This window comes from Schistocerca americana, chromosome 1 (genome assembly GCF_021461395.2).
Source record: "Schistocerca americana isolate TAMUIC-IGC-003095 chromosome 1, iqSchAmer2.1, whole genome shotgun sequence".
Lineage (NCBI taxonomy): Eukaryota > Metazoa > Arthropoda > Insecta > Orthoptera > Acrididae > Schistocerca > Schistocerca americana.
In genome coordinates, this window is record NC_060119.1 from 758,961,086 (window position 1) to 759,105,264 (window position 144,179).

A 144,179-nucleotide genomic window follows, 5' to 3' on the forward strand; every position below is an offset into this window, starting at 1 on the left:
ATGCAGTTTTCAGCTAGTATGTTAAGAAAAAAATGGCTCTGAGCACTATGGGACTCAACTGCTGTGGTCATAAGTCCCCTAGAACTTAGAACTACTTAAACCTAACTAACCTAAGGACATCACACACATCCATCTCGAGGCAGGATTCGAACCTGCGACCGTAGCGGTCGTGCGGTTCCAGACTGTAGCGCCTTTAACCGCTCGGCCACTCCGGCCGGCAGTACGTTAAGACAAATCAAATGGCTCTGAGCACTATGGGACTGAACAGCTATGTCATCAGTCCCCTAGAACTTAGAACTACTTAAACCTAACGAACCTAAGGACATCACACAACACCCAGTCATCACGAGGCAGAGAAAATCCCTGACCCCGCCGGGAATCGAACCCGGGAACCCGGGCGCGAGTTTGTTAAGAGACTTCAGCTATGATAACATCAGGTTACCTATGTTTCACCCAGTTGAGTCACCGTCTAACGCTGGTATGGATAGCACAGTGCTCACTACTTTTTCCCCAGGAATATCAGAATGTAACAACAGCAGGATACAGCTTTGCATTCGCATCATTGCTTCCATACGTTGCCAAAGAAAATGGTCCATTCTGAAGGCACTTAACAACTTCAGATGAGGCATTTTTTGTCATTTTATGTAGAGCGCACGTCGTTCTCATACGACCACAGCCATGTTTCTTTGCAACTTCTGATTTGGAAAACTTCTTGTAAAATATAGCACCAGAATAACCAGCCGCACTTAAGAGCACATTGTGTTCCACCAGAAAGGAAGTAAACAGACTCTCGGCCCTAATTACGTCACTGCCAAAGTTTCCAGACTTGGCAAAATAGGTGTTGATTTTCTTGTTATCTTCTTTCAATTTAACATCTCTTACGTGTTTACCGCACTCCACACCATTGTTTAACTCTCTTCTTCCACCATGTGCAATGATAATATCAATCCAACATACCGTGCAAATGGCAAATTTTTCTAGCCTTCTATATTTTAGTATGCACGGAGTATCAACATAATATGATTCTTTAAATGTCTGGAAGTACTGCTTCTTGTTGGATTTATTCGCGAATCCTACAGTAGGTATATAGCCTGTGAAAATGTTCGAGAACAAATGTCTCGATATGTACTGAACATCGAAACGAACATGGATCACTGAACATCACATAAAATTATAACATGATATCTAGAGGCAGCCAAATACTTCATTGAAACATGTCAAAGCACACAAGGTCTTAAACTATTAAATGAACACGACACCAACATCATAAACAAAGAACAGGCACATGGCAAAAAACATAAACACACGTGGAACGATTGTAATTAATCCACAAGTGGTGGGTTAAATCACAACAAGCGAACGGAGCGGAACAAAGAATTTGAGAAGCAGAACCTGTCGACACGTAAGACTGACGTGGAAGAACTGTTATCCCTGCTTTAAATTCAATTCAAATGACAATACAAACATCGCACGGTTGAAAGTACCAATCATATCAGAGAATGAGTTATCTACTATCGTAGAGGCCGGCCGAGGTGGCTGAGCGGTTCTAGGCGCTACAGTCTGGAACAACGCGACCGATACGGTAGCAGGTTCGAATCCTGCCTCGGGCATGGATGTGTGTGATGTTCTTAGGTTAGTTAGGTTTAAGTAGTTCTAAGTTTTAGCGGACTGATGACCTAAGAAGTTATGTCCCATAGTGCTCAGAGCCATTTCAACCATTACTATCGCAGACTTGCCTTCGACCCACGCAACCAATAAATTGTACGGAAGTGGGTGATTATCGAACGTTAACGCTTCACATTTTTGTCTGGGAAGTCGTAAAATGGCACCGTCCATCCGAGAAACCGTAAAATGGTGCAATTTCCGTAAATTTTAGTGATAATAGAAGATGGCAGGTTTGAAGGTGATGTCTCTTGAGGATTAGTAATCGTTCGCCCAGTCTACTGACATAGCTGTGGAATGGGCCTCGTGTCGACGTGGTAGGACCGTGGTCACTGAGTGACAAGTTGAGCTTTCGAGTTTGCCTCAGTCGTCCGTCTTTCAGGTGCGTTAGTTTCAGCTAGACGCTCAGGCTGCCCTCGGCGTCGGCGCAGGCGGCGGCCGCACCTGCTAGCCGGAGGACGCGTCGCGTCGCCAGGTGCGTCCCGGCGTTGACGGAGCGTCCGCAGGTAAATCAGCGGCGCGTTATTAAAGCGAAGCCAGCCAACGGGCTGAGACCGTCACCTGCAGCCGTCAGTCACGCCCCGACCGGCCACAATGAGCGCTTTGTCTCCGGCCCTTTGTGAGCGCAGCAGCCACTTAACAGCTCGCACTCTGCGCGACCTAGCCTTCCTAAATGAGCGAGCCACTACCTTTGTTGGTAAAACACTGGCCGGTCGCAGTTGTCACAGCACAGAGACCTTCCGCGAAACCTGGAGACACTGCACTAATGAGACTGCAGCCACCTGTTATCGCGAGGACCACCCATGGAGACCAGTTCACAAGCAGTCGCAGAAGATCCTTTCTTAAAAAGGTCTCCTGGGCGTCATCCTAACAGTATTCGATCAAGTGTTCACACAGTTCTCGTTACGCCATTAGCATGTACTGGAGCACTCAAGAAAGAAAGCAGCCCAAGCCACGTACAAATTTACACTATTTGACCAAAATTATCTGGATACCTATTAGTGAACATTACTCATCCTCAGGAGACATTACTCTAATATTATGTCACACTGCCTCTAGTCCTTCGGGCATGGGTGTGTGTGTTGTCCTTAGCGTAAGTTAATTAAGTTATATTAAGTAGTGTATAACCCTAGGGACCGATGACCGCAACTGTTTGGTCCCATAGGAACTTACCACAAATTTTTCAAATTCACTACCTCTAGCCTCGATAATGGCATCAATTCGGTGAGATTGGGAAAACACAAGTTTCGTGTCGAAGTACAAGGAAGCTAAGGTTAAATGGCTGAATGGAAAATGTCAGAAATGGGAAAAGGCATGATTGTTGGAAGAAGTGACTCAGCATATACTAAAGTTCTGTCACTCCACTCTTTTTCTGCATCATCAGACATCAGCAAAAACACACTGTGAGTGCATTAGCGTCTATGGAATAAATGATTGGGGTTAGGAGTGGACCCTCATTCTATGACAGAGCACAACAGTGTTTAGCTGTACACAAATTGTTTTTAATTCAAGATTATTGTCAAAGTAGTACACCAATTTACATACGTTGTAACATGACAATGTTAGGACAGTTGTCAAGATAACGCATTTCGTCCTGTTTAATCGCAATAATCCTGAACAGAATAATATTAAATTTTAACCAGAAGGTTCTCTACAAAATCATTTTTATTTCTACATCGTGAAGTTGGCCAATATTACGACAGATCATTCGATTCCAGTTCTAAGCTCGATACTATTTAGGATGACAATCAAGTCTACGGAGGATGGTTAGTTTTTGTGACAAGCTGAGCAAAAGATTACTCAAGGTTGCTCGAGTTCACAGTGGATGCAAGCTGGTGAACCATCAATTTTACGCCTCTGCTAGCAGCATTTACCTTTAACTGCGATGAACTGTGGGCTACATGGCTACTCTTGTCCTCTGAAAGTCCCATAAAACTATTAAAATCTTTGCTGATTTTATCAGCACAAACTGACCTACATCTCTTGTTAGGCGAGAAAACATGCACTCATCCCTAGTCTTGAAATATGGCAATACGCACATGCATGGATGAAGCAGCGTGCATATTACAATGCCCTCTCGGTTCAAAATGGTTCTGAGCACTATGGGACTTAACGTCTGAGGTCATCAGTCCTCTAGAAATTAGAACTACTTAAACCTAATTAACCTAAGGACATCACACACATCCAAGCCCAAGGCAGGATTCGAACCTGCGACCGTAGCGGTCGCAGACTCTAGCGCCTAGAACCGTTCGGCCTCTCCGGCCGGTCCCTCTCAGTTCTCGCAAGAACAGTTAACTACATGGATGTTTCGTTTCTCCACTGTTGGAGCTCAAAGACGCTGCAGCTAATATCTAGCTAAATGTCAGCCAAAGTGAACGCAGGGTTCAAACAAAATTTCTCCTTTGTATCGTACAGAGCGTGATGCGCCCTGTTCTGCATTTGACGCTGGTTCAGAGGAGAGTCTTCGAAATTTTTGATCTTGTGTCTCTCGTAGCAAAACTGTCCTCTACCTGGGTCCTTTTGTGCTCCACTTCACGGTTTTTTCCGACCAATAGGAGAGTTCTTTTCATCTTGCGGAAACTATCTCTGCCAACCGCAAAGGGCATACCATCAAACTGCGTCGAAATTTCGGCACTTTACTCCTTCCTAGTTCATGTCAGCCGTTCGGACATTTTGGGCCCGTCCCAGATGCCTAAAAGTTACACGCTACATCATGTGTGTACCGCGCGCAGTTCATATGATCGACTAATCACTGAGCTGCTTGTATCCATCTGGAAATTCCCCAACGCAGTTTTCTAAAGATTCTCTCTGTACCACGCCGCTCGCCTGCTACCTGCTCTGTTCAGTGAGTCAGCTGGCACGTTCGTTGTCCCCCGCCATGGATTGCTTTAAGAATGTTCCATTGTACTTGGGCCGTGATGTTGCAAATCGCATCTGCTCCCAATTGACATTATTTTCTCGGTTGCAACACTTTTAAATTTTCCAACGGTTGGCACGATTCTGCAAACCGACTGGGGTTTTGTGATCGACTAGTGTCTAACCTGTTTTTTCTCACCGACAGAGCTGTGAGGTGGCATGGCGGTTGAGAAAGGAGCCACCGACTGACAAATGCAGAAAGCATGTTTGCCGCGCAGTGGCAAGTTACGGCGGATTGGGGGAAGGTGTTCAGTTCACTAAGTGAAATCGTAACGCTGTGCTGTCGTAAGGCGTTGAGCGTCACCGTATGTTCTGACGTTACAGAAGCGAAATTGTACGAAATCACATGATGTGTGTGTTTTAGAAAAGTAATACGAAGATGAATAATGACTAGCATGGATGCTTTCCGTTGTGGCCAGCACTTGATGCGAATTGTGTTAATGAGCAACCTGTCGTCACCTGATTTTTAGAACACTGTCCGGTGGTGTAGTTGTCGGCAGTTGCACGGTTTCTGGAGCTCTGCTAACGACATTGCAACTGAGGTGCTGTAGCAGAGTGCTCTAGTGAGCACGCTACGTATAAGCTCTTGCGTGTGAATCTTCGATATACCCTGTTGGAACAGGGATCTGGGAGGACGAAGGTCTGAGTATTGCTAGTGAAGGACTAATGGTTCTTGATCAACTGCATGCATGACATGTTTTGAAATGTTCTCGCTTAGAGACACGGTTATGAAATTTTACCGAACGCACCGTCTCACGAATTAGAGAAAGATTGAGTAAATCACACTCTATTATATTGGTGTCTTATGCATGTAGTTGTAAGCATTCGTTAACAGATATTGTAATAATATGAAATAAGATCATTATTTGTTATTTCACGGCAAAGTCACCTCTGGCAGTTAATTTTAAATCGACGTGCGGCGCTTCGGAATTTCTGATTTGGAGAATTTAGTATGTTTTTGATTTTCGTGTACTGGATCGGCTGTTCTCAGAAATGCTTGTGTAACGTTCTCTTTCCTCTTTGTGGGCTACTTGTTACTATGGAAAAACGGATTAACCTAAGAGTCAGCTTTTGATGATATTTGCATGCTATGATTTCAATTTGTCGTTTCAAAGAAGCTGTGGCTTCGATTTGCGGTTTCAGCGAGTTAAATGAATGTCATTATGAACCTTCTTCCTGGTTAATTCAAGAATACCTTAAAATTACCAAGACACGATTTCAATAGAATGTTTGTTCGTATCTAGATGATCACTTCTAGAAAAGTTTCACTTTTCCAGAGTAATTTTTGTAATTGCATGAAAAGGCTCCAGCAGACATTAAAGTGATCGCTGTCACTGAAAAGTGGAATAAGAAAATTTCTGTTACAGACGAAACCCTGAAAATTATTCCAAGGTTTATCAAGTTTCCCCTACATTCCCTGTTGCTCGCATAAAAACCAACAAGCAACAAAATATGGTGTTAGCTGGTATAATAGGTAATTTTTTCCTCTGACTATTTAACTGGTTGCTAAAATCAATGGCTGACACCTTTCAGAAGATCCTCTGGATTTGGTAAGACGACACGACAGTTGCAGTTACCACATAACAGGTGAGTCCTTTATTGTTACGAAATAGTTAATTCGGAAATAGTATTACGGAAGACTCGGTAGTGCCTAACGACGTACAAACGCTTGCTGTACTTTGAGTGTTTTCGGCCGCCATTCCGCCGGTCTCGGCGGTATATGTGGATGTGGAGTGTGCTGAACGAAAATAACCCGTTTGCAAGAGGCGGCAGCCTGGCAGCGTGTTGTGAGACACACGTCGGCTATTCCTGCCACCTTGTAGCCCGCCTGTTTGCACCTGTAGCAGCAAGGCTGATTACTGTTGTCTTAAGGGTCCGGCGCGCGTCCCGTTCTACAGACAGATGGTCCGCGTTGAAGCTCCTGGCAGCGCGGCGGCCGTGTAATTAGTGCCCAGGAAAAACGTGACAGGCGCCGTGGACGTCACTCACTCCGGCTAAATGAGTCACCAGGCCGCCGAAAAACTCCCAGCCCCACCGCACTCTCTGCAGTCGCACTGGGCCCAGAGGCGCCGCAAAGTGCGCCACAGGAGGCCTAAACGAGTTGCGGAAACCCAGCTAGTGAGAGTGCCAGCAAATAATGCAGAATTCAACCTCATTAACCCTCCACCACAAAGTAATACAACTATCAAAAATATGCTGTTTTTCTATACAGCACGACATTCATTAAGATATATCCTTACCGAGAATTTGAACTGCGAGTTCATGGCTTCATTGCACTATCTTTCCTCGAGGCGCTCAGAAAATTCCTCCGCGTTCGATAATCGGAGAGCTCGTTAGTTGAAGATCTTCCATTCTTTCTAGATATCGTTGAAAGTTTTCACCATTATCCATTATACTTTCACTCCTGCCCAAATTTTTATATTATATTTTCATATTATAAAAACCACGTGATTACAATAACAATATTTCATAACAGAAAGCTCACAGTTGGATGCCATATAATCGTCAACTCCACCAAGATGCAAATGGAAATGTAACCTGTAAAAATGACGTTCTTGACCGTAAGTGAGACGTAAATACGATTCATAATTACAACACCCACAGGTGCACTTGAAAATGGCTTTGTAAGCCGAAAGAGGCAACCTAGTTGTGCAGAAATATCTAAATACAAGTAGATAAATATTACGTTGCAGCTACTGGAATTGACTTCTTGTTAAATTGACTTTTTAGACATAGTTCGCGCTGCAGGCACTACGTACATATTTTTTTTTAGCTGACACACCACATGACTGTTCACGAATTCTGTCAGAACTGTATGACACTCCACTGACTTGAGGGTGCTGCTCTGTCCCCCACGTCAGTCATGGTGTTCCGTCCGCTGTGGCCTAGCAGTTCTAGGCGCTTCAGTCCGGAACAGCGCTGCTGCAACGGTCGCAAGTTCGAATCTTGCCTCGGGCATGGATGTGTGTGATGTCCTTAGGTTATCTAGGTTTAAGTAGTTCTAAGTCTAGGGGACTGATGGCCTCCGATGTTAAGTCCCATAGTGCTTAGAGCCAATGGAACCATATTTTTGTCAGTCATGGTCATCACATCTGAGACATTTGTGCGCATTGAGTGCTGCTCCGATCAAGATATATATATTACGGTCATGTAACATTAATGCTTTCGGTGCACCTCAGAGTCCGTGTCACGACCCGCTGGCGATAAACTTGAGGTAGAAGAGGGATTGTGTAAGTTAATTCTTTCCGCTGTGACAGGAGAACCCACTGACAATGCAGACCTTAACACACTCTCCCTCACGCTTCACAGGTGGAAGAACGCAATCAAAATAATCAGCTTCTAATGTTTTTCTCCATGCGTAAAAACGTCCCGCTGAGGTGTACAATGCAGAAGTAGATTCGTCGAGAGCCATGCCATGCCTGCACGTATCAGTACTCCATATTTCGTGCTCCTTGGACAACCAAAGTCTCTTCTTTGCATTCGTCTTCTCTGCAAGAGAGTTTGCTATCGCAGCTCAATGTTTGTAACTGTTTAGTATAAACCAGAACTACGCCGATAATCCAGAACATCATGACCACCTACCTACTATCGGTATAAACCAGTCCACATGGTAGAACGGCACCTGGCTGCGAATGACTGCTAGTGACACACATGCATGGTGCATGTAGTATCAGTGAGCGCGCTGTCCGTGTGAAGAATGGAGGTGCCGTGCGATCTATCTGAGTTTGACCGAGGGTAGATCCTGATGGACCAGAGGCTCGGAATGAGAATTTTGGAAATTGCACTACTTGCCAGGGGTTTGAACAGTGCTGTGGTGTCTTCCACAGGAGGTGAAACCAAGGTGACACCACGTCCAGAGATCGTGGCTTTGGGCGCCCCCCCTCTCCCTCATTTCAGATGTCGGTCGTTAAAGCTTGGCAGACTGGCAAAACAGACAGGCGGCGAACTGTGGTGCAACATCATTAGATATTTAAAAATGGTTCAAATGGGTCTACGCACTATGAGACTTAATATCTGAGGTCATCAGTCCCCTAGACCTAGAACTACTAAAACCTTAACTAACCTAAGGACATCGCACACATCCATGCCCGAGGCAGGAACGAACCTGCGAGCGGAGCAACAGCGCGGTTCCGTACTGTAGCGCCCAGAACAGCTCGTCCACAGCGGCCGGCCCACCATGAATGCCGTGGGGAACAGAGCAGTGTCCTCAAGTCAGTGGAGTGTCATACAGTTCTGCCAGAATTCGTGAACCGTTATGTGGTGTGTCAGCTAAAAACACATGTATGTAGTGCCTGCAGCGCGAACTATGTCTGAAGGGCCTAGAACCGCTCGGCCACAGAGGCAGGCTTAGATTTTAAAGCTGGACAGAGTACAAACAAGTGTGTCTGCACACACAGTGCACAAAACACCCCTAACGATGGGCCTCCGCAGCCGACGGCCCATGCCACTACGGTTGAAAGGGACACGTGACCATCGGTGCTGGTCATTGTCTCAGTGGCAGAGCGTTGCATGGTCTGATGAATCCTGATATCTTCTTCATCATCACGATGGTAGCGCGCGAATCCGTCGTCTTCTAGGGGAACAGCTTCTTCACACCTGTACTGCAGGACAGAGACAAGCTGGCGGCGGCTCCATTACGCTTTGTAGAACATTCACGAAGGTATCAATGGGTCCAGTGGAGCTCCACAAGACAGCATGACGGCCACGGAATATCATACACTGGTTGCAGACCGCATACTTCCCTACATGCGAGTTCAATTTGATGTGCTGCCCCCCCCCCCCCCCCTCCGGCTAGCCATATCTGAACACAATCGAGCAAATATGGGATATGACTGAAAGTGGCGTCACAGCTCATCGCCCCTTCTTCCCGGAATTTACGAGAATTAGGTGACTTGTATGTGCAGATGCGGAGCCATCTTCCTCGAGTGACCTACCAAGGCCTCATTTCTTCCGTGCCACGACGCGTCGCCGCTGTTATGTGTCAAGGGTGGGCATACCGGCTTATGGTGAGCGTATGGCATTGGTGGCCGGGAGACCCCTCGCGGGGCGGTTCGGCCGCCGCTCCACGAGTTCTTTAATGCCACTACGCCGAAGAACGTAGGGGTAAGCTATAGGGAGAGACGGGTCATATACAATATGTACAACAACCAAGAGGGAATAATAAGAGTGGACGATCAAGAACGAAGTGCTCGTATTAAGAAGGGTGTAAGACAAGGCTGTAACCTTTCGCCCCCACTCTTCAATCTGTACATCGAGGAAGCAATGATGGAAATAAAAGAAAGATTCAGGAGTGGAATTAAAATACAAGGTGAAAGGATATCAATGACACGATTCGCTGATGACATTGCTATCCTGAGTGAAAGTGAAGAAGAATTAAATGATCTGCTGAACGGAATGAAGAGTCTAATGAGTACACAGTATGGTTTGAGAGTAAATGGGAGAAAGACGAAGGTAATGAGAAGTAGTAGAAATGAGAACAGCGAGAAACTTAACATCAGGATTGATGGTCACGAAGTCAATGAAGTAATTCTGCTACCTAGGCAGTAAAATAACCAATGACGGACGGAGCAAGGAGGACATCAAAAACAGACTCGCTATGGCAAAAAAGGCATTTCTGGCCAAGAGAACTCTACTAATATCAAATATCGGCCCTAATTTGAGGAAGGAATTTCTGAGGATGTACGTCTGGAGTACAGCATTGCATGGTAGTGAAACATGGACTGTGGGAAAACCAGAACAGAAGAGAATCGAAGCATTTGAGATGTGGTGCTATAGACGAATGTTGAAAATTAGGTGGACTGATAAGGTAAGGAATGAGGAGGTTCTACGCAGAATCGGAGAGGAAAGGAATATGTGGAAAACACTGATAAGGAGAAGGGACAGGATGATAGGACATCTGCTAAGACATGAGGGAATGACTTCCATGGTACTAGAGGGAGCAGTAGAGGGCAAAAACTGAAGAGGAAGACAGAGATTGGAATACTTCAAGTAAATATTTGAGGACGTAGGTTGCAAGTGGTACTCTGAGATGAAGAGGTTAGCACAGGAAAGGAATTTGTGGCGGGCCGCATCAAACCAGTCAGTAGACTGATGACAAAAAAAAAAAAAAATAGTTCTAGGCGACTGATGAGCTCAGAAGTTAAGTCCCATAGTGCTCAGAGCCATTTGAACCATTTGAACGAATTCGAACACTAGCCTATGATGCTACTATTGCACCACGTACACTTCGTGTATAATGCATTAGTCAGCCGTTTCACCATTAATCGGCTGTTGAAAGTACTTGGTCATGTAACAAATATTCCTCTTTAATGTGTTTATGAAAGAGTTCAAATGGCTCTAAGCGCTATGGGACTTAACATCTGAGGACATCAGTCCCCTATAACTTAGAACTAATTAAACCTAAGGACGTCACACACATCCATGCCTAAGGAGGGATTCGAACCTGCGACCGTAGCAGTCGCGTGGTTCCGGACTGAAGCGCCTAGAACCTGAGGGCCACCGCAGCCGGCTATGAGATAGTTGATGATCTCTCTGGTCATCCACATACAGGATGAGTACAAAGTCTTGCCCTGATTATAAAATTTATTACAGAATAACCGTTTGACATAACAATTTACATTTGATGCCGTTACATAGGTTAATGTTACTAGTTTTCTTTAAGACCACTTATGTTTTAAACCTCAACGTGTGCTCCCTTGGTAGCTCGGAGAATGTCACGGAGGTAATCCAGTTCCCGCAAGTTGTTTCGTAACATGTTTTCTGTCACAGTACCGACAGCAGCTGGCATCCTAGCCTTCAGTTCGTCGACGTCAGCAACAGGTGTAACGAAGACTCTGCCCTTGATATGGCCCCAGAAAAAAATTGCCCCAGGACAAAAACTGTAGAGGAAGACAAAGATTGGAATACGTCAAGCAAATAATTGAGGACGTAGGTTGCAAGTGCTACTCTGAGATGAAGAGGTTAGCACAGGAAAGGAATTCGTGGCGGGCCGCATCAAACCAGTCAGTAGAATGATGACCAAAAAAAAAAAAAAAAAAAAAAAAATAAGGCGACTTGCGAGTGAATGAGGATGAAATTATTATGAAAGACACACAACACCCAGTCACCTCGAGGCAGAGAAAATCCCCGAGCTCGCCGGGAATCGAACCCGGGAAGCGAGAACGCTACCGCAACAAGACCACGAGCCGCGGACGACATAGCGGCTATTAGGTAGGTGGTCATAATGTCCTGGCTGACCGATGTATGAACTGTAAATGCCGACTTCTTTGCTGGCCGGCCGCATGCAGCTGTGACTCCTGCAATGTTGGGACGTGCTGACACTCTCAGCCGAGGTGATCGTCGGATCGCAATCAAACACGTCGCGGCACAACTGGACGTCTCTCTTGTAATTCTGATACACTCCTTCACCAGTTGGGGTACTCCGAGATGCGTTCCCACTGGGTTCCTAGGCGCCTAACAGAAGATCTTAAAGAGCAACGAAGCACCACGTGTGCGGAAATGCTGATCGTGACAATATTTTGTCGGACAGCGTCCGAGGCGAAGAAACGTAGGCTCATCACTTCGAACTGGAAACAAAACGGCAATCCATGGGGTGGCGACGCATCGCATCTCCTCTGGAGAAGAAGTTAAAAGCCGCAGCATCAGCCAGTAATGTCGTGGCAATGGTTTTCCTGGACTCTCAGGGGATTATTCTGTTCGATGTCCTTCACTCGGAAGTGTATTGTGCTACCTGAGGAAACTGAGGAAATGACTTCAGCGTATTCGTTGCCACAAAGATGCAACCAAACTTCTCCTGCTCCTTGACAAGGCATGGCCTCTCATAAGTCTGCACATCCGACAGATCACAAAACTTTACTGAACTCTTATTTCTCGTCCACCCTCCAGCATGGATCTTGCACCTTCTGACTTCCATCAGTTTGGCTTACTGCACGGGGAGCATTACGAGGATGTTTCCAGAATGAGATTTTCATTCTGCAGCGGAGAGTGCGCATATGAATCGTGTTTGGGTAGCTCAGTTGGTAGAGCACTTGCCCGAGAAAGGCAAAGGTCCCGAGTCCGAGCCTCAGTCCGGCACACAGTTTTAATCTGCCACGAAGTTTCAGTACGAGGATGATGTGGAGGTTATTAATGCAGCAAGATGTTGGCTCCGACGTCGATCAGTAGAGGGGTACCACGCAGGCATACAGACCCTCCCCGCAAGGCGGCGTAAGGCCGTCGTACTGAACGGAGATTATACTGAAAAACACGGTTTTGTAGCCAAAAGAGTGCGGAATAATGTGGTGTACTGGAATCCTGAATATAACCAACCTGCTTTTACCACCATATCTCAGTTTGGAGGCCGGTAACAGAAGTACAAAAATAGCCGAAGATATATTCGGAATCGAAAGAGAATAACTATGTGCCTAATAAGAACGGTAAGAAAATGCAGGAAGACAGGTACAGGCCAGCGGGAGGAGGACGGCATGTGCAGCTGCTCTGGACGAAAGGACGGGGCAGGGGGAGACGGCAGTGGACGTGCGGACAGCTGATCGACGGCGGGCGGCCGGGGCAGCTGTCCCAGCGGAGAGCGTAGCGTGGAGCGCCGACAGGTAGCAGCGGCCCGGCCAGATCTCGGCCGCATCGGCAGCCAGGTGCTGCGCGGTGTCGCGGCGCGCCGACAAATTGTGATGTATGGCGGCTGCTATCTGGCCATCTCGGGCCGCCGCCAGCCACTCAGCAGCAGCTGCTTTTGGAAACTGCCCTCGTCTCGGCGACAGTGCTTCCCGCTGTTTATCCTGTCTCAGCGCAGAGATATCTGGAATGGAAAGCCTAAGGCCAGCACGCCAGTTAAACTAGTTCAGTCAGATCTCGGCAAATGTATTTGAGATTTTGTTTATACTGTAATGTATTCATGTTCAATGGAAGCGGAAAAATGCTCCTGCTGGACCACGAAAAACGCGAATATGTTTCTGTTTATTTAAAAGACTCTGACTAAAAATAGAGCCACGTGCTTCCTCTTCACCTCTAAATTATTTCCAAAGTATTTTGGCACACGAACATTTTCGCGGTTCTTTTAACATGCAGCTCACCTCAAACTCCCACACGCTCCACTAACTGTAGCTCGCTCGCACCAACGAGTCCATCGCTGTAAGTCACCCATACCCATCTCAGTTGCCCTTTCTCACTCACTCATTCAGCCCAACTCATTGCCGTCATTTCATTGTGTCTCTCTGTCATTGTCTCTTGTGTCACTGCCACAATTCCCGCCATTTTGTCCTACTACTACAGTGTCCTGGCACTGTTTCTCTCTTGACTTCTCGTTCTGCTGATATCTCGTTCCCTCCTCCCTATTGCTGATGTCTCTTCTCACTGTCAATATCTCTCCTTTTCTCACTGTCATTGTCATATATTCTGTCTCTTATTATCACTGGCTGTCGCTCTCTTCCACTTTCTCTTTATTCCTCCCTCCCCCTCTACTGCCACTTTCTCCTTCACTCTTTTCCTAGCATTGTTTTGTCACTGTCAAGTATGTTCCGCTTTTATTGTGTCCCCCTCTATCTCACACTGCCATTGTCTCCTTCGAGCTATCTATAACACAACCACCGTCTACTGTCGTCCAGAATTTATTACTTTCCCGTCTCTTTGTCACTGCCACTATCTTATTCTCTTTCAGCATAAGAAGAGCGAACATGTTCTCACGCCAAAAATTTTGTGAAATTTTTGTAAAGATACTGAATAAGATAGAACGAGGCAGTTGGTACCCTACTTTTCAGTCTCCGATAGCACCATTTTTCACCGGTTCCCTTTTTTTCCTTTTGCAGCAGAGCTTGTAGCTCATATGAAAAGAAATTTACTAGTCTGTAGAATTTAGATTATTTACTATGTAAAATTTAAATAATACAAGAATAATTTAACAGGCCGGCCGGAGTGGCCGAGCGGTTAAAGGCGCTACAGTCTGGAACCGCACGACCGCTACGGTCGCAGGTTCGAATCCTACCTCGGTCATGGATGTGTGTGATGTCCTTAGGTTAGTTAGGTTTAAGTAGTTCTAAGTTCCAGGGGACTTATGACCACAGCAGTTGAGTCCCATAGTGCTCAGAGCAATTTAACACTTCAGACCTGCTTTTACTTGCAAAACAGTTTCGAATGGGATTCCCAGATGACGACACTTCACAGTATATGTATCCGTGCTACGTCACCTTATAAAGTTCGTTTTCGCCTCACACCGGATTTTACGTGTGTCTTTCATGCGTAGAAGTAGGATCACTTTGAAGCTCTCTACCTCTGAAACGGTAAAGATATGAAGAAAATTTTCAATGCGATTAGAGATCGCGATATTAGGAACACATCGAATAAGTTACAGCCATTTGTTATCCATAGCCGTCCTGTAATCCTTGGCCCTGGTTTGCTCCGCTGGTGACGGCCAAAGTACAGTAAAAAAGGCATTTTTGTGATGTTTTCCGAGGAACAGCTCGTGAACTAATACTGCCTCCGTAAGTCCCATCAGGCCCAACTTAGACCACTTCAAAAAGAACCAATCGCCTTGCTCCATTTGCCTAAGAAGGAGGACGTGTGTAATATTCACACTTTCACCCTTTACTGTAGGAGAATGACACCAAGATGATCTTTCTATTGGGTATACAAATGGCCTCTAGTCCAAGGGCTACCTGAAACACTTGACCCTATCTATATGTTACGAACAGAAACCGAGGTATGAGCACCGGAAAATTCCGTTTCTATGCGCGGAATTTTGGAACATGTTAGGTACGCATGCTACCACATAGATACCTATAGTTAAGTGAATAGGGTAGTACACTACAAGTTGTCGAAGTACGAGTACCGTGTAATTCACTAAGAGTCACGATGTACTAACGACATATAAGGGAGATTTGTGTCATTGGAAGTGCACTGTACTTCAAACGTAGTTTAATGAAATTAAAATATTCTAGTGAAATTATTCTAGTGAAATTAAAATATTCTAGTGAAACAACGTTCTTAATTATTTGGTTCGAACTAATCTGTTTGGTAACATCAACTCTTCGATTAAAATACCCACCTGCTTAGCTGAGTAGTAACGTACTTGCCTCCCACTCAGCGGGCCCGGGTTCCTCAACGCCGACTATAAAATAATAACGAAATGCATCAAAATAACCTGAAATCGGCGTTGGGGAAAGTCATCAGCCCATAGCAAAAAGTGCGGTGCCAGGGAAAAATATATTTGATGCCACATGCACCTACAGGGACATAATAGCACAGGCAGCCACCACCAGAAGCCCAGGTGCCATAATTCCGGTGGACTTCAAAAAGGTTTTCGACGGGATCGACCACAGATACCTCGTAGAAGCACTAAACAGACTCGGTTTTGGGCAAAATTTTATCACTATCATACAGAAGATGCATGCATAGGGTGAGGATGTAGATTTTATTGCTAATTTAACATTTTTTTAACGACACAGTAAGAGAACTCATAATGTTGTTTTAAGTCTGCTATTTAAAATGCAACGTAAATGGTCTTAAAAATAATTTTAAAGAGTTTGGAAAGAAGACATAATTGCAGTGTAGGACATGTATCGAAATGTATGTAAACAACTGTATACTTAGTTATCTGTGAAAATATTTTACTAGCTAAGTCGCCATTGTGGTGTCAAATGAACAGCGTATGTTGGGACGTCAGCACAGCATGTTGTCTGCTTTAATTGAGTGGTATTTTATTTGTGACATGCTGGTGTTTCCTGTCATTTTTTATTAAACTTTGACGCAGCATCATTATGTGACTTTCGGTGTTGTAAAAGCAGGCATATCTATTAATGTTACAACGCACTTCGTAATGTTACAGTAGTGTTCACTGTGGTTATATAAAATCGCATGTGCTTAAGCCATCTTCACTTCTGATGTTTGTTTTTGTACCTTTTAGATCCGATGATAACAACGTATATTTTTCGAAACCGGCAATAGTAATAAAAAGAATTACTAATGATCTTTGAAAATTTGATTCTTCAAGAGCAACATAAACTTCAGATTGCCCCCAACAACTGACGCAATGTCAAACATAGATAAATCGAAATTCTTTCGCTGGCTACAAAAATGCTTTGACCATACGCATTCGTTGTATTCTCTCCAGTCCCAAATACTCATTTTGGTACTCTCTGCCAATTACCTTGTTCTGCCTGAAAAGTATGGGGACAAGTTGTAGGTACCTCTGTGAAACGCTCTCCACGACGTCAAATTGTAGCGAAACAACTCAGATCAGTGCTCGATACTGAACACGCTGCTTTTAGGGAGAAGCTGGAGCCAGAAGACCGTATAAATGTTGACTGTCATCTGGAAAGAAACGCACTCGGAATACAAACACGCTGCAGCACAAACTCAGCCACCGTCACTGCCCTGGCTTTGTATGGAGCTGCAGCCGTTGTCAGTAGGCGTGGCTCAGAAGCCGACAGCCGTAGCGGACACGTTACCTGGCATGGCCAGGCTGCGTCACTTAGACCGGCTCCCTCAGGGTAAACAACGTGCCACGGGGAACTCGCTATAAGTTGCACATTGTTGACTCTCCTTTATAATATGAGAGGAAGAAGAAAATTCTTGTCATAAGATGAACACATAATTTTTAGTTGGGGAGGTACAAATTTCACCTCTCTAGCCGACATAGTATAATTTTAGAAGCATTTGCCTTTATCGTTCCACGAACAGAAAAAAGTAAAACAAATATACGAGTAGCCAGTCGTCGGCTCTACGGGGTGAAACTCCACCAAAATAATTTCGGTGGCTGTTCGCGGATATTTTCTGAGCTTTTTGGTGTAAGGGACCTGTGGCCTTCGGTGCTCGTTAAAGAGTGCATTGCGCTCTACCAAAATTACTGTTAGGTAGTTTTGATACACTAGGTAAGTGACGTAGTAAATGGCAGGGTTACCCGTTATATTGTTACCATTGGAAGAGAAGGTAATATAAGAGAATGTGTAAGAGAGCAACCGGGAGCCGATGATTTCTCTTTAGATTTTTGTTTGTTCAGTTGTATGTCTTGCGCATATTAAAACCACATATCATTAATTCATTATGTTTTTTATATCCTTACAGAGCAGAAATTGCATTTTATAAGCAGTAAAATTTAGCTGATCGCGTATTTTCTGCTCTGTTATGCAACCAAGGCCATTGCTTTCGATGCAAGTACAGTTTACATGCACAAACATTGAGAAATCTACACAATTATTGTTGTTATATTGTACTCAATACAACGTTGTCCATGATGATCAAAGGCAAATGTTCCACGTTATTATTGATAAATGCGAAAGTTGTTTGTTAACACCAGAAACATGTTTTATATTGGTTCGATGAAGTATTGAAGTGACGTTTGACATTTATTTGCAGTTTTTTTTTTTTTTTTGCGTGAATTGAGTTTTCTGGCGCTATATGATAAATCTGTACGGGTATCGTTTTCTTCATTTTTTCTACAATATCCCCCTGTTTCAAGACCCTAATCAAAAATTTTCAAATAAAACCTGTATTAAGCATTGACATGTTCAACTTTGCTATAAATACAGTTTATTTTAAAGTAACAGACATGAGGATAACTATGTTGCACAAATGTTTCCTAGGTCACGTGGCCCTTTATACCTGTATATCCTCATTCACTTTGTAGACTGTTTTGTAGTTCCACATTTAAGGAGCAGCCGGCCGATGTGGTCGAGCGGTTCTAGGCGCTTCAGTTTGGAACCGCGCAACCGCTACGGTCGCAGGTTCGAATCCTGCCTCGGGCATGGAAGTGTGTGATGTCCTTAGGTTAGTTAGGTTTAAGCAGTTCTACGTTCTAGGGGTCTGAAGACCTCATATGTTAAGTCCCATAGTGCTGAGAGCCATTTGAACCATATATATATATATATATATATATATATATATATATATATATATATATGTGTGTGTGTGTGTGTGTGTGTGTGTAGTAAAACCCAAATAAGCCGGCCTATGCGGCCAAGCGGTTTTAGGCGCTTCAATCCAGAACCGCGCTGCTGCTGCGGTCCCAGGTTCGAATCCTGCCTCGTGCATGAATGTGTGTGATGTCTTTAGGTTAGTTAGGTTTAAGTAGTTCTAAGTTCTAGGGGACTGATGACCTCAGATATTAAGTCCCATAGCGCCTAGAGCCATCTGAACCATTAAAACGCAAATATCAGCTCAACGGTGGGAATGGCTACGGTATTCACTGTGCGTCTTATTCGAAAAAAAGTCGTTAAATTAACCCACAGTGCCTGCTGTTGACGGCAGTAAGGCCTACTTCACCCTCTTCATTCAAGCGTGCATTCAGTATTACCCCGTTTGGTCTCAGATTTGTTTTTCCTACAGTGATGTTTCTACATTAAGAGTGATACACAAAATTACGGCTTGGTTTACTTGCAAGTAGATGGGATATATGCACCTCATGTATGGGTCCACTAATTGCATTGGGCGAGCAGTCCAACGATACTATAATAAGATGTTCCTGCAGCGACGGCGACTACGACACAGTATTATCGCATCTGAGGGTGGTTGCGTTGTTTTGGTTTTGCATTGTACGTTTTGATGATTGCACATCAGAAGCTTTTTCACTGCTATGGGGTGTTTCTACAGAAGGAAAAGTAAGTTGAGTGGAAGACCGAACAAATCGTACGTACGCTGTTACACTGTAACGAGGCACCTGACGTTAGTGGCCATTTGTATCACAATTCTTCGACAATGACCGTGAATATCTTCCGAAACTGTGGTGGCGTAGTTTGCGTTCATTCTGTACATTCATTGTTTTACTTGTTCAATTTTATATTATTTACTGTTTCATAAGTCCACTGTTAATATCTCCACACAGCCACGAAGCATGTGGCGTCCTTGTGTGAATGGCTCTGAGCACTATGGGACCTAACATCTGAGGTCATTAGTCCCCTAGAACTTGGAACTGCTTAAACCTAACTAACCTAAGGACATCACACACATCCCTGCCCGAGGCAGGATTCGAACCTGCGACCGTATCGGTCGCGCGGTTCCAGACTGAAGCGCCCAGAACCGCTCGGCCACACCGGCCGGCCTTGTGTGAATGAAAACTAGGAAATATAAAATAATGATTATTATTATTATTATAATTATGGTTGTATAATTTCAAATGACTAATAACAGAGAGAATGGGAAATACGACGACTATGGCCTATTGAATCGAAACATCCTGACATTTGGTAGGTACCCTTATACAAAGTTATGGATATTACAAACAAATATAGGTGGATCAGATAAGAATCCTGAACAGTCATTACAAAAACAATGTTCCCCAGTTTTCGTTCTGTTAAGTACCTACAACAACAACAGTCACAGCCAAATGAACTTCATGGAGAAGGAGAATTTCGTCGTGAACAACGAACTTAACAATGTTTTGCTATGGACCACGCCGACACTACGGCAGCATTGGTAATGTCTCCTTCTTTCCGTTAGTGTTGCCTTTTAATAGCAATTTTTGGATGCATGCTAACCAAAAGACGTTAGATGCATTTTACCGCCACTTATTATACAACGTGTTAGTCTGAATAATAATAATAATAATCGTAAGAAGAAGAAGAAGAAGAAGAAGAAGAAGAAGAAGAAAAGAAAGACCTCTCTAACTACAAATGTTTGTTGAATGGGGATGAAAGTACCAGTAGCAAGTTACTGTACACCAAATGCAATCCGTATATTTTTGTTTACATGGAAGCCACAAGTAATCTTACAGTTTACAGTATTTTCCGTTGTTGAGAGGTCACTACTTCTGAGGTTAGGACGTTAGACGTGACGCATATTTGCAGTCGTATTCAGTATAATACATGCTTACTTAATTTATTCATTTAATAACTTCAGCCAATGTCTAATAATGTTGTTAGAGTGAACTTGACTGATAGGTGAAACGTGTTACTTGTGAATTAACTGTGTATCTAAGAGGAAACAAAGATTAATGGGGAGTGATTTACGCAATCGTTGCCCATGTAATATGGATTCTTGTATTACAACGTGAAGATCCTTGGCAGTTCCTTCTGAATTGTGACTATGAGTGTCACTTGAAAACTAGTTCGTCACAGACCTACACTCATGATGCGAAAATCATAATTCATTTAATAACGGCCAAAAATTTTGTCCCCTGACAGGCGGCAGAATCCGTTAACGTCATATCTAATGTCAGCGAAAGGAGTTTGTATCCAAGCACCTACATGATCAAAAGTAAATTGTTCAGGACAAATAAAAAGAACAATTTTCAAAAGCATTTTTTTGGGCACTTTCCCATTGAAAGAGAGATAAAGGTGTGCTATTAACTGTTATACACTGCCAATGTGTGACCAACGTAAGTGTTCACTGTAACTCAAAAATGTTCGCTTGGTGACTTAACTGTCTAGTATGAACTATATATGACCAAAGTACGTTTTTGACTATTAGCCAAATACATCCTTTAGCGGGTATTGCTGTACAGTAGAAAAAGGCTACACGGCCATAATTCTGTAGTGGTGAAGAATATAAAATAAAAGAAAGTTACAATTAAAGTAACGTCAGACAGGATGGTGAATTATTGTCATTTAGAAAATTTGTTTCGGCTGTGGGTCGCGTTGCAACTTAAAATGTGAAATGAAATGGGGGGGGGGGGGGGGGGGGGAGAGAGGAGAGAGAACCCGCCGCTAGCACATGACAGGTTACACGCTCCGAATACTACTAAGACTAAAGTCTCCGTCCCAGTCAATACACCTGACATCTTTGAGGCTGACCACATTGAGAATAGTATCAGTGATCAAGAGACAGTTGTCGCAACAATGATTACGGAAGTTCAAAGGGTGACTAAAACAAGTACAAGGATTTAGACATTCAGGCAAGTAGATAAAGGGGAAGTAGTGTCATACTCCAAGGACAATCTCAAAACATCTACCTCCGGAGTGGAACATGCAAGAGAACTGTGGAATGGATTTAAAAGTATACTTCCTCATGTACGTGATAGATATGTACCTAGTAGAACAGTTCATTATGGGAGGGATCGTCCGCTGTACACAGTCTTGTTACTTAGTAGTCTATGTATACAGTGGATGATCCTTCCGATAATGAACTGTTCTACTAGGTACATATCTATCAAGTACATGAAGAAGTGTTCATTTAAATCTGAGCCATACAAGGAATACGAATATTTTCTTATTGGTTCAAATGGTTCAAATGGCTCTGAGCACTATGGGGCTTAAAATCTGAGGTCATCAGTCCCCTAGAACTTAGAACTACTTAAACCTAACTAACCTAAGGACATCACACACATCCATGCCCGAGGCAGGACTCGACATGCGACCGTACCGGTCGCGCGGTTCCAGACTGAAGCGCCTAGAACCGCTCGGCCACAATGGCCGGCGAATATTTTCTTAATCTACTCCGTGTCAGAAATACAACAAAGTAAAATATGTTTACCACTGTAGTTAACCGAATAAAGTATAAACCTATGTGCCTAACAACCACACTAAAATAAATTTATAAAACGTGGCAAGTTAGGCAATATCACTCCAATATCGTTGCACATTACTTGCGTTTTGCGTTTCCCAACGTTAGGTCACTTACAGAGATTGTTGGCCCGAGGTAAAATTGTCAAAGTTGAGCTGCAATTTGAATTTCGTGACACACATATACACAAATACAGGTTAGAAGGAACTCTATATTATTAGTTGTCTTTGATCCTCACAACTACAAAACTGATTCGGTTAATGGAGACCCATGTCTTTGAACCATATAACGTGCAGTGCAGCAAGCCGACATGACACCAACTCAACAAGACGTTCGAATTCCCCTGCATGATTATTGAGCCATACTCTCTCTTTAGCCGTATATAATTGTGGATTTGCTGCACGAACTCACCTCCCGATTATGTCCGATAAATGGTCGATAGGATTCATTTCGGGCTGTCTGCGTGGCCACATCATTCGCTCGAACTGTCGAGAACGGCCGGCCGAGGTGGCCGAGCGGTTCTAGGAGCTACAGTCTGGAAGCGCGTGACCGCTACGGTCGCAGGTTCGAATCTTGCCTCGGGCATGGATGTGTGTGATGTCCTTAGGTTAGTTAGGTTTAAGTAGTTCTAAGTTCTAGGGGACTGATGACCTCAGAAGTTAAGTCCCATAGTGCTCAGAGCCATTTGAACCATTTGTCCAGAACGTTTTTCAAAACAATCGCGAAAAATTGTGGTGGGATACATGGTGCATTGCCATCCCTGAAAGCTTCATCGTTGTTTGCGAACCAGACATCCATTAACGACTGCACATAGTCTCTAAGCAGCCGAACATAACCATTTCCAGTGATTGGTCGTTCACTTGGACGAGAGGATACTGTCCATTCCATGTAAACTTAGGCCACAGTATCATGGAGCCACCACCAGCTTGCACAGTGGATTGTTAGCAACTTGGGTCCATGGCTCCGAGGGTCTGTGCCACACACGAACTCTAGCATCAGCTCTTACCAACTGAAATCGGGACTCACCTGATCAGGTCAGAGTTTTCCAGTCGTCTGTGGTCCAACCGATATGGTCAAGAGCCCAGAAGACACGCTGCAGCCGATATCGTGCTATTAGCAAAGGTACTCGCATTTTTCCTGTGCTTTCGTATCCTACAGACGCCAAGTTTTGCCGCATTGTGCTAACGAATACGTTCGTCGAACGCCCCGCATTGATTTCTACGGTTATTTCAAGCACTGTTGCTTGTCTCTTTACACTGACAACTCTCCGCGCACGCCGCTGCTCTCGGTCGTTACGTAAACGCCTTTGGCCACTGCGTTGTCGGTGATGAGAACGAATGCCAGAAATTTGGTTTTCTCTGCACATTCTTGACACTGTGGATCTCGGTATACTGAATTCCATAACGATTTCCGAAATGGACTGTCCCATGCGTTTACATCTACATCTACATCTATACTCCGCAGGCCATCTGACGGTGTGTGGCGGAGGGTACCTTGAGTACCTCTATCGGTTCTCCCTTCTATTCCAGTCTCGTACTGTTCGTGGAAAGAAGGATTGTCGGTATGCCTCCGTGTGGGCTCTAATCTCTCTGATTTTATCCTCATGGTCTCTTCGCGAGATATACGTAAGAGGGAGCAATATACTGCTTGACTCCTCGGTGAAGGTATGTTCTCGAAACTTCAACCAAAGCCCGTACCGAGCTACTGATCGTCTCTTCTCCAGAGTCTTCCACTGGAGTTTATCTGTCATCTCTGTAACGCTTTCGCGATTACTAAATGATCCTGTAAAGAAGCGCGCCGCTCTCCGTTTGATCTTCTCTATCTCTTCTATCTGGTACGGATCCCACACTGCTGAGCAATATTCAAGCAGTGGGCGAACAAGTGTGTTGTAACCTACTTCCTTTGTTTTCGGATTGCATTTCCTTAGGATTCTTCCGATAAATCTCAGTCTGGCATTTGCTTTACCGACGATCAACTTTATATGATCATTCATTTTAAATCACTCCTAATGCCTACTCCCGGATAATTTATGGAGTTAACTGCTTCCAGTTATTGATCTGCTATATGGTAGCTAAATGATAAGAGATCCTTCTTTCTATGTATTCGCAGCATATTACACTTGTCTACATTGAGATTCAATTGCCATTCCCTGCACCATGCGTCAATTCGCTGCAGATCCTCCTGCATTTCAGTACAATTTTCCATTGTTACAACCTCACGATATACCACAGCATCATCCGCAAAAGCCTCAGTGAACTTCCGATGTTATCCACAAAGTCATTTAGCTAGTTAGCTAGCGTCTAGCTGCAGTTACCATTATGTGTTCAAAGTCTGTTTATTCCCGTCGTGTGATCATAATCACGTCGGAAAACTTTTCGCATGGACTAGCCGAGTACAAATGGCAGCTCCGCCAATGTACTGTCCTTCTATACCTTATATACGCGATACTATTGCCATCTGAATTGGGCATATTGCTGACTCATGACTGGTTGTCACCTCCGTGTAAGCCTGGCGGTAAATGACGATAATTTTGCAGTGACGTCGCAGCCAATAGAACAAGCCACGGAGAAGAAAAACAGGCGCAGGAATAAAAGGCGACCTCGTCAAGGTTGACGGGATAGTCGGAGCAGCACGTGTATACAGGACTGTGACGCAAGCACGTGAATCGTGGACTCACAAAAAGGACCGTTGCCCCTGCAGCCCCGCGGCCATTGTCGGCGGTGCGGCCGGCGCAACCCGAGCCCGCGGGGTTGCGGGCCTGCGGAACGGCGCTGTTTTGACTCCGGTGACAAAAGCGGCCCGCTCGGGCCGTGTTTAACTGCTGCGGCAGTAACAGCCGCAGCTACGGCCGCCCTCCTTATTGTCGGTGGCGCGACGCTGCGTGGAGCGAGACCGCTCACCTGGCTCCGCGCCGCGCTGCCGGACGATATTTATCCCGGCCGGCTAATGCTGGCTGGCGATGGTATCTGCTAATGCGGACCCCCCGCGGGCTGCGCCTTTGTGCGGCCGAGGCGCCCCCGCTGGCACATTGTGGCCCAGCCTCGCACAGATACGTTGACTTTCACGGCACGGCGTCCCCACGCAGTTTCACCCTCTCCCCCTCTGCTTCTGCTGCGTATCAGCTACACACACACAAGCACAGTCGTTCAACATCCGGCTGACACCGACGCCTCTCACCCTCCCACTTAACGTTGCCACCCGAGATGGTTTTTGAACACTAGCTTTCTCACGCAGCCTAGTTCTGTCTTTACACCTGCAGAAACTGAATAGCCTGGCTTTTGTACTGCCGACAATGACATTTATTCTTGCGACGAAGCTACTCATATTTCTCTGCCATGAAAATCATTTTGGGCTTAGGGTGCTGCTCAGTCCTTTTCTCAGTCCTACATTATGACGCACGAGATCAACGATTCATTTCATTTCTATAACTGGTAATTTAGCGATACGTCTCCCATTTCCGAGCTCCAAACTTGATTACGTCGATACTGTGTGGCCGAGTGAGCTCGAATTTATATTCATAACTCTTTTCATTGGCATCTATAGAAGATATACAGGGTTCATCAAAAAGAATCGTCCGATTTGCCACGTCTATATTTCTGAAACTAACAAACATATACAAATAATGTTGTTTTTTGATGAACGGAAAACTCAAAAAGTTCTTTTTTTCGTAGCTTTTCATAGGTGTTCGATATGTCCCCCTTGAAATGCACGGCATACGTCAATGTGGTATTCAGACTGTTCCCACACAGGAGCGAGCAATGTCTTGAGCTACAGCTTCCACAGCTGCTTTTATGCCATGTCTCAGTTCATTCATTGTTGTTGGTAACGAAGGCACCTAAACAAGAGCCGGCCGGAGTGGTCGAGCGGTTATAGGCAGTTCAGTCTGGAACCGCGCGACCGCTACGGTCGCAGGTTCGAATCTTGCCTCGGGCATGGATGTGTGTGATGTCCTTAGGTTAGTTAGGTTTAAGTAGTTCTAAGTTCTAGGGGACTGATGACCTAAGATGTTAAATCCCATAGTGCTCAGAGCCATTTGAACCTAAACAAGAGTCTTTGATAAGCTCCTAAATAATCACATACAGTCAGGTCCGGTGACCCTGGAGACCGGTAGTGTAAGGCTGAATCATTTGATCCAGTGCTACCGATCCATCTTTCAGTAATCCTTTGATTTCGAAACTCCCGCACTTCTAGATGCCAATGTGGCGGTTCCCCATCCTATTAGTAAATGTAGTCGCTCGAATCAGTTTCCAACTGTGATATAAGAAAGTTCTCAAGCATATCGAGATATGTGCTTCCTGTAATAGTGTTCTTGGCAAAGAAAAATGGACCATACTGTTCCGTACCCCATATTCCCGCATTATGACGGTTTACCTTTCCATTAAGCCGATATGTTACAGAATCGCATCATCCCCAGCCTGGCTGATAAACACCTGCTGGAAGGTACGATGTTTATGCAGGATGGCGCTCCATCCCATATTGCTAGACGGGTGAAAGGTCTCTTGCGCTTGTCGTTTGGTTATGATCGTGTCCTCAGCCGCCACTTTCGTCATGCTTGGCCTCCCAGGTCCCAAGACCTCAGTCCGTGCGATTATTGGCTTTGGGGTTACCTGAACTCGCAAGTGTATCGTGATCGACCGAAATATCTAGGGATGCTGAAAGACAACATCCGACGGCAATGCCTCACCATAACTCCGGACATGCTTTACAGTGTTGTTCACAACATTATTCCTCGACTACAGCTATTGTTGAGGAATGATGGTGGACATATTGAGCATTTCCTGTAAAGAACATCATCTTTGCTTTGTCTTTCCCTGTCATGCTAATTATTGCTATTCTGATCAGATGAAGCGCCATCTGTCGGACATTGTTTGAAATTTTGTATTTTTTTGGTTCTAATAAAACCCCATGTCATTCCAAGCATGTGTGTCAATTTGTACCTCTCTATTTACAGTATTCCGTGATTTATTCAGTTTTCAAATTTATACTGACTTTTTGATCACCCGTTATATGGAAGCTTGGAAATAAAATTTTCGTTCACCCTAGAAGCCGTTACATAGGCAGCCTGCACTGGAACTGTGCTCTCGATTAGCAGTTTCATAACATAGATGTTGCTGCATAAGCACGTTAAGTAAGAAGTCAGCTCTCTTGTAATGAATGATAGGTCAATACATGAAAAATTTCCTGTTAGTTCTTAAGGACAGACAATCAAGCAGCCACAAGGGCTGATATCACGAAGGAGCTTGTCATGAGAGCTACCTTGGCGGCGTTTATACCACTCTGCCTTAGTACATTTCTCACGTACTTTCGAAGAAGTTTCAAGTCCAACATTAGCAAATTTTATATCACTGTCCTCATCTTTTGAAGAAAGCGTCATTGTCTCTGATGAAGTCTTTAGCGATGAAACCATTTAGCGAGCTGTAACGGCAGCCAGTCAAGAGCTAGCATCCAGTCCGGAACCACGCGGTTTCTAAGGTCACAGGTTCGAATCCTGCCTCGGGCATGGAGGTGTGTGATGTCCTTAGGTTAGTTACGTTTTCGTAGTTCTAAGTCTAGGGGACTGATGACGTCAGATGTTAAGTCCCAAAGCGCTTAGAGCCATTTGAAACAAGAGCGAGCGCACCGAGTTTTCTCCTAGGAACTAGCGGCTAAAATAGGACAAAGCGAGTTCCCGTCAGACTAGTCTGGGATTCTGATCGGCGTGTTTCGGTGTGTAGAGGCGCTGCTACGGTTGATGTAATGTCTTAAGTAGATTTGAAGTTACTTTCTGTTGTTCATTCTAAGATCTCGTGCTTAAAATGTTTGGTTGTATTCTGACATCGTGTGGCCTGGCTTAATAGTATTTACATTTCCAGGAATTTAACGTGCATATATTAATTTTCAAACGATAAGTTCGTGGTTTGCTGAGAGGGTATAAAATTGGGTTTACATTTGTCCATCCAAATTCTAGGACTATCGAATTCGTCACATCCTCGATTATTAAACTGATTTCAATACTCTATAATTCTTTTTGCTTAAATCTTTTCTTTGTGGTGATCAATGTTTCATGTACGGACGATAGCGTGCCTCATAGTGCCCATGATATGAGAATAAGTCAAACTATACTGACTTAAATCCAGTTGTACTTTATTTATTCGTGATCCCCTGGCATTTATATTTCCGCTAGAGTATTCACTTTGAAATCTGTATCGCGTTAACAGGAGTAATGTTATAGATGTTCTGCCTTTAGCAAAGATACAATCGTTCTAAGCCACTGCTACAGTTATACAAGTTTCTCAAAGTTAGCAATGCGACCATACCTTTGCAAGTATTTCAGGATGAAATATAAGTCATCAGCTGGAGAGGCGGAGAGAGCTGGCAGTTATTTATTTTATATATGACGTGATTTGTTTGTTGCTTTAAATTTCAGGTGCCCAGATTAGGAAAGTTAGGTGAACAGATTAAGCTGGCCATGCTCACTGCACTTAACTTGGCTATAAACTGGGTTTCTTACACGTTACTGAAGCCACACCATACGCTTCCCGTGAGGTAGTACGATTATACAGGGTGTTACAAAAAGATACGGCCATACTTTCAGGAAACATTCCTCACACGCAAAGAAAGAAAATATGTTATGTGGACATGTGTCAGGAAACGCTTACTTTCCATGTTAGAGCTCATTTTATTACTTCTCTTCAAATCACATTAATCATGGAATGGAAACACACAGCAACAGAACGTACCAGCGTAACTTCAAAAACTTCGTTACAGGAAATGTTCAAAACGTCCTCCGTTAGCGAGGATACATGCATCCACCCACCGTCGCATAGAATCCCTGATGCGCTGATGCAGCCCTGGAGAATGGCATATTGTATCACAGCCGTCCACAATACGAGCACGAAGAGTCTCTACATTTGGTACCGGGATTGGGTAGACAAGAGCTTTCAAATGCCCCCATAAATGAAAGTCAAGAGGGTTGAGGTCAGCAGAGCGTGGAGGCCATGGAATTGGTCCGCCTCTATCAATCCATCGGTCACCGAATCTGTTGTTGAGAAGCGTACGAACACTTCGACTGAAATGTGCAGGAGCTCCATCGTGCATGAACCACATGTTGTGTCGTACTTGTAAAGGCACATGTTCTAGCAGCGCAGGTAGTGTATCCCGTATGAAATCATGGTAACGTGCTCCATTGAGCGTAGGTGGAAGAACATGGGGCCCAATCAAGACATCACCAACAATGCCTGCCCAAACGTTCACAGAAAATCTGTGTTAATGACGTGATTGCGCAATTGCGTGCGGATTCCCGTCAGCCCACACATGTTGATTGTGAAAATTTACAATTTGATCACGTTGGAATGCAGCCTCATCCGTAAAGAGAACATTTGCACTGAAATGAGGATTGACACATTGTTGGATGAACCATTCGCAGAAGTGTACCCGTGGAGGCCAATCAGCTGCTGATAGTGCCTGCACACACTGTACATGGTACGGAAACAATTGGTTCTCCCGTAGCACTCTCCATACAGTGACGTGGTCAACGTTACCTTGTACAGCAGCAACGTCTCTGACGCTGACATTAGGGTTATCGTCAACTGCACGAAGAATTGCCTCGTCCATTGCAGGTGTCCTCGTCGTTCTAGGTTTTCCCCAGTCGCGAGTCATAGGCTGGAATGTTCCGTGCTCTCTAAGACGCCGATCAATTGCTTCGAACGTCTTCCTGTCGGGGCATCTTCTTTCTGGAAATCTGTCTCGATACAAACGTACCGCGCCACGGCTATTGCCCCGTGCTAATCAATACATCAAATGGGCATCAGCCAACTCCGCATTTGTAAACACTGCACTGACTGCAAAACCACGTTCGTGATGAACACTAACCTGTTGATGCTACGTACTGATGTGCTTGATGCTAGTACTGTAGAGCAATGAGTCGCATGTCAACACAAGCACCGAGGTCAACATTACCTTCCTTCAATTGGGCCAACTGGCGGTGAATCGAGGAAGTACAGTACATACTGACGGAACTAAGGTAAGCTCTAACATGGAAATTAAGCGTTTCCGGACACATGTCCACATAACATCTTTTCTTTATTTGTGTGTGAGGAATGTTTCCTGAAAGTTTGGCCGTACCTTTTTGTAACACCCTGTAGCATTTAATGAAATCACTTACGAACGTACTGCGTTATTATTATGATGCGCCAACTAAGCTACTACCATCCACCCCTTGTTCAGTTTCCTTAATAATATTGTAGTCAGATAGCGTTTTATCTAAACATGCTGAAGAGGGCATTTGTTTAGGGCGTGTTTCAGGACGCGTATTTGCAAGTCATCCGAATTTAGCAAGAAGGAGATAACTTACTAGTTGTACAACTTTGCTTCCGCCGTTTGAGGCTTTAATGAAACAAATTGGTTACACATGGTCACTACTTTCTCCCATCTTTAGGGCAGTGTACGAATCCCGCGTCGAAAAAATTGTTCATCTTTTGAGGCGATCCACGAATAGATCCAATTTGTGACTTCTTCATGAAATCGGAAGTGTTGTTCAGCCAGGCCATGGGCCATTGATCTAAACAGGTGGCAGTCAAAGGGTGTAATGTCTTGACAATATGGCGGGTGGGGTAGTACTTCCCACTTTAACGTTTCCAAGTACGTTTTGAACTCTTTTGCAACGTGGGGTCGACCGTTGTCGCGTTACAAAATCACTTCATCGTGCCTCTCGCTGTATTGCGGCCGTTTGTCTCCTAATGCTCTGCTCAAACGCATTAATTGCGTTCGATAACGAGCACCTGTGATTGTTTCACTTGATTTTAATACCTCATAGTACACGACGCCGAGCTGGTCCCACCAAATGTAGAGCATGATCTTGGAAACGTGAATATTCGGTCTGGCCGTCGACGTGGAACCAAACCCGTGATATTCCCATGATTTCTTGCGTTTAGGGTTATCGTAATGAACCCATTTTTCGTCCCCGGTCACAAAGCGATGCAGAAATTACTTCCGTTTTTCCCTCTGAAGAAACTGTTCACAAACGCACAAACACCGTTCAACGTCTGTTGGTTTCAGCTCACATGGGACCCAACTTCCTTCTTTCTGAATCATCCCCATGGCCTTGAAATGGCTTGCTGTATCACTCCCACTAACGATGCCAATTTTTCTTGAGTTTGACGCGAGTCTTCACTCAGCAATGTATCCAATTCTGCATCTTCGAAAACATTCTCTATTCCACCACTATGCCGGTCTACAACGTTAAAATCGCCGTTCTTGAAGCGTTGAAACCGCCACGACACGTTCTTGTTTTTGTTTTTATGTCGAATGTTTTTACAAAGATTTTAGGGAGGGGATTTTAACTTGTTTCCTGTGTGACAAGCTCGCCCATATTTTATGTAAGTGGCCAGACACTGACGGTTTCCTATGTCATTCTTGTCGCTATGTTATCCCTTACCTTAGGTTTTACCTTCTCAGGTCGTATTTTCCCTCTTTTCCTGCTTTGAGTGTGTTTTTCAGTTTTATTAGGTCTGTCCACATTCGTTCCTTTTACTGTGTGTCAGGGCGCTGATGACCTCGATGTTGAGCGCCCATAAACCCCAACACACACACACACACACTCGACCTCTACTTACCGTTGTCGCCAACTATCGGCAAACGGCACACAACACCTCGTACAATTTCTTCCATTTCCAGCGTATTGCATTATTTATCGCTCTGTTTACACTTATCAGTTTGCCTAGAACACGTTTTACTCAGGACTATCGAACGCACCGTTTCCGATAAAAGGCTCCTGCAAGGCACTTCTGATGCGCTCTGTGTATGGTCAGCAGGTCTACTCTGTGTAGGAAATAAGAGATCAGCCGCTAATGATAATGCCAGTGATTTACCTATTTTCACTTTAATTGGAATTATATTAATACCTTCAGCTGTTGACGGGCGTTGATATATATCAACGGGGACTGGTGAAAATGTGTGCCCCGACCGGGACTTGAACCCGGGATATCCTGCTTACATGGCAGACGCTCTGTCCATCTTTTTTTTTCCTTATTATTTTTTAACCCAGCCGGGAATCGAACCCGGGCCCGTAGGACGGCAATACGTCACGCTGATCACTCATCTACCTTCTTTTTTTTTCAAAAGAAAACAAATACTCCAATTATACTGGTTTCTTCTTCCAGTAAACAAAAATTAGTCTCCTTCGTCTTGATGGCGAAGAAGCAATCTTTTGGAACAAAAAACGTTTCTCAAAGCCAAAATCAAATTTCTTGTTCCTTTAAGAACAAATTATGAGGAATAAATAAGGAAAAGTTTTCTTTATATATATATATAGTCGTGCGACATGTAGTTAAAGACCAGTTCGTAAAGGAGCGCCTGAAGTGTCTCTGCCTACAGCAGGCCAGCTCGTCCAAATGTGTCTTCTCATTGCGTAGGCTTGGGTTCTGGGTAGCAGATCTATTCAGTTCGGTTCGGTTAGTACAGTGTTCAGCTTCTCAGGGCTTGGACGTTCCAGCTACGAGGTGGGTCATCGAAGGTGCTCCGTAAGAAATTGGAAAAATATTGCTTATAGCGTGGGTTGTGTATCAGGACGCAGTGTCGTTCGTTGAGATAAGTCCAATATCCTAGCGTAGACTTGTCGCCAGAAGTAAAAAGATAGAGGATCGTGTGGCCACAGATCCAATTCACAGGGTGAGTTTTGGCGGAGGGATAGAAAGTGTTATCGGGGTACAAAAGCATGTGGACGTCGATCTGAGCTGGTGTCTGTCGAGTAAGAAACGCCAAAATTCGCTCACCTTGTATGTCCACACACTACATTCGTAGTGTCCCACCCCAACGCGCTCATTACTCGTCGACGACATTCTTCCAAGTCCCGTAAGAGTTGGGGGGAATATGTTTGCATCCGCACTGAAGAAGAAGGTTATGGCCGGTATTGCCAGAACTATATACTCATATAGATATGGTGACTCTTCTTTCGGACATGTCCGAGAGAAGAGACACCATATCCATATAAGTATTTTCACTTTGTCTACCACAGGATAGTGAGGTGTACGTGTCCAGAAGTTGTTATTTCCACAAGACGTGACAGCCGCCTATTCCAGCTCCGGTGCGACACTTGCGCCCGGCTCTCGCAGTGCCTTCCAGCGAGGCGCGCACGGGCCAAGGCGCGGCCGGAATGCCCGGCGGAACCGCTGCTAAGTGCAGCGCCAAGATGGACAGCGGCAATTCCCTTTGTCCTCTCCTCGCTGGAGCCTTTTTATCCGAGGTTTTTTCCCGCCCCCCTTCCGCGGCTGGTCAGCGGTAAGGCCCCGGGCCCCAGGGGGAGGAATTCATTAGCCCGCCGGCACATGTGGATGGCCGAGCCATCTAGCACCGTCCCGTCCCTCCGCGCCGCCACTCTCCTCCGCCTTCACTTTGCTTTCATTCCCTTAGGCCGGCCTGGTCGCAGCTTTGTCTTTGTTGCACGGCTACCGCGTGTCACCGCAGAGCTTTTGTGGCCGCCGCCTTGAGGGCATTCCGCGTCCCGAGGTACCTCCGCTCTCGGCATTCCATTTCTTTTTTCATCGTTCCACTGCTCAGGAGATTACAGCACACAGTGACGTGTCGCCACGAACGAAATTCTTTGCCAAATGTAATTTGTTCAGTGGCCAAACCAGGTCATCGCAGCTCGGGTGCTTGCCCAGGGCCCCCTTAACGTGGGGCACGATTTGTTGACGAGCGAAAACTGATTGAGAGCCAATAAAACGGAGGAGGGAGAGGAATACGAAGTAGAATGGGAAGAAACGCTGCAATGAACGGAAGGATCTCCCGTAATATATAATTATTCACAGATAAAATGCTTCACATGGCTCTGAGCACTATGGGACTTAACATCTGAGGTCATCAGTCCCCTAGAATTTAAAACTACTTAAAGCTAACTAAGGACATCACATACATCCATGCCAGAGGCAGGATTCGAACCCGAGACCGTAGCAGTCGCGCGGTTCCGAACTGAAGCGCCTAGAGCCGCTCGGCCACGACAGCCGGCTCACAGATAAAATTTCGATCAACTACCATCTTAAAGTCATAGATTAACACTACGTCAAATTAAAGAAAGGTTCTTTGGCATCAAATAAAATAAACTTCTTTGGCATCAATTACATTATTCTTTCCAGTTGTAGCATATGTCAGATATCAAAGAACCTATTATCCTGTACATTAAGTGCATGCTAATGTGGCACACGCTCCAACTGAAAACAGGTATTATGGAATTTTCAGCCGGCTGCGGTGGTCTCGCGGTTCTAGGCGTGCAGTCCGGAATACAGTTAGCCTGCATACTAGTTACTGGCATTTCATTGCGTTTTATCGGGACTTCTGCTGTTTGTCGTGGTAGCGGGTGCGGGGTCCTGGGTTGCGTCCTTCTTGTACTGTTGCGTATTTTCCGCCCCCTTTGCCCGTGCGTGCCGGCTGGCCGTGTATCTAGTTCGCTCGCGCCTTAATGTATAATGGGCCTTACACACATAAGATAATAGATTTGTACTGCTTAGCTGATGTTCATTAATAGGTTGATTAATTCTACAGATGTGCTGTAATGAATTATTGTGTTTCTATTTACTTAAGGTGGATGTCAGTCTGTTGTAGATACGCACTAGTTCTGGGATATTTCGAGCCTATTCGTTATCGTTGCTGTTCCCGTTTGGGGGTCCATGCTGAGCCTGTATTGGAAACAGCTGAGTGGGCGGGCGTCCGCTTCTGGGCGTAGTTTGTTGAATCCCACGAGGTTGATTGGTCACATGAAATTTTATATTTTATATTCTACATTGTAGGGTGCCTGCCATTTATGTAACGTGGTTGTGTGCCATAGTATCTGATTTGTTGTTGCCTGTAGTCTGAATTACTTTGGTAATACCAATCACTGCAGTCACGAAAGACATTTCCTCCTTAAATTTTAGTAAATTATTCTTCAGGTTGATCATAGTTCTTGAGTAAATAATTTTAACTCATTTCACTAAATGTGTAATAGGCCATAAGTGCCGTGGTTTATGAATGTTTAAATTTTGAAGTAACTTGCTCTCGCCTAAATGGTAATTTTAAAAATGTGTATATGGTTTTATTTATTATTTGTCTTGCTTAAATGCGCCAATAAATGTTCAGTGCAACTGTCGATGGTGATTGCCTGATGTGGCACTTGGTCCAGTCCTACCACCCCACAGCCTATTGTGCTGAGCTTGTATCGTTGTGTAAAAGTTGAATTTCATGCTGTGCTGACACATAATGTATAATGGAATTTCCAAAATTTAGTGGTGTTAGGCTTAACTGCTGCCACAATACATGAATATTATACTACCATGTTTCCATAAACATTATAAAATTTTGCACTCGATAGGTAATTGAAATAATGTCTCCCCTAACTTGGTGGTCGACAGAAATTTCATTGCAGACGTTATGAAAACATCATCAATAACTTTCTCACTTTCATGTTTTATGAATGTAGCTCCTCGAAAAATACGTTTTTTCAGTGTTTGCTGTACTTCACCCCAGAATGAAATTTTTGTTCATCATTACGTTTCATCATCAAACTTTTTTCTCTGTTTGCTTTCCCTAAAAATACCGTGGTGCTTTTATTCTTATACCCGTATACTTCACTTGTGACAACTACGTAGTGTCCACTGCACACCAATTACATCTTCACTTACAAATGTACTTTCTAATCCAAGGCATAAAGTTGCAGCGCCATTTTCATCAGACTCCAGCCGAATGTTGAACGGCAAGAATAACTGGTTGTGCCCGTCCATATGAGTCTTGAAGTATCTAACTCTGCCATCATGGACGTTGCACGATTCGTATATGACATGTAGTGATGTTCTTCATTTGCTTCTCTGTTTGAGCGGAGTCTTTGCATTCTAAAAGTTTGGCTTTACAAGAGTCTGTTTCACTATCTTCTGAATTGGTAGCTGTAGTAAAACGTTACAACATATAAGGCGCAGTCAAATGAAGAAGAGACAGTTGGGAGACTTTCGAATCAAAATCACCCAAATCTGTGCGGCCTTGCACAGATAATCGGTACTTTCTCACTACCGGAAGACACGACATAGCATTTGGTCCACATGCTGCCTGAACGTCACTCTTAATCTGTGCGCAATTTAGACGTTTCGACCACAAAATTTGTACTGTCCCCATACTACTTCTTTGGAGTATATTCCAGTTGCCACGCCATTTCAGTAGCACAGTGCGATGTACCTGATTTCCATATATCGGTAGAGATGTGTTTGTAGGAAATCCGGAACACACATACATTCCTTACATTGCGCCACTCTTGTTGTGCAGTGGACTTAGCACGGGACTAGATCTACAACTTACGTTCCGAAATCCCTACTCTAACAGTTTTCTATGAAAAGTATAGAGGACGGTAAATTGTGAGAGATAGTTCACATCTGTGTACAGTTTTCTTACGCACAGGTTTCACTGGCGGCATTCTAAAGGTTAAGATAAAATTCATGAGTTGCTTGCACTTATTCAAAAAGGTGGCGTCACAATCATGATTGAGTGGTGCATTAACTTTTGAGTACCAGTGGTTTCTGCCTGAAAACGTTTTATTCTTTTTCTTGTTATTATTATTATTGTTTTGAAGTACCAGTACCTTCAGCATGAAACAGAGAGGTCTAGTGGTACATTGAAGTATTTCTACGAATGCTGTGCCTTGTAGATGTTACTTACAGCGTACAAAGCAGCAGTCAGCCCGAAGATCGTGCTACATGATTGCAAGAGATTATGACATGCGCTTTTGTATAGTGGTCGCATAGATGAGATCACTGACAATAAAAGCAAATATATTAATGTTATTGTAACGTAAATTTGGGTTTGTAATGCTGCCTCACTAGGGATGTATTTAGCTTAGATGTAAAATGTATTACATTTTAGGCCCTGTTTTGGTTGTCGTTTAGGACTACAACTTGTACGAGGCACTACGAGTTCACGGAAGTTTCGAGATCTAGGGAAAATGTGAATTTGCTTTCAAATATAACATATGGAATGATTGGTTGTTGAGAACTGTGTGTCCTAGTGATTCCAAAGTGAAATAACCTCCTTGAAACAGTTGATCGTTTACTTTTTCTCAATTTATTCTTGCAGTCATTGCTTTCTGTGATAATAAAGGTTAATTTTGTGAAAAATTTTAAAATTATAGATTTTTTTTTATTGCCTAGACTCAAAGGGTTAACAGCGTAGATTTTCTGCATTTCACAAGAGCAAGGGACAATCTGTTACATTTAAAGCTTCGGGAATCAGCACACATTCTTTTCAGTTTTGTACAACAAGCCCTCGTTATTTTTCGTATTTCAGGAGAACAAGAGAAAATTTAAGACATTTAAGACATTCAGAACTAGCAAAGATAGAAATGAGACACTTTTCGGTTTTCCAGAACAAACCAAGTTGTAATGGACGTTGGGGATGTCAATGGCACAATGCTGGGTAAGGAAATTGTCCATGGTCTTCTTGAAAGAAGTATCCCATTCACATGGTGTGATATGCAGGAACCACAGAGAACCTAAATGAAGACAGCGTGACGGGGATTTGTAGTCGGTTGCCACAAATGCGAATACAGTGCCTGAATTACTGCGAGACGTAGCACAGTTAGTGCTGAAGAGCAGAAGATGGTACGCTATGTACAAAAAAGGACAAAGGTTGTTACTTGGCAGATAAGCAAACATGAAGGGATTTGCACATGATTATAAATAAATGTAAAGAGATACAGGGGTCTATTCTGTCTAACAAAGTAAACCTGGCTGCAGAAGTGTACTCGGGCAGTTTTCGCGGTGGCTCGCGCACACAGTGCGTGTTCTGCACTCGGCAGGCAGCTGGCGAGGCCGTGTGCAGGCGGCGGGCGCGGCATTAATCTCGCGGCCCGTACCCTGAATGGCCGCCTCGATTTTTCAGTGGCGGATGTCGTTTAGTGGCTCCAGGGCCCAGATGGCAGAGCGTGGCAGCGAGGCGGAGGCGACGAGCGTTCGCCACAGTGAGGCTGCCTATCTCCCAGGGGCGCGGTTGGCGCCAGTAGCAATTGCTAATAAAACTGCATCTCCGTGGATTAATGAAAAATACAAAATGGACTAGAATGTTACTATATTATCCTTACATGATACGCTATCGTGTAAGATAATACAAGGAGAGTTCAATAAGTAATGCGACACTTTTTTGTCAGCCAGCATCGGTCGAAAATATGTGGAATTTGTTGTGGGACATCGTGGATACTCCTGCTTCAGCTCAAATGGTTTCATTAACTCCCTATTAGTAGCGGCGCTGTACATAACCTTCAAAATGGCGTCTGTAACGGAGGTGCGTTCCAAATAGAGAGCTGTCACTGAGTTTCTTTTGACGAAAAAACACAGCATTGCAGATATTCATGGACGCTTGCAGAATGTAAATGGAGACATGGCAGTGAACACAAGCTCTGTGAGTCGTTGTGCGAGGTGTCTGTCATCATCGCAGCAAGGTCTCGCAAACCTGTCCGATGTCCCATGTGCCGGCCTGCTCGCACACTGCTGTTACTCCTCCAATGTTGGAATGTGTGGACACTCTTATTCGAAGCGATCGATGGATCACAACCAAATACCTCGCTGTACAACTGGGCTCTGAAGGAGTTATTCTGTTTGATGTTCCTCATGGTGTAGGGACCAGCTCTGAAGAGTATTACGCAACCTATAAAAAATCGAAGAAACGACTCCATCGTGTTCGTCGCCACAAAAAATATAAACAAACTTACCCTTCACCTTGACAACACAAGACCTCATGCAAGTCTGTACAAATCAGAGGGGTTCACAAAACTTATTTTAGACTGTTCTTTCTCATCCACCCTACAGCACCTTCCGACTTTGGCCTAATGGATGATACTCTCCGCGGGAAGCAGTACATGGATGATGGGGAGGTTATTGATGCAGCATGACGTTGCCTCCGACGTGGACCAGTGGAGTGGTACCACGCGGGCATACAAGTTTTCCCATTTAAGCTGCCATAACGCCATCGCATTGAACGAAGTTTATGTTGAACAGCAGTCTTTTGTAGCCAAAAGAGTGGGGAATAATGTGGTGTATTGGAATCCTGAATAAAACCAACCTGCCAACCTGCCTTAAAAAGAAAAAGTATTTTCTCGTGTGGAGTTGCTGGTCTCCCATCAGGCGACTCCCCAGGTGGCGGATAGGGAAATGCTCACCAGATACACGGGGAAATAAAATACACGGTGTTGCCCAAAACTAGCGGTTACTGCCTTATAGTGTGACATTGGCTTATCGAAGGCTAAAGGGAGAAAACCAAGAACAAATAACCACACAGAAGCCAGAAAACATCTTGAGGCATCCTCTAAGGCTAACAACTCTAGTTGAAACCAGGATACGTACGTGTCCTAAACAAATTATAGTCAAGAAGCATGATGGCACAACATTTTAAGAAAGTTACCCCAGGGGGTAAGTCTTCGGATGAATCCCTCGTTGTGAATGCCACGGCGGACGAGTCTCATTCGGATTCTGTGGGAGACTCGGCATCATGCATCAGACGAATCGGAGCGTCTCAGTGAGTTCCGCGCAATCAAAAACACAGAACTAAATCAAAAACCTTTCTAGCAATTTTCAACATAAAATCACTCACAAAAACTGGCAAGCTGAAAACCAAAGCCCTACAGGAAAACCAGATATCCATAATTGCCCTACAAGAAACAAGGTACCCAGATGAAGAGATCTTTGAATCCGATGGTTACCGTTTTCTCAAGACTGGAGCTCAATAATAGATCTTCAATGGAGATGTGATCTTGGAACCGCGTTTGCTGTAAGATCCTTAAATCGGTCACAAATATTGATCCAGTGAATGACAGATTATCCATACTGAAGTCAAATGTGCCAACAAAACCTACGCCCTAGTAAACGCGCATGCCCCTACAAATGATAAAAACAGATCTGACCCAGAAGAACTGCATAACTTGTGGGACCTACTGGATGAAAAACTATCTAAACACCAGGTGAAACTCCTTATGGGTGACTGCAATGCTCAACTCGGCGGAGAACGAAAAAATAAAAATTATAGGAAATTACCCTGCCCATAATAAAACCAACCAAAACGGCAAAAAATTTGAATCCATCGGTGAAAATCACAACCTGCAAGTAAAGTCGACCCACTTTCGCCATCTACCCAGAAAGCAGACCACTAAGCGATCTCCCGTCCAAACCATCGAAAAGTTCAAAGTATACCATGTCGTGATCTCCATGAGGAGCAGCCCTGAAATTATGAATGTCAAAGTAAAGAAAAACATAAATGTGGCTTCACATCATTACATGTCCATAATTAAACTCAACCCTATACCCACAATCATCAGAAAGACCACCAAAAAAATAATACTCTTTGAAAGTGATAAACTTCGACAAATGGTCATGGTGTTACAAGAAAAGGCAAGACCAAGCGATTGCGACTTCAATACTACTAAAGAGCGCCTTATAGAGGCTGCCAAAGAAGCTGCAAAAATCAAAAGAAGCAAAAACCATGCCTGGTGGAATGACACATGCTAGACAGTCCTCAAGGAAAGGCTCAGTGCATGGAAACAATACTACTCAACTAAATTAGAAACTGACTGGAAACCTAGAAAATCCAACGTGCCCAAAGATTGAGGGTAATCAGAACTGGGAAACGTAAGTACGAAAAATCACTCACTGAAAAGATAGAACAAAATGTTAGAAAGAATAAAACCAGAGAGTACTACAGATCCTTCAAATGCAAACTGACCAGTTACAAACAACCGTCACTATGCGTTCAGCGAAAGGACGGTACACTGGTGACTTCAAATGAAGAAAATTCTCGCAGACTACTTTCGAGACCTACTGAAGTGTAATAAACCTGCAAATCTCATTGTTACCAAAGCACCACTGCTCAGGTGCCCAGAGTCCAGACCACCTGACAAAGATGAAATGAAGCACCATATAGCCCGTCTCAAAAACAACAAAGCACCTGGAGAAGACTCAGTCATTGCAGAACTATGGAAATATCCTGCAAAGGAATCATTTGAAATCTTACAAAAACAAACAGAAAAAGTTTGGAATGAGGAGATCCGAAAACGGCGCTGATCATCCAATGCACAAGAAAGGCAACCTACCGGTAACCTATAAAATTCTCTCACTCGCCCTTCTGGAGCGTTTAGAAGCCCAAGTCGCACAACGAATAGGTGAATACTAATGGGGTCTTTGTGGACTTCAAGAAGCCATACGACTCCATAGACCCCGAGGTCCTGCTGAACGTTGTAAATGAGTTTGGAGTTGACCTTAAAGTGCAGGCATTAATAAGAGGTACCTTAACAGATACAAAATCCAAGGTAAAATTCCTTGGGTGCCTCTCGGATTACTTTGATGACAAAACAGGGGTCAGGCCTGTCTCCAATGCTTTCCAGCTGCGTCCTTGAAGAGATCATCAGAATCTGGCGCAAGAGATTTATGGAAACGTACTATAGCCCGCTGCGAATTGGAACCAAATCGAAGGGGATCGAGGTAAACTGCTTGGCTTTTGCCGAGGACACTGTCATTCTTTAAAACGACATAGACACCGCTAGAGTTCAAATCGTTAAAAAAAATCGCAGAACAAACTGGTCTGCAAAATATCATTTGAGAAAACAGAAGTCATGACTAACATTAAAGAAGCCCCACCAAAACTCCGTACGAAATATGGGGTCATCACCCGGGTAGACAAATTCAAGTACCTGGGTGAGGTCATCATTAAAAATGGACTGGACAAGGAAGCACTTAGGGAACCGATATGAAAACTAGAAACAGCTTACCAAACATCCCGCACGGTATAAAAAAAGAAATGCCTTTCCCAGAAGACTAAGATGTGTCACTCCGAAACAGTTTTGAAGCCAGTAGTTTTGTATGCAGCTGAAACCTTGTACCTAAACTCTGATAAAAGACTCTTCGAAGAACTGGAGAAAAAAGAGCGCAAAATCATTAGAAGAATCCTAGGCTCCAAGTGAAAGAATGACATCAACCAAAACAGATCCAACAAGGAAGTCTACAGTAAAACAGAAAAAAATTAGAGGCACAATCTGTATAAGACGCGCACTATTTTATGGTCACCTCAAACGAATGGACGGAAATAGGCGAATCAAAAAATATTTCCCTTTTTCGATACAAAACCAAAAAACTACGATGCCATGGTTTAAAAACACCAAATAAGGTCTCCAGATGCTACATATCAAACCCGAAGGTGCTTTTGACAGAGTTCTTTTCCGAAAGAAGATAGTAACAAAAGGAATAAAACGAGATGAGAAACCGAAAAGAACACACGGTGTTCTTTGGAAAGAAAAGCGCAAGCAGGCTCACTCACAACCAATGAGGGAAATTTGTGCCCAGAAAAGAGCGAGGCTCAGTGTTAAGTGCCACAAGATTTAACGTGGTCCTAGGTGGCCCCAACGAATAAATAGTAATAATAATAATAATAATAATATATTATTACTTACTGAAGGCCCATCGTAGTTTCGTGTAGCTCAATGGTTGGGTGCAAGCCTTTCAATTGAACGCCGTCACTTGCATCTAGCCTACTCCAGTCATCCAAAAAGGGAAAGGGGATTCATAATTTAGCATGGACTTCGCAGCACGTGTCGTTCCTGTACTTTGCTCCCTCATCCGCAAAACGAAGCTTCGTCAGATACTGCGTTAAATATCTCGAATTTCTTAGCCACACGTAGATCATAATTTATTGAGCCTACTAATGTTACCCTTTAGGTAGATCGCTACTGTTGTCTCACCTTCTTCTACGATTGCTTCTCCAGATAGCTGAAAACAGCTTATAAATATACTATTCTTTAATCACATTAATTTGAGCATCTATGTGTGACATGGTTGGTGTTTTGACCCTCAGCCGTGTAAGTAAAGGCACACATGTAACTGACAATAGTACTACCAGCAACTGTCATGAGCTCCCTATGCCATTTTCCGTATCACTAACACATTTGCTTAAAATGAGATATGTGATTGATTAGAGCAATCAGCTTCTTGTGTCCAGATGGAATAAAATAAAATTTGTGGAGGAACTCGGGAAATCGTACAGGTTAGATCAAAATATCGTCTAGATTAAAAATCTTCATGATTAGGTTTATTCTATGTTTCTAATATGACCAGTGCACTTTGATACACGAGATGTAGACACCCATATGAATTAGACACTTTAAGCGTTATGATACCGCTTTACTAGAGAAGCGTGCAAACCAAAACATACAACTTTTAGTAGCAGTTAACACATAACCAGCAGCCAGCAATGATTGTATCTGAGAAGCATGAATCATGGAAGGACTGGCCAAGATGGCTTAATTGAACATAATTTACCGTGACATTTTTTAATACAGTTATTCTAAATTGATACGATTATACTGAACATTGAAGTGGAGTACAACTCTTGTTTTAACAATGGCAAGTGTAGAGAAGAAAAAAAACAGGCAATAGTTAAAATTAAAACAAATCCATACAAGGACCAGGAACTTGACAACGGTTTCCTGTTGATCGAAGCCAGCTTCACCTTCACCTTCACTACAAGGCCGTATAGCAAAATGAAAGCATAAAACGGCGCACCCGCCGAACATCAAAACAACCAAATTACAGTAGCTACAGCAGCTAACACTCAAGCAAAACCTTAAGACTACAATAAGAATGCAATACAAGTGAACAATATAACTTAATGAGGCTGCGCTTAACGGTGCGTCCACAAGCGTTCATTCAATGGCGAACCCGCGTAGATGAGAGGAGCACTGTCTGGTGCAACCATTGGACCACACCCACGGAACGGACCTGCCGGTGTTGGACAGCGGATAGCCCGTCCCTCCACACAAACTCCGAGCCACAACAGCCACAAGTAAAATTACGATTGAACATATCACCAGTTAGTTTCTACGCAGATGATAATGAGGATGTTTCACTGTACAGGCAAGAGCATAACCAAGTGACACACCCTAACCTCTGTACATAAAGGGTAGCCTACAAGAATTTACGTACGTATGCTCATGTATAGATCTCCACAAATAAGGAGAACACTATTTTGAACTGCTTTGCTTATAAGTAAATGATACTTATACTTATGATGCTTACACTTATTTCGGAATTATCAGACAACAACAATAAATATGTACAAATGACCTTCAGGCAGTAGAGGTAACTTAAAGCTCCCGGGAACAAATGACGAAAAACACCCACGCAGCTCAGTGACTAAAACAAATTTCTGATCACAGCTCAACTAAAAATAGGTTAGCCTATAATACAAAATATTCCCTTTAAGTAAGACACAGGTAAGGCCATGGTTTTATAATCGGTAACGACTTGGAAGTCGAGATTTACAAAATTGACTTAGTAGCATTAACAGTGAGAGGTTGAGCCAGTACCGGATCACCAAAGCGACAAATCTGACACAAAGCAGATAACTAGTAAGCTTAACTGCTAGAACTGCAAAAGACGGTCGCGAGCAGAAATATAATACCAGCGAGCTGTTGTGGTCGGAAACACTCAGTCTCTATCCCGAGTTACAGCTTTATGTCCGCAACTAGCAATAGGAGAAGATCACTTGGGGTAGAATTAGCAATCCGCGCCAGGTCGTGCAGCACTGCCCGCCCTCTAGCATAAGATGGCTAACTAAAGCCACACAGCCACAGCTTGGTCCGGAAAGACGGAAAGCTGCAACGTGCAGCACTCGACGGCCGCCAAATCTGTACGCTCTTTATACGCTCGCTGTTTCAATCACGCTCCCTGTCCACCACCCAAGCACTCCCTGCTTACCTCTCCCCTCACCGATTTCAAAACCAAAACAAGCCAAGGAAGCAAGACAGTGAAGATAGGACAACATCAAAGATGTCAAAATAAGAATCGACAGCAACATGTAAGACGCACCAGCTCAGAGTAGTGTATATCAATTAGTGAGCCCCTAAGGTTAAGAAAACCATTTATGCAGTTGTATCCTGCCTAGTCGTCAAAGATGGGGTGTCTAGGAAACCTGCTTTCTAGAATCGCTGGAGAAAAATTCAATCAAATCATATTAATGAACTTTATCACAGAAAATGAATTACAAGTCGTTGAGAAATACAGAAGTGACGCAAGCAAAGGGCGTCATGCAAATAAGAAATCTCTTCAGTATATATAATTCCAATGCAACAGAAGTAACAGAGCGGATGCTTCTATACAGGGCACTAGTCTTGACGCTTCTGTAGAATTCGTGGATGGCCGAGCGGTTCTAGGCGCTTCAGTCCGAAACCGCGCTGCTGCTGCGGCCGTAGGTTCGAATCCTGCCTCGGGCATGGATGTGTGTGATGTCCTTAGGTTAGTTAGGTTTAAATAGTTCTGAGTCTAGGGGACTGATGACCTCAGATGTTAAGTCCCATAGTGCTTAGAGCCATTTGAACCTTTTTTTTTTTTTAATATAATTCATGGAACTGGACCGCAACCAGTCGGGTGCAGTGCTTATGTTCTCTTCGCGTAGAGGGCGCTGCAGTCGCGTTGTCGTCCTGCAGAAGGGTCGGTCAGTGTGCAATTGGCTGACGTCTTCTTCACAGCCTTCTCTGCTCTAACGTTCCTGACTGGCGATGCCGGTGCCTGACTTTACACCGGAACATCTCTCCATACCGTCGTCGTATAATGAGCTCAACAACGGGAGGAAGGCAGGATGTTGGACGCTGCGCTGGACCGGAAGCTGTGGCTGCAGCGGACGTCAGGCTTCCAGTCGTACCCCGCCATCCGGCCTTCGCTCTGGCGGAAACGTCCCCTGGAAAACGACCAGAAGGGTACGTGTCCACCTTCTGAGGCCCATAGCAAGATCTAGAAGGCGGCGGCTGCTGCGGCGTGGTCGGATCCAGTTCCATCGCTAGCACGAGAGGAGGCGGCGGAGGCGGAGGCTCCATCTCCATGGGGTCGTCCCAAGGTGGCGTGATGACACGTTCTGGCAGCTACTGTGGCCGTGCTATCCACGGGATCCGTGAATCTGGGGGAAGAGGTACAGAAGGATCACCGTCCACATGACAGTGGCGAATATGATTGTGATGGCGGCGCTGCAATCCCTCTGGGCCTGAAATAAGCTACATGCATGCGCCATGTCGACGAACGATCTCGCCTCGCGCCCACTGTCTGCTACCGTTAAAAACCCTGCAAAACAAAATATCATGCGGTGCGAAGCGATACTTGCGACCACCCTTCGGCGCCGGATGCTGAGGAGGATGGAGCAGTGTCCGATGGCGCCGGCCGTGTAGCAATTCTGTCGGCGATGGTCCATCTCGTGGATGCGAGCAATAGGAGGAGAGAAACAGTAGCAATGCTTGATCCCTGGTGCGTGCGGTGCGAAGTTTGGCTATCTGCTGCTTCAATGTTCTGACAAAACTGTGGATGGAACGGTGCACTAGTTAGTTGCTGTACGCCGTTGCGTTCACAGAATGTTTCAAATTCATTTGAGGTTATCTGAGGGCCGTTGTCCGATTTTATGACTTCAGATAAACCTTCGAGACAAAAAATATAGGTCAACACCTGAATTGTACTACGTGACGTTGTCGAGTTTATTAGTATAGTAAAAGGGAACTTGCTATAAGAGTATACCAGAACCAACGAGTGTTCCAGAAAGGTTCCGCAATGTCTGTGTGCAAACGCTGCTATGGTGACTGCGACTTAGGCCAAGTACAGTATTTTCGTGGCGAAGCGGACTGGTTTTCCGCACATGCGTGACACTGTGACGTCATCTGTTCTATTTGGTTCTCCATAACCTGCCAAGTACAGTGTCGACGTGCTAACTGTTTTGTTCGAACAATCCCCCAGTGTCCTTGGTGAAGTAACTGCAACACTTCGTTTTGAAAATGTGAAATCTGAGTCTCTTCTAGCGTATACAACTTTGAAACAACTTCCTGGAATTCAGCCAAGTAACACTTTCAGCGGCTGAATTCCTCGAAGTTATTTGATCGTTTTGAAAAGTTTGAGGAATCAACACTCGTGACTCTCCACTGTCATTTTGAACAAGAATCACACTTTTCTGTTAAGCGAGGCTATGCCGACGTGGGAAGTATCGGCGCACTACCGAGCTATTTATGCCACGCAACAAGCGAGGGCAAGATGTGCGAGTGTATTTTAGCCAAATCTTCGAATCTGAATCAGCTTCCGTGGACTGTGCAGTTTTTCTATAATTCAGAGGAAATTATTGAAGCAGTACAGAATCCTGAGTATCTTGTTACACAAGATGCAGCAGAAGCGTCAAAGTCTGTATCAGGGCTAATCGGAAGACGTGAAAGTGCGTCCGCATTACCACGTTGAGCTGTCGGACGACACACAATCTCGCACTGAAACTAAGCCAAAAACAAAGCCCATCTTTGCAAGTTTTGGGCAGTTCGTATTGGAACCGGCTTCCTTGGATGAAACAAGGACTGTAATGGCTTGTGATCCGTTACTAAGTAGAATTTTCTGCCACACAAATGGTGGTGGAATTTGGTGACACCATACACAACAGCCAATGCCTCTATCTCTATGTGTGAATAGTTACACTGAGCTTTCGGCAACATTTTTGATGCGAAAGCAATGGGCCTTTCTTTATCGTCAGTTCAGGGCGAAATCGCTGCACCGATTCCCTAAGAGTAAGCGTCAACTTGCAAGACAATTGGTTTTTTAGAATCAAAGTGAACCAAGCATCGATCACTGAGCAATGCATTAAGTTTTTGAAAAGCTTCTTGGCACTCATCTGTTCAAACAAAAGGGACATTGTTGTGGGCCAAGCGATGAGGAGCTGAGATTGGTGCTGCATTCGATATGTACCGAATATAATAGTTGATATTCCCTAAAACTGACTGCAGCTTCAGTCCAGAACCGCGCAGGTTTGAATCCTGCCTCGGGCATGAATGTGTGTTTTGTGTAGGATAGTTAGTTGTAACTAGTTCTAAGTCTAGGGGACTTATGACCTCAGATGTTAAACCCCATAGTGCTTAGAGCCATTTGAACCATTTTTGAACTGACTGCAGCTCTGTGACTTTGCTAGGAACTGGCAGGTCATGTATGGCTAACAAATGTGAGTGAAGAGGAGGTACATCTTGACTAATGACATCAAGATACTGCAACGCAGATTTAATAAAATCACACTTCTCCAGGCATCAGATACCACACGAAAAAAACACGCAAATTAGCAGTGTGTTCTTCAGGTGTACGACCTGCCACGACAGTATCGTCCAAGTAGTCTGAACAGTTTGGTACTTGAGCAGTCATCTGTTCCAGGTTCGTTAGAAAATTGCGGGTGCGGAAGCACTGCCGAAAAATTATATTTATATATAAATCCAAATGAGTGTTTACAACACATACGTTTAGAGATTCTTCATCAAGTGGTATTTGAAGATATGCATCGCGCAAATCAATTTTTGAAAAGTAGCGACCAACGCCCAATCTGCCCATGAGATCCTCTGGGCGTGGCAATGGATAATAATCAATTACTGTTTGTGGGTTGACGGTATTCTTAAATTCAACACAGAGGAGAATGCGACCTGAATGTTTGGGGAGAAAAATCAGTGGACTTGCTCACTGACTAGCTGATATGGGCACAATAACTCCGCTATCTTGGAAGTCTCTAAGTTCAGCTGCTACTTTGTCGCGTAATGCAATGGGAAGAGTTTTGGCCCGTAAAATTTCGGATGAGCATTGTCTTTCATAGTAATTTGTGCAACAAAATTGTGAATCTTGCCTAAACCTTCAGAGAAGAATTCAGGGAATTCTTTCAGCAAGCTACACTGTCTTTGGCATTGAATGCAGTGACTGACAACACATTGTACTGAACTTGAAAGTCAAAAAACTCAAGTCCAAATATATTCTCACAGTCATGTGACTGTAGCACAGTGAAAGACACCATTCACGTAAGCGAGCGATAAACGGCAGGTAAAGTACATGTTCCGAGAGTGGGAATGTCTTGTCCATTACAATCCGTCAGGTGTGTGCTAGTTGTAGACAAGCGTGGGGATCCTAGCAGTTCATATTGTTATAATTGAGCAATGTAAAAGAGTACCAATGTCCAACTGAAATTTCACACATTTTCCACTAACATGCAAATGAACGAAAAGCTTGATGGGCTGGCGCAGCACTGAAGAAACTGTTCGCTTGCTAATTTTGCTAATGCCTATTGCAGGTTTTGAATACAGAGCATTGATTACATGGGTCTACTAGCAACATCCACACATGAGGTCCAAAGATCTCTTCACGATACCTGACAGCAGTTAAACCCTGCTGATGCAGCAATAGAAGTTCATGAAGAGGTCTTCCACTGGTCAACAAAATCTCTGAAATCTCTGTCCACGCCATTAGGGATCCTTGTCGATACTGTTGTCTTTCCACAAAGTTCGGGTGCTCAAATCGTGTTCCACATTCTCTCCAGATGCAAATCCGCCGAGAGCTACTCTCCAGACAAAATTGGGGTTCATCTGTGAAAAGAACATTGGCCCACTATTCGACCGTCAAGATGGCATCTTGACGACTGCGCTCTAGACGTTCTCGTGAAGATGCGTCAGAGGTATACATACAGCAAATCTCTGAGAATAAAGGACACACTGCTGAAGCATTCTGTACACCGTTTGCATCGGCACAAGTGTAAGCTGCGACGTGAGATGCCAGTTGCCGTGCAGTACTGAAGCGCTACCGTCGCGCCCTGACAGGCAAATAAGGTCCTCTCTTTCTGATGTCACGCATGGTGGACCCTGCCCTGTTCTTCGGGATACAGTTTCGGTCTCTATAAACTGTCGCCACATCCGAGAAACAATAGAAAGATTCACATTACACCATCGGGCCACATCATCTTGCGACTGTCCTGATTCCATTCTTCCTATGGCGCTCCACCGCAGAGAGTCTGGTAGGCGTCTTCTCTGTATCATACTGAACCGTCTGTGACTGTGTATACGTTGATTATTTATGTGGGAATACTCGGAAAACATTGAGAGGTGCCCTGATGTGCTTCTCTGCTGACCGGAATGCCATCTTTCGTGCAGAACACAACCGTACAGACCTCTGTTGACAGTTTGTATGATTATATCGCGAATTAAACAAATGGCTTCAAATGGCTCTGAACACTATGGGACTTAACATCTGTGGTCATCAGTCCCCTAGAACTTAGAACTAGTTCAACCTAACTAACCTAAGGACATCACACACATCCATGCCCGAGGCAGGATTCGAACCTGCGACCGTAGCGGTCACGCGGTTCCAGACTGAAGCACCTATAACCGCACGGCCACACCGGCCGGCCGCGAATTAAACGCAGGACGGGGCAACAGCTGTTTGTTGCTTTAATTTTGGACACCGGTGTAAGACGGCTTTAGGTAGTTTCAATGCGGATGCACCACATATTTCGATTCCCTGCGGGACTTAGCGAATGCTACGAGCAGTGGTGCTAGTGGATGGGGACCCTACTTGCACGTGGTAGTTCGAGAATTTGGATTTGACAGGAAGCGTGTCCGCATGGCAGAAGCTATTAAGGCAATCGTTCTAGTTCCAGCCCGGCACGAATTTTCGTACCTCAATATTGATTTATTTCAATACTCGTAGGCGGCTGAAGTTCTGATTTCCCGTAATACAGTTTCTTAATGGCCGCTGTAGCTCCACAGTTTCATACATTGATATTACTCCTGAATGTTCGTCATGCAAATCAGCCGTAACATTACGCCAGTGTATCCAATGTTTTTTCATTTGCTACACTCGCAACGTTATGTTTCCTTCACCAGTGAATCAGCTTCCGAACAGTTATCTTAAGATCATTTCATAATGTGCTCCAGCGCGATGTTTTTCTCAGCTGATGTCTCCCACTGGGCTTCCTGAGGATTAAAATAAACACGATGCGGGGCGACATTCTCACATTTGCGAAAACATTCGTTTGACCATGCAACACATTTATAGTCCTCTAACATCCGATAGTGGCATCTCATCGGCAACTGCACCTATATGCTTTGTAGGCACGATTGTCAAAGATATTTTATACGATGAGGCGACTCAATATGGTGTGGTACCTTCTTTTGCCCCGCATAGTGCAGTAACTTGACGTGGCACGGACTCAACAAATCATTCGAAGTCCCCTGCCGTAATAGTCATGTTGCCTCTGTAACCGTCAAGTTGTGAATGTGTTGTCGGTGCACGATTTTGTGCACGAACTGACCACTCGATTATGTCCCATAACTGTTCGACGGGATTCATGTCAGGTGATCTGAGCGGCCAAACAGTAAGCTTGGATTGTCTAGAATGTCCTTAAAACCAATCACTCTATTGGTTATTTCAGAAAAGCTGTTCTGATGTGAATTCCTGTTAGACGGCAATGTTTGCCACTTCACGTAGAATTAAATACGTTAAGTCATGTGTTGTGTGACACGACGCATTGTCACCAGTAAAAATTCCATCGTTTTTTGGGGAACACGACGGCATGAACGGCTGTAAATGGTCTCCAAGTCAATGCTCGTTTTAATTGGATCATGTAAACACACCATTACGGAGCCACTTCAGCTTGTAGTGTGCCTTGTTTTCAACTAGAGTCCACGGCTTGGTGTGCTCTGCGCTACTCCCGAACCCTACCACTGCCTTTTACCAAGTGAAATCGGGACTCACCTGACCACAGGTCACGGTCTTCTGTTGTCTAGGGCCGAACCCATATAGTCACGAGCCCAGGAGGTGTGCTGCTAGCATTTCGTGCTACTAGCAGGGGCAGTCGCGTCGATCGTTTGCTGCCATAGCCGGTTAATGCCGAATTTCGCCGCACTATTCTAACGGATACGTTCGTCATATTCGTCATACATCCCACATAGATTTCGGCGCTTATTTCACACACTGTGGCTTGTCTATTAGCACTGACAACTCTACGCAAATGCCGCTGCTCTCGATCCTTCAGTGAATTCTGTCGGTCACTGGTTTTTCCGTGGTGAGAGGCAATGCCTGAAGTTTAATATTGTCGGCACACTCTTGACACTGTGGATCTCGCGATATAGAATTCCCTACCGAATGTGCCATGCGTCTTCGTCCAACCACCATCGCGCGTTAATTCCCGTCGTACGGCAATGATCACCGGAAAGCTTATCACACGAATCACTTGAGTACAAATAACAACTCTGCCAATGCACTGCCCTTTTATACCTTGTATACGTGATACAGCCGCCATCTGTAAATGTGCATATCGCTGTCTCCTGACATTTGCAATCTCAATGTATATAACAGCTCCCCAAGTGTGACTGTAATTTCACTCTATTGGCTATTTCAGAAATGCTGTTCTGACGTGAATTCCTGTTAGACCGCAATGTCTGCCACTTCACGTAGAATTAAATATGTAAAGTCATGTGTTGTGTTACAAGTGAGGAAGTACCACTTCCTTCGCAGGATGACGCTAGATACGCAGGAAACAATTTCACCTTTTTATTATTTCATCAATAAGGCATTATACCCCATGTTGCACACGGCGGACTTGGTAGATCCTTCTCAGAACCGTCTCAACAGACTCTCAGAACCCTCGTCAACACACACCGCGATGTTTTTATCCTCGCCTCACCCCATTCCACACCAACTGCATAGACTAAGGCTACTCTTAGTTTCGACAAATTTAGCCTAGTGCCCTTTTTCTAATTCTGTCACTCCATTCAAAAATTGTATTAGACAGCACATATCGTTATTATGACAGAATTACCTGGACAGATTCAAATGTCTGTCACAAATGACTACTAACGATATTAGTAGAATGAAACAATCATACCACTACAACTAAATCTACGCTACGAAACCATGAGAATAAACAAGACTGACTGCTTGTCGTGAAGTCGTATCAGGCGTCTGAGATATTGCTTGTGAAACCAATCGGATGTAAATAAAATATTCATTGGTACATACTACTAGAAATATTGATAAGCTAAAATATCGAATCATCTTAAGCTCTGTATTAAAAATAGTCGACAAACACGGCAGATGGGAAGACCAACAAGAAAGAGGGTCACAGAAGCTGCGAGGAAAATGTGGGCATTGTGAATATCATGTGATTTGGGGTGTTCTTATTGGACAACAGCGACAGGAGTTTGCTGAAGGAAGAAGATGACTCTACAACCTGAAAATCTTTCCACTGTAACAATGGATGTTGTGTGGGCTCGTAATTGAAAAAATTCAAATGCGGAGGGTTTGGCCATGATTAACCTTGCAGCATCCTCACTCACGTTCCAGTCCAGTGTTGGATTTGCGTGCTGGAAGGCTAACTTGAACAATCGATGCTTCATGCCACAATGAACACTTGCATTTCGTCAGTGGCCTACGGTTCATGTTGTGGAGAAAGTCTCATTTGTTTTTCTGTGATGAGAACTTGTTGGAGCACCATACCAAAATAATAGTAGGTGAAATCGTACGGTATGCGCTGCACATTTTTGACAATATTGACTTTAATCAAAACCAAACGCTGTTTCAAGATGACTGAAAAATAAAAGACCACATTCGTCCTACAGGAAATCGCTCAATCTGTATTAATAATGATGAAGTTCAGCTATTCTCTTGTGGAAGTCTTCTTTTGTTTACAACAGACATTTGCTTCCGTGGGTTGCTCGTCGAACTTACACATCGTCCACTGGAAAAATGTGGATGATCACTTGGCCACTGCACTGAAAATATCCTGAAGAATACTACAATGCCTGCGCGATAAACTACCAGCCTTTTTGGAGAATATTACCCTTGCAAAAAACCAACGACTGTGGTTTGTGCAAGGCACAGCTCCACCCCAATTTCTACGGATGTGTAACAGCACCTTACTGCAATGTTTCTCAGAGATGGATGGGTTGACGAGGTCCTGCAGCATGTTCTCCCTTTTCGCCAGAACTGAATCCTTTGGTTTTATGGCTATGGTGACATTTAAGAGCATCAACATTATGAAGGTGTTACAGGAGCGTGTGACCAATGCGTGTGACGAATGGAGCCAGGTGTACTTCAAAGAGTGTGCGATTCATTGTGAAGGTAGGCTGAAGAATTTGTTAGTATGCGTGGTAACCGTATGTTGCACTGCCTATAGTGTCTACTTCTATGTAACAGACTGAACTGAGTGGACAGATTGGCCCATATCTCAACATGTATTGGTTTCCAAACAAATAATTATAGCGACTTCTAAACTTGACCAATGCTACTTCCTGTTGAGATATGTGACACTTTTTTAAAGAAATTGTATAAATGTTTCTTTGGTTTGTTTTTGTTTGTTACATTCACACTGCATTAGAAGTTTCACACTCACTCACCATTATCTATATTTGTTACAGATCACATTTTTATACACTGAAAATTCGGAAATTAATTCAACATTGATTTAGCCTACTGAAGGAAGAAATTTTTTCGTAGTGTGTCCTGTGTTAATACATACCTGGAAAGTTTTGCTGACATATATAAGTTCACTGAATACACAGTTTTCATGTTTGCATTCTGTGAACTTGGACAAGACAGATTTATTTGTAAACACTTTCTTATTTTAAAAGACGCACAGGTATTTTAAATTGCAGTCTGTACACACTTCCATTAATTTGTCCACACTTCATTTCAGACGTAAATGCTTAAGTTTTGGCCCAAGTAAAAAGTGATTCATTCTGAGGAAATAGGTGAATAAAATCAGAATAACTGTAAATACGAACCTGATAGGCCTTTCAGTATGGTGAAAACTTAAAATGGGAACTAAATGTTCCAGATTTGTTAATAGTTAACTTTTAACGCGTTAATACTTCCGCTTTGTCATTCAATCGACTCTATAAATGTTGGATACTTATTCTTACAACTAGAGTGGAATTCACTACTGGATTTACGGTGTTACAAATACCGTCTGATTTATCACACTTTAATAGGACATTTTCTGTTACCTACACTGGTATAAAACAGAGGCTTGCCATTTTTGTAACGAATATGTCAGCATCACATGGCAGAAAATGCGTTAGCAGAAGGTAATAACTCAGGCTATGAAGGAGATAAATCACTTAGGCCTATAATAATAAGTGTTAAACCAGTTTCTCACAGAACTCTCAAACTCACATTATTCTTCATATCCTCTCTACCTTTCCTCAGACTCCTGTTATTGATTATATTACGCTTAATGGTCCAAAGTTACAAAACAGTCGTTGTCACAGATTTACATATTTACCAACAAGACAAAGGAAACTATACGACGCTGTAAACGAGACTGCTTGCAGTACGTTTTGTGAGAAAGTTTTCTGTGCGTTTCTTATGTGGTTATTTTAATAAGAAAATAATATACCGGATTCAAAGACAGTAAGGAAAGACTGAGAAGACAACCAAATAGAAAGTGAAACACACAGAAGAAAAATGGATGTATACGGTGAAGATAGTGTTCGATGGAAAACTGTGGAGGAGGCACTTATGCAGCACATGTTATCAGGTGACTGATAACGATGATAATGGTAATGATGATTTTTGTAACAGACGAATATCGCCTAGACCAGAAAGAAGATAAATCGATACTGATGAAACAAATAACCTCTTATGCTCCTTGCATGGAGTGTTCACACAGGTTTACCATTGCGCAGATTATTACGAGTAGAAACGGAACCTTATACCGACTTGGGAAGATCGACTGAAGGATTTGGTTGTCGAAGAATGAATTTTAGCTTTCCCACAGACTGATGTATTGTGGGCAAACAGCGAAAACCTAGTGACGGGCGGATGAAAAGGGTTTGGAGGCTTGATACTCCCAAGTACAAGTCTAGTATCGTAATCACTGTAGCGCTTCACTTCTTTCCAAAAGTAAAGAAGTACCATAGCTATGGTTAAGCTATTTCTCTGCGATGTCCTTTGTTCTTGGTGTGCTAGTCAGCACAACGAAATATGCTGGTGAGCTTCTGTGACGTTTGCAAAGTAGGAGACGAATACGAACAGAACTCAAACTGTGTGGCCGGGTCGTGCGTGCGCCTGGATAGGAAAGGGCATGGCAGGCAAAACGCAACGTTCCGGGATCTAGGGAAGGTACCGTATACAGATTTGGCCTTCTAGGATGTTTCCTCTTTCACTTATTTTCGTAGTGGACTATCGTAGTCAGATCATAAATTTTTAAAGCGATTTTTACTGCATTGTCAGTTGCACTTTTACACTGGATTACAAGTCGCGGTCATAAGCAATGATCATCTTCAGAACTACAAATAAAACGAGAAGAAACAGTAATGAATAATTATTTCCTTAGATGACATACACAGAAAAATATTTGAAAGTGAATGATCCGTCAGACGAACAGGACTTCGGAGACTGAGTTTAAAGAACACACAGCAATACAAAACTGTAAGGCAGCATTTAGAGATCACCTAAATGAAAGCAGGACCAATAGAAACACAACTTGAAAGTTTACACAGCTCTTAAGGACGTTTTTTTAAACGTTTCGGTAGAAATTGATGCATGTGGACATCATCCGAAAGAACCTGAAAAAGTACTTGATCTTCAGTGAGACTTCAAGAATTCATTTTACGAGTACTACAAGAATTTTGCTGGTGTGCCTAGACGGCCTGGTGAGCAGCAGCTCACCGCCTTCGCTACAGCCGCCCTCGGCAGAACTTCAGTAGCTCGCCGCACTCACTGGCAGCGTGGCTTCGAACAGGCGTACTAGCCTTACGTACACGAGCTATACGAGCGCACCACTCTTCAGACATCCTCTGGTGGAAACTGCGCGTACTCTACATTTTAGTTCAATATTTTATTTTACGCACATATTTCAACAAATGTTGATGAGTCTGCATTATGTGCATAATCTGTCTTGCTTCTGAATGTCAAATTATCTGTGTTACCTCTTCTAGACAGTTCTGCGTTATAGTTTCACACTGCATGTGTCAGTGTTTTATCTCATTTCCCATCCTCCTCCCTCTCCTATCCAACATTCATGTCGTATGGATTTGTATTCTGCATAGTGGTATCAGTATAGTGATTGATGACATACTTCGACTATAATCTCCTTTTCGAAGAATGCCAACTTTTCGCTGCTCGTGGTTAATCAGGTAGTGTTTATGTTTTAAACAATGTCAGTCTTAGTAATTTTAAAATGCATATATAGTTTTGACTTTAATTTAAAACATTTTTTCTTCCTATGTCATCTAAAGAAACAGTTCTTCCCCAATGTTTTCTTTTTCATTTTATTTTTGGATCTGAAGTTGTTCATTACTTGATCGAAATTAGTAATCCAGTATGAATATGTGCAGCTGTGATTGAAATGATATATACTTATAAAATATTTGAGCAGTTGTGGAATCTAATGGAGAATATGTTCACCATTATTGAGATCACGAACTGTTGCTTCTAAAGTACTGTACAAAGAAGACGCCTTTCTATGCATGATTCCCTGACCATTAGAGGAATGACACGTGGGACTATCCCTGTCACATAAATTGGATACGCGGCATAGTCAACAATCCCTTTGTTAGTCCACCGCCGATCCTTAGTTTAGGAAAGACAAAGAAAATATGACTACATACAAGGTTTGGTCGACCGTACTTCGTAGTGAACAGGTCTCTGTGGCCTCAGCATACATGAATGACTCAGTCCAGCATTGATCGTGGGCGTCAGGATTTAATGTACCGTTAAAGTGTGTACGCAATATACGTCCAAGATTTCATCATTCGAGAGATGGGAGCCTCTCAATAAAAAAAACTCAACATAGCAGCAAACGTCGATAGTCATCGATCTGACTCTGTTGCACACACGTATCGATACAAAAACGTTCTTATTAGTATCTGAGATGTATTCTCCCTAAAAAAAAAGTAGTACCTGACACCGCGGTTTCGACCGAGGTTTTGCAAGGCAAATGTCGAAATTAGTAATCACCTCCCAAAGATACTGAATAACGATTCCCTCTGCCCCATTTCAGCCCGCTGCGGTTTAGTTGAAGAAACCTGGGCTTCGTTACGGGCTCGGTCTTAAACAGCATGGCCTTCCTTTTGAGATAGGGTATGAAATATAAGAAAATAATGACCGCGGATAGTGAAATAGAAACTAAATACTTACTTCCACTCCTGTTCTGCTTAGTTATGTGCATGCGTTGCGTCATTGTTAATCTGATTCGAAAATAGCGTTGGATATCGAAATATGATAAGAAATTGTTGTCTCACTATATCAATCACCAACATCAAGACGAATGTTTAAGTACCTTATGGCGAATGATTTCAGTTTTCTAGGACGCTCAATTTCATTTCGCCTGATGAATCAAGTCTCACCGTTGATTATAATGGGTGCCTTTTCGAACTGTAGAGATGAAGGATTTTTGCGGATTTGCATGCAGCAGTTTCAGACAGTACTAGAACAACATATCCAACATTGTTTTCCAGTGCTTCATATTTTGCCGAGATGTTGCCATTTTAACGACTTTCCATTTGTTACTGGAAACCAATTATATTAACACTATTTTACAAACAGAAGTGTCGGATGCTTTTTAGTGACTCTATGACAAGATAAAACTTCTTACTGGCAAACTACAAAAGAACGAACAATACAAAAGAAAGAAAAGTTTGTGCCCTAAGCCATTGTGATACCCTACACGCCTAACAGCTATTCCCTCCAGGTAGCATGTGGTTAAATCTATAATACATTTATACTGTGTAGCATCCATTGTTTCATTATGTGCTGGGTTGATCCCATGAACTGAAGTTAGTAGGTTGGCTACCTGATTAGCATTTACTCCGTAAGCATTCTCCATCACTATCGATGATTGGTGCATTACTTTACCCACAGTAATCTGTGTTGAAATTTCAGTGTTTATTTAACAATGAGTGCAGGCTGATGAAGAGTAGTTAAAGATCAATATGGTTGCTAGGAATTCTACAAGCCTCCGAATTCCAGTGATGGGTGGCTTTCACAAGCGAAAAAGAAACATCTGTCTTCATACTGGAATTAATTTTTGTTTGAAGAGATTTTGTTATTTACATAGTTTTTTGCTTCGACAAACAAATCAGTTCTTTTAAGTACTTGCACGGTCTTATCAAAAGTAAGTTGACACTATTTGATGTGGAACTGACCACTAGATGTCACAAGAGATGCAACCGTTAGTATAAAAGGAGAAGGGAAGTATTGTGTTGCCAGTACAGAAGCAGTGACGGAATGGTTCAGTCAGGAGGGCTCACTGATTTCGAACGTCGATTAGTCATTTGGCGTTACCTGAGTGACAAATCCGTCATCAACATTTCAATCCTTCAAAAGATCCCCAAGTAGACTGTTGGTGACGTATTTGTGAAGTGGAAGCGAGCAGGAGGAACCACAGCAAAACCAAGAACTGGCAGACTGTGGTTTTGAACCATCGCATGAAATCAGCGGAATGAATCAGTCGTGAACTCCAAAGTGCTACCAGCAGTTCAGCTAGCACAATGACTGTGTGTAGGAGATTAAAAAGGATGGAGTGAAAAGTGAAAGAACCCCTCATAAGGCACACATTTCTGTTTTTTTTTTTTTTTTTTTTTTCTCTTTGGTCATCAGTCTACTGACTGGTTTGATGCGGCCCGTCACGAATTCCTTTCCTGTGATAACCTCTTCATCTCAGAGTAGCACTTGCAACCTACGTCCTCAATTATTTGCTTGACGTATTCCAATCTCTGTCTTCCTCTACAGTTTTTGCCATCTACAGCTCCCTCTATTACCATGGAAGTCATTCCCTCATGTCCTAGCAGATGTCCTATCATCCTGTCCCTTCTCCTTATCAGTTGAAACGTCCCCTTAGAACAATTATACATGACTGTGTTTAAACTGACACACAATATTTTTAGCGCAACGCAATCTGACTTTCAAAAATCCCTACAAAAGAATGGCCCTGACTAACATTAACCTATACCTTTCATAAATCACTTACCTCACAAAAATCTTCGTTACTCGAACTACTGCAATACAACGAGCGCCACTACTGCCAGCTAAATAAAAGATTCAAACTACTGATAGGGATAGTTAGCAAATGAAAGATTTTAATAGAGAACAAACAATGTATTTACCTTAATAGTGTTGAAAAATCATAATATACTTAGCAGTTCATGACATCCAGTCTTACAAATTTCAAAACTCCGCGATTTCTCTCCCCACATCCACCACTGCTGGCGGCTCACCTCCAACTGCGCAACGCTACGCGCTGTTCACATCCAGCTGCCCAACACTACAATGGCAGACAACAATGCAAACTAGCCACAGACTGCACAAAGGTCAGCCAGTGTTTTTCATACAGAGCGCTACGTGGCATTACCAATATAAAAACCTAAACAGCCTACTTACATAGCCCCCATGCTCCCCACAAAAAATTTTACAAATTGTTTTGGGCAGTGGCCAATACAGATTTGAAAAAAATTTTTCATAATTACAATAACAAAGAAATCAAATGCACACACTTATCGAAACAATGTTGGTCAAAAGCTAAAATTTTCTCACACTCCATAAAGACAGTCCTGATCATTCATCACAGTAAAATTGCAGTTTTTTTTCTCAAAGTCTGAGCAGTAAAAGAAAATGCACACGGAAGTAGTGGATCTCAATGCAGTCTTGAAGTAGTGTTGTGCTTCAACGGAAAGACAGTGCTGACTCTTGACATGCAGATAGGTAATGGGCCACAACAGAGCAAACCCACAGCAGAGTCATTCGTAGTTTTGAAGAATATTGATTGGTAGGTAGGTCATCACAGAGCAGACCACTGTAGTCTTGTTAGAGATTACGGTATTGGTAGGCCACCAGAGGTGCAGACCCAGTGCAGTCCTTGTAGAAATAATGGTATTGGTGGGCCATCAAAGGTGCAGACCCACTTCAGTCCTTGTAGAGATGGCTAGCAGCCATCCGTTGCGACTGTGCAGGTGAACAATCACCATAGAAGAGTCTTGTGGACAATATAGAAAGTCCATGAACCACCACTTTCACACTCACAAAGTTTTTGGAATTGTCCTTAGAACCAGCAATGCTGTTAATCAGTTCCTTGCTGAATTATTAACACACGTGCAAACACTAACAATCCTCTTTTTTTCTTACGTATTGTGCATATACGATGACCAACAGAAATGTGTGCAGTGAAATGAATGCTTACAAGTTACTTAATTTGATAAACTGGTGTCAATTACAATTTTCTAACATGAAAATACAATTACAGAGATACAGAAAGCATCATTAAAAACATAATAACACAGATAACATTTGTAGTAACACAGGCTTTACAAAAGAATAGAAATAAACATGTACATCAGTGTTACAGGAATTATGACATAAGTAAATATATAAAATAATGATAATTGTTTTCGAAACATTAATTTCACACTCGAGCATAGAAACAGAACAGAATTAATAAAGTCTAAACATCTTTACAAAGTGAATAACATATTATTAATGCAAATTATATTTGAGGATAACAGTATTCCTCATCATAGTGAATGTACCTTAGTACTACAAAAATTTTACAACATGAATCATATTAGCTAAACACATAAAGACAGGAAGAACACAAATATACAAGAGTACACAAACACATAGCGGAGTAACAGAAAGGGAAACGACAGGGTTCGTTTTACTGCAGTATCTTGCAAACAACACTTTCTTTATGTCTTGGAGATGTCCCTTCGTTCTTCATTATTTCAAAAAGTGCTATCTGTACCCGCTTTCTGTACCTTTTTCGTAAAACTTCCCAATGCATTTCTTCCAATTCATCGCAACTCATTCTCTTATATAGTCTACCCCTCTGAAGCTAGCTTAAATCTACTGAGCTCAGATGCTAAACCAAGGGACGAGGCAATGCAGCAGTACAAAACAATTAATACAAACAGCAATAAAAAAATTCCAAATTGGCAAAGCTAGCAGCAGTAAATGTTTTTGTTTTCAACGGCCAGTGTCGGTTGGTCACAGTCAGTGTGCTCCCTGCCGCCGTTGGATAAGCAGCTGCAGCAGCAAGTCGTATACTCCTAGCTCACTCATTTGTTACATAGTTTAATTCTTAATTTCTTTGCGTGTTTTTGGTACTTGCATTGTTTAATTCGTAAATTTCGGGCGTATTATAGTATTTGAGAGTTGTAGCATCGCGTTTTAGTACCTGAATAGTGTAAATTCGCGTAGTCTCCTTCCACCGCCGAGCAGTGTCAGCAGTGCGCAAGTAGCAGCATTACTGCATTTACTAGGCAATCTTGTATTTTAATAACCGTTTAAATTTTGTCGATTTGTTTGCGCTCTCTGTAGATTAGTTCAGACGTTCTTTGCAAAACAGTTTTTAGCGTGGATAGGGACTGCAACTGCTGTGTTCGGATGCAGGCTGAGTTGGCATCCCTTCGCTCCCAGCTTCAGGCAGTGTTGGCTTCGGTCACACAGCTTGAGGCTGTTGCCAATGGGCATCACTGTGGGGGTCTGGATGGGGGTTTGTCGGGGACGGCCAGCTCGTCCCACGCATCCCCCGATCGGACTACGACTGTGGTTGCCCGGGATACTGCCCGCATTGAGGCTGATCCCTCACCTGTGGTAGAGTGGGAGGTCGTCTCAAGGTGTGGCAGGGGGCGAAAGACATTCCGGAGGGCTGAACAGAAGGCCTCTCCAGTTTGTCTGACGAACCGGTTTCAGGCTCTGTCTCAGGCTGATACTGATCTTCGGCCTGACATGGCTGCTTGTCCTGTTCCAGAGGTTGCCCCTCAGTCCGCAAGATCTGGGCGGTCGCAGAGGGTGGGCTTACTGGTAGTTGGGAGCTCCAACGTCAGGCGCGCAATGGGGCCCCTTAGGGAAATGGCAGCAAGAGAGGGGAAGAAAACCAATGTGCACTCCGTGAGCATACCGGGGGGAGTCATTCCAGATGTGGAAAGGCTCCTTCCGGATGCCATGAAGGGTACAGGGTGCACCCATCTGCAGGTGGTCGCTCACGTCGGCACCAATGATGTGTGTCGCTATGGATCGGAGGAAATCCTCTCTGGCTTCCGGCGGCTATCTGATTTGGTGAAGACTTCCAGTCTCGCTAGCGGGATGAAAGCAGAGCTCACCATCTGCAGCATCGTCGACAGGACTGACTGCGGACCTTTGGTACAGAGCCGAGTGGAGGGTCTGAATCAGAGGCTGAGACGGTTCTGCGACCGTGTGGGCTGCAGATTCCTCGACTTGCGCCATAGGGTGGTGGGGTTTCGGGTTCCGCTGGATAGGTCAGGAGTCCACTACACGCAACAAGCGGCTACACGGGTAGCAGGGGTTGTGTGGCGTGGGCTGGGCGGTTTTTTAGGTTAGATGGCCTTGGGCAAGTACAGAAAGGGCAACAGCCCTAACGGGTGCGGGGCAAAGTCAGGACATGCGGGGACCAAGCAGCTGTCGGAATTGTAATTGTCAACTGTCGAAGCTGCGTTGGTAAAGTACCAGAACTTCAAGCGCTGATAGAAAGCACCGAAGCTGAAATCGTTATAGGTACAGAAAGCTGGCTTAAGCCAGAGATAAATTCTGCCGAAATTTTTTCAAAGGTACACACGGTGTTTAGAAAGGATAGATTGCATGCAACCGGTGGTGGAGTGTTCGTCGCTGTTAGTAGTAGTTTATCCTGTAGTGAAGTAGAAGTGGATAGTTCCTGTGAATTATTATGGGTGGAGGCTACACCCAACAACCGAGCTAGGTTAATAATTGGCTCCTTTTACCGACCTCCCGACTCAGCAGCATTAGTGGCAGAACAACTGAGAGAAAATTTGGAATACATTTCACATAAATTTTCTCAGCATGTTATAGTCTTAGGTGGAGATTTCAATTTACCAGATATAGACTGGGACACTCAGATGTTTAGGACGGGTGGTAGGGACAGAGCATCGAGTGACATTATACTGAGTGCACTATCCGAAAATTACCTCGAGCAATTAAACAGAGAACCGACTCGTGGAGATAACATCTTGGACCTACTGATAACAAACAGACCCGATTTTTTCGACTCTTTAAGTGCAGAACAGGGAATCAGTGATCATAAGGCCGTTGCAGCATCTCTGAATATGGAAGTTAATAGGAATATAAAAAAAGGAAGGGAGGTTTATCTGTTTAGCAAGAGTAATAGAAGGCAGGTTTCAGACTACCTAACAGATCAAAACGAAAATTTCTGTTCCGACACTGACAATGTTGAGTGTTTATGGAAAAAGTTCAAGGCAATCGTAAAATGCGTTTTAGACAGGTACGTGCCGAGTAAAACTGTGAGGGACGGGAAAAACCCACCGTGGTACAACAACAAAGTTAGGAAACTACTGCGAAAGCAAAGAGAGCTTCACTCCAAGTTTAAACGCAGCAAAACCTCTCAGACAAACAGAAGCTAAACGATGTCAAAGTTAGCGTAAGGAGGGCTATACGTGAAGCGTTCAGTGAATTCGAAAGTAAAATTCTATGTACCGACTTGACAGAAAATCCTAGGAAGTTCTGGTCTTACGTCAAATCAGTAAGTGGCTCGAAACAGCATTTCCAGACACGCCGGGATGATGATGGCATTGAAACAGAGGATGACACGCGTAAAGCTGAAATACTAAACACCTTTTTCCAAAGCTGTTTCACAGAGGAAGACCGCACTGCAATTCCTTCTCTAAATCCTCGCACAAACGAAAAAATGGCTGACATCGAAATAAGTGTCCAAGGAATAGAAAAGCAACTGGAATCACTCAATAGAGGAAAGTCCACTGGACCTGACGGGATACCAATTCGATTCTACACAGAGTACGCAAAAGAACTTGCCCCCCTTCTAACAGCCGTGTACCGCAAGTCTCTAGAGGAACGGAGGGTTCCAAATGATTGGAAAAGAGCACAGGTAGTCCCAGTCTTCAAGAAGGGTCGTCGAGCAGTTGCGCGAAACTATAGACCTATATCTCTGACGTCGATCTGTTGTAGAATTTTAGAACATGTTTTTTGCTCGAGTATCATGTCGTTTCTGGAAACACAGAATCTACTATGTAGGAATCAACATGGATTCCGGAAACAGCGATCGTGTGAGACCCAACTCGCTTTATTTGTTCATGAGACCCAGAAAATATTAGATACAGGCTCCCAGGTAGATGCTATTTTTCTTGACTTCCCGAAGGCGTTCGATACAGTTCCGCACTGTCGCCTGATAAACAAAGTAAGAGCCTACGGAATATCAGACCAGCTGTGTGGCTGGATTGAAGAGTTTTTAGCAAACAGAACACAGCATGTTGTTATCAATGGAGAGACGTCTACAGACGTTAAAGAACCTCTGGCGAGCCACAGGGGAGTGTTATGGGACCATTGCTTTGCACAATATATATAAATGACCTAGTAGATAGTGTCGGAAGTTCCATGCGGCTTTTCGCGGATGATGCTGTAGTATACAGAGAAGTTGCAGCATTAGAAAATTGTAGCGAAATGCAGGAAGATCTGCAGCGGATAGGCACTTGGTGCAGGGAGTGGCCACTGACCCTTAACATAGACAAATGTAATGTATTGCGAATACATAGAAAGAAGGATCCTTTATTGTATGATTATATGATAGCGGAACAAACACTGGTAGCAGTTACTTCTGTAAAATATCTGGGAGTATGCGTGCGAAACGATTTGAAGTGGAATGATCATATAAAATTAATTGTTGGTAAGGTGGGTACCAGGTTGAGATTCATTGGGAGAGTGCTTAGAAAATGTAGTCCGTCAACAAAGGAGGTGGCTTACAAAACTCTCGTTCGACCTATACTTGAGTATTGCTCATCAGTGTGGGATCCATACCAGATCGGTTTGACGGAGGAGATAGAGAAGATCCAAAGAAGAGCGGCGCGTTTCGTCACAGGGTTATTTGGTAACCGTGATAGCGTTACGGAGATGTTTAATAAACTCAAGTGGCAGACTCTGCAAGAGAGGCGCTCTGCATCGCGGTGTAGATTGCTCGCCAGGTTCCGAGAGGGTGCGTTTCTGGATGAGGTATCGAATATATTGCTTCCCCCTACTTATACCTCCCAAGGAGATCACGAATGTAAAATTAGAGAGATTAGAGCGCGCACAGAGGCTTTCAGACAGTCGTTCTTCCCGCGAACCATACGCGACTGGAACAGAAAAGGGAGGTAATGACAGTGGCACGTAAAATGCCCTCCGCCACACACCTTTGGGTGGCTTGCGGAGTATAAATGTAGATGTAGATGTAGATGAACTTATATCTAAACATGACAAACCCACAAGCAGAAAAAATGGTACACTAAAGACAACAACGCAGATAAGGGAAATATATATTCACATCTTAATGTCTATGTAATTAAAGTGGTGCACCACAAATACTAATTCTACAAAAAATTACCAAGTACTTGAAAAGAAAATTATATATGCAGTAATTATTATTAGTCCCTTCTTATTGATCTTTCCATTCCAAGAGCTCCTTTTTCGAAGACTGTGGATCATAAAGTAATTATTTAATAGATCTGTTGACAGAAAGTGTTCACATTAGCAAATGCATTTAAGTTTATTTTATAAAACCAATGCTGCAACACAGCTGGAAAACATATATCAAATGAAAGAAGCAATTACGCAAACCAAAGCATAAAAACGTCATTCAACAGCTATGTGGCATTTCATAAGTCCGTAGAAATTCTCTCAATTATCATAGAAAGACACTCGTCATAATCAGGTGTGCAGATGTACGAATATTTCCCATCAGTTCATAAGCATTTCAGTAAGTAGCACAAAGAACGAGTAATCACGTTTCCAAGTAATGAGCGTGTCGTATTTGCGATGCTTTCTACAAAGAAATGTCAATAGCGAGGACCCTTTTTTTTTCTCCATCTGTGCCTCTGAAAGGCACACAATAATGGCTTTTTTCCAGGCGACTGTCACGCAGCTGGGTGCCCACAACCCATTAGGTGAAGGTGGTCACTTAACTTTCTTACTGAAATATTTACGACACCAATTTGCATTACAGTGACAGTCTCATATAAAAAATTTCACAGGTCGAGAATTTGCGTTGCAAATGTGTAGAAACAAAATCCTATGAATATAACAGTGTTCAAAAAGTTTTTGTCGGCATTGTGATACATTCGCGCATTTACACACATTTCATAACTCTTAAAGTACGATTCTTGGTTTCCAACATCCTTTTCCACAAATCAGAGTCCCTAACCACTACTCATTATTCATATATGTATTCGTCGACACTTCTTCAATATTTCATCAAAATAAATACGTAGCATAATCAAATTCCTCATTTACGGTAGCATCATCTTATTGATCATAAACATACCTCAACAGCATAATACACATCGTCGTCATAAAAATAACATCATAACACCTCAGTCAAATCTTAAAAACGTTGTAGATTTTTGCAATAATGTCAAAACCTAAAAAAAATTCTCTGCTCATTTCAATAGTGTCCTCTACCTCAAACGTACTTTAAAATCATGCTCCCTTACCAAATACATCACTCAAAGGTCTCATAGTATCACAATGGTTCCGAAAAAATATGAACAATTCACAAAGTACAGACAAAATACAATTTCGTAAGTGTGAAGTTACCCAACTGTGTAATTGCGTAAACATGTGTCACTGATGTAGTAAAAAAATGTTTATCTCTCAGTTAAATGATCAGATAGCTGTGTAATTTGTGTGTTAGAGAAATATGGTACCGATGTGTAAAGTTGTATAAGCAGATACCATATTAGCTAGGGCTCCTTGTGCTTGCCAAACACATGGTACACAAAGTAAGCGTGTATCTGCCTGAGGATTAATGTAGTTATACCCTCAGGTGTTACAGATTACAATAATGGAATGAAATATATCACAGAAAACCTTTGTATCATTGTACTTCAAATATCTTTAAAAATAAATGATTTAAGTACAAAATTAATCACTCAAATACATGTACTGTAGCGCTAAACTGTGCGTCTTGTTTTAAGATAATCTCTGTGGAAGTGTCGTAGCTATCGTCCTCCGAAAGCTAAGTTCTGCATAAGCCAATGTACTTACCTCATGATAAACAAAAGTGAAATGCTTTGCGTATAGATATCTTAGTTATTACGCTTATTGCTGTGATGAAGAAAGTACTGTGCTGTAACGTATTGTTGTGCTACGGAAAAGGCAGTCTCACTGTAGCTATACCACAAAAGTTACTACTAAACATGTTTTACTTTCCAGAATAATACAGAAAACTGTGCAGATATAAAAAAGAAACACTGCAAAAGCAACATTGTAAATTGTCACTCATTAGTAGCGTCGTGATAAAATCGTGTAGCTGTCACATAAACTAACCACTGTCTCATCTGGTATCTCACAGAAAGTTCCTTAAATCCAGAATGTATTTTCAAGTAAACCAAAATGTTGCATTAAAATCTCATTAGCAGTACCAGTATATGTTCTAAGTATGTAAGCCTTATAGTCGTTACGTAATCATGCAACTAACAAGCAAGAATGTACACACACAATAACACTGTGACGTCTGTTCACTATAACAATGCATTCGTAATTTCTGTTTAAATAAGTTCTCTTGGTTCTTGACTGGATATTTAACTTCAAACATTATTGCATGTTAACAGATTCTAAGTCTGACAATGCATACTAGAAATGTGAAGTGAAAAGCTTTATGGCAAAGACAAAGTCAATTATCTTTCAATAAACGGTTTTACATGTGAAATGTGGTGCAATCCTTTACTCTTCCTGGTACGCAGAGTTTCAATCTGAACGCAATTATCATGCAGTATACGTCGATAAGGAACACTGGAATTTTTCTCAAGCTTAGCGTCTATGTTATTTTTCTCAAGCCCAGCCGGCGGTGCGAGTCATTGTCTGTTTCTTTGTTGGTGCGCGTCGTTATTAGGATTAGGAGACCTAACTTCTACAAATTCACCTTGTCGAGAGTGCCCTGCTCTGTTTGAATCTCGCCAGTTCTGATGCAATTCAAATCTGTCGTTACGATTATATCGTCTGTCGTCATGTCGGTAGTTCCTGTAGTTTCTTTCTTGTCGTTTAAGTGGTGGAGAATTTCTCCCTGAATTATCACTACACGGTGGACCGTTGCGTCTGAAGTTATTCTGTCTGCCGTGATAATAATAGTTGTGGTTGCCATATTGTCTGTTTCTATGATTGTCTCTGTTATATTCATTACTACAGAAATGCGATCTTTCTGTGCAACTCTTACGACTGTGCCAATGGTTGTCATATGGGTGGTGTCTGTTTTGGTCACGATTTGTGTTGTGAAAATAGCCTTGTCGTGTCCAGTTATTGTTTCTTTCTTCGCGGAATTGCGACGGATGTGACCTGCATTTGTTGTGTTCCTGTTTTCGCGTTCCGCGATTGTCAGTGTCAATTTCTAACTCTTGTAAGAGTCCCTGAAAAGCTTCAATGTCGCCTTTGCAACGTCCTGCCAAAATATTATGCCGTAAATGTTCAGGTAATTTGATCAAGCAAATGCGGATGAGTTCTGAGGGGCTGTATGGGTTTGACAGGTACTGATTCTTGTGCAACATGTCTTCAAAATATTTCACAAGACTGGAAAATTCAGATTGTTCGAAATGTTTCATCATGATGATGCTATGTTTTACTCGGTCTTGTGTAGCTTGAGACCAATATGCTGAGAGGAAGGCATGGTAAAATTCTCCTTCACTGTGAGAATCGTGAATGACCGATCGCATTCTTATAGCTGGTTCATTCTCTAAATAGCCACACATAAATTCTAATCTGTGCTCTAATGACCAGTTGGGAGGAGAACAATGAGAGAATTGATGGAGCCACGCTTGTGGATAAATGTCGTTGCCAGAATTCCTAAATGTTTTAAATTTACGTGTAGTAATGAACAGCTTATAGTCAAAATCATGTCAGCGAGTCACATATCGGTCATTGTTACGTCGTTTCGGCGGTTCCATTTCAAAATTCGGTGCACCTTGCCAATTTCTATCATAATTTCCGAAATGTCCTGTGTTATTATTTTGTGGTTGTTCCGTATTTCTATGTCCCTCTTGCCGTACTGGAGCGCGAGTGTCCTCTGAAATATGTAATTCTTGTATTACTTGTGCCAACTGATCTTGTACTTCCCGGATTTCTCTTTTGTACTGTGTATTGATTTGATTTTGATTTTGTTTGAATTTTCTAATTTGTTCATACTCTTCAGTGTCCGTGAAGGCTACAGGTCTTGTGTCATTCAGATCATCATCTACCTTTGTAGATAAGTTAGTGAACTGATCTGAAAGTTCGGCTAGTTTATCCGATAGTGAAATTATTTCCTCTGTGTGTTTTTCTGAACCAAGTTTCAGAGTGTCCATTTGTGTTGAAATCGTATCTACTGTGTCCTTTAAGTTTTCCTGAGTTTTTGCAAGTTGCGTAACCGAATCGGTAGATGCAACTGAGTCAATTGTAGCTTGCAAGGTGTCGTGATTTTCATGAACAATAGTTTGCAATTCTTTTATGGCTGCTTGGTGATTCTGTAATGCATTTTCATGACGCAAAAAAATAGGTTGAAAATACTCACAGATTTGTGTTTTTACGTCATTACAGACTTTTTGACAATTCGATTCAATGTTATGTAACTCAGTAGTTAAATCTTCACGTGTGTGTTCAAGTGTGATGTCTAACTTCCGAAGATTTTGTTCCATTGTGTCTAACTGTTGCTGTGTTTGTCTCTGATTTTGTTCCACTGTGTCTAACTTTCGATGATTTTGTTCCATTGTGTCTAACTTTTGAAGCTTTTGCTGTGTTTGTCTCATTTGTTGTATTAATTGTAATAACAATGCGCTGGTGTCTGAAACATGTTTCTCAGTGCTTTTCGGCAGTGAATTTGCACCGGCAACATTCACATTTTGACAAGCAGAAAATGTGTCTTATTTGAGAAAACGGTGAGGACCCAAAACCTGAATCTACAGTATTTGCGAGATTGTGTCCTGTCATTTCGGATTCCTGAGGCGAGCTATTGCCGACCGATCGATCGATAATGCTTCCCTGTTCACTAATTGTTTCACTATCTACGACATTATTTGCAGCCCGCTCCATCTCCCTATGCACAATTACCAAATTACTACTTTGAACGTTAGTTAATTCATTACACGGTGGCGCTAACACACGGCTTTCGTCTTCACTGTCATTTCTTAGTTTAATTTGGAGCCTAGTATTACGTTTTTCACACGACAACACAGAAAAGCACAATTTGAAGAGCAAAATAAGAAAACACAATAACATAGCACTGAAAATAATATCTACTTAATTGCAAGTGCAGCTGCGAAATACTTGGTGCAAATCTACATGCATGCCACAACAACAATGAAAGACTGCAACTACAAAGGAGATTCTCTCTACGATTACGCGCTAGCAATAAACAACAGCTACACTAATTACGCAAACTACAAGAAAAAAATCAGAAGATTCCAGTGAGGTATCCTCGGCTAAGGGTCGACATATGAAACGTCCCCTTAGAACAATTATACATGACTGTGTTTAAACTGACACACAATATTTTTAGCGCAACGCAATCTGACTTTCAAAAATCCCTACAAAAGAATGGCCCTGACTAACATTAACCTATACCTTTCACAAATCACTTACCTCACAAAAATCTTCGTTACTCGAACTACTGCAACACAGCGAGCGCCACTACTGCCAGCTAAATAAGAGATTCAAACTACGGAAGGCACTAACTACTGATAGGCATAGTTAGCAAATGAAAGATTTTAATAGAGAACAAACAATGTATTTACCTTAATAGTGTTCAAAAGTCATAATATATATATATATATCAGTTCATGACATCCAGTCTTACAAATTTCCATATCCTGCCCAGAGAAGAACCAAGAAGCAAGTAAGATGCAGAAAAAAAGCGGGAAGAACAGAAGTTGAAGATTCGCAAGATTGAGACCAAGAAAGAAGATGGGTGAAGAATAGACAACATACCTTCCCAAATCCCTATCCTATTGTAAACTAGTCATCTGCAAAGTAATACAACGAAAAACGACCGCTTTCAGTGACACATAACGATGACTTTCACGCATACAAAGCCAGTAAACCACGAGATTCTGCACTCACAGCTCCATTCCATTATGGGACCTCCACAACAGCAACACACACTTCCAAAGCCAACAAGGAACGACGAACGAAGCTGTACATCAAATACTTGCCCACATCCATCTCGCTCAAGTCCATCACCTTCGGGAAAAAAAAATAATTCGAATTGTGCAAAAGAAATGTGTGAAAAACTAAATAATTTAAGCACGCCAGACAGCTAATAAACTACAAAATAACAGTCATTGACTATGGACTTAAGTAAAAAAAAGACTACCGATAAAAATAAGTCATTAGTTCTGAAATGGACAGTATATAAAGAACAAAAGTAAGGCATAATAAACACTAAAACTATATGCCACTTATTTTCTCCTCATAAAAATAAAAGAATAACTATATTTTACTTATTTTCTCCTTATAAAAACAAAGAATAAAAAATTATCTTGTTGGATGTTTTCCCTTTTTTTTCAACATTTGTACCATTTGTTAGGATAATGTCGCAATACTTGTGTACGTATATTTCTTTGTCAAAGCAATTCTTGGAAATAATTCTTATTTGTTAGTGTAACAATGCTGAAATGAGTGTCTAGAAACAAAAACATTTTACTTGTACATAATATTTAGAAAATGTGTTAGGAATAGATTTTACTTAATTACTACATTTATAAAAACAATATTTCTGAGAAAATCGATGTGAAAGACTCCTCACTTTCGGTAGCAAACTTCTTAAAAAACAAACTTCACAATTAAATAAAGAAAGAAAATAATTAAAAAATAATAATTATAATAGAATAAAAATATTCTTCCCTTGTCAATATAAACATATTTTTGGTAATAATGTGGAAGAATATAAAAATATAAATTAGTAATACAAACTAGCATAGAACAGAATAACATGGCTGAAAATTAGGCAACAAAATTTAGATAACGGAATAATTTTTGACTGGCTTAGACAACGATTCAATCATTGCCTAACTTCAGTACAATAATTAAGTTCGAAGGGTGGTGATACGTAAGGCGTCAGGCAAATCCAACACCTTCCATGAAAACCCTGACATGATAAGCAAATCCAGTAGTATGTCACATAGCTCCGAATAAATCGTGACATTAAATTAACCAAAGTAATACGAGTAACAAGTGAGCAAATGGAATACCACAGACTAACACAAGAATGCCTAAATGCATGTCATACCTTCCCACCGTGAGACAGACGCAGTTCCGAGGGGAGAAACGAGAACAGAAGCCTAGAGCAGAACTGTGTTAAGCTAGAAGGCCCTACGATAAGGGACGTACACCCACGTCGCCTGCTAACAGCAAGGACCACCCCTTAGCCCATTTTAAAAGCTGGAGCCCTCCAGAAGAACAGTATAGATCTTCCGATAACACTAAAAGGGCCACCCCAGCTGCAAGTTTTAGTGTGAGACTTTTCCGCGTCTCTGTTACGTCAGGACCACCCCCCAGCCCATGTTAAAAGATAGAGCCCTCCAGAAGAACAGTATAGATCTTACGATAACACTAAAAGGACCACACCAACTGCAAGTTTTAGCGTGAGACTTTTTCGCGTCTCTGTTACGTTGCAAACTTTAAAAACATTGCCCCACCACGAAAAGTATAACGTTTCTCATTGGATAGAATTTTTGTAGGCGGAGTTTGAGGTTAACGTTGAGACCCTGATTGGTCAGATGGAAACACAGCCAGATAGTTTTTTTTTAAACCAACTTCGGTAAATTGTAGTAAGGAGAAGTTAGGAGAGAGTTGCTTCCGAGACGGCGAGGTGAGTGGAGCTGTGCTGCCCGTCGCCCCCTGTCGAACACCGACAAGGTAATGAACGCACGCGATGCCGCATAACAGCGCATAAAGCTTCACTCAGAGCTGCAGAAGCCTCATCTGTTACACCCCCTTTTTGCGTTATACTAGTGTCGATCGTCAATTAAAGCTCATGGTGTTCACATTTGCCACTTGAAGTAAAAATCTGAAACGCGATGATTTTTCTGTTATATAGTTATTGAGAAGCCACGTCAGCCACTGTAATTTACGACAAGTTAGATAAGTAATTAAAGATAATTGAGGGTCACTGTAGACCATTTTGATAGTTTTCTCTTTTGTGAAACTTAATTTAAATCTAGATTATAGATGTGATATGGCATAGGTCATCCTTCGATCCATTGTAGAACTTGGAAACCCATTCAGGGAATATTCGTTAACATTTTTGTTGAATGCAGTTGGTTTTCACGATCCTATATTAAAACATTTCCTTTTATCAATAGTGCAATTTGTAAACAATGTTTTGTGAGTAGAATAAAATTTCTAATGGTAAACTTAACTGCTTTTTCGACGTTATTTTACCAGCTAACTAAAAATAGGAAAGCCTTGAACCCCTTCCACTAAATTTAGTTAGTATTAAGATTCTTTTACAGGGAATGCAGTGGAGCTGACGCTGAAATTATTAAGTATTTGGTTATATCATCGCTAGTCTCACTGAACTCTTCTGAGTCATGTGTGTCATGTGTGGTCTGGCGTCTCCTTACCAGCAACAGGTCCCAGGTTCAAACTAGTCAATTCCCTAAAAATACCGCTCAGAGCGTCGTTGCGCGAAAGTGGTAGGGAGACACGATATAGAACAAACAGACACCACGCAGAATGTTAGAAAATAAGAAAAAGTCGCACGCAGCCAGCTCAGGAGAGTAAGGTGCGTAGAGCAGTGGAACCATGCCATTTTTAGCCAAAAACTGTCTTACAGAGATGGCTGTGTGTAGGTGCCTTGTCGCGGTGGAAGAAGCAATCTCCTTTTTACCACAAATCGGGTCTTTTTTGACAAACTGTCGCGCAATCTTCTTAAAACTTTCAAGTAAAAGGTTTGATTGACGGTCTGACTTGGGGGAGCCAAATCTGGTATCAAAGAAGGAAATGACCATAGATTTAATGTTTGATTTGACTTGACGATATATTTTTTGACTGGGTGACGATGACGTCTTCCACTGACTACTGCTTTGTTTATGGGTCTTAATCATAGCACCATGAGTCGTCACCAACTTTGACAGAAAATCTGGATCAGTTGCAATCTGTTCTTTCAAAGCACGACATCTTTCAAAAATGGTTCAAATGGCTCTGAGCACTATGGGACTTAACTTCTAAGGTCATCAGTCCCCTTGAACTTAGAACTACTGAAACCTAACTAACCTAAGGACATCACACACATCCATGCCCGGGGCAGGATTCGAACCTGCGACCGTAGCTGTCACGCGGTTCCGGACTGAAGCGCCTAGAAACGCACGGTCACAGCGGCCGGCGACATGTTTCAACTCGAAGTTCCTTTTGACTGTCAGTCAGAACCCGAGGAACAAACTTTGTAGCAACCCTTATCATGCCCAAATCTTCCGTCAAAACTCGCTGAATCGAGCTCCAAGATAACCCACTAATCTCAGACAGTTGATCAATTGCCTGTCGACGATCTCTGAGCACAAGCTGTAGAAATTTTTTTAAAATATTGTTGTCGATTCTGGCAGTTGATGGACGTCCAGAACGACGTTTGTCATCAATCTACGTGTCGCCAATTTTAAATCGAGCAAACCATTCGCACGCTTGAGTTTTTCCCAGAGCTCATCTTGGTAAGCTGCTTTCAACATTAAAACAGTTTCAGCAGCATTTTTACGGAGTAGGAAACAAAATTTCACAGCTGCACGTTGTTCACATAAACTTGTCACCATAAAAAACAAACAAGAACAAATAGCGATAGAAAAAACAATCACTGCAGATGAACAAAACAAGTCAGGTAGCACTGAACTGGCAACGAGTTGCGCTATAACACGTCCAGCGGCAGAAATCCGTACTACACGAGCTCCGCCCACGGCAGTGTTACTCACATTTTTCTTTGAGGTGGGGGGTACTCTTTCTTATATACCATGGTCTCTCCTCAAATACTCCGCACAGAAACTTTTCTTCGTCGTGTTTTGTGGATCTCAGGTTCCTAATTCTCGTCAGTAGCTGGCGGATTTGGGCCAGCCTTGAGAGTGGCTGAGCGCCTGCGCCGCCTGGAGGGTGCTGGAGCGGCGCTGAGACGGGAGGCTGGAGCTGGAGCTGGGGCTGCCGCCTCGGCACCGCCTCTTACTTGTCGCGCTGATCACATCGATCCTCGGGTGGCAGGGAGGCGCCGCCCTACTTTATGCTAACGAAGGCCATGCAAATGTGGCCCCGTCTCCGGCTATACAAGCGCCGCCTGCGAACACGCCGTGCTCCACCGGAACCTGGGCACCGCGTCGTTAACAGCGTGTATCAGTCAGGGCGCAGGCGCGCCGTGTCGTGCAGTGCGAGGACACCGGCCCTCTATGGTAATGGCCGCCAGGACGCCACCTCAAACGGCCCGCTGTCGTAAAGGCCACTCCTCCTTGCCTGATGTCTTCCCCTCCAGATCCACGTTGATCCCTTACGGCTCATCGTTTTGGTTACTGCACTTCGAAGTAAGAATGGGGGGGAAAACGACTGATTCGCGTCCCCGAGGCTATCCTTCAACACTGTAACCTATTTCTCACACAGCAGATAACGCACTTGTGAGCCTGCTTTAGGTCCTTCACAAAAGTAAAATCCTGTAATGTTTGCGCTGTAGACAAAGTACGCTATTGTTACACACTTTTCATAATGATCCTTCTATTTATTTTTTACGAAAGATAATGTTACATCACGTTATTATGAGCTCCAGTATGTATTGAGATTACAAAACACACACTAATTATAACAGGAATGGGTGACCCTCCATGAGAGCTGACAGCTCACCACAAGCAATTGCCTGGCATGCTCTCGTACTTTTATTGGCGGTGGTGGGATCGGATGGAGGACGTAGGGGGATACATTGGATTCACACAGCTAACAGAAAACGGACGAGGTGCTCCAACGCTCTACAGTTGTCTCTGAAGTCTGTAAAAATAAAATAAAACAGTTATTAACACGAAGGTTGGATTGAACACCACAGTGCTCTACTACGCATGTTTCTATTGGTGATGGTATCCTATGTCTTCCTCCGATCCTCAAACTGACATAGTCGGCCTGTTATACGGGGCACGCTTAGTGATGCACTGATTCAGAACCTGGTTCAGCTCGGCATTTTTCACGTTAACATACATTGCCAGAGGTGAAAGAAGTGACAAACAACAGATGAATGTCCTAGAACTGACCGGGCATCAAAACCTTTAGGTCTGTGCTCCGGCATTTCATTCATTCAAATAAGGAATATCAACAGCCTTACTTTTTATAAGATGTGTTAACTACGCGACCAGTTTAGAGATTACGTTAGTATAATCTTCAGGTCTCTATGCGGACTGAATAGTGATATCCAACCCTCAGTGCACAACAGCAGTTGTTGTTAGAAGGCTGGAGTGCACACAGTGTGTAAATGGAAACCCATGAGACCAGTAATTATACACGTTACCTGTCCTAATGCACGGAGGGTTGGATATTACTATTCACTTTGGATAGTAGCCTGAAGATGACACTAATGTAGTGTCGAAACTTGCCGCATAATTAATACAGTTTTGTTTTTTAAGAAACGTTTATGACCAGCTGCAGCCCCATCCAATTCAGTGATGAATCACCTAAAAGATCCACTGATTATTGATTACATTATCGGCAATTAATCACTGGAAGTAGTAATAAGTGTAAAGTAGCTAGGAATAATAGTCAGATTTGGTACGAAGTTGAACAGCCACGTCAAAACTGATGCCAGACTGAGAGTCAGTGGAAGAATACTGAGGATAAATGATCTGCCCATCTGAGATGTAGCACATAAAACTCTTGCTAACTGATACTGAGTATTGACAGCCACTCTGGACTCTCACCAATAACACTAATATAGGATGCAAAGAAGATCAAAAGAATATCAGCGTGATTCGTCACTTATTCATTTAGCAGGCGTAAGAATGTCATAGAGACTTTTATTAAACTTCAGTGGCAGACGATACAAGTGGCGTGTTGTACAACTCAGATTTAATCTTAAAATTCCGAGAACATATGTTTCAAGAAGAATCACGCAGCATATTCATTTCTCCCTTGTACATCTGTATAAATGGCTACGACAGGAAAACCAAAGTAATTAGAGCTCATACGATAGTTAACCGACCGTCATTTTTCCACGTTTTATTTTCGAATGTGTTAAGCATGAAAATCATAGTGTTATCAGGAGAATACTTTCACTCAAATTCACAACAAAGGCAAAACTCTGCTATTTCAAAAATACCACCTCTTTGGTTTCATAATCGATGATTATGTTTTAATGCAGCTTGGAAAGAGGACAACCGAGTTTTGATGCAAGGTCTGAGCAGAATAAGCAGAAGGATAATTGCACCGACAGCTTGAAACGATCGGGCCATGTGTTAGTCTTGCCCGGTGACTCAGTTCATAGAATACCACCTGCTCCAGCGCACTGCATTAATCTGTTAGATCTTCAGCATCTTCAGAATTGCCGTTAATAGTTTAAACTTCATTTCATGAATATAATTAACACGTACATCCTAGGTCTGCTCAGCTATACAGAAGCTTTGTCTGTGTATTGAAAATATGGACGCTTGTTCACCGAGATCTTGAACATATAGGATGCTTGAAACTGAGCATAACTTTAATTCTGAAGAAAATGCTTACTAGAACGACGAATTACTTTGCCATGCCTGTCTTTAGAATAGTGCTCAAGTGTAGTGATAGGTTCCTATTGTTTCTTATGCAGAGACGGCTTGGTTTTACAGAAATGAAACAGAAAATAGCACTCATGGATAATACGCATTTCTACAAACTAAACAATACGAAATTTTCATAAAAATTGTAAGATCTGAAGACGAGTTTAGGTCCAAATTAACTAATTTCGACGAAATTTTAAAAGAATTCATTGGTTTTATTTTTGGCATTTTGGTTAAACACGTATACGTTATCGAACAGCGTTATATTCAGTATGATACTTTTAACGTTCTGTCAGACTTTCGTGATAATCTTGCCTTCAGTATGGTTGTAAATGGAGTCCTGCCGGCATTGTATAATATTATTTAAAAAAATGATTTATCCCTTCCAGAAATTTTTGTTCGCCTTGGTACATACAGATTATCACTTAAAGGAAAGAACTGTAACACGTATGAGACAAGATATCATCACCTAGATACCAAGAGGTGTTGGACTGCCTTGAGCACTTGTTTAGAAATCCGAGCAGTAAATAGCACAAAATAGAGGCAGACGCGACCTCTTATTGACTTCCCAGAGTTGTGGTAAATCAGAAAACAACTGCTGTCGCTTAGCGGAAGAGTTAAGACAGAAACAATGAGTGAGCCTGCACAGCAAGCAGACTACGTGACGTGCCGGCTTCTAGAGTCACCCCTTTGTGAGCCACATCCAAGAAGGCTCACGTACAATTCATAAATTCGGCAACACGTCCCGCGGGCAGCAGGTGGCGAGACAAAAGACAGTCGCGGCACGCGCCGTGTCCGTGCGGCGAGCACAATGGACGCGAACAGCGACGACGGACGGCGAATTAATGCTCGCGCTGTCCGCCAGGTCAATATCCCAAATCCGCCAATCACCGGGACGCCCCTCCCTCGTTTCCTCCGGCGACGCCCAGAGAACACGGCCCAGCATCACGATGCGGGAAACAGCCTTCCGGCTTACGTGGGTCCCACTCCCAGCTTCCAGACAGCGGCCGCTCTCTCTCCGATACAAACATTTCTGTAGCAGCGTATTGAATTCCATAGTTAATCGTTGCACCGAACAATGAAGCATAATACTAAGTCACATTCTTAAGTTTTTGTAGAGCACACAGTCCAAGACTCCTCTCGTTGCAAGTCATTTCTTTCAGTTATAATATTAGTAGATTTATTTATAATCACTTGCTGTTATCTTGTTATTTTGAAATAAGTATCCCTTGCGATGAAGGGCGGGGGTATACAGCTTTCAACGTGGGTTTCTTTGTTGTTGCGGCTCCATGCACTCCGACTCACTCACTTGTTAGTAAAACCTTTACTATGGTTTGGCTTCCGTAACATAAGAGAGTCATCGAAACACATTAATACTAGGCAACTCTGAATGGCCGCCATCAGACTGTCCGGACGTGGTGTTACCTAATGTCAACTAGAGAGGTAGGCCGTAAATGCGTGATTTCACCAGTGGGTTTATTCTATCGGTATATGAGTGCTATTTACATCACTCCAGTATGAATTAATAACATTCATTGCTTCACTAGTTGTAGACATTAAGTTAGCAACAATTATATTGTGCAACTATCCTCATCCACTTTTTTACCGACCACATCACCATAATCCCTAGTGTTCTTTCCAAAGGCAGATTTTCATATGGTAACTCTCCTTGTTCTCACGTCTTCTGCCGTCCTCTTCACGTCCTCGTAATTTCCGCTTACCTTTATGTCGTTTATCATCTTCTGTCTCCTCCTTCCTCTCAGTCTCCCCGCACAAACTAGTCCTTCCTGTACTGTTAGGCCGGCCGGGGTGGCCTAGCGGTTCTAGGAGCTACAGTCTGGAACCGCGCGAGCGCTATGGTCGCAGGTTCGAATCCTGCCTCGAGCATGGATGTTTTGAAGGTTAGTTAGGCTTAAGTAGTTCTAAGTTCTAGGGGAATGATCACCTCAGAAGTTAAGTCCCATAGTGGTCAGAGCCATTTGTACTGTTAGCAAGCACTCCGGCCCCAACGAAATGTTCAATCCAGTTCTTCTTTTCTTCTCTTATAACAAGCAGGTATCATCTCTTCTCACCAACTCTTTCAACACCCTTTCATTACTTGTTATTTCCATTTAGCTTATCTTTACCATTCTTCTATACATCCACATCTCAAATGCTTGTAGCCTTTTCTCATCCTTTCGTCTCAGTGTCCATGTTTCTGCCTCATGAAGTGTCACGCTGCGGACAAAACATTTGGCAAGGCTTATTCTCTGGCCTTCATCTAGTTTGAAGCATAATAATCTCCTCTTTGTAACTCTATAGCGATGCTAGTTTGCACCTCCTAGCCGGCCGCGGTAGTCTAGCGGTTCTGGCGCTGCAGTCCGGAACCGCGGGACTGCTACAGTCGCAGGTTCGAATCCTGCCTCGGGCATGGGTGTATGTGATGTCCTTAGGTTAGATAGGTTTAAGTAGTTCTAAGTTCTAGGGGACTTACGACCTAAGATGTTGAGTCCCATAGTGCTCAGAGCCATTTTTTGCACCTCCTAATGACATCTCAAGTCTTTAGTGGTCGTACTTACAAGAGATTTAAATGCTCTTAGTCGGCTAACAATATTTTGACCTATCTTAATATTTGCCGGAATCCTTCCTTTGCCCATCACCATACTCTTTGTTTTTGCTGTATTGATATTTATTCCACGTTCAACAAAAGCTTTATTCAGTTCTTTTAATGTTTATTTACAATTCGTTCACTTCCTACCACTAATACCATGACATCAGTAAAACTTATACACTCAATTCCCTTTCCATCAATACATACTTCTCTCTTTCCATCTAAGCCTTTCGCAATAATCCCTTCCCATTGTAAGTTGAAGAATAAAGGGGAGAGTTAACAATCTTGTCTAACGCTCCTTCCAGTGCTGCTTCCTTTCAAAATTTCATTTCCAATCCTTACTCTTAGTTTTTGTGGTAAATATAGATTCTGTATGTCGTTTCGGCTTGTAATATACTCCTTTTGTCCTCAAAACATCTCTCAGCTTGTTCCACTAAACCCTATCGAAAGCTTTTTCCATATAATAAAAACAACATAATTTTCTCTATCTTTCTCAATGCCTTTCCGCTATGATTCTCAACAGGCCAATAGCATGTCTTGTTCCTTTTCCTCTTCTAAATCCGAAGTTTTCCTCCCCAGTCCATCCATCCAACTTGCCATATAGCCTTTTATTCAGTACTCTCAGCAATGTTTTAGGTGAATGAGAAATTGATGACTACATACAAACTGTCTACCTGTTGTCAGGTCTTGCATGAAGTGAGTGAATCTGGATCGCTATGAACATCCCTTGGGTCTTGTACAGGGTACAGCATTGTTCTGACCAAGGTCCAGGGTAGTTATGTCGCGATCGTTCAAAATTCGATAACAGCAGACGCTTATTCGGACGGAATATGTATACATAATATGTTACATTATTTGTGTTGAGCGTTAACTGCTAGTCCCTGCAACAAGCATCGATTCCCTGCAGGCTTTCCTGTATTTTGCTACATCTTCTTGACATTGCGCCTCTCCTGTAAACAAAAGCGCTTTTCCTGAACAACCTCCTGATGCTTCTGAAGTTATGCAGCATATTGTTTACTTATATTGTTGTTATAAATGCCTTTGTGTGCTCCGTAGTTCATTTTACGTCACACGATTCTGTCCTATTAACAACAACACGTCGTGTTCCATCTGCTAGAAAGTCTTGAATCTAGTCCCAAAAGTAATCCTTTATTCCTTAAGTTTGTATTTTGTTCACTAGATGACTGTGCGAAACTGTGTCGAATGCCTTCCATGCCTCAGGGAACTCGGATGCGATGATTATCATCCTGTGGAGGTTAAAAAAAGGATGGGATGCCTTTCCATATGATTCGTCAACACCACACCTTCTAATCGTGTTCACTTCACTTTAATTGTGCCAGTTAACGAACTTAATGGGCTCTCCCTTACAAAACTAGAACAATAATATCCCATTCGCTTGTTTCGCAAACAGCTTATTAGATGCTGTGCTGCGTCCGACTGGGCTATAATCGACTCACTTCTATACCGCATTCTACTTCTTCCCTATGCTCTCTGCTACTGAGTCTTCTCAAAACCATATAAATCTTGGGCATTTATTAGTAGACCATATAATATTAAACGTAAGAAAACATTCATGGAAAACTAATCACACAGTAATAAAATGGTTCAAATGACTCTGAGCACTATGGGACTTAACTTCTAAGGTCATCAGTCCCCTTGAACTTAGAACTACTTAAACCTAACTAACCTAAGGACATCACACACATCCATGCCCTAGGCGGGATTCGAACCTGCGACCGTAGCGGTCACGCGGTTGCAGACTGTAGCGCCTAGAACCGCTCAGCCACCCCGGCCGGCACACAGTAATAAATCACAAATAAAGGTTGTTTGTGCATTTCACACATTACCGAAACTTTCGAAGCTGCAGAGAAGTCCTTGAATAGCAGTACTCAGTAGTAAACGTTCTTTCTTCCTGAACCTTGACAACCAGTACCTCCAAGGCTATCAACGGAAGAAACCTCTTTCCACTCAATAACCTCACAAAGATCTTCTCTCTTCGTGATAACACGGTTCTTTGCTGCTTTCCTCAGCCTTTGCCGTTCCATAGTGTAATGGTAACAAAAATTATTATTAATCTGTGTTGCTCAACAATCTGGCTCAAGTCTTTCAGTACGACTGTGGTGACGCAGACCGAGATTTCGTGTCGCGGTCTTTCGATTTTCAGACTCGAGCCTAACCATTAGATCACCAGCCCCGATATACCACGGCATGAGAAGACGCAGGTCTTGTCAGCTGATTCTGCAGACATGCTCCAAAATTCCCCTTGTCATTGCACTTTTCCTGCAATCACTAATTTAAAAGTCCTTAATCAGTTGAACTAACAAATCCATCCTGAACTGTTCATCCATTTGGTACACATCCTAAAGGGAACGACAAATTTCCACCGGTGGCAAACGAGGTGATGTTCCTAAAGGTAGGCCGCCCCTAGCAACAAGCATGTTGTGGTAACTAGAATAGGACATCTCAACGGCAAAAGGATGACACTGATCATTAATCCGTAAAACTGCTTACAACAATTATTTCCCCAAAGCTCAAAAAATGAGTAGCCATTCTCCTTCACAATAATGCGAAAGGCAAGACATAAAAAATGTATAACTCTTATCAGGTTTTTATGTCAAATGTAAAAGACATACACTGAAATTATACCTAACCCCTTGTGTGTGTGTGTGTGTGTGTGTGTGTGTGTGTGTGTGTGTGTGTGTGTCTGTGTGTGTGTGTGTGAACGAGATTTCTTTTCTTTTTTGTAATTTCATTTCCCTACCCCACACAGGCAGGGGAGTGCTGGCAGTGGCATAGTCCATCGCTCTTCAGCCAAACGGCTGTATAAAATACAGAAAGGGAGATTTTTACATAAAAAGGGGGATGAAAAAGGGAACATAAAAAACACTGGAAAGGTAGATGATGGGAGGTAAAATGAACACTAATATGGGGACATGTGCTGGGGTACAGTTAAGAGTCGACATCAAGTTAAAAGAACACAGCTGGCAAATTGAAGCACACTTAAAAAACACTCAAGGTAAAAACAATGTAAAAGGTGGCTACAGTAGAAAAAACATACAAACAATCATGGACTATATACAAGTAGACCACACAGTTAAAACCATATAGCTAGATGACACTGTATAATTGCACCTAACACAACACTAACACAGCACGCAGCACACTTGATAATGAATAAAAACCTGAGAGGATCTGCTGGGGAGGGGGAGACAAGGTATAAGAGAAAAGGAGGCGAGAAGGAGGGGAGAGAAAGGAGGGTGAGGTGTGGGGCACGCCAAAGGAGGGCTGGGGAGGGAAGGGCTGGATGAGGAAAACAGCTGAGGATGGGTGTAGGGACACAGGGGGGAAGGAGGAACATCTGCTCTGGGAGAAGGTGGGGAAAGGAAAAAGGGGGCCCTGGGTAGGGGGGGGGGGGCAAGGCCAGGTTACAGTTCAAAGAAAGGTTAGATGTCATGACATTCAACATCTAGGAGGGGGAGGTACTGGAAATTGCCCTGATGAAGAAGATGAAGGGTGTGGAGGTGTAGAGAGGGTGGGATACAGTGATAGAGGCGCAGCAATGGGCTGGGGTGGACAGGGAGGAGGAAACCAGGGGGTGGGTGGGGATCAAAGTTGAGGACAGTGGAAAGGATGCAGAGATGTTTGAGGGAAAGGAGGAGGTAGGGGAAGGGGATGAGGAGTCGTGTGGGGGAGGAAGGTGGATACGGAAGGCAAGGTGGTGCGCGTGGTGTTTGAATATCTGGAGGGACTTTTAAAAGTGGGGAGGGGGGGGGGGCAGAGATCTTGGCAATGCTGGCATAACAGAGGATAGGACGGATGAGGGATTTGTAGGTGTGGAGGATGGTGGGAGGATGGAATCCCCATGTCCAGCCAGACAGGAGTTTCAGGAGGCAGAGATGGGAATGGGCTTTCTGCTGGATAGTCAGGAAATGAGGGGTCCCGGTGAGTTGATGATTGAGAGTGAGGCCAAGGTATCTCAGAGTGGGGGTGAGCTGGATGGGACGACCATAAATGGTGAAGTAGAAATCGTGGAGGCAGAAGGTGTGGGTAGTGTGGCCTATGATGATTGCCTGGGTTTTGGAGGGGTTGATACAAAGGAACCACTGGTTACACCAAGTGCCAAACTGGTCAAGGTGGGTTTAGATGGCGCATTGGGACCGTTCAAGGGTAGGTTAGAGAGCCAGAAAGGCGGTGTCATCAGCATATTGGAAGAGGTGGACAGGAGGGGGTGGCTTGGGCAGGCATATCAGCGGTGTACAAGAGATAGAGGAGAGGGGACAGAACCCTGGGGGATGCCAGCAGTGGGAGTTGGTGTCGAGGACGGTGACATAGGAAGGGCGGCGTGAGAAGAAGGAAGCGACCAGATGGACAAAATTGATAGGTAGGGCGAAGGTTTGGAGTTTAAAGAGGAGACCAGGATGCCATAACCAGTCATGGCCATTTTGGAGGTCCAGGGAAACAAAAATGGCGGAGCGACGGGAGGTAAGCTGGAGGGAGAGAAGGTGGACAAGGTTAAAGAGTTGGTCTTCAGCAGAGAAGGAGAGTTGGAAGCCACGTGAACGAGAAAGACTGACAAAAAGAGTACCATTTTACCAATTGGGATTCTTTGGCGTTCAGGTTTATGCATTAATAATATATGTTTGACATGCTCCAATCCGCTGCTTTTATTGTTGCTGTTTATATGTACAATATGTTACCGACTTCAGGGTGAACATTGTTAAAAACGACAACCTACTGGGACGGATTCCTGACTGGGAGTGGAGGAATTAAGGTCCTACGAACTTGTGTCCGGTAATGCATCGTTGCCACAGTAGATGTCGTTGACGAATGAAAGTTACTCTGACAACGGACCGTACCTGTAGCTCACATATGACGATTGTGTAGACTGATGATGCCAGTTCTGGTAAAGGTTGGACGTCGGTAGAGAACATTGATGATGGAAATCCCATAATTGTGATGTTCTGATGCAAAAACTATCGACAAAGAACTTCCCGTAGAGGGAAATCCACTGCTGTTAATCCTTGCACTCGCTGAAGATGAGAAGGATAGCAGCGGTTATCATGCAGGATACACATAATCGCACTTTGGCTTACATCATGAGCCGGCCAGTGTGGCCGAGCGGTTCTAGGCGCTTCAGTCTGCAACCGCGCGACCGCTACGGTCGCAGGTTCGAATCCTGTCTCAGGCATGGATGTGTGTGATGTCCTTAGGTTAGTTAGGTTTAAGTAGTTCTAAGTTCTAGGGGACTGATGACCACAGATGTTAAGTCCCATAGTACTTGGCACCTTTTGTACCATTTGATCTTACATCATGTTGACAGGCCACTTGCCTGCAGCTTGTTCTACGAATCTTTCAGTATGCTGTACAATCCGGATCTCCAAATCTCGTGTACGCACAGTCCGCCTCCTCCCTGCACGTGCGTCTGTCTGAAAGAACCCATGATCAAACATATGCCCAAAAAGGGCTTGAAATGTTCTCTGATGTGGCTAATGGCCGTGCTGCCTCTCGACCGTTTCCATCTGTCTGGCCATACGTAAACGCCATCTCGCCTTGTAGCAATCTGTAGCTATCAGTACGCAGCGTCAATCACACAGCTTGCAACATACAAGGAAAACACGCCACGTGGTCAGAGGAACTTCCATTCGTCAGCGCCATCTACCGTGGCAACGGCCTATTTGCGGACACATGTTTATAGAATTTCCAGTCAGGAATCTGTCCCTGCAGTTAGTCGGTTTTATTAATTTTCGGCCAATGCAATTATATCTTCAGACGTTTGCACTGCCATGTAAATACAAAAAGACTGAGTTATATAATTCTGAAACCGGTAACATATTGTACATATAAGAAAGAAAGAAAGAAAGAAAGAAAGAAAAAGAGAGGTGACTGGATCGTGCCAAAGAAATAGTATCACCAAACGCACAGTCAAGCAGTGGATCGCGTAGGGGTTAAAAGTGGGTGTAGCATAATCTAATAGTTGTGAAAGAAATTATAAAGCAGATCACGAACGTGAACTAATACTTTGACTCGGGTACACTGAGTTGAACGCCATTATGACGCAGCAGCTCAGCCCGAGCCGTGGGTGGTTTAAGGCCATTGTGGCTACATAGTATGGAGCCTCTTCAGGTGGCCGCGGTCGTGGCCGATCGTTCACATAAGCGGAGCGCAGCAGGAACGTGTCAACAATGGCGGGAGAGAGCGGGGCGGGCCCGCAGAGAAAACAAGACTGCGGGCGCTTTGTGTGCGCGGCGGAACGCTCTCATTCCCCTGTCCGACCACAGAGCTGGGCAGCCGCTGTCTGCCAAATGCCAACCGTTGCACATTCCCACGTGTCTCCCCAAAACATAGATTTGTGGGCAGCTCGAAGGCAAGCTGGCAAAACCAACATTACCGGTTGAAGAACGAAGATACGATTCTCGCTGACAACAGCCTGACGGACACCGTCGTTCACGATCGAAAACTAAAGCAATTATCAAGCTGCTATGTTTGAACCCCTTTGTTTTATCAAGAATAGTCCCGTCGGAAACGGTATGTCGCAGTTTAATGTGGAAATAACCGTAAATTAAAAAAAAAAATCTTACTACGTACATCCATTCACAACAATCCAGTGGATTTTTATTTTGACACCCTAGCCACCTTAGTCGCAATGAAACGGAAAGCTTATAAGCTGATTATAAGGATAAGACATAACATTGTTATAACGCCACAACTATGGGTTCTCATTTTCTTAAATGGTTCAAAATGGCTTTGAGCACTATGGGACTTCACTTCTGCGGTCATCAGTCCCCTAGAACTTAGAACTACTTAAACCTAACTAACCTAATGACACCTCACACATCCATGCTCGAGGCAGGATTCGAACCTGCGACCGTAGCTGTCCTGCGGTTCCAGACTGCAGCGCCTATAACCACACGGCCACCCCCGGCCGGCTCTCATTTTCTTAGGGAGAATATGCTGAACGCTCCGTTGCGAAATTATCAAAGTTTGCTTCACCGCTGAATATTTGGCTGAAAGTTTCATGAGTCATTGGCAACGAAAGACATATTCTCAGCTTAACACAAACTTTTTTCTGCTGAAAATCATAGTTTCTGTTGTAAGTTTTCATGTCTAGAATAACTAACTTAATAGCAGAATAAGCATACCTGCTTGTCTTTCGCTTGGTCTCTTACGAATGCAATACCTTATCTTCATGCTTGGCAATGTATTTGTGGCCTTTTCGCTCCATCTTTATATAAATTGCCTACACATTTACTTCTATTGGCAAGATAATGGCTTTCAGTCCCTATCTTCCACATAATAAAGCACCCTTAGATATTCTCTTTACGGACTGCACTGCGGTGCACATATATTGGGTACTGGAATGAATGCTCCCTGTTTGTTGGACAAATAACACAGATTTATTTTAGTAGAATGGTATAATAACGCGTCCTTCGGTGACTAAAAACTTTTCCTACTTTTCGGATAGCAAATGGATTCTGCGATAAAAAAAAATTCAGGTCAAGGAGTCAGTTTTGAGATAGTTGAAAGAACTGAAGTGTTTCTCAGACAGGTCACGCTTTATGGGGGTGCTGTGGGTGGGATGAGACATCCCACCGGAAACCCTTCAAGGCTTCCTCAACTCGGTTTGCGAAATGTGGTTTGGCACTGTTATGAAGCAGACTGACTTTGTCATGTCTCTGAGCTCATTGAGGGCATTTGTGTCTAGGTATCCTATTCAAATTGGGCAGTTGTGGTTCGCAGCTTTCAGGTTTCATCATATGAGCAACGCTGCAACAGCCCATGGTACACTACAGCGACTGGGACTTATTTTGTCACTAATCTCAGAGATTCTTGGACCGCAAAATACAGTACACGTGAAGAACAATCTGTTATCAGAAATAATTAAACTAAATGAGAAAATACGGACTTAAATACAGTCCTTGAAATGTGAGGGAGTAAGATGGTAATTTAAAAAGATATGACGCAGTGTTTGTGGGTCAGAATGAAATTATCACAATTATTCAAAGAGCATCCAGTTGTAACCAGATCATTAATTGCCATGCAGCGTTGCTCGTTATCAGAGAATTACAGTTCAAGGACATCAATTAATCAAATACATCAGTATACTCGGCTGCTGCACAAACGGCATAAAGCCGAATGATAAATATCTACGAAGTCGAAGCCAAAGTAATTTAAAGTGATAAGCAGTTGCGCCAAAAGGTTGTTAACAGGCATTTACAGGACAAGGACATCAACTGATTGGACAAATAATTATAGTTAGGAAATACACAAACGTCTTTACACCTAATGATATATTTGTACTGGGGCGAACGCATTTCAAATAATGCAGCCGCTGCTGGGATTAGATGACGAAATAAAGCTTCGCAACACAAATTGAATCGGCTCTGTTGAAACCCCTTAAGAGTCAGTGGCGATATAGGTTTCCTAAAATTCATAGTGTCATCGAACTGTTTATCTTCTGCAGGCAGATAGCTTAACTGTATCAAGTAATAACTAAACCAAACCAATGTACCATATCGTTTCCTGGACGGGCGTGCCAGCTCATCGTAGTCGCTAATGTGACGCAAGAGGTGGTAGGATTTTGCTTTGATGGTATAGTAATTTCCTAATCCTCGTAAACGGGTTGTGGTGTGGGCCACTACAATGATTGAGACGACGGTTATTTTCCCAGGATAGACTGTGTTTTGCAGCTCCTATTGGAACTATTGGAAACGAACTTTGAAAAGCCATGGCAGGAAGCAGCTCTGTACTGATTGACTTCAAATGTCCAATGGCAATGGTGCATTGTTTGTCCTGAGGCTCACTGGCTGAATGGGCTAATTCTTGGATTGTTTCGGAGCTCACGACGTGGGGGAGTCGTTCGAAAGCGCTCATGGGGTTGAGGTGGTGAGATGGCAACACGTGGACCCCGTAAGGTGGTATTGATATTTTAAACCGTTTAAATGAAGTCGGGAGTAAGTGATCCTCAACGATTAGGCTACTTTCCAAATACGGGAAGATTACAAGAATCAGAATTGCTTTCCTACATTCGCATATTAACCACTTTCCTGAAAATCTGAGACATTTCAGTGACGAGCAGAGAGGAAGCTGCCACCAGTACATTAAGGTAATGGAGAAGAGATACAATAGAAGGTGTAATGAAAGTATGATGGCTCACACTTGTTGGCTGTTGAAGAGTGACCCTGAAGATGATTGTTCTGCAAGGAAGTAAAAACCAAGAAAGTTTGAAAATTAAATGCAGCAGAGTATTCATGATGCTGTTAAGAGTTCTGTTTGTAGTGTGTATCCATAGAAAAACAATAATCACAAATACATAAACTTTGTTTGAAACTTTATTTTAATATTTGTGCTTCAGGTACCGTAAGGTGGAGCTATTTTCGCCCTTGGCGGGTAACTTTGGCCCACTGGTCAGAAAAGTTTTTTTTCCTGCTAAAGCTACAACATTAGCATGGAGTAAACAACGCAGTATAATGTGTGAAGAATGATCTAGAAGGCTGTTAGTTCCATGATGGAATATTGTGTTGACGGCACTGGAATCAATGTTGATTATAATTCCTTTAGCAGCTATTACACCCCAGTAACTTCTGCCTGGAGGGTTCGCATTCGTTAAACCAAAAATATGCTGTATGTAGTTTTGGATTCTGACAGTGCTAGAAAGGAAGGTGAGGAACTGTCATTTGTGTGAAATTCAATTTAGACAATATATTTAACACTTCTGTAAAATGGCGCAACGAAGATGAAGTGGTGCTAGAATCCGATGGTGGTTCTGAAAGTAAGATGATGTGAACACGACAAAATGTTGACACGTAAATTAGCAGTTGGACAATATGATACACTTTTATACGATGAAGTAGAATGTTCTGGAATTCGAACTGAGGTGAGGATGAGGGTGATAAAGTGAGCAGTATGGAGAAGTCAAAGTCCTGCTGCAAATGGCTACAACGAAAAGATAAAATATTTGAGAATTTGATAAGAATTATCAATCCACAGTCCAACACGACTAACAAAATGTGGATATTTTCAAGTACCATAGCTTCAGTAATTTCTTTAATGAGGTTCATATGCATACTGCACAGTATTCTTAAAACATCGTATACTGACTGTATTTTCTCATGTTGAGAAAGGAGAATGAGCGATTTGCTTTACTTCGTAAAGATCTTTCTATAGCCAAGATTGCAATATATGACAGTTAAGTCAGTCGAAACTGGTTCTCGATGATAAGGAAGTATTTACGTGATCTCGATTACAGAAAGCTCTTTACATGATATATTCTCTTTGCGTATAGTTACCATACTGTAACATCTAAATTGAAAATTAAGAAGCCAGTTCATGAACTATACTAGTATATTTACCGCGTCACTTTGTCAGTAAAGTTTATTACTGCGCGTCTTTATCTTCAACAAGTCCCAATGTTACATTGTCACTTTTTCATGAAAAAATGTCTAACTGTATCAAAGTAGCCCCGAGTGCAGGTAATATTGGCCTATTTTTTACGGCCTCGCGTTGTAATATCTCTTTATATTCGATGAATTATTCTGATACAATTCTACCCTTGAATGACGTTTACTAATTTTCTATCTTCATACTCGCAGAATCCATGCGAAAAGTAGTTGATACAATAGCTATGCCATGAGCGCATAAGTATTCTTTGTAGTACTCTCTCTGGTGGTTGTTAGAAATAAAAAGAGGAAAGAGAGCTTCCGAGATTGTCTTCGTGCGGATTGGCCTGAGCTTGGTTTGGAAGAACTGTAATCTGATTATTGAGATTTATAACAGAAGATAACTGATACGAACTGTACGATTAAAAAGGAGATATATATATAGATTGCTCCTTCCCACAAAAGGTGTGAATTTGACATTTGAGAATTAATGATATTTATCGATATTTTGCGTAGTTGTTAATCAGAAGGGAACTTCCGAAATACTGGATACGAACCTGCATTTAATAATCCAAGAGCTCCATTACTTCTTCGAAAGGTTAAACTTCATCAAAGCCAAATATCCGCTTGATCTGAGGTTTCCCGACTGGTTATACAACGCTCCCAAAATTACGAGGCATTTTATTTGTACAGATTAGCAGACTGCCGCAAAGCACGAGCCTGCAGAGAAGAAGAATCATCGCCTGATTTCATTCTAACAAGTAAAATTTCAGAATCAATTTGAGAGACTGAGCTATGACTGTGTTTCCTATCAAGAATGTTTGATTGCTCGAACGAATTAAGAGCTACAGAATTACGTAGATAGGAGGAAAAATTACAACATCATAAATGTGGTGTATTTTTGTTTACTATCTTTTTTAAATGACCGTGCAAGAATTTGACAGTACTAGAAAAATGTATTTGAAATTTTCTGTCACTATCCTTTGTTTTCTTGCCACTTGTCAAACGCCAGGCACAAATTAGGCCAAAGTAAACCCAGTTCACGGTACTGTATCCTGGAACACCTATATTTGAAAAAGAGTCTGACTAAAATTTTAGAAATGCAGTGTTTTATTATTGACAATTGAAAGAAAACAGCCCTCAGTCACTAATTTTTAACGAATTAACCGGGTTTCAACACTGCTAGGAGTGTCTTCCACAGAAATTAAATCAATTAATTGTCTATGACACAGTGACAGAATTACGACGAAAAACGTATGATACAGAGTATAAGCACGGAATCATCGTGAAGGACTGGCAGTACTTATATGTCATTTATAAAATAATAAATATGCCAAAAGGACATTTGTCACAAAGATATTTAAGATAAAAAAACTGTGATGGCGAGCCACTAAGGGTTGCTTGTTACTTGCGTTACTTTGCAACCTGTACCACGCAAGTAACGAGCAGCCCTTAGTGGCTCGCCATCATAGTTTTGTTATCTTAAATATCTTTGTGACTAATGCCCTTTTGGCAAATTTATTATTTTATAAATGACATATAAGTACTGCCACTCTTTCACGGCCAGCCGCGGTAGGCGCTTCAGTCCGGAACCGCGCCACTGCTACGGTCGCAGGTTCGAATCCTGCCTCGGGCATGGATGTGTGTGATGCCCTTAGGTTAATTAGGTTTAAGTAGTTCTAAGTTCTAGGGGACTGATGACCTCAGATGTTAAGTCCCATAGTGCTCAGAGCCATTTGAACCATTTTTGGACTCTTTCACGATGATTGGTTCAAATGGCTCGGAGCACTATGGGACTTAACTTCTCAGATCATCAGTCCCCTAGAACTTAGAACTACTTAAACATAAGTAACCTAAGGACAGCACACACATCCATGCCCGAGGCGGGATTCGAACCAGCGACCGCCGCGGTCGCGCGGCTCCATACTGTAGCGCCTAGAACCGCTCGGCCACCCCGGTCGGCTTTCACGATGATTCCGTACTTATACTCTGTATCATACGTTTTTAGTCATAATTCTGTGAGCATGTTATAGACCATTAATTGATTTAAATTCTGAGGAAGACAGTCCTAGCAGTGTTGAAACCCGGTTGATTCGTTAAAAATTACTGAACGAGGGCTGTTGTCTTTCAATTGTAACTATTCGCGGTCTCTGAACGTGCAGCCATGTACAATTCTTTTGTTATTATTGTTGAGTTTGAAATAGCGAGAAGACAGTCCGTGTGTCGAGGGTTAAAGCGAGATTGACGACATTTATTTGTTCTTTGACTGACTGGTAGCGTGGCAGTGCAGAGAACAGGTCCGGCGATATACACTCGCTATTAAATCAGCGAAGCACTACCTTGTGCCGCACGCCGCACGCCGCACATTGCCAGCAGTGCGTGGGCTACGGCCGCCGTCGCGAGGGTGACCCCGCGTGACGCCACGGTAGCTCCCAGCACGGAGCGAAAGGAACGTTTCAATTCGTCTGACGAGACGCAGTGGCCTCGCGTGTACGACTGCATAGCGAGAACCGAAACAAGCTGATAAGCGCGCCTGTCCTTTCGGGTGAAGCGCGCCCCAGGAAGAGCGCCGACGACTGGACACGTCCTATCGGCGGCCCGGCGCGGCCCTCCCCGGAAGGCGGCGCGGCTCCCGGGGGCCGATGATGGACGACCGGTGGCCGGCAATTGGTATTAATGCTGGCGGACACGGCAGGATAAATGACCCCGGCCAGCCCGGATCCGGCAATGGATATTAATGGGCCCGGCAGCGCCACTGGTCAGATCGGCCGCCGGCCACTGGCCGCCGCACCCTCCGCCCGGCCGGGCGCCCAGCCGCAACACTTGCGGTGCCCGGGGGTGAGCGCAGTACAGGCCGCAAGGGTAATGGCACACACATTACCCTCCGTTCAGATAGTCATCGGGGGTTCTGTACAGGCTGTAAGGGTTATAAGAGGAGAGCTTTCTATTGGTTTACTGAACAACATCAATATTTACATTTGAAGATTAATAATTATACCTATTACAAGTCTTATGTTTTTAGGTTGGGTAGTACCTCCAAACACATGTGTCGAAAGCAAATCATCAATGTTTATTTTCCCCAGGGCAGCAGGTCAGGGGTGGAGGTGTAGATAGAAGGATGCAAAATGAGCAGTACACAATGACAGACGTAGTCCACTTAGTGGTTTAATTACGACTGTGCAGAAAACTCAGGGGATGAACAACCAAGACACTGATGCACTTAAACCCATTACACCCTGTATAAATGGTACACTACTCGCCATTAAAATTGCTACACCAATCAGAAATGCAGATGATAAACGGGTATTCATTGGATAAATATATTATACTAGAATTGACACTTGATTACTGTGGTGTCACCGCCAGACACCACACTTGCTAGGTGGTAGCCTTTAAATCGGCCGCGGTCCGTTAGTATACGTCGGACCCGCGTGTCGCCACTATCAGTGATTGAAGACCGAGCGCCGCCACACGGCAGGTCTATAGACACTTCCTAGCACCCGCCCCAGTTGTAGAGCCGACTTTCCTAGCGATGGTTCACTGACAAATTACGCTCTCATTTGCCGAGACGATAGTTAGCATAGCCTTCAGCTGCGTCATTTGCTACGACCTAGCAAGGCGCCATTACCACTTACTATTGATGCTGTAAAACATGTACCGTCAAGAGCGATGTTCACCAATTATGGATTAAAGTTAAGTATTCCAACAGATACGTACTATTTTTGCTAGTCTCATATCCCTGGCCTGTTCCAGACCTCACGCCAGCCTGCGTGAGCTTAAACGCGTGCCTTTCCGCTTCTTGTCATAGTGGATTGGCTGTCTTGCCAGTCCACAATAATTACATTTTCACGCAGTTTGGGAGCATAGATCCTGAGAAATCAGTCCCTAGAACAACCACCTCTGGCCGTAATAACGGCTTTGATTGAATTGAGTCAAACAGAGCTTGGATGGCGTGTAGAGGTACAGCTGCCCATGCAGCTTCAACACGGTACCACAGTTCATCAAGAGTAGTGACTGGCGTATTGAGACGAGCCAGTTGATCGGCCACCATCGACCAGACCTTTTCAGTTGGTGAAAGATCTGGAGAATGTGCTGGCCAGGGCAGCAGTCGAACATTTTCTGTATCCAGAAACGCCCCTACAGGACCTGCAACATGCGGTCGTGCATTATCCTGCTGAAATGTAGGGTATCGCAGGCATCGAATAAAGGGTAGGGCCACGAGTCGTAACACATCTGAAATGTAACGTCCACTGTTCAAAGTGCCGTCAGTGCGAACAAGAGGTGACCAACACGTGTAACCAATGGCACCCCGTACCATCACGCCGGGTGATACGCCAGTATGCCGATGACGAATACACCCTTCCAATATGCGTTCACCGCGATGTCGCCAAACACGGATGCGACCATCATGATGCTGTAAACAGAACGTGGATTCATCGGAAAAATGCCGTTTTGCCATTCGTGCACCCAGGTTCGTCGTTGACTACACCATCGCAGGCGCTCCTGTCTGTGATGCAGCGTCAAGGGTAACCGCAGCCATGGTCTCCGAGCTGATAGTCCATGCTGCTGCAAACGTCGTCGAACTGTTCGTGCAGATGATTGTTGTCTTGCAAACGTCCCCATCTGTTGACACAGGGATCGAGACGTGGCTGCACGATCCGTTACAGCCACGCGGATAAGATACCTGTCATCTCGACTGCTAGTGATACGAGGCCGTTGGGATCCAGCACGGCCTTCCGTATTACGCTCCTGAACCCACCGATTCCATATCCTGCTAATAGTCATTGGATCTCGACCAACGCGAGCAGCAATGTCGCAATACGATAAACCGCAATCGCGATAGGCTACAATCCGACCTTTATCAAAGTCGGAAACGTGATGGTACGCATTTCTCCTTCTTATACGAAGCATCACAGCAACGTTTCACCAGGCAACGCCGGTCAACTGCTGTTTGTGTATGAGAAATCGGTTGGAAACTTTCCTCATGTCAGCACGTTGTAGGTGTCGCCGCCGGCGCCAACCTTGTGTGAATGCTCTGAAAAGCTAATCATTTGCATATCACAGCAACTTCTTCCTGTAGCACGTCATCTTCGTGGTGTAGCAATTTTAATGGCCAGTAGTGTACATTACCGGAAAGCCCATAGAAAACAACCCATTACATGTAAATGTACCCCAACTATTTTTCAGTTGAAACTACACCTAGTTAATTATCCTCGTCATTGTTAAGATACATGTCCAAAGTTACATCCCTCTATGGACATTTACGAGGGTCACTCCAAAAGAAATGCACACTATTTTTGTAAAAATACAATTTTCATTCTACATGTTTGAAAGTTTTACAGTGTGTAGATACATCCTTCCTGCTTCTTTTCAAACTTAGTTCAGCCTGTTCCCGTGAGTGGCGCCGTCACAGCATGGCTTCAAGATGGCTGCTACACTTGACGTTCGTCAGAAGCAACGTGATGTCATAGAATTCCTGTGCTGTGAAAACGAGACAGTGGGAAACATCCACAAGACGTTGAAAAAGGTGTATGGACATGCTGCTGTCGATCGCAGTACACTTAGTCTGTGGGAAAGCAGATTGTGATGAAAGCGGGCACGGCAATGTTGAGGATTGTCCTCGCAGCGGCGGGCCTCCTACTGTACACGCTCCAGACAATGTGCAGAGAGTTAGCGAAATTATGACTGCTGACAGACCCATCATAGTGAACGAATTGTCACGCTACGTTTGAATAGGGGAAGGAAGTGTTTGCAGAATACTGAAAGTGTTGGTGTTAGAAAAGGTTTGTGCCAGGTGGGTTCGCAGGATGTTGACAGTGGCTCACAAGGAAACTAGAAAATCGGTATGCAGCGAATTTTTGGAACTGTACGAGAATGGTGGAGATGAATTTCTTGGAAGAATTGTGACAGGTGATGAAACATGGCACCATCATTTTTCACCAGAGACGAAGAGGCAATCAATGGAGTGGCATCTTGCAAATTCATCCAAGGAAAAAAAAAAAAAAAATTCAAAACGACACTTTCTGCTGGAAAATTTATGGCTATGGTGTTTTTCGATTCCGAAGGACTCTTGCTTGTGGACATCATGCCAAGTGGAACCACTATAAATTCTGATGCACATGTGACGACACTGAAGAAACTTCAAGCTCAACTGAGTCGTGTTCGACCACATCGGTCAAAAATGCACGGCCACATGTCAGTCAAAAAACCATGGAAGAGATCACAAAACTCGGATGGACAACACTGAAACACCCGCCTTACACTCCTGACCTGGCTCCATGTGACTATCATCTCTTTGGGAAACTGAAAGACTCTCTTCGTGGAATAAGGTTTGAAGATGATGACTCCCTTGTGCACGCTGCCAAACAGTGGCTCCAACAGGTTGGTCCAGAATTTTACCGTGCGGGTATACAGGCGCTGGTTCCAAGATGGCGTAAGGCAGTTGAGAAGGATGGAAATTATGTGGAGAAATGAAAATATTGTTCGTAAAGGATGTGTCCACACACTGTAAAACCTTAAAACATGTCGAATAAAAGATGGATTTAAAAAAAATAGTATGCATTTCTTTTGGAGTGACCCTCGTATTAAACTGATGGTAGGAAATAATCGTTACTGCACCATTAGCACTTTTTTTAACATTATTTCATGACAATCCAGATGCAAATGTATCGCACGTAAAATATGTTTCGATCGTTGTTCGAGAGCTGATTTTTTATATTGCCATTATTAAACTGCTATGATTATTGAAACTTCCTGGCAGATTAAAACTGTGCGCCCGACCGAGACTCGAACTGGCAGAAGTAAAGCTGTGAGGAACGGGCGTGAGTCGTGCTTCGGCAGCTCAGATGGTAGAGCACTTGCCCGCGAAAGGCAAAGGTCCCGAGTTCGAGTCTCGGTCGGGCACACAGTTTTAATCTGCCAGGAAGTTTCATATCAGCGCACACTCCGCTGCAGAGTGAAAATCTCATTCTGCTATGATTATTGTTAGTGAAGTTGTCTATGACTAGTACATGGAATTAAAATAATAACTCATCAACTGAAATGTAAAAAAAAAGACGTAAAAGTGCATAAAACAAAATGTAAACAAACCACAACATAAGATGCAAGAGGACATCTTCTAGCAGGTTTTAAAATTCGCCAGCATTGCACTCGACGAGAAATATACAACACACCGAAGCTCAGGTTGATGCAGTGTTCTTTAACCCTTGAAAGGCGTGCTACACGAATCTGGACTGTTATGTAGTGAACAAACCATCAGCTTTCGAAATATCGGTCTCGTTTTGTGACTGGATTCAAGGCTCTCTAGTCAATAGATTTCATATGAAAAAGTATCTTCATGCTTACCGCGAGGAGGTTACAGGATGATTACTGTTCGTAATGGCTGTAGATAATATCGTAGGGGTCGTTTGCATCTCCTTGAGGCTCTCCGTTGCAAAGGTATTATATGCTGCAAAATAACACTGGACGCTGGAGAAACAGAACAAATAATGTGTCTTTAATCTTTGAACAGTATCTCGTAGTTTCTAAAGATTTGAAGATACAACACTTATAAACCTATCACTCTGTTGATACAGCAATTTAAAAATATCTATAAGATATAAACTTCTTACCACGACATAAAATGCAGGAAAATAGTTAGTAAAAGTTAGTGGTAAAAAAGTACAGTCACAATCTCGAACTCGGAGAGAGGAAAGTATCAGATGATAACCAAAATTGGAAAATATTATCAAACAAAAAAAAATGAACAATAAAACGTGTATCTCCAGAAACACAAAAGAGTGTTCCCGCCAAGAGTGTATTTTCGTTGTATGCATCAAACTTCATCGTGTGATCCTTCTACGTACAGTATACAAAATCTTCTGTTGCTCTGTTCATATACGAAATATGTCTCTGACTGATTGTGAAATGCTATCTTCTAACAATGATCAATTTTTTTCTGCTCCGCTCTTCCTTTATTGAAGCATGCGTCAGATGTAGTTCGTTATACACTCCTGGAAATGGAAAAAAGAACACATTGACACCGGTGTGTCAGACCCACCATACTTGCTCCGGACACTGCGAGAGGGCGGTACAAGCAATGATCACACGCACGGCACAGCGGACACACCAGGAACCGCGGTGTTGGCCGTCGAATGGCGCTAGCTGCGCAGCATTTGTGCACCGCCACCGTCAGTGTCAGCCAGTTTGCCGTGGCATACGGAGCTCCATCGCAGTCTTTAACACTGGTAGCATGCCGCGACAGCGTGGACGTGAACCGTATGTGCAGTTGACGGACTTTGAGCGAGGGCGTATAGTGGGCATGCGGGAGGCCGGGTGGACGTACCGCCGAATTGCTCAACACGTGGGGCGTGAGGTCTCCACAGTACATCGATGTTGTCGCTAGTGGTCGGCGGAAGGTGCACGTGCCCGTCGACCTGGGACCGGACCACAGCGACGCACGGATGCACGCCAAGACCGTAGGATCCTACGCAGTGCCGTAGGGGACCGCACCGCCACTTCCCAGCAAATTAGGGACACTGTTGCTCCTGGGGTATCGGCGAGGACCATTCGCAACCGTCTCCATGAAGCTGGGCTACGGTCCCGCACACTGTTAGGCCGTCTTCCTCTCACGCCCCAACATCGTGCAGCCCGCCTCCAGTGGTGTCGCGACAGGCGTGAATGGAGGGACGAATGGAGACGTGTCGTCTTCAGCGATGAGAGTCGCTTCTGCCTTGGTGCCAATGATGGTCGTATGTGTGTTTGGCGCCGTGCAGGTGAGCGCCACAATCAGGACTGCATACGACCGAGGCACACAGGGCCAACACCCGGCATCATGGTGTGGGGAGCGATCTCCTACACTGGCCGTACACCACAGGTGATCGTCGAGGGGACACTGAATAGTGCACGGTACATCCAAACCGTCATCGAACCCATCGTTCTACCATTCCTAGACCGGCAAGGGAACTTGCTGTTCCAACAGGACAATGCACGTCCGCATGTATCCCGTGCCACCCAACGTGCTCTAGAAGGTGTAAGTCAACTACCCTGGCCAGCAAGATCTCCGGATCTGTCCCCCATTGAGCATGTTTGGGACTGGATGAAGCGTCGTCTCACGCGGTCTGCACGTCCAGCACGAACGCTGGTCCAACTGAGGCGCCAGGTGGAAATGGCATGGCAAGCCGTTCCACAGGACTACATCCAGCATCTCTACGATCGTCTCCATGGGAGAATAGCAGCCTGCATGCTGCGAAAGGTGGATATACACTGTACTAGTGCCGACATTGTGCATGCTCTGTTGCCTATGTCTATGTGCCTGTGGTTCTGTCAGTGTGATCATGTGATGTATCTGCCCCCAGGAATGTGTCAATAAAGTTTCCCCTTCCTGGGACAATGAATTCACGGTGTTCTTATTTCAATTTCCAGTAGTGTATGTGTAGCAGTTGACGTTCCCCTTCGAATGCTCCCACTTCTATTGTCTTTATATTAGAAACTTCTCTATCTGAGTAAAATTTATTGATGTTTAGAAAGAGATATTTTCTCTTTAGTCTCAATAGCACGAATAACGTGATTCAAGTATAATTGCAAATGTCAGTCTGAACAGAAACGATATTAACAAGCCAAATTAACAAATGACTTCTATTCTTTGTCGGTCAAACTGAACAGTACAATAAATTACTGGCCACATAGAGAAAGAGACGTGACTATGTATTCCATCATCTGCCGTTCCCAAGAGTGGTGATAGGAATGGCTGTGACGAACCAGTCAGCGCCTAAAACGCAGTAACGAAGTCCACTTGACCGTGTACGTCTGTTTTCGTTGTTTGGTATCGTTGCTGAAGTAGATGGGGCTAAATTTAAAAATTCGCAGGCCTTATTGCAGAAAGAGTGAAATACTTCTAGTGAATGGCAAACAGTTTTGCCATACAGTGACTGACAATAAGACGCTGACCTTTAGATGGCCGGCCGCGGTGGTCTAGCGGTTCTAGGCGCTCAGTCCGGAACCGCGGGACTGCTACGGTCGCAGGTTCGAAAAAAAATGGTTCAAATGGCTCTGAGCACTATGGGACTTAACATCGATGGTCATCAGTCCCCTAGAACTTAGAACTACTTAAACCTAACTAACCTAAGGACAGCACACAACACCCAGTCATCACGAGACAGAGAAAATCCCTGACCCGCCGGGAATCGAACCCGGGAACCCGGGCGCGGGAAGCGAGAACGCTACCGCATGACCACGAGCTGCGGACGCAGGTTCGAATCCTGCCTCGGGCATGGATGTGTGCGATGCCCTTAGGTTAATTACGTTTAAGTAGTTCTAAGTTCTAGGGGACTGATGACCACAGATGTTAAGTCCCATAGTGCTCAGAGCCATTTTTGACCTTTAGATGATTAAGGTGTGTACAGGGTGACTCACGTAAGATGTAACATTCCTTTTATTTCGTGAACGGTTACACGTATCGAAACGTGGTTTTCGTCAAATGTTAGAGCGTCGAGAGGTACGTATATTTTTGTCTGGTTAATGTTTTTAGCACTGGTATTAACGAAGATATTGAGACAAGTACGTTTTTTTAATGAAACCGTATACTTTTTATAACTGCGTTCGATAGTTCTTGAGAAGACAGTTGCAGTGATATAGTGTTTGTTAATGTTGACGTTGAAACATGTAGTAAAAAAATTCGAGAAATGTCCCACTATCTGAGAGGACGATGGTCTGAAACGGCATTTGCGATGCAAACACTGCCATGCAGGCGTCTCGGACGAGACTGCGAAGATGTATACGGTAAGTGGCTCTGCGCTGCAAGAATGAAGCTTTATGTCCTCTTGGATCAACTTGCGACCTAGATACACGTTCATCTACGAATGCTGTATATGGAAATACGACATAGGCTAGAAGCTAGCTTATCACAAAGAGCTTAGGAAAATTATTTCACATTTGTGTATCCTTCCAGATATAAGTGAGCTGAAACAGAGAAATCAACTGTCCATTCTTGAAAAATAAAGGAGCCTTAATACACTGCAAAAAAACAACTAACGTATTAAATATCTAAATGTTAGAAGGAAGATTTGAGCTCTCTTTTCTCGTACGTGGCTGTGTGTTTCTTAGAGGTAAAATACTTGCTGTCGGACAACTGCTTCTGTCTACACTGCTGTAAATTATGTCATATGGGATATAATCACTGAACTACATATTTTATTAAAAATACTTAGGTGACCACACTGACCCGTGCGCGGCTCGCGGTCATGGCGTTTACTGCTCGTCATCTTGTTTTTATGGATCTGTCGCCTCTTTCTAATTCAATTTTTTTGGCGTCACTAAGTTGCTGGTTTGCTTGCCCGTGAGTGGCAGCAGCATCGCTTATCGATAAGTGCACTGTCGTACTATCTCTGGAGCTACCGTTAGTATTTCCGGGTCGTCGTCTGTCGGGAGTTTAGTGAGGACGGAGCGCCAGTGAGGTGCAGACAGCCAGTACTTGCCGACGCGCCATACACGTGAACTGTCCGACGGATGGAGATTGGAGCGGGAACGACCGTCGGTTGGTCGCTCGGTTGGTCGTCTCGTTGGGCGACGTGTATTTGGTCTTTTGGCCGTTTCTGGGCCTCGTCAGTTGGTCATCTTGCCGGACGTGGGTCGGTTCCTTCCTGGTGCAGAGATGTCGTCGCCGATGGGCAAGAGTTACCTCTGCAAGGGTGGGTCCGAGCCAGCGTGCCCGGATCGCCGTGTCTCCGAGTTCCGAACTGACATCGAGTTGAGTCGGGTAGGAACTGCAGTGAGCTCCGGACAGCCAAGAATCGTCCGACCGTTGCCGACACTCGTAACTTGAGTAGGGACGACCTTGGTGGGTCGTACGGTCGTCCGTCCCATCGGACGACACGTATTTGGTCGCCGACGGCTTATGGAAACTCTGTGTGTGCGTGACTTGTTATTTCTCCTTGTTGTTCCACGGTGAGTGGTTTTCAGATTCTCGGAGTTCTTGGTGCAAGTGTTTGCGTGGAACTGCGTGTAGCTTCTGTAATTTCGGCTGAGCAGATCAATGCTGTCTGCGCACTGGAGTAGCCAGTCGGTTGCAAAATTGGTTCAAATGGCTCTGAGCACTATGGGACTTAACATCTGAGGTCATCAGTCCCCTAGACTTAGAACTACTTAAACCTAACTAACCTAAGGATATCAGGCAGGATTTGAACCTGTGACCGTAGCAGCAGCGCGGTTCAGGACTGAAGCGCCTAGAGCCGTTCGGCCACAACGGCCGGCTGGGACAGAGCAGCGAGTGTGTGTGTTTCCTCGCTGTGTTGATGCTGTCCGGCACGGCGTGTAGCTCGGCAACCTTTTGGTGTTTGTTTATATTTTGAGAGGTTATTGTGCCTTGCATGTCTTTAGACGCCGATTTGATGACATAGTGCTGCTGGAATCTTCGTCCTCGCTGGTATTTTCGGTTGTCGTGCCTTTGGTTGAGTGGAAGGGAGTTGATTAGGTTTTTGGTTGGTTAGTCAGTCATCCCTAGGTCGTGCTTCCAACCGATTATTTAATGTTACGCTTGGCTGCCTGTCTCACCTGAACTATTGTTAGGGTTTCCTCCCCAGGGCGACCCTTGGAACACTTCTGAGCACCACTGTTCCGTTGTTTGTGATCGTGATTTTCTTTTGTCACAAGTACTGTGCCAGACCTTTAGCCGAGTATTAATTTTGTCTGTTCTATGTTCAGTATGTGGCCTTCAGCCGAACCTTATGTGAAGTATTTTAAGATTAGCCCTTCAGCCGTGTTTTATTTGAAATCCTTGTTTGCTCTGTATTTAGGCCTTCAGTCCCGTTTGTTTTAAAATCTGTGGCTTTCAGCCGTAATGTGTAAATTCCTGTCTGTAAGGTTTCTCTTTAATTGTCTTGAATTCTTAAAATGGCCTTCAGCCGTACTATGTAAATGCTTATCTTAAGGTTTGTCTTTAATTATTTTGAATAATTGTTTGGGCCTTCAGCCGTCAACATATTAAGATATTTCTAGTCTTCTTAAGACCGTTTTCTGTTGTACTGTGTAAATGCTTATCTTTAAAGGTTCCCTTTTATTATGTTGAAATATTATTGGGCTTTCAGCCAAGGAATTCATTTAAATTTTCCTTAATATGGCTTTTAGCCGAAATTTGTAAATGCTAGCTTTTTAAAGAATTTCCTTTGTCGATCTGTAATATTATTTGGCGCTTTAGCCGAGAAGGTATTTTAGTTTTAGTTAAGTAAGGCCTTCAGCCGTTGGTCTAAATTCTTGTGCCTTAAAAGGAATTATTTGAGGATATTTGAATTTTACTTAAGTAAGTACATTACCCGTTTCTCTAAAGCCTTGTGTTTTAAAAGGAATTATTTAAACTTTCTTATTGAGAAGTTACTTGGACCCTCAGCCGTGAGTTGATCCTTGTTGTTTTACAGAGAAAACTGTGCATTGTGTTCTGGAGGAATAAAGTTGTGTGTTCTTGTGTAACTAACAGTAACTAATCTTAGCCCCTTTCCACAACCCGATCCGCTCTGTCCTGCGAACCCGGATTTCACACATGTACACCGCAAATGAAATATTCTTCCTAACGAAACGTCCTTTCACGCTGAACGTAAGCGCATAATTACAGTGTTACCAGCTACGTGCAGTACACGCCGTCGATTCATTTGATATAGCAATGCAGTTTCATACACAAGTAAATGAAATAAACAATTTACTATTAATGATTTTGTAATCACTCAAATTTTGTCTTCTAGAAAAATAGCTTCATCCTTTATGTAATCATGTGTTCAAACTGTTGGCCATGAACTGAAAGGCACATTTGCAATCGCCATTCGAAAGTACGACGAACATACGTAATTACAGTGGATAATATGGCAGAGTATGCACTGGCGTTTCGATGGCACATATCGTCTGGCGTAGTTCAGGCTTCGTCTTAGATTGCATCTTTGAGTGTTCACCAAAAAAAGAAATGAAAAGGTGTCAAATCGGGGAACCGCACAGGCTATTTGACAACAGAATTGTGTCCTATCCAAAGTTCAGGAAAGATCGCATTCAGTGCTTTCTCTGCAACACGGGACAAGTGAGTTAGACAATGATCACGTTGTAGTCACACACCGTCGAATACCAGATGGTACCTCTTCTAGAGGAACCGGTAGAAAGTTCGTCAGAAAGTGTGCGAACGAATGTCCATTTCGAACGCCTGAGATGATGTTAGGTCCCACAATATAATTTCCTATGATGCCGTTCCATACGTTTAAGCTCCACGGTCGTTGATGTTGCACCTGACGAAGTCATTGTGGACTTTAGGCTGACCTTTAGTGCATGTTATGCAAAGTTACACTAGCTTGGTTAGTAAACATTGCTTCATCGGTAAAGAGCACACGTTGGAAAATCGTAGGGTCGTCTCTCAGTTGCTGAAGGGAAAACCGACATAATTCTGTACGACGTTCGGAATAACGGTTCTCGAGTCTTTGATGTAGTGACAGATGACAGGGACGGAAATTCTGTCGATGCAGGATGCGAATGACGCTCGTCTGGCTGATTCCATGTTCCTTGACTCGCGTACCACTGTGCGGATTCATTAGCGTTGTTGCCAGAACAGGTTCCTCGTGTTCTCTGTCAGTTTCAGTCTTCTTAGATGACCGCTTCACGACGTTCCAGCAGCCTGTCCACACTAGCATCTTAATAATCCGTGCAATTGCCTGCAGCATCGGACACTGGCGGTCCAGATAGAAGTCCTATGCCACTCTACAGTTTTTACGGCATTTCTTGTACATTCAACATGTAAAACTAATATATCCAACTTGTCCTCATCGTGTACGTGTCTGCACGCAACGAATGTTGAAGCAGAAATGAGCGGCCTGCAGTGCAGACAAGTAAACAGGCAAATGTATTGACATTCTGAGACAGCGTAGCACGAGAGCTCTGCTTGGCGGTGTTTGCACTGCTAATAATGATTCCGCACCATGCTCTCAAATTCTAGCACATTTCTCGAATTTTGTGACAGGTTTCAACGTCAACATTAACAAACGTTGTGTCACTGTAATTGTCTTGTCAAGAGCTATCGAATGCAGTTATAAAACGTATACGGTTTCATTAAAGATACGTACTTGCTTCAGTATCACCGTTGATGTGAAGGTAAAGTCTCGAAGTCTTCCTCACTGAGCTGCAGAGCACGTGTGTCTTTAAGATCCAATGCAACTCGAACTCACCTTATTTAGATGAAAAGTTGATTTAAAATGAAGCAATGCTTCTTCAACTGAAAGTACATCATGTGGCCTCATGATTAAAATATAGCACTGGATCGTGATACTTTCATAAACAAGGGCTTCGCGAGCACATGTGTGGATTAAGATCAAAGGATCGAAAAATAATGAATTAAGAAACACAGTTTAGAGGAATACTTAAATAAATTTAATATGGATACAAAATCTCGGGAATATCACGTACAAATATCCTTGAACGGACCGTACATTTACAAAAGACAGAGAAATAACCCTATATTCATACAAACACCTTTAAAATTATTTAATGTGTGGGAAGATATTGAGATAAGGGACTTGTATGATCGGCTGAGATATCGCGATACTTGTCCCTAACTGTTGTAATCAAGAAGCGAACTCGAACAACGAATTACCATTACCCACTTTAAACACAGCCGCAAAATACTTCAAGTAATTAAACTTGAAAAATCACGTAATATAAAACTGCAGAAATGTAGCGTGAGACACATAAATCCCACCAATTTATTGGACGATTTAATTTAAACAGGAACAAATGGAGCCTGGGAAATGTATAAACAGTAAAGGAACAAAACAAAGAATTTTATAAAAACATACCTTAGTGAATTCTAGGAAAGATTTATTGCTAATGTTGAACATGACATTCATAAAGACAGAATATAGCGTTTGAGCTTATGAAAAATGTGAATGAAACGGAGAAAGATATTGCAAGCATTAATATAATAACAAAATCAATGGATACATCATTACAGGTATTTATGGTTTGATGAGGGTAACGAAGAAAGTTATTCTATGAAAATTGATAACAGCTCTGTAGATCAAATAGACATAAAAGAAGTGAAAATCAGCCTCAGATGTAACAAAAAATAGAAAAGTTACTGGCCTAGATGGCATTAATGCCGAATTAATCAAATAAGGAGAAAGTATTCTAGAATTTTGCTTCCTCCATTTTTAAATATCAGTTGGAAGAACTGTTCTGTACCGTGAAAAAAGAACATAGAGGGAGTAATTTCTTTATTCAGAAAAAGCAATAGGAAAGACACATGAATTTATGGAGGAACAGGTTTACTAAATGCAGAATATAAAACTTATAGGAAAATTCTTAATCAAAGGCTACAAACTGTCGTCGATGCCGTAATATCAGAAGAGCAATCACGTTTCATAAAAGGACGTTCTTGTAATAATAATATATTTATAATAAGATAAAATATTGAAAAATGCCAGGAATTTGGCTTGTAAACGCATTTGCATTTATTGATTTTGAGAAAGCCTTTGAAAAGGTAAAAAGACCCCTTTATGGAAAATATTGGAAATAAAAAGTTTTCCTAAACATCTTATTAACAACATAAAATGTTTATATGTAAATATGGAGATAGTTATAAGTTAAGGTTCGAAAATGTCAAGTGAAATTTTAATAAAGCAAGGTGTCGGACAAGGGTGCAGTCTACTATCCACTTTACTTAATTAATATGTTGACGATCTAGTTACAAAGTGGAAAGATGGAATACACTTAGAAATTAAAACAGGATCTAGCATACCATGAAATAGCATAATATATGCTGATACCGGGTAAATACACACGCAAAAGGAAGAAAGTTTACAAAGAGCAGTATGCAGATTGAACCAAACTGCAATATATTACAGCTCAACTATACCTGCAAATCCAGTCAGGTCGAAAAGTATAATAAAAGAGAAAATTTTAGAAAAAGTATCCCACCTCAGTTATCTAGGACGTGATAATAGTTTTAACTATGACAAAGACAGTAAGAAGAAAGTTAATAAACACGAAGCTATCGGCGGAACAATTGGAAGAACTTCGGAAAGAAAAACAAATACGAATGAAATTCTACAAATTTATGGGTGTACCTACTCCTGTATATGCTTCCGAATCATGGACGGTAACAAAAAAAGAAAACTGGATATGCAAGCAGCAGAGATGAAGCTCATGAGATATATTAGACGCTGCAATAAAATGGATAAAATAAGAAACGAAACAATAAGATCAGATTTCAAAATCTTTTCAGAAAATGACAGGACAAAAGAGAATAGAACAAAATCGAAGGATCGTGTTGACAGAAAAAAAAGAGATTGCGAAATAGAATAATGAATTATCGGCCGACTGGAAGGAGAGATGTGGGTCGACTTCGTAAGAGATGGATGGATGATACACACCGGAACAGGTGATTATAACACCTAATCCTTGAAAGAGATGGTGATAATGATGATGATTTAGCTTCAGTGTGTCCATCTCAACAGCACAAAACGAAGTGTCTATACGTAACAAGTCAGTGCTTTCACGACAGCAAGCGTTGAGAAGATGTCCATGGCAGCCGGCGAAAACGAAAGGGTCTTTGTCCAGCGGTCCTCGCTGCCCTAGCGAACTCAAACTTCAGCGGCGAGCTACATGAGGGGTCGGGTGAACTCAGCGTTCACAGTAGCGGCTAGAAATATCTCCTGCAGTTACCAAACAAGATTAAGAAAGAATGAGATTTTCACTCTGCAGCGGAGTGTGCGCTGATACGAAAATTCCTGGAAGATTAAAACTGTGTGCCGGACCGAGACTCGAACTCGGGACCTTTGCCTTTCGCGAGCAAGTGCTCTACTAACTGAGCTACCCAAGCACGACTCACGCCCCGTCCTCACAGCTTTACTTCTGCTAGTACCTAGAGCACTTGCCCGCGAAAGACAAAGGTCCCGATTTCGCGTCTCGGTCCGGCATACGGTTTTAATCTGCCGGGAAGTTTCAAGATTAATCAACTCAAGTAGACGTAAATATTAACTACAGAATATTAACTGTGCGGTATTTGAGCTATGCTCAGCAACTCGCGTACGAATACAGTGGATGGATTTGAAGTTATCTGCACAAATCTGCACGTAACAGGTGTTGCGAAAAAGACCACCTGTCCAATTGATCTAATGAGTGTAATTGTAATGAGGTATTACACAGCAGAGGTATTACACAGCAGAAAATATCGCAGCTTTCAGTAGCGAGGGACGAGGCACTTCACGGCTGTCTCGTCCCGGGGGCTGTGTGGGCGGACAAAGAGCAGCTGAGGCTTTATCGGTGAGAGGCGCTATCTAATTTACAGCGCACCGTCAGCACGCCGGGAACAGGTGCTCGGAAACACTCACCAGCCACCAGGCAACAGCCGACAGCCAGCAGCCAACAGCCGGAGGGTGAGGCCAACAACGCGTGGCTAGCAGATACGGCCCGGTGCTCTCCCCAGAGGCTACGGCTCTCCTCCCTCCCTGGGTCACACTGCCAGAATGACGCGAATCAAGCACCAATGTTACTATTTTTATTTGCATTTCACTATAACGATGACACCAGGTTACCAACGGTGCTAAATGGTCTGGTCTGGTTGTTTTTCTCCGTTTGAGGTAATATGCAGCCTTCTGATCTCCCAGGCACAATTTCCTTTCACCGGGTGTAGGCTGCTGAATTATTCCAGTGACGTGACTACAAATGTTAGGGTCGCCTTGCAACCATTCAAAAGTAATCGTTCAGTCGCTTCACTAAATTACCTGGTTGACATCGTCATTTGTTTCTTGACAGCATAAATGATAAGTCGGCGATCAACCAAACCTACTAACTATCCTAATGCACACAACGTCAGTCTATTTATATACTCATCTACGTTTGTAAGTATTGTCGCAATTTAACGTAATGTGGCCTGATTGCATTTTTACTTTGAAAGAACAGCTGCTGTCAGCCATTACCCGTGCGTATTACAATTGTAACTACGAAAACGTACTATTACCGCCAAGAATCAGCGCTGCTATGAGAAGCGAATGTGTGTACGTGTAGGTACGTGGAACGTTAAGTATTTAGTTTGCATGAAACTGTGCTATAGCTACATCTACAACTGTCGAACTAGAAGTCTCTCTAAAGTCTCCACAGACGTCGAATCCATTATCAAACTCTTAAACATGGCTGCGAAACCGCAACTGTTTAAGGCTGAAGAAGTTGAAAACATCAGTCAACCAGTTGCAAAACCAAAGTTTAAATATTTCTGTCTTCTGAAGAAGATATTTTTAGAAATATCGAAACCTAGGTAAGGGGCTAACAAACCTTTGTTTTGCAACTGGTTGGCTGATTTTTTCAATCTTTTCAGTCCATTATCCTTTCCTCCTTTCTCCCAGAGTTTCGCCTACTTAATTTTTCGTGTATTAACGATATTATGAGAGACGATTAATACAGGGTGTTTATAAATGAATATCGGGGTTTCAACGCTTTATAATAAATCATATGTCAAATGAAAGAGCAACTCAAACAGTTTTATCAAGAACCTTATAAATGTTAAATGTGAGCACCATTTGTCACATGGCACACATCAAGTCTATAGCCGAGTTCTTCCCAAACGCCGGCCGGTGTGGACGAGCGGTTCTAGGCGCTTCAGTCCGTAACCGCTCTGCTGCTACGGTCACAGGTTCGAATCCTGCCTCGGGCATGGATGTGTTTGATGTCCTTAGGTTAGTTAGGTTTAAGTAGTTCTACGTTCTAGGGGACTGATGACCTCAGATGTTAAGTCCCATAGTGCTGAGAGCCATTTGAACCATTTTCTTCCCAAACGTTGATAAGTGTGTCTTCAGTGACTAGCAACAGCTGCTTCAATACGGTTTCTTTATTCAGGGAGGTCTGCTGGTAGCGGAGGCACGTACACACGATCCTTGATGAAGCCCCAAAGGAAAAAATCGCATGGCGTTAGGTCGGGTGAACGTAACGTGGAGGCCATGCAAAGCAAGCCCTGTCATTGGGCCCCTTGCGTCCTATCCAGCGCTTGGGCTATCGACTTGATGTGTGTCGTGTGACAAACGGTTCTTGGTAAAACTGTTTGAGTTGCTCTTTCATTTGACATATCATTTATAACTGTAAGTTTAATGTAATACATATTATAAAGCGTTAAAATCCAGATATTAATTTATAAACATCCTGTATTTTCTGCTGAGAGCACACCATATATTAATGTTCACGAAGAATTTACACATTTTATATTACGAGGATGGTTTGAAAAGTTCTCGGAACGGAATAGAAAATAATTACTTAAATCAATGAAACTTTTCTCTTCATTTTTCAATGTAGTCTCCTTGTAGATCAATGTACTTGGTCCAAAGGTTTTCCAGTGGCTTGATCCCATCTCGAGAATGGGTTTCCTCCAGGCCTGCAAAACAGTTGTCAGCTCCGGCTATCAGTTCTTCGTTTGATGTGAATCTTAGTCCACCAAGAAAAATTTTCAGTTTTGGGAAGAGATGGAACTCTGGCGGAGCCGTATCGGTTGAATAAGGCGGCTGTGGCAACAGTTCGTGTAATTTTGCCTTGCCGACGACACGTGTGCGGGTGTGCATCAAGAGTCGCGGTTCCTATCTTGTAGGCAATTTTTGCATTGCTAATTCTGCAGTTGAAATGTGATATACCCTTCCAGATGTCATCTGGCAAGCCGGCCGGGGTGGCCGAACGGTTCTAGGCGCTACAGTCTGGAACCGCGCGACCGCTACGTCGCAGATTCGAATCCTGCCTCGGGCATGGATATGTGTGATGTCCTTCGGTTAGTTAGATTTAAGTAGTTCTAAGTTCTAGGGGACTGATGACCTAAGATGTTAAGTCCCATAGTGCTCAGAGCCATCTGAACCATTTGTGCAGTTTTGCAATGATTTATGGAGTAGTGACACATCTTGGCCGATCACTGTGCGGATCGTCATCTAAGCTCTCCCGACCAAATTTAAATTCATTTGCCCACTTGGCAACAGCTGAATATGAAGGAGCAGAGTCCCTCAGTGTGTTCTGGAAATCGGCATGAATGTCCTTTGCTTTCACACTTTTCTTTACGAAAAACTTAATCACTGCTGGAATCTCGAATTTTTCCATCTTCGCAAATCACTACGCGGGAACAACAACAGAGCCACTTGAGCGCCACAGCTCTCTTCCAAGAGCACCGACGTGGCACGTGTTTACAGGCAACAGTCCAACGAATATCATGTGAACAATTTGTTGAGCTAGCGCTGACCTCTCGTGGCGATTCCGAGAGCTTTTCAAACCACCCTCGTAAGATTCACGAAGAGTTTAGACACTTTATATAATGTTCACAAAGAATTTACTTACACATCTGCTCCTCTCTCTGACTCTGCAATAGATTTCTCTGACCGCAAGTGACTATATCGACAACAAATCAACCAGTTCTTCGCAAATGACTTTGTCTCCTGTCTCTTAATTCACTAAGAGTTCCAGACTTCGCATATGAAAGGACGGTTATAGATTCACAACAAATTTTTAATTTTTATTTTTCTTCGGATTATTACGCCATACTACTAACAGTTTGTACAGATATAAAAAAAATTACTAATCACAACCAAAAGAATGCATAATTTAATGAACGTGTAGTAACAGCTTCGGCCTATCTGATCAACGTAATATGACATTTTTTTAGGTCATTGCATCTTCAGTGGTTTCATCTTCATCGATCGCTTCATTTCATTTCAGTATGCTCAACTCACTTCACCTTGCACAGTAATTTACGTCTATTTTACAGTATCGACATAGACAGATGCGATACAGCAAAAAATATCTTGATAACATTAACTGTAGGAGGGTCAGAATTCAAAAAGAGAACTTAGCAGAGTTTTAGAAACATATAACGTGAGATTAAAGATGTACTGTAACCACTGATAGTATACCAGATTTTATAAACAAACGTTACTGCACCGCATAAAATAAAAAAAAAAACTCCACACACAATATGGCCATACGCCATGTTTGCAACTTTAGATTTAAATAACTTTAGATAGTACAACAGATTCTATAAACAAACGTTACTGCACCGCATAAAATCATAAAAATCTCCACATACAATATGGCCATACGTCGTGTTTGCAACTTTAGACTTAAATAACTTTAAAATAATAGTAACTGATCTTCAACATGCGACCATTTACAAAGTTCTTTTGCTTTCTCTTATTTTCCGGGTTCCGCAGATTTGACGAAAAATGTGGCTGCCACAGGAGAAAGCTTAGTTTGTAACCTGGTTCATACAGACGAAGTCCGACACTTACTAGCAACGAGACTTTCGGACACAGAATGGCACCACAGTCCTCACCAACTATTCGGCCGTGCCATACGTCATTTATGGAAACACGCAGTGTTCTCCATAGCAGGTGGCTGTCACTCTTCTGTGGCAGGAAATCACAAGCAGTCCAACAAAGTCAGCTGTACGGCTCTCAGAGAGTTTCAAATGCCACGATAAACAGTGCATAAAGTTTTCCGTTAGCATTTATGATTACAAGATGCAGCTGCTTCTGGTACAAAAGCCGGATGGCAAACCTCCCTCCGAACAGTTTGTACTATTTATGATTGCCAAAACTAACTCAAACGATGACCTTTTGGAGAAGATTTGTTTCTATGATGAGTCAATTTTTCATCTATCCAAGGTAAGGTTATGGGGATAGAGTACCACATGTCTGTCACACATGAAATTAAAAGAGACAAACTTATGCACAACTGCATCATTGGTCCATTCTTTTCGAGCGAGTCTACCATCAAGTGTGATGTTTATCTGTCCGTCAATTCCTGGACGAAAAGTATTGTAAAGCAACAGGCGAGCCGAATCAAGGTTAGGGACTTCACGGATTCGCAATGTACTTGAATGTGTCACCTTGGATTTTCTGGGACATACATTGAGCAAAAGTGAATACCGAGCGGACATAGTGCATGTTACTATGTGAATATAAAGCGACGTAGACGTATGTGAACGAGGAAATAAAAGCTTATACTTTTCCTTGACACACGTTGAAAACTGGTTGTTGTTATGTAGTAGTTTGAAAGCTATGTCAATGGCAACTTTTATTTACATATCTTCGTGAAACACCAGGGTCGGCACACTTATGGGGAGGGACACCTTCATATCCACTAGTAAGAAAACGTAAATAGTCTACATGTTCCTCTTTTTACTTCTGACAATGAAAGAGAGTATTATTCTTGATATTTAGCATAAGTGGGAAGGAGATGAACCATGACTGGTATCCATTCGTACCAGGATAGGTGCCTGCTTCCCGTGCGCCAGGATGCGGGACTTCAATTTGTGACGCGCGTAAAGAATAGAGCAAATGGACTTCCTGCAGTAGTAACACCGATTACCGCCAGATTACCGAAGTTAAGCGCGATCACGTTTGGCTAGTACTTGGATCGGTGACCGTGCGGGTCTGCCGAGCGCTGTAGGCAAGCAAGGTGCATTCAGCCCTTTCCAGGCCAACTGAAGAGCTACTTGACTGAGAAACAGCGGTTCTGGAAATGAAAACAGACAACGGCTGGGAGAATAGTGTGGTGATCACATGCCCCTCCATACCCACATCCAGTGACACATATCAGCTGTGGATGACACTATCGGTCGGTATTGTTGGGCCTTCCGAGGCATTTTCGAATGGAGTTTAGTTTTCATTTACAAGTAATGTGTTCTTGTTCTTATTGTGGTCTTCAGTCCACTGATTGGTTTGATGCAGCTCTCTATGATACCCTATCCTGTGCAAGCTTCTTCATCTCGAAGTACCTACTGCAACCTACGTCCTTCTGAATATGGTTAGTGTATTCATCTCTTGGTCTCCCTATACGATTTTTACCCTCCACGCTGCCCTCCAAAACTAAATTGGTGATCCGTTGATGCCTCGGAACATGTCCTATCAACTGATCCCTTCTTCAAGTTCTGCCACAAATTCCTCTTCTCGCCAGTTCTGTTCAGTACCTATTCATTAGTTATGTGATCTACCCATCTAATCTTCAGCATTCCTCTGTAGCACCACATTTCGAAAGCTTCTATTCTCTTCTTGTCTAAACTATTTATCGTCCATGTTTCACATCTATACACGGCTACACTCCATACAAATACCTTAGGAAAACACTTCCTGGCAAATCTATACCCGACGTTAACAAATTTCTCTCCTTCAGAAACGCTCCTCTTGTCATTGCCAGGCTACATTTTATATCATCTCTATTTCGACCATCATCAGCTATTTTGCTCCCCAATAGCAAAACTCATCTATTTGTTTAAGTGTCCCATTTCCTAATCTAATTCCCTCAGCATCACCTGACTTAATTCGACTACATTCCATTATCATCGTTTTGCTTTTGTTGATGTCCATCTTATATCTTCAAGAAACTGTCCATTTCGTTCAATTTCTCCTCCACGTCCTTTGCTGTCTCTGACAGTGTCATCGGCTATTTTGCTCCCCAATAGCAAAACTCATCTACTGGGTGAAGTGTCCCATTTCGTAATCCAATTCCCTCAGCATCACCTGATTCAATTCGACTAGTTTCCATTATCGTCGCTTTGCTTTTGTTGATGTCCATCTTATATCCTCCTTTCAAGAAACTGTCCATTTCGTTCAACTGTTCCTCCACGTCCTTTGCTGTCTCTGACAGTATTATCTGCAAACCTCAAAGTTTTTGTTTCTTCTCCGTGGATTTTAATTCACACTCCAAATTTTTCTTTTGTTTATTTTACTGCTTACTCAATACACAGATTGAATAACATCGAGGATATAAAAAATGGTTCAAATGGCTCTGAGCACTTGCATGGGGGCTTAATTAAATGCAAGATTGAAAATGTTTTTTTTTTTTTTTGTTTTGTTTTAGTAACTGTATGTCCGATTACGTAAGTCTCGTAATCGGTTGGCCCTGACTAGTATTATTACGCTATCTGACTGCTAAGAACAATGTAAGAAAATTTTCATAAACACAGTTAATTAATTAAGTCCCCAGCAACTATAAAACCTACAAAATCCAAGCACAAATGTAACTGTTCTGTATGTGGGAGTGTGACTCAACGCCCACATCTGGCACGGTTCTTTTCCAACAAGACAAGAATTTTGATACCAATTATACTGACGTGACAAAAGAAATTTAGAAAAACTATAATTACGCAAGAAAACCAAAATTCACTCTAATACAAGAACACGAGCCAGATGCTTTGTTGACTGAACCTGTAGTGACACATTATTTCAGATACACAACTAATAAAGGAACATTATAAATTTTACCTTCATATATATTGACGAAATGCACTCATTACAATAACATCTGCTATCTCTCCCATCAAATAACTGCATAAGACATGGAACAACACTCTTTACTACAACATCTCGCTCCAACTTCACAACAACCACGAGCTCTCGACAAAACTGTCCTCTACGATCTCTTCACAAGCACTGACTGCCACGAACTCTAAACAGGCACTGTGGAGGCGGCTTAATAGTACTCTTTGGCGCACTCTCTGGCGCAGTGGCACAGTGTAGCCACCTTTCATATGCCCCTCCTCCACAGGCCAGAATTTGATGGTATTTTTGCCAACATTGGTGGTGAAAATACCACCAAATTCGTCCACAATAATACAGACAAAAATAAAGATAATATTAATACCTAAACATCACATAATTAGTTAAAATTTTGGCTTTGCACTGACCTTTTACTAACCTAATATATGAAATACAGTAAGCAATACAACTTCTTTTCATGCATGTGGCTTTACATAGTAGTTTACACAATATACAAAAAAAAACAGTTTATACAAATGTTCACATAAAATGCCTTCAATGATTATTCTATACAAAAAAAAGATACTAACAGGTGACATCTTTTCGGTAGGAGCAGTCCATCAGTTGCACCCAGTAAAGTTTAGCAGGTACACCCAGCAACAAGTCACATTAATTCAGTAGAAGCAATCCATCAGATGCACCCAGCAATGTTAAGCAGGTGCAGACACCAACAAGTGACATTAGTTCAGTAGAAACAGTTCCATCTGTTGCACCTAGCAATGTTGAGTAGGTGCAGACACCAACAAGTGACATCATTTCAGTAGAAGCAGTCCATTAGTGGCACCCAGCAATGTTGAGTTGGTGCAGACAGCAACCAGTGACCATCATTTCAGTAAAAACAGTTCATCAGTTGCACCCAGCAATGTTGAGTAGGTGCAGACAGCAACAAGTGACTTCATTTCAGTAGAAACAGTTCATCAGTTGCACCCAGCAATGTTGAGTAGGTGCAGACACCAACAAGTGACATCATTTCAGCAGAAGCAGTTCCATCTGTGGCACCCAGTAAAGTTGCAGAGGTACACACAGCAACAAGTCACATTAGTTCAGTAGAAGCAGTCCATCAGAGGCACCCAGCAATGTTGAGTAGGTGCAGACAGCAACAAGTGACACTATTTCAGTAGAAGCAGTCCATCAGTTGCACCCAGCAATGTTGAGCAGGTGCAGACAGCAACAAGTGACATTATTTCAGTAGAAGCAGTTCCATCTGTGGCACCCAGTAAAGTTGAGAGCAGGTGCAGACACCAACAAGTGACATCATTTCAGTAGAAGCAGTTCATCAGTTGCACCCAGCAATGTTGAGCAGGTGCAAACAGCAACAAGTGACATTATTTCAGTAAAAACAGTTCATCAGTTGCACCCAGCAATGTTGAGCAGGTGCAGACACCAACAAGTGACATCATTTCAGCAGAAGCAGTCCATCAGTTGCACCCAGCAATGTTGAGAGCAGGTGCAGACAGCAAGAAGTAACATCATTTCAGTAGAAACAGTTCGATAAAATTCACTAGCACTGATCACACTGTTCATCAGCAGAAATTAAACACGACCAAATGTCACACATATTGAAAAGTGCAGGTAACAGTTCAGAATATTTATCTTCACTAATCAGACAGTTCAGGCATGAACAATAGTTTGAATGCACATACAGATGCTTTTACAGTAACATACAAATCATAACAAACACACAAATGATATCAGATAATTGTCCTATTAACTATTACAATACACAAATACCAGTAAACCTATAATATTTATGGGTGTCAGTGCAAGCCACTACAAACAAATAAAATAATATTTAGGAGATAGGTGGGTAGGATTAGGAAAGGAAAACACACAAAACACACTCACTCATCTTTCATCCACATTAAGTACTACTGTGTAATTGAATAGTGTTAACTGTGTAAATGTAATTCTGTCAAAATCTGATGTTCATCATGTGTATCAACTAGTACTGGCAGCAATGTATAACAGTCAATAATAGTTAAGTCAACGTCATAGTCATCATGTCAAGACCAATGTTTGCCAAACCAGATCAAAATGTACTGTTGTTGAACAACTGTCAGTGAGCCAAGATATGCAATTACTTCCACTCTCCAAAAAAAAAGTATATACTGCTTAGTTATTTAACAAAGTGTGTGTATAGACCATCTTCCTTCTATTTTAGTGTTCTAGTCTGCTCTCTTCATCCTCCTTGTTCCATAAGACCAACAAAAAAAATATGCTCCTCACTTACTTTACCTCTTATACACCAAACTTCGATAATCATCAGCATCACATAATCTCAATACGTCACTAATACTTCTTCAATACGTCGATACATATAACTCTTATCATCAACATCATTTACCTTACCTCTTGTCCACAAACAACTTCATATACTCTCAATACCTATAATAATACATCGATAAATATAAACCTCAGCACCAATATCATTTCACTTCCATAACAACTCTTTCCTCTAGTCAGTCTCCTTGAACAAGTACAGATAAAATCCTAATGCAAACCTCAATTCAGCATCCCATACAATTCGAAGACACAGTGTCCACACACAACCTCTGTGTAATCCATCTGACCCAATCTTCTACTCATTATAAATTATAAGATACATTTTGGTTCCTTGTCCATCATTAAATAAAAGAAATGCATACCTGACCTCTAACAGACTTAGTTCGAATAACTCTCAGTAATTAAGTACGATAACGGAGTGTGAATAATCATAATGTTTCACAGTGTGTACACCACTTCAAGAATCATAACAGACAGAAGCAAACATGTGGAGTATTTCTTGTGTCAAGTGTCACTTCCTATTTCAATTGCTCACGAAAAATGCAGTGTAATAACTGTTAATGGTCTAAACCTAGTATTGGTATGTCATGTCGTTAGCTTCCTTCCTATTAGCATAAATTTATACAGCTTCCATAAAACCTCAGCTCATGTGACTTCTATGACTTTCTTGTACTAATGTCGTTCGTCGAATTATAGCAGTTAATTTTCTTATCTTAAAATATAAGGCACTGAGCGTAAGCAAAACAAGCAATAGCGAGTAAATACACCAGTAGAGAACAGAATGTCAACTAGTGGATGCAGCACAATTCCTACAACGAGGCTTTGCCAAGCGAACAATCTATAATTAATACCACAGTGTAACCTAAACTCTATGTTTATACACAGTACATCAGCATTGCTATACACCAAATTAAAGAGCAGTTATGGCAACAAAACAGAAATGTGTAAATATGTAATCCATGCAAAAAGCAGCAAACATGTATCTTACGTAATAAACAGGTCATTAGCATCATATCAGCATAAGCAAATAAATATTCATATGTCATCTTAATAAGCAAACATGAAGGCACAAGCAGATAAATCACAAAGTATAACTTACATAACTAAACTCATCAGCACAATAAATCAGGTTACAATTATAATTCAAATAAATAAGCACAGCAGGCACATAATAAAAAAAATATGACATCAGTGAAAAAGCATAGCACCCAAGCGATGCATAACCATATACAAGTCACAACCCTGTTCATTAATCAATAATTGTCAAAATCAGTAAATGTATACAAGCACGTCGCTTCACACGTAAATTCATAGAACATGAAATTTAGCACAAAGTATGAATCACGTAATCGCGAGCAGCAAATTACGTCTAAAGTACGTACCTAAGTGGAAATAGGTTACCTGTAAATGAACTCAATGAATAGTTACCCTTTTTTAGTTTATTAGTTTCTTCTTCGAAATTACATTCTTCCTGAAAATTTCTCGATAGCAGGTCGTCTTAACGTCGGACACGCACAGAATTTACCTGAAGGTCTTAAATATTTTATACAACCGTATCCTGCAAAATACTGAATGTTAATAACAAAATTCATCAAGTCACTATAGCTTTATACTGAATTTAGTCGGAGAAATTAGACTGAGTATTTGTTTACGGCTGTCAGTGCATTCGCACTGAGCGCTCGATCAGCTGTGGGCGCGTGACGTAGGAAGCAATTGTTTGCGGTCAACGACTGCCTTGTACGGCGCGCAGACTTGACTGTTGCTTTGAGTATGTGCCGCCGCCAAAACACAGCGCGGTATCCTTGTACTCTCCGCATGTTTACATGTAGCTGTTAGTTTCTCACAAGTATGTCATTCCACAAAAATTTTAACGTTTGATATATGATGTATTCCTTTAGAGCGTCGAGATTTAAGAGTTTCTACTTCAACAGTGTTATCATGTATAATTTTGCGAATTCTATATGGACCGTTATAAAGCAAAAAAAATTTGCGACATAAGCCTTTTCCTTTATGAGACAAACGGTGAGACTTAATTAACACTTTCTGACCAACTGACAAGATTTTTGAACGACCAGGACGTCTAACTGATTTCTCTCTTCTAGCAGCCGCAGATGCAATATTTTGCAGAGCCAGGTTGACAACTTCAGAATGCCGCAGTTTCCGTGAAGGCGGAAAAGGAACTATTTCAGAAATGCGATTTGTCGGTGCTTTATTTTTTAATATTAGTAGAGGCGGTAAAGAAGTTGAGTCATTAGGAAGTTCATTCAGAATGTTTTGAAAAATATGAAGATACTGATCCCAAGTTCTGTGATTCTGATGACAATAAAGACGGCACAATTTATTGATTTCCTTCATCCATCTCTCTGAAGCATTAGATTGAGGGTGAAAAAGTGAAATGAAAATTGGTTTGATTTTACGACGCCGTAGAGTACGAAGCCAAATTTTAGAACGAAACTGTGATCCATTATCTGATATAACCTTGTCAACATGACCAACTTCTTTAAGAAAATGTTTGATGAAAGCATTAGATACTGAACGAGCTGTTGCTTTGCGTAAAGGCGTAAAACACACATATTTTGACGTCAGTTCCACTGCTACGAAAATGTACGCAAAACCATTAGTAGAACGAACCACTGGACCGAACAAATCGACTGCAGCCATCTCCTTTAATTTCGCTGGAATGATGGGAAACAACGGTGCTCTGTGAGAAATCGTTGGAGGCTTAGCCATTTGACATAATTTGCATTTGGCAAGAACAGATCGAATACGTTTTTCCATATTACTGAAATAGCAATTTTCTCGTAATTTATGAAAGCATTTTCGGGGACCAAAGTGTGCATAACTGAAATGCGTATACCAAATCAATTTATTGACCCACTCATCAGGAATACAAACTAACCAAACGGAGTTGTCGACCGATTTTCGTTTAAAAAGAATGTCATTGCGGACTAAATAACATCTAGTTTCTCTGGATCAGGAAGAATACCTTCTGTAGAAATAATGTGACCGAGAAATTTCACCTGAGAACGACCAAATTCAGATTTTTCCAAGTTTACTGTAATGCCAACTCTTGCAAAGATACGTAATAATGAATCCAAAATTTTGTTGTGCTCACTCCCGGAATGTTTAGCAATAAGAATGTCAACATACGAAGTAATGTTGTCACGAAGATAAACAGATAAAATTTCGTTTAAACTACAATGAATGCTGCAATAGGTACAGTAAGTCCAATCGGTAATTTCCAAAGTCACTTTTGGGTAAAACAGTCATATCCGGTTATTGTTCACTTACTCACTAGATAGATTGATAGTCGAAGAGTTGTTTTGACAGATGCAAAGAATAGTAAAAGAGTAGGCAGCGGTACAGAAAACTAAAAGAGAAATAGCACCACTACAGCTCGGGGCCCTATGCTCGCTACGGCACATATTCACTTAGAGTAGTGAATCCCCTGAGGACACTAATAGCTGCACATAATTTCTAGTTTGTGACTTAATGGCAACTTTGGCGGAAGTGCGTACATAAATTGATCTAACCATGCACATGGATGTATGTCATTCTTAGAGTTGCGGAAGATCTTAAATTTCCGGACAGTCAAAAAGTGTTTATAGTCAAAGTTTTCGCCTCGTGGCGACAAAGACCTACCGCGTCTGTCCCAGTCCGAATGTCGATTATTGTAAAGTTCGCGCGCCTGGCGCTCTCTTGTTGCATCCCGTAAATGAAACAAATTACTTTCTTCATACCCCTCTGCTAAACTAACACTTGTCAATTTATCTGCGATCATCTCAACTCTTTCCGATGAGTCACTTAATTGTTCTTTCTGTTTATTTACGTCTTCTGTAAATGTCGCGACTCGGGTTTCGGTGTTGTCACATTTAGTAGTTAACTGTTCACACTGTTGCGTTAAGTTATTTATTCTGTCATTTGGTACGAATTCCTCGATTCTTTCAATTATTTCTTCCTTGTCTTGTGCACGTTGTAAATTTAACTCTGAAAATTTCTGTACTATCACGCGATCTCCTTCTTCCTGTTCCCTGCCCTGTTCCTCTTGTCTGATTTCTGTTGAAATTAAGCTATTATTGTGAGAATTCAAAATCGGTTGCGCCTCCTCTCTAACTTCCCTCTTTAATTCGTCTTTCATGTTTTTGAAATATGTTCCCGTTCGTGAGCCTAACTGAGTTTCCATTGTTCCCCTATCAGTTTCTAATTCAGATCGTAACTGTGATCCCACTGCTTTCATCTCGGTTTTAGTTGTTCCTATTTCTGTTTCAATTGTTCTTATTTTTGAGCATAACCGTGTTGTCATTGATTTCATCTCAGTTTTAATTTCAGATCCCACTGTTTTAATTGTTCCTAGTAGTGATTCAAACTGTGTTTCCATTCGTGATCCCAAATTTAATATAGCACCCATCAACTGCTCTATCTCTTCTGTCGTTAATCTCGTAATCTGTGAATTTTCTGATTGAGAAACATTTTGAACTGTTACCGGACTATTTTCCTTGCTTATTAAATTGTTTTCCACTACATTATTCATGACACTGTTTTCCTCTGTTGGCGAGTTCGCCATGTTAACAATTTCGTTATTCTGACTATTCATCATTTTTCCCTTTTTCATCGATCGCGTAATCATTTGCAAAACATAAAAAAAAAATCGTCACTGTACGAAAATTACACACGGTGACTCTTTATCTCAACAATACCATTCACATGCAATGACTCCCTCAAACACGATTGACGAACAATTGAAATAATTGCACAAGATTGTTAAACGCGTATACAAGGCAATAAAAATTAAATTTTGAAAAATACCATTAGAAGAATGCCAATTACCAAATCTACACATTCAATACAGACTACAATTACTGAACTACAAATTACTACAACAATACTACAGTCTACAATTTTCACAATCAGAAGAATCCAAGGGACGATCCGAAGCAGCGGTCGCCACGTGCATGGGGGCTTAATTAAATGCAAGATTGAAAATGTTTTTTTTTTTTTTTGTTTTGTTTTAGTAACTGTATGTCCGATTACGTAAGTCTCGTAATCGGTTGGCCCTGACTAGTATTATTACGCTATCTGACTGCTAAGAACAATGTAAGAAAATTTTCATAAACACAGTTAATTAATTAAGTCCCCAGCAACTATAAAACCTACAAAATCCAAGCACAAATGTAACTGTTCTGTATGTGGGAGTGTGACTCAACGCCCACATCTGGCACGGTTCTTTTCCAACAAGACAAGAATTTTGATACCAATTATACTGACGTGACAAAAGAAATTTAGAAAAACTATAATTACGCAAGAAAACCAAAATTCACTCTAATACAAGAACACGAGCCAGATGCTTTGTTGACTGAACCTGTAGTGACACATTATTTCAGATACACAACTAATAAAGGAACATTATAAATTTTACCTTCATATATATTGACGAAATGCACTCATTACAATAACATCTGCTATCTCTCCCATCAAATAACTGCATAAGACATGGAACAACACTCTTTACTACAACATCTCGCTCCAACTTCACAACAACCACGAGCTCTCGACAAAACTGTCCTCTACGATCTCTTCACAAGCACTGACTGCCACGAACTCTAAACAGGCACTGTGGAGGCGGCTTAATAGTACTCTTTGGCGCACTCTCTGGCGCAGTGGCACAGTGTAGCCACCTTTCACACTATGGGACTCAACTGCTGAGGTCATTAGTCCCCTAGAACTTAGAACTAGTTAAACCTAACTAACCTAAGGACATCACACACATCCATGCCCGAGGCAGGATTCGAACCTGCGACCGTAGCGGTCTCGCGGTTCCAGACTGCAGCGCCAGAACCGCGCGGCCACTTCGGCCGGCCATCGAGGATATACTTCAACGCTGTCTCACTCCCTTCCCAACCACTGCTTCCCTTTCATGTCCCTCGAATCTTATAACTGCCAACTGGTTTCTGCACAAATTGTAAATAGCTTTTCGTTCCAATAACAATAATTATAACAGTGATAGTAGCAAATTCCACGTGCATTTGTAGCTGTTCAAAATTGACATTTTCGGAAACAGCAAATTCACAAGGAAATAAATTTGGGTTGTATAATTTAAGATCTTGGGAAGTGAGTAAGTTCTTGGTTGAAATTAAGAGTACTTACTTGTAATGGTGTAATGAGTGCGTTTATGGCAAAAGTAGGCATTATTGTTGTAGTAGTAGAAATATCGTTACCGGTCTTTTGATGCTGGAGATGTTAGTTAGTTCTTAGATATACCAGAGTCGGATTCCTGTTACTGGAAAGGAATTCGAGAAAGCAGCTGAGTGATGGAGTGGGACAGAAGAGATTTTGCTATGACGGGAACAATTTTCCATTCAGACGCGAGCATGAAGGTCGATGAGAGACAGGAGGGAATGTGTGCGGCGTTTTCTGTAGGTCAGATCTATCGTCAGCAAACGAGATGTCCTTCCTCAGGTGAATGAGAGCGCCGATTTTGTGGTAAGGCCTGCGGAAAGGGGGAGGGGGGGGCGGGATAGTGACACAGGGTGGGCGCCGTGTCGGACCGCTGTTCCGCTAAGCCCGGCCTCCGTCTTCGTTAGCGGCCGCACCCGGTCCCTTATTTCTCTTCATTCCGCCCTCGTGGCTAAGTAAAACTCTGCCCCCTTACGGCGCGCTCCTCTGTCATCATTAATATCACTTTATGCGGCACTTTTTGCGCTGCGATTTGTCACGACCCTTCCGCAAGACTTACTTATTGTCTGGCGTGCTCCTCAGGCGAGGCCTCGTATTTGTCCCAGGGGAAAACCGCTCGCTTCTCGAGAAATTACTCGCTGATGTGATCTGTTCCGCACGGGACGGAACACTGGATGTGCGTACCGAAATCTGTTCGACAGAAGAGAGGGATGTGGAAATCTCCTTTCCATGGTTCCCGACGCTGAAGCGAACTTCATCTTCAACTTGAACGTTACGTCTAGTCTTTAGGTTCCACACTCTAATACACGTCAATTTTGAGAATTGTTTTTTGTAGTAAAGTCTTACATACGACATTGTAAAATGGTAGGAAAAATTCTAAACAAACCTTGTGAGATACAGCGTGTTAAGACATACAAATTCTAAAAATTAAGTGAAACACACGTACACAGCCGGCCGGTGTGGTCGAGCGGTTCTAGGCGCTTCAGTCTGGAACCGCGCGACTGCAGGTTCGAATCCTGCTTCGGGCATGGATGTGTGTGATATCCTTAGGTTAGTTAGGTTTAAGTAATTCTAAGTTCTAGGTGACTGATGACCTCAGATGTTAAGTCCCATAGTGCTCAGAGCCATCTGAACCATTTTTGGACTCTTTGACGATGATTGGTTCAAATGGCTCGGAGCACTATGGGACTTAACTTCAGAGGTCATCAGTCCCCTAGAACTTAGAACTACTTAAACCGAACTAACCTAAGGACATCACACACATCAATGCCCGAGGCAGGATTCGAACCTGCGACCGTAGCAGTCGCGCGGTTCCAGACTGTAGCGCCTAGAACGGCTCTGCCACTCCGGCCGGCTATTAGATTAAAATTTTGCCTACAAGAAGCTTACGTTCAGGACATTTTACTGAAGTCACATATTCTCAACACTTGGTTGAGTTAAACAAAAAATGTAGGAGACTTACAACATAAAGAAAATGTAGTCTTTGGTGTGTCCTTACGAAAAAGCACTCGTCTGCACTGCGATGGGTTCTTAGATTTGCTTCCGGAGGAGGTCGAGTGGGTACTACAACAAACACAGAAAATATATCACTTTATTGTAACTTGAACAAGATGAAATAGTCTGAAACAGTCCATATCCACAGGACGGTCTACGTATATTTATTACTGTCACTGAACACTAACGTATCACGTGATACTGTACACAATACAATCTATTCTCTAAATTTATAGTTGATTGTAATCTATGCTGCATGATTCTAATGCAACCATCTTGCAGCTGGCTCTGTAGTGAGACGATGTATTCGCCTTCGGCGATGATTGTGGAGTGGGGTGAGTGGCACTCCGCTCTGGCGTAAGTCTGCCTTCATCAGCCTCGGCGTACGGAACTCTAAGAGGACGTACTTACGCCGGCGTTTCTGATTTGTCGATGCGTCTGGTAGCGGGTGCGCTTACTTGTGGATCCGTCGTAAGGTTCCAACTTCTTCACAGTACGTCGATCTCCGTACGACACCAATGTCTTTTACGCTGCAAAACGTATCCAATACTGTTAAGTCCGCAGCTCGTGGTCTTGCGGTAGCGTTCTCGCCTCCCGCGCACCGTGTCCCGGGTTCGATTCCCGGCAGGATCAGGGATTATTCCTGCCGCGATATGACTGGGTGTAATTGTGTCGTCGTCGTCGTCATTCATACCCATTACGGTCTGAGGAAGGCAATGGCTCTGAGCACTATGGGACTCAACTGCTGAGGTCATTAGTCCCCTAGAACTTAGAACTAGTTAAACCTAACTAACCTAAGGACATCACAAATATCCATGCCCGAGGCAGGATTCGAACCTGCGACCGTAGCGGTCTTGCGGTTCCAGACTGCAGCGCCTTTAACCGCACGGCCACTTCGGCCGGCGAGGAAGGCAATGGCTAGGACCTTGTCTAGTACGGCGGTGTGGGTCTACCACATGGTCTCCTACACTCTTCGGTGTATGGGACCTCATCAACACTACATTTAAATTGGTGAACTAAGTTATTGTATGTGGTATAGGTAAGCAAGAAAATGTCTGTAATACACTGAGATGACAAAAGTCATGGGATACCTCCTAATATCGTGTCGGACCTACTCCTGCCCGGCGTAGTGCAACATCTCAAGCAACTGGAAGTCCTCTGCAAAAATATTCAGCCACGCTGCCTATATGGCCGTCACAACTGCGTAACTGTTGTCGGTGCAGAATTTTATTCACGAACTGATCTCTCGATACTGGCTAAAAAATGGTTCAAATGGTTCTAAGCACTATGGGACTTACTTAACATTTGAGGTCATCAGTCCCCTAGAACTTAGAACTTCTTAAACCTAACTAACCTAAGGACATCACACACATCCATACCCGAGGCAGGACTCGAACCTGCGACCGTAGCGGTCGCACGGTTCCAGACTGTAGCGCCTAGAACCGCTCGGCCACACCGGCCGGCTCTCTCGATTCTGTCCCCTAAATTTTCAGTCATATCAAGTCGGGCGTTCTGGGTGGCCAAATAATTCTCTCGAATCGTCCGGAAAGTTCTTCAAATCGGTCACTAACAGTCGTGATGCGGTGACATATTTGTGACGATGAATTCCATGAATAGCTGCAAAAGATGTCAAGCAGCTGAGTGTAAGCAGGACCCAGTCCAGTCCATCTAAACCCAACCCACACTTTTATGGAGGCGCCATCATCTTGCACAGTGCCTGTAATGTTGTTGCTTTAATTTGTTCTGAAAGCGGTGCTGATAGACAATAAAAGCGGGTTAAAAGCTGTGAGCTGTCTTGGGAAGTTAACCTTGCATTACTCAGCAACTGTTTCACCAGGTATCCAGTCTAGCTTACCAAATTCCCAACCAGACTAACATTAATTATAATCTTTTAGTACTCATCTTACGATAACCGGTGATATATATATAAAAAGACAATTTAAATAAAAAGAAATAAATCAGTTTATATTTGCACATTTATTTTAAATTTGATCATTGTTCCGTTAAAATTTCAGCGTATCAAACTTGATTTATAACTAAACTGGTGCCTTATTTAGGATTGTGAAAATGTGAGTTTGTAATTTTACGGAACACATCAAATAGGAAGCCAAGATTGGGAGACTACATACAACACTGCATTCATAAAATAACACACGAAGAACGTTGAGACATACCCAAGAGGAAATTACCACAACCAACCGATTCAATTTTCACCCAAAGAAGTTACGAAATTACCACACTCTGGTATACTAAATTCATACCAACTCTCTGTGAAATCTTCCCGAAAAGAATAGCTGAGGGCTACTTTGATGCTTACAACACATGCTTCACGTGGTAACTTAGTTTACGCAAAGAGTGTAACTCCACAATAATTTAGATAATTAAAATAAATTACATCGAAACGCAATTTACAAAAGAAAAGCCTCAAACTGGTTACTATCGTCTTACTATGAACCTGATGGGCCAAACAATTGTATAAGCACGTGGTACTGGTCTCACAAAGTACACCCCACGTGGGTTGAACACAAAGAAAAGTTGCTACATTGAAAAATATTGTCAAGACGAGACGTTATAATCTCACGCACATTCGCATTTAAGATTGATGATCTTAAAAAAAATGGTTCAAATGGCTCTGAGCACTATGGGACTCAACATCTTAGGTCATAAGTCCCCTAGAACTTAGAACTACTTAAACCTAACTAACCTAAGGACATCACACACACCCATGCCCGAGGCAGGATTCGAACCTGCGACCGTAGCAGTCCCGTGGTTCCGGACTGCAGCGCCAGAACCGCTTGATGATCTTAGTTAGAGTTACTGATCAACACATGGTTCCACTTTACTCACAAAGTAGTGACAAAGCAACTTCCGGAAGATATTCTGAACTTCACACACGAATTACACTGCGTTGCAATTTAAGATAACATTAGACATTTTAGAGCTAAACCTGAAATAAAAGTGATTAAATTTTCAGTTAGGCTGAACTTAAGAAATCCATTGTCCTATGGACTTAGCAGACACGCGGTTAGCCGGAGATCTTCCCACTTCAGACACTCGCCACGGACAGACTGACCTGGGCTCCCACCGAACGTGCTTAACAGATACAAACGGAAGTGACCAGAGAGGCAGCTTCCTATACCAACATGACAAGGGACGGACAGGACCATACTAAGAATAGAAACCTCTCTGCTTTTAGAAAGCATAGCTACCTGTTCTGACGTTGGTCCTACTGTTCTCTAGCAGACAGGCTTGTCTGCTACCATCAAGCATGCAACTACACTCCTGGAAATGGAAAAAAGAACACATTGACACCGGTGTGTCAGACCCACCATACTTGCTCCGGACACTGCGAGAGGGCTGTACAAGCAATGATCACACGCACGGCACAGCGGACACACCAGGAACCGCGGTGTTGGCTGTCGAATGGCGCTAGCTGCGCAGCATTTGTGCACCGCCGCCGTCAGTGTCAGCCAGTTTGCCGTGGCATACGGAGCTCCATCGCAGTCTTTAACACTGGTAGCATGCCGCGACAGCGTGGACGTGAACCGTATGTGCGGTTGACGGACTTTGAGCGAGGGCGTATAGTGGGCATGCGGGAGGCCGGGTGGACGTACCGCCGAATTGCTCAACACGTGGGGCGTGAGGTCTCCACACTACATCGATGTTGTCGCCAGTGGTCGGCGGAAGGTGCACGTGCCCGTCGACCTGGGACCGGACCGCAGCGACGCACGGATGCACGCCAAGACCGTAGGATCCTACGCAGTGCCGTAGGGGACCGCACCGCCACTTCCCAGCAAATTAGGGACACTGGGCTACGGTCCCGCACACCGTTAGGCCGTCTTCCGCTCACGCCCCAACATCGTGCAGCCCGCCTCCAGTGGTGTCGCGACAGGCGTGAATGGAGGGATGAATGGAGACGTGTCGTCTTCAGCGATGAGAGTCGCTTCTGCCTTGGTGCCAATGATGGTCGTATGCGTGTTTGGCGCCGTGCAGGTGAGCGCCACAATCAGGACTGCATACGACCGAGGCACACAGGGCCAACACCCGGCATCATGGTGTGGGGAGCGATCTCCTACACTGGCCGTACACCACTGGTGATCGTCGAGGGGACACTGAATAGTGCACGGTACATCCAAACCGTCATCGAACCCATCGTTCTACCATTCCTAGACCGGCAAGGGAACTTGCTGTTCCAACAGGACAATGCACGTCCGCATGTATCCCGTGCCACCCAACGTGCTCTAGAAGGTGTAAGTCAACTACCCTGGCCAGCAAGATCTCCGGATCTGTCCCCCATTGAGCATGTTTGGGACTGGATGAAGCGTCGTCTCACGCGGTCTGCACGTCCAGCACGAACGCTGGTCCAACTGAGGCGCCAGGTGGAAATGGCATGGCAAGCCGTTCCACAGGACTACATCCAGCATCTCTACGATCGTCTCCATGGGAGAATAGCAGCCTGCATTGCTGCGAAAGGTGGATATACACTGTACTAGTGCCGACATTGTGCATGCTCTGTTGCCTGTGTCTATGTGCCTGTGGTTCTGTCAGTGTGATCATGTGATGTATCTGACCCCAGGAATGTGTCAATAAAGTTTCCCCTTCCTGGGACAATGAATTCACGGTGTTCTTATTTCAATTTCCAGGAGTGTAGAAATACATTTGCTTATTCATCCTCTCACATAGAAAGGAAGGGGGATGACAGTATCTTATCATATACAGTACATAGAAGATAGCAGATGTAGGTTCCGTATGAGACTGTGTGACATGAATTACATATAAACTGTGTTTTAAAGTGTAGTAGAGTGACAGATCGTTCTTGTTTTTGTGTAAAAGTAACATGTTTCACTGCTCAGTCTCCTCCCAAATAGTCAGAAACACCACAGTAAATTTAGATTTAAGAAATTAACATGAAAGGAATCCAACAGAGACCTTTCATGCCTTGTAGACACTTGGGTCATGGATTCGTGGGGTCGGCGCCATACTCTAACATTACCATCAGTTCTTGCCAACTGAAATCGGGACGCATCTGAGTAGATGAGACATTTCCGGTCGTCTGGGGATCAACCGGTATGGTCACGAGTTCAAGAGAGGGGCTGCAAACGATGTCACGCTGTTAGCCAAGGCACTCGCGTCAGTCATCTGCTGCGATATCCCATTAACGCCAAATTTCGCCGCACTATACTGATGGATACGTTAGTAGTACGTCCCACATAGATCTCTGCGGCTATTTCACGCACTGTTGCTTGTCTTTTAGCACTGAAATCTCTACCCAAACGCCGTTGCTCTCGCTCGTTACGTGAAGGCCGTTTACCACTGCGTTGTCCGTGGTGGGAGGTAATGACCTAAATTTGGTATTCTCGGCACATTCTCGTACTGCGGTTCTTGTAATACTGAATTCCCTAATGATGTCCGGCAAGGGCGATTCCGCAGTGGATACACCGGTTCCCGTCAGATCACCAATGTTAAGCGCTGTCGGGCGCGGCTGGTACTTGGATGGGTGATCATCCGGGCCACCATGCGCTGCTACCATTTTTCGCGGTGCACTCAGCCTCGTAATGCCAATGGAGGAGCTACTCGAACGAATAGCAGCGGCTACGGTAAAAAAAAAAAAAAAAATCATCATAACTGTTACGGTGCACGCTTATTTCGAAGTCCGTATCGATCTTAGTGCTGAGTTTTCACTCAGATGGCGCTTTGGCGTTGGGCGGTTGTTTCCGTGTGTGATCGCTGGCCGGGGCTGAGTTGGAGGCGTGTGAAGAGGTAAGAGGTGACTGCCTTGGCGTGAAGACAGTTCGCCTCGGCTGCGGTTGTTTGCGTCTGGACGCCGAGTGGGGCCCGATGGGAAGACCGGACCGTGATTTTACGGTTAATAGTGCGTGGACAGCGGCGTGGTGTGCCGTTTAACTTGATTCGCAAGGGGAGCAAAATCTCACGTGTTGCAGTTTGTCGAGCCCGAGTTTGAAATACCTTCTATGTGCGGCGGGCTGTCATTTCGTCCTCCTGTCTCTCCGTCGCTGGTATTGCTATCCTCGTTTACCGTCCCATGGATGTATATCGATGGGCTAGGCTGCTCTCCGTACTCTACTAGACGCTGGTGATGGAAGTGCGTCGTTTAGCGGCACGTTAGTCTGGGTGCAAATGGCTCTGAGCACTATGGGACTTAACATCTATGGTCATCAGTCCCCTAGAACTTAGAACTACTTAAACCTAACTAACCGAAGGACATCATACAACACCCAGTCATCACGAGGCACAGAAAATCCCTGACCCCGCCGGGAATCGAACCCGGGAACCCGGGCGTGGGAAGCGAGAACGCTACCGCACGACCACGAGCTGCGGACCAGTCTGGGTGCTCTATGTTTGATCTTCAAGTGCATAGTCTTCGAGTGGCACTCCTTAGAGTTTGCCTTGCGCAGTTAGATTGGAATTTATTTTGTCTTGTGGTGCTTCCGCTTTCCGTTAACGAAGGTTAAGCTTGATTCGGCACTCCGTACGATGCTTGGCACCTCGGCAGACGGGTCGGAGCCACCTTCGCGACTAAACGGAAGCCTTTGGACTGAGAGGTCTTGTGTTTTGCATAGTGTTCATAAATTGTTGTTTTGGTATTAAGTTGGCTGAGGTTTCTTATGGATTTCCCTGCATTTGGTCTGTTGTCCGGCCCGGGCCAGGTCTCGTTATTTTAAAAGTCGGTTCTTGTTTTGGCTTAGTACGATTTTGGTTTACTGCCTGGTGGTTCTGGTAGTACGCCGGGTCGCTGTGGTTGTGTTGCATCTTGTATGGGGCTGTGTGCTCGGAGCCGTGGAGCACCACTTGTGTGAACTGCTTCACTGGGGAGTACTGAACGAGCCATTCTTGGTGCTCTTTTGTATGAAATAGTTTTATTATTATTTTAAAGTAACATTATCACTTAAATGATTTAATTCATGTTGCGTTAATTGCAACTTGGGTACTGAGAAATTTAGTAGTGTAATTACGCAAGATTTAATAGTGGCACATGTGCTTTACCTTTCGTAATCTGTTAATTACCGAAAGACCATAAGCTCATAATCATATGATGTGATTTTCTTAAATTATTGTGTTTTTATGCTATGTTATTGTTTTTTAAATTTGCTGATCACTGGTCTACTGTTCCAAGTATTAAAATGTTTCAGGTAGCTATCACTTGCGTGCCTTACGTGTCCGTTGTTGGCGCGGCCTGGTGTCCGTTGTTTGTTTTGGTGCAGCTGAGTTAAGTATTGCGCTGCCTCCTCCCTTGCGGCCCCGTCGTGTTCTTCTCATAAACATTTCCTTCAAGGCACTTTGGTTAATTTTATGCTAGTATCATTTTAATTTCTTACAGAAGCCGACCCCGGGGAAGATCAGTTTGGATTCCGTAGAAATGTTGGAACACGTGAGGCAATACTGATCCTACGACTTATCTTAGAAGCTACACTCCTGGAAATGGAAAAAAGAACACATTGACACCGGTGTGTCAGACCCACCATACTTGCTCCGGACACTGCGAGAGGGCTGTACAAGCAATGATCACACGCACGGCACAGCGGACACACCAGGAACCGCGGTGTTGGCCGTCGAATGGCGCTAGCTGCGCAGCATTTGTGCACCGCCGCCGTCAGTGTCAGCCAGTTTGCCGTGGCATACGGAGCTCCATCGCAGTCTTTAACACTGGTAGCATGCCGCGACAGCGTGGACGTGAACCGTATGTGCAGTTGACGGACTTTGAGCGAGGGCGTATAGTGGGCATGCGGGAGGCCGGGTGGACGTACCGCCGAATTGCTCAACACGTGGGGCGTGAGGTCTCCACAGTACATCGATGTTGTCGCCAGTGGTCGGCGGAAGGTGCACGTGCCCGTCGACCTGGGACCGGACCGCAGCGACGCACGAATGCACGCCAAGACCGTAGGATCCTACGCAGTGCCGTGGGGGACCCCACCGCCACTTCCCAGCAAATTAGGGACACTGTTGCTCCTGGGGTATCGGCGAGGACCATTCGCAACCGTCTCCATGAAGCTGGGCTACGGTCCCGCACACCGTTAGGCCGTCTTCCGCTCACGCCCCAACATCGTGCAGCCCGCCTCCAGTGGTGTCGCGACAGGCGTGAATGGAGGGACGAATGGAGACGTGTCGTCTTCACCGATGAGAGTCGCTTCTGCCTTGGTGCCAATGATGGTCGTATGCGTGTTTGCCGCCGTGCAGGTGAGCGCCACAATCAGGACTGCATACGACCGAGGCACACAGGGCCAACACCCGGCATCATGGTGTGGGGAGCGATCTCCTACACTGGCCGTACACCACTGGTGATCGTCGAGGGGCACTGAATAGTGCACGGTACATCCAAACCGTCATCGAACCCATCGTTCTACCATTCCTAGACCGGCAAGGGAACTTGCTGTTCCAACAGGACAATGCACGTCCGCATGTATCCCGTGCCACCCAACGTGCTCTAGAAGGTGTAAGTCAACTACCCTGGCCAGCAAGATCTCCGGATCTGTCCCCCATTGAGCATGTTTGAGACTGGATGAAGCGTCGTCTCACGCGGTCTGCACGTCCAGCACGAACGCTGCTCCAACTGAGGCGCCAGGTGGAAATGGCATGGCAAGCCGTTCCACAGGACTACATCCAGCATCTCTACGATCGTCTCCATGGGAGAATAGCAGCCTGCATTGTTGCGAAGAGTGGATATACACTGTACTAGTGCCGACATTGTGCATGCTCTGTTGCCTGTGTCTATGTGCCTGTGGTTCTGTCAGTGTGATCATGTGATGTATCTGACCCCAGGAATGTGTCAATAAAGTTTCCCCTTCCTGGGACAATGAATTCACGGTGTTCTTATTTCAATTTCCAGGAGTGTAGATTAAAGAAGGGCAAACCTACGTTTCTAGCATTTGTAGACTTAGAGAAAGCTTTTGACAATGTTGATTGGAATACTCTCTTTCAAATTCTGAAGGTGGCAGGGGTAAAATACATGGAGCGAAAGGCTATTTACAATTTGTACAGAAAGCAGATGGCAGTAATAAGAGTCGAGGGGCATGAAAGGGAAGCAGTGGTTGGGAAGGGAGTGAGACAGGGTTGTAGCCTATCCCCGATGTTATTCAATCTGTATATTGAGCAAGCAGTAAAGGAAACAAAAGAAAAATTCGGAGTAGGTATTAAAATCCATAGAGAAGAAATAAAAACTCTGAGGTTCGCCGATGACATTGTAATTCTGTCAGAGACAGCAAAGGACTTGGAAGAGCAGTTGAACGGAATGGATAGTGTCTTGAAAGGAGGGTATAAGATGAACATCAACAGAAGAAAACGAGGATAGTGGAATGTAGTCGAATTAAGTAGGGTGATGCTGAGGGAATTAGATTAGGAAATGAGACACTTCAAGTAGTAAACGAGTTTCGCTATTTGGGGAGCAAAATAACTGATGATGGTCGAAGTAGAGAGGATATAAAATGTAGACTGGCCATGGCAAGGAAAGCGTTTCTGAAGAAGAGAAATTTGTTAACATCGACTATAGATTTAAGTGTCAGGATGTCATTTCTGAAAGTATTTGTATGGAGTGTAGCCATGTATGAAAGTGAAACATGGACGATAAGTAATTTGGACAAGAAGAGAATAGAAGCTTTTGAAATGTGGTGCTACAGAAGAATGCTGAAGATTAGATGGGTAGATCACATAACTAATGAGGAGGTATTGAATAGGATTGGGGAGAAGAGACGTTTGTAGCACGAGTTGACTTGAAGAAGGGATCGGTTGGTAGGACATGTTCTGAGGCATCAAGGGATTACCAATTTAGTATTGGAGGCCAGCGTGGAGGGTAAAAATCGTAGAGGGAGACCAAGAGATGAATACTCTAAGCAGATTCAGAAGGATGTAGGCTGCAGTAGGTACTGAGAGATGAAGAAGCTTGCACAGGATAGAGTAGCATTGAGAGCTGCATCAAACCAGTCTCAGTACTGAAGACCACAACAACAACAACAACATTGGTAAAATTGTGCGGCCTTCATTATGCACACTGTTTGTCACAATGTCTCATGTATCATGATGTGCGTGTGTAATGGTGCAATAAATGGATGATTGTTATTTCTGTTTTGGCTCCCTTCATGCCTCCTTTCTTGTCCCTATTCGTACGCTATCCTTGTACTAGTGTTGGTCAGCCACATCAATAACGACCGGGAGAGCGGTGTGCTGACTACACGCCCCTCTTATCCGTATCCTCCGAGGAGGATGACACGGGCGTCGATGGGCCACTTGTGGCCTGAAGGCGGAGTGCTTTTGCTTTTTAACAATTTCTGAAATGAAATATCCCATGTGCCTAGCTTCAACTGCCGTTCCGTTAATTGGCGTCGTGCACCCATAACCACGTCAGATACCATTTCAGAAGAATTACCTGTGTACAAGAGAAAACTCCTCCAATGCACTGCCGTTTTGTACCTTGTGTACGCCATATTAACGCCATCTGCGTATGTGCCTATCGCTATTCCACGACATTTTTTACCTCAGTGTTATCTTGGTTTTCGTGGACACCAGCACAAAAATAATTTTTTGGCCACTCTCAGCTCTCCTTTGTCTTGTAACATTACAGGCAGTGTTGAAACTACCGATACAGAAGTCGGCTCCGATTCCCGTGACGTCATAGGTACCCAAACATAGATAGGGCATCCTATATTTGAAATTTTGCTTGAGAATTGTTAGAGTATTTAAGTAGTGGTGACAGATTGGTTTGCACCGTAGGGTGAGATCTAATGCAAAGTGGAGGATGACAGTTCGGTTGCGAGTTGATGAAGCCCACAAGTTTAAGAGGGCTTTCAATAAGCAATGCAACAATTCAGGATTCCAATACACAATATTATTACCCACGCCTTTGGCTATACAACTCTATATTTGATCATTATGTCCGTTCATTGAGACAGCTTTATGTCACCATATTCAGAGGGCCTGTATGCCCGTATGTTATCACTCTACTGGTTGACGTTGGAGCGATCGTATTGCTGTATCAGTAACGTTTCCGTCATCCACGTACTGTTTCCTGCGGAAGTCCAGTGAAGTTTGTGAGCTCCTGACGTGTGTGCGCAGACATGTGTGAGGCCTTGCGTTGTCATTTAGAAGGATAAGTTCAATTTCCATGTTTGTGGCGACGAACATGCTGAAGTGTTTTCTTCAGGTTCCTGAGGGTAGCAAAGCACACTTGATATTCCCACCACGATGGAGGACATCAAAAGGAATAACAGCTTCAGAATCCCAGAAGACTGTCACCATGACTTTAACGGCCGAGGGTACGGCTTTGAACTTTTTCTTCGGAGGAGAGTTGATGTGGCACCACCCATCGATTGCTGTTTTGTTTGTGGTTCGAAGTGACGGACCCAAGTTTCATCGCCATTGACGTAGTTCGACAAAAAATTGTCACAATAAGCCTCGTAACAAGTAAGCAATTCCGCACAGATGGTCCCTCGTTTCTCCTTACGGTCTTCTATTAGGCGGTGAGGAACCCAGAGGAAAGCACACCTTTGAGTACGCCAACTGGATGTGTCAGCACTACCAACAGAAACGTCCAATTGACTAGCAAGGTGCTTGATTGTGATCTGTCGATCACAGCGAATGAGGGTGTTTGCACGTCCCAACACTGCAGGTATCACAGCTGTGTGTTGCCAGCGACACGCGAGATACCGGACAGGTAAGCGCGATATTCCAGAATGAGATTTTCACTCTGCAGCGGAGTGTGCGCTGATATGAAACTTCCTGGCAGATTAAAACTGTATGCCCGACGGAGTTCGAGTCTCAGTCGGGCACACAGTTTTAATCTGCCCGGATGTTTCAAGCGCGATATTGTTGCGAAGGCGACAGACGACTCGGACAACGACTCCCCGTGTTTTGTTAGCATCTAGGTCTTCGTAGACATTCTTTAGGCATCTATAAATATCTGCAATGCTCTGTTTTTCTGGCAAAAGAGCCCTAATCACAGACACCGTTTTGAACGCTACGTATAGCGCCGCCATCTATCGGAACTTCATTAAACTGCAGGGACTGAAGCGGAAATATTCCTCGATGTCCTACAAAAAATTCGACATTTTTTTCAACCGAAACTGGCCGAGAAGAAAAATGTTTTGCGTCACTTATCGGATGGCTCTCGTAGATAAGAAATCTTTGTGGTTGCGCACTGGTTTGAAGCGTAGTCGGAGGTTTAGGTTAGGCTGAAAGGTGACAGTTCGGTTGTGACCTCGCATAGCTAATGAGTATGACTACGTAATAAACATTTCAGCCAGTCACAAAGGTTGATCCCCTTATGAGTCCTCCCCCCTTTCGTTTTTCCTCCCCTCCCTCATTGTTTTCCCCCTCATCTGTCCACCTCCCCCCCCCCCCCCCCCATCAGCCCTTGGCTAGGGTGTGTCATCTTTGTGCCGACATTTTAGTGCAGTGTTTACAGTGAGTGTTCAGTGTTGTATGTCTTCTCTGAAGTGTTGCGAACGGACATCATACTGTCGCTGGGTGTGATTTTTATATTTCTTGCGAACAGAAACCAGACTGTCGCCATGTTTTTTAATTGTCTGTCTACTATGTTCCCCGTCTGCTTCTTGTGTATTTTATTAGCTTTGACACCCCTTTGCTTTATGTTTCAACTTTCCACAATTTTCCGCCGTTTTACAATTTCAGTCACCGTTTTATCGCCTGCTTTTATTGTTTCTTCTCTTCTTTCTTACGTTGTAAAAAGTCTGTAGGCTGCAGAGCAGCGTAATGAGCTGCTGCCAGCCCGCCCCCTTAGGGGGCAATCGAAATACAATAAAGGAAAAAAAAACACAAAGGTTGATTGTGTGGATGATTCGTTTGGCCTGTATCAGATATACTGGTGAGTCTATCAATAGGTGCATACAAGGCTTCGGGTTGCTCTCAGACAGGCCGCAGCGGCCCGCTGGCGTTGGCGCCCCTCGCGGGAAGACCGGAGGCGCAGAGCCGCGCCGCCTGCAGAGCTTAGCGGCGACACAAACCAGAAGAGGCGCGCCGCTACAATCTGTAAACTCAGCCGGAATCATCGTTACCAGAGTGCGTCGCGCGAGAGATAAATGGCGGCGCTAAGGCAAACAGAGCGCGCGAGATGAGGTCAGCGGAGCGGTAGATTAGAATGCGGCCCCCGGGAGGAGCGGCGCGGGATCCATCATCCCGCCCCACACTTGAGCCCGGGGCGCAGCCGGCCGGCCCAGCCCTGCCGCGCACATTAACACTTGCCAGATAGCCGCCGGGATCCATCAGCCGCAGCCGCAGCAGCAGCCGCGCCCGTCTGGGGACCTCTGCCGCCGCGCCGACAACCCTCGTCCCCCCTGGACGACTTCAAAGGAGAGCCGAGTTTGTGGTGTAGCGGAAACTTCAGAAAAGTTCGTGGAAGCTTGACATTGCTAAACACCTGTCTACATGACTCTGAAACCCGGGAAACCAAGATCGGTGATCAAGAATTAGTTACTTACTGCCCTTATTTGCAGTCCAGTTAATTCACTCTCCATGTGGCCATAGTGTTCTTAATTGCTTCACGGTTACTGAAGATACTCTAAGTCCGCTGACGTGGCCGCGATGGTCTAGTGGGCAGAGCACTAGATTCCAACCCAGAAGGTCTCGGATTCAACCCAAGATAGGAACCGTAATTTTTCCTCGTTCTAACCACTCCAACACGACCCCAAGTCATCCTGCGATCGAATGTGTACCTGGGAACTTTACTGTGAATAGAAGGCCGCAGGAACACTGGGCTTGCGACTCACCCTTCCTAGCACCGCAACGAAGAAAAAGCTATTCTCTACCTTCAGTCAGGCCAGCAACACGGTCATGGGGAGAGGGGGGCTGTGCCATATAGACTTTACTTTCTTATTTTAAATCCTCCTCTACAACTGCAATACAGTGCGTATTTTGCCACCAAATGCGTTTCGTTCTGTTTATATAAAACGTCAGCCGACCGATGTGGCCGAGCGGTTCTAGGCGCTTCAGTCTGGAACCGTGCGACCGCTACGGTTGCAGGTTCCAATCCTGCCTCGGGCACGAATGTGTGTGATGTCGTTCGGTTAGCTAGGTTTGACTAGCTCTAAGTTCTAGGGGACTGATGACCTCAGATGTTAAGTCCCGTAGTGCTCAGAACCATTTCAATCATTTTTATAAAAAGTCATCAGTGGTCTGCACTGTAACATATTTACAACTAGCTGTTACCCAGAGCTGTACTCACATAACACTAGTTTTGTTATGAGGAGTGATGATGAGTAAGTAAGCTACCGTGTGTGCAATAACGTCAGCTGCCGTCGTGTATGTGCTTCTTTAGGTAAGCACATCTCGTGATGTGCTCCCCATTCTTCCCCTTCCCAAGCTGTCCCAGCGCACGATGCGTTGGCATGTGCACCGTCCCTGCTCAGCGGGGACGCTGCACATGCATCGTGCTACTGAAGTAGCTATACGGTATACAACGTCTACATGATGCAACAAACAGTGTGGAAAGTGTGGATTAAACATATTGAAGATTGTATCAGCACTGTATTCACCACTTAGAATAGTATCACGTAGACACATCACCTAATAAAAGCAGTTTCGCAAATAAGGTAAATTTCAGAATTCAAAGGGTATTATCCCTAATTTGCGTAATATTCTTCAAATCAATAACTATCTTGTACTACACACTTTATAAAGTGGCCTGTGGGGTTACTCAGGATTCAAGCTATCTCCATACCAAATTTCATGGAAATAGATATTTATACACATGTTTCATGCGTATGTCCAAGGAACTTCGTCCTGCAGTTTCGTCTCAGTGTTTATGACGTCATATTTCCTGAAACAGTATCGTACAATGATATAATTTTGTAGGTGCATTCAGCGGCTTATGCGGATACGGTCTGCGGAATGTGTTGCGAATTGAGATAGTAGCAAAGGAGTAATAAATTTACATTTCATGCTCGATGAGACAGTTTTTCACGCATCTCAGTGTTTCTGGCATCATATCTCATGCACTATGTGTTGTGAATTTACATAATTTTGTACATTCATTCATATGTGGATACTGTCTGCAGCATGTGTTGCAAACAGAGTTAGTAGCAAAGAAGTGATATATTTAAACTTCAAAAACGATGTGGCACTTCTTCACGCATCTCAGTGTTTATGACGTCATGTCTCCGGCACTATGTGTCGTACAGTGATATAACTTTCTATGTACATTCAGAGAGATATACAGGGTGAGTCACCTAACATTACCGCTGGATATATTTCGTAAACCACATCAAATACCGACGAATCGATTCCACAGACCGAACGTGAGGAGAGGGGCTGTGTAATTGGTTAATACAAACCATAAAAAAATGCACGGAAGTATGTTTTTTAACACAAACCTACGTTTTTTTTAAATGGAACCCCGTTAGTTTTGTTAGCACATCCGAACATATAAACAAACACGTAATCAGTGCCGTTTGTTGCATTGTAAAATGTTAATTACATCCGGAGATATTGTAACCTAAAGTTGACGATTGAGTACCACTCCTCCGCTGTTCGATCGTGTGTATCGGAGAGCACCGAATCACGTAGGGATCCAAAGGGAACGGTGATGGACCTTAGGTACAAAAGAGACTGGAACAGCACATTACGTCCACATGCTAACACCTTTTTATTGGTCTTTTTCACTGACGCACATGTACATTACCATGAGGGGTGCGGTACACGTACACACGTGGTTTCCGTTTTCAATTACAGAGTGGAATAGAGTATGTCCCAACATGTCAGGCCAATAGATGTTCAATGTGGTGGCCATCATTTGCTGCCCCACAGAAAGATGTCCAGAGGTGTAAGATCAGGAGAACGGGCTGGCCAATTTATGCGTCCTCCACGTCCTATGAAACGCCCATCCCACATCCTGTCAAGGGTCAGCCTAGTGTTAATTGCGGAATGTGCAGGTAAACCATCATGCTGATACCACATACGTCGACCCTTTTCCAGTGGGACATTTTCGAGCAACGTTGGCAGATCATTCTGTAGAAACGCGATGTATGTTGCAGCTGTTTGGGCCCCTGCAATGAAGTGAGCACGAATTAGGTGGTCGCCAATGATTCGCACCATACATTTACAGTCCACGGTCGCTGTCGCTCTATCTGTCTGAGCCAGCGAGGATTGTCCACGGACCAGTAATGCATGTTCCGCAGATTCACTGCCCTGTGGTTTGTGGAACCCGCTTCATCGGTAAACAGGTAGAACTGCAACGCATTCTCTGTTAATGCCCATTGACAGAATTGCACTCGATGATTAAAGTCATCACCATGTAATTGCTGATGTAGCGACACATGAAACGGGTGAAAGCGGTGACGATGCAGTATGCGCATGACACTACTTTGACTCAGTCCACCGGCTCTCGCAATGTCCCGTGTACTCATGCGTGGGTTCATGGCAACAGCAGCTAACACACCAACTGCACCCGCTTCTCCTGTGACGGGCCTGTTACGGACCTGTTTGCGTGCTACGACCATACCTGTTGCATACAGTTGGCGGTAGATGTTTTGCAATGTACGGCACGTTGGATGCTCTCTGTTCGGGTACCGTTCTACATACACCCTGCAGGCGTCAGCTGCATTTCGTCGACACTCGCCATAGATGAGTATCATCCCCGCCTTTTCAGAGTTCGAATACACCATGGACACAGTTCCTACAACACTACACTATCACAGACGTCTGGTAACACGGTGTACTACAGTTGGTCTGCGTGCGGAGACGAATGCAGAATAACAATAGCAGCAAGCGCTACATGCGGACACTGCGACAGCTAGACCAAACCACAACAGTGCACTACAGCCACACTCGTAAGCACGGTCGTCATCGTAAACATGTCCCTGCAGATGCTGCTCGCCGACCGTGGCCCGTGTTTGTTACAACACGCAACTGAACGTCGGAGGTTTCAAGTGTCAACTTTAGGTTACAATATCTCCGGATGTAATTAACATTTTACAATGCAACAAACGGCACTGATTACGTGTTTGTTTATATGTTCAGATGTGCTAACAAAGCTAACGGGGTTCCATTTAAAAAAACGTAGGTTTGTGTTAAAAAACATACTTCCGTGCATTTTTGTATGGTTTGTATTAAGCAATTACACTAGCCCCTCTCCTCACGTTCTGTCTATGGAATCTGTTCGTCAGTATTTGATGTGGTTTACGAAATATATCCAGCGGTAACGTTAGGTGACTCACCCTGTATACTGCAGAATGTGTCAGTTCTACTACATGAACAGCGAAAATTTAGTAAGCGATTAACATATTACCTTTCATTATTTTGTGGGAACTGCAAACGGAAAAAATTTCATAAAGGTTTGAGGTTAAGAGTAAATTTAGTTCCAATTCACTATGTGATCTCATTCTCAAATACTTGATGAACAACATCTAAGCGTTTGCGCTTCGTGGTCTACACTTATCTTCCACCCCCACCCCATACTTCTTATAGGTAGGTGGTTCGTATTCCCCCAGTGATTCTTTCCAGGCAGTGTTCGATACATGTACAAGTTTGGTTGAAATGGGTCCAGTGATTTCAGAGGA